Genomic DNA, 144,179 nt, shown 5'->3' on the forward strand with positions numbered 1-144,179 from the left:
TCTCACGCCTCCCACACAAATAATGAACAGCGATGGTGAGGCATGGTAAAGGACAACTCCGCATATAGGAATGGAACTGTAGAGGATTTAGGGCTAAGAAATCTGTCATCCAGCAGTACATTCGACAAGGTAACAAGCCAGATGTTATTTTACTCCAAGAAACGAATGGCCTAGCCACACTACCAGGATAGCAGTCAGTAAGTCCCAAGCGCAAAGAAAGAAATAAAGCTCTCACTATACTAGTACGGAGAACAATTATGGTCAGAACCCATAATCTAGAATGTGGATATAACCATATAGTGACAGAACTTCTATCTAGGAAAACAAAAGGGAGCAGCACATTTATTCTTAACGTATATAGCAGTCCGTCAAATCACAGACAGCAATTTCACTCTCTATTTAGGGAGGCCGTGATTTTAGCTGGCAGAGCCCCGTTCATCATAGCAGGGGACTTCAACGCCCCATACGAGGCATGGAGATATGGTTTCACCACCCTCAAAGGGAAACGGTTATGGCAAAGCATACAAGAACAGCTTACTGTGAAAACAGACCCACATGCACACACACGCATAGGTAAAAACACCCAGCGAGACACAACACCGGGTCTTACAATAACCAAGAATGCCCCGGCGGCTACATGGCCCAACACATTTGATGATTTAGGCAGTGACCATCGCATACTCGAAACACACGTACCATTCAACGATAGCGACAGGATTACAACCACGTGTAACACAAGAAGTCTAGTTGACTGGGATTAATTTCGCGAGATCAGAAAAACGATTACTGAACATCCTGATCATATCTATATAGCAATGGTGAGAGGGCATAATAGACACCTACAGGAAAGCCGCACAGGAAGTTGAAACAGATATCCCAGTTGAGCGCATTGATAGCAGATTAATACACCTGTGGAGAACTAAAGAAGCGTTACAACACAAATGGCGGAGGCAAAGACACAATAGAACAATCCGAAAAAAGATAGTACAGCTCGACAAAGACTTTGAAAGTCAATGGAAGTAGCTGTGTGAGCAACAATGGGTGGAGATTTGTAAGGACCAAGGAGGATGGATGGATAGGTGGATGAAAAACTTTTATTGGGGTACGTCCTGAAGGATTCCTCCTCCGTTTTATAGGGGTAGAATAAAAAAATTGCGGAGTGGAAATGACTTCCCACGAGTGAAGCCATTCCACTGGCAAGATGGCAGCTGTAGTGGCCATCTTACTAGGAGCATGATAAATTATCACCGTTCAGCGAATAAAAACGAAGCGTTTCACTCGCACGCCCAACAAGTTTATTGTGGGAACTTTTTCTGGTCACATAGTGCTCCAAGTGCGTCTTACAGTTACTAGTTTTCCTTAGTGAGCCTCTCATTGGAGGCAAAGTTCTTTGAAGATTCAGTCATCTATACTCGTTTCTGTATGTTATTTTGTCGGGAACAACTATCTTTTAACATAGAACTAACGTTGCATTTACATGACATATCAAAGCCACTTGATCTTCAAGTGGGCACCATCAGAAAAGAGCATGTTTCCGCCATCTTGACAGTGGCAAAAGATGGCTTCACTTCTGCAGGCAAGGCATTGCTGGGGCTTCCACTCCAGCAATTTTTCTTTAATCCTTCTTGGTAAGGATACGGGCACCCATATTGGAACATCAAAAACATGGAAGTTGCTAAGGTTTCTTTTCGATCCACCGTTACCAAAGCTGAACAGAGACACCCTATTCGTCGTCTCACATGCAAATATGAAGGAAATGAGGAACAGCTATAGACAGATCTACAAAACATCTACATGCCCAAATTGCCGCCACTACAACATAAAAACTATACAGGTGAAGCAAACCCCAACGTGGACAACAACTTTGAGGCAGTGGAGATTCGAACGGTGCTCCACAAATTAAATGTAAAATCAGCACCGGGACCCGATGGAGTCACCAACCAAGCATTACGTAGCCTGGACAATTAATCCATAGAATTTTTAACTGGATATATAAACAAATGTTGGAAAGAAGGGGCAATACCTGATGCCTGGAAAGAGGCTAGAACAATCCTTATACCAAAACCTGGAAAGCCAATCAACAAAGTAAATCTCCGACCCATCTCATTAACATCATGCGTAGCAAAATAGAACATACATTTCTAAATAGAGCCAAACTCTCACTTGAGGATGGTGAATACTACCAACACACGATGATAGGCTCCTGTCGTCACCTAGCCACCCAGGACGCCATGCTGCAGATTAATACTAAATCATAGACTACCCCACATAATCCACATGCGCCATACTCGGTCTGGATCTCAGGAAAGCATTTGACAATGCAGCTCATGAAACGATTTCCAGCCGCATATCGAGCTTAAACATGTGAGCGAGTCTACAATTACGTCAGAAACTTCTTAACCAACAGGAAAACAAAGCTCAGCTTAGAAGGCCTTACGTCTGATCTCTGAGAATTGGGCTGCAGAGGCACTCCACAGGGCTCCGTAATATCGCCAATGCTCTTTATTCTAATCATAATTGGACTACCGAAAGAGTTAAATAAAATCCCGGGAATATATCACTATCTACGCGGATGACATCGCAATATTGGTCAGTGATGGCAGCGACGATTAAATAGAACACATACTCCAAGAAGCAATAGGAACAGTTCAGCAATACCTGGAAGGCACAGGGCTCGCATTCTCCCTGGAGAAATCAGAACTTCTTCTCTACAGGCCAGCAATCAGGGGCAGACCACCCAAGTCAGAGGAAAACAAGCGGCAATATGAGGAAATTAGGATTCATACACAGGAGAGCACAGCTACATCAACAGTTCCAAAAATACGGGTACTGGGATTAGTCATCGAGGCTAACAGCACCAACGGCGAGACTATACGCAGACTAAATGCCAAAGTGACTAATGCGATGAGACTGATTCGCAGGGTCAGGAATAAACACCGAGGTATGAAAGAAGCCCACGTAATTCGTCTAATCCAGGCCTCTGTCATAAGTCGATCACATAACGTATGTAGCAGCATACCACAACTGGCAAAAAGCTGAAACTTACAAAAAAACTCCCAAGCATTTCCCCGAGGGTGAACATGGTTAAGTGCGAATGCACGGGGTGATGCTATGAGGGGTATTTATTAATTCGCACTATTATATTTATTAATCACACTATGGTGCCTTTATGGTGTAATGGTTCCTGGGAATCGCAATTTGATCACACGGGGGAGTTTACGTTAACTCACTGGCGAATGCCAACGGATTTTATCTTTACTCCCCCTCATAGCATCACCCCGTGCATTCGCACTTAACCATGTTCACCCTCGGGGAAATGCTTGGGAGTTTTATTACTGATGATGATGATTAAAGTGTAATTAATGAATTTAAGTGTTGTTTGTCATGAAGCATTTGTACACAGATACAATATATACGAAGTATTACTTATTTACACTTCACGACGCGTCCGGACGAGCAAAGTCCAGGGCTCGCACCCTCTCCCGCGCGGCACGTTCACTGGCTGGAACGGCTTCGGGAACGTCCACTCGCCGTTGACGATTGCGAGCGGCGTCTTGACGCTGGCCTTCATCGCCCTTCTCCGCCTGACGCTTGCGTTGTCGTTCCGCTTCTTGGGCCGCGTTCGCGGCTCGATGCTGACGCCTCATCTCGGCCTCGCGAGCGCGCAGTTCACCATCCGCTGCACGCTTCGCCCGCTTGTCCTCGGCCTCGCGAGCGCGAAGTTCGGCATCCCCTGCACGCTTCGCCCGCTTGTCCTCGGCCTCGCGAGCGCGCAGTTCGGCATCCGCTGCACGCTTTGCCCGCTTGCACTCGGCCTCGCGAGCACGCAGTTCGGCATCCGCTGCACGCTTCGCCCGCTTACGTTCGGTCTCACGAGCCCTTCGCAGCGCCGCCTTGTCTTCCAACGTCGGCGAAACCACCGCGGTACCGTCACCTCCAACGACGGGTGCACTGCTGGCATTCGGTTCTACTGCATTCGTTGTTGATGGTAGCGTTGCCTCCGGGACATCCATCGCACGACCCGCTCTCGACGGGAGACTGAGAGAGAAGGCGGGCGTGCGAGAGAGGGAAGTGCGCGCGCAGCTGCAGCGAGCGAGGAGAGCGGAGGAGCGAGCGAAGGGGGAGGGGGTATAAGGCACGTTACTGACACCGATATCAGCGTCGCGTCCGTGGCTTATTCGGTAGAGCGTCGCGCTGCGGCCCGCCAAGTCCTCTTTCTTTTAAAGATAGAGAGAAGACTGCAGACGCCGCCGACGGCGGTGGATGGTTCGGGGTCGCTTATAAAGCGTATTCACACTTAATAAATGCACTCATCCGGAAGGTGTCCAAACAAGCGATAGGAATATCTGAGTATGCTAGCACAGACCTACTTCTTCAGCTAGGACTACACGCCTGAAGCGATTATAAAAGCTCAGCGCACATCCCAGCTTGAAAGGTTGATGATGATATGTGGGGTTTAACGTCCCAAAACCACTATATGATTATGAGAGACGCCGTAGTGGAGGGCTCCGGAAATTCAGACCACCTGGGGTTCTTTAACGTGCACCCAAATCTGAGCACACGGGCCTACAACATTTCTGTCTCTATCGGAAATGCAGCCGCCGCAGCCGGGATTCGAACCCGCGCCTTGCGGGTCAGCAGCCGAGTACCTTAGCCACTAGACCACTGCGGCGGGGCAGCTTGAAAGGCTCACTAAAACTAAAAAAGGAATAAATATATAGAGTAGATTAGTAATCATGTACCATGCACAACATGATGTCAAACATGACATCCCCAATACAATCAGAGCTAAGATCGTCTCTAACCCTGTACCGAAAAACATGAACCCTATTATCAACACTGACCGCAGAAAACACCGAGCAAAATCACTGCTCAAAGCATATGATGATGTTTGATGTTTTGCGGCGCAAGGGCCATTTAACGGCCAAAGAGCGCCAGTTCATCTTACTAAAAATATGGACAATGATTGTGATAAGCGGCTGTATAAGGGCCTCGAAATTCCTCGCGGTAAGGCGGGTAAAAACATACAAGTAGTAGAATCATGACCATGCCGTGAAAGGGGTGTGTGGTGTGAATAGATGACAAAAGTTGGTGATAATAAAAACGATGGTGGATATGTATGGCATTAGCACAAGTGCCTCACTCGTTCATACCCTTGCGTCCAAGGGCCGTGAGGCAAGTGCTTTCTTGTGTAGCCACCGCAGCAAAAACCTCTCTGGAGAGGTCGTGCTACGGAATGCCCGGGTATATGATATGAAAACTATGAATTTCTTTTAAAAACACTAACAATGATTTATGACTAAAAAGCGGTTCCCTACCGACGAACATTGCAGGGTGTAAAGGTATATGTTGTCGGTAGGGTAATGGAAAATGTTGTTTTCTTAGAGTTTCTAAGTGTTTGCACTGGACTAACATGTGAAGGACGGTTAATGGTTCACCACATCTGTCACACAATGGTGGATCGCCACCAGACAAAAGATATCTGTGTGTCGTGTATGTGTGTCCTATCCTGAGTCTCGTTAGTATTACCTCTGTATGACGCGATTTCAATACGGGCAGCCAATGACCAAGGTGTGGCTTAATAATTTGTAGTTTGTTTTGTGTGTGTGTATTCCAGTTGCTCTGCCAGTAGTCCCTGATGTTTAGTTTGAGAGACGGCTTAAGATCAAGGGCCGGGATTGATGTGGGTGTAGGGGCAGTGCTTTTGTGGGCGGATGCAGCGAGCTGATCCGCCCTCACGTTGCCTTGAATCTCACGGTGCCCTGGCACCCAGCACACTACAAAATGTTGTTTGAGTGTGTAGAGTGTGCACAAAATGGAGTAAAGTGAGACAAGGACCGAGTTTTTGTGTTTTTTAAGAGTGTGCAGAGCCATTACCACACTGAGGGAGTCCGTATAAATTACTGCCTTTTGTATTTGTAATTGTTTCATGTGTTTAGCCGCCACAAGTATCGCCTAAGCTTCCGCTGTGAAGATACTTGTGCCTGGATGTAGAGGGCCAGCATCCGAAAAGGATGGGCCGACAGCAGCGTAGGACACAGAGGAGTTAGACTTGGAGGCATCTGTAAAGAACTCAGGACGTGTGTATTTGTGTTGAAGTTCCAGGAAGTATGTTCAGATATGGACAATAGGCGCATGTTTTGTAACTTCTAGAAAAGACACATCGCAGTCTATAGTCTGCCATTGCCACGGTGGCGGGTATGCTACAGGAGCCATTAAACTGTGTTCAAGTGAGACTCCAGTTTCCTCAGCTAGACTCTTCAGGCGAACTGAGAAGGGCTGCCTCATCGAAGGCCTGTTTTGAAACAGAATTGAGCTCGACAAATCATTATTAGTAGAGTATGAGGGGTGCTTCTTGTCTGCTTTCACCTTAAGGAAATAAACAAAGGACATGTGTGTTCTCTGCACATGAAGCGACCACTCATTTTACTCAACATAAAGGCTTTCTACGGGGCTGGTGCGAGAAGCACCCGTAGAAAGGCGGATGCCCAAATGGTGCACGGGGTCCAGCATCTTCAAAGCACTTTGAGTCGCGGACTGATAAACAACGGCCCGATAATCTAAGCGGGTGCGAATGAGGCTTCTATACAGGTTCATGAGACATTGCCTGTCACTACCCCACATAGTACGTGCGAACACTTTTAAAACATTCATGGCTTTTAAACATTTTGTTTTTAGATACTTGATGTGCGGTACGAAGGTCAACTTGTTGTCCAAGATTAATCCTAAGAATTTATGCTCCGTATTAACAGACAGACGTTGACCGTTAAGTTCAATGTCAGGTTCTGAGTGCATGCCTCTCTTTCGGGATAATAAGACACACGTGCTTTTTTGTGGGTTCAGTCGGAATCCGTTTTCCTCTGCCCATTTAATGACCTTGTTTAAACCTAACTGAACCTGCCGCTCACACATTGCAAGATCTAAAGCTAAGCTGGACGTCATCGACATATGTACAATAAAACATATTGCGAGGAATGGACAAGCGCAAGGAATTTATTTTGATGAGAAAAAATGTGCAGCTAAGTACACCACCTTGTGGCACGCCTGTTCCCTGGACAAATGTTTGGGAAAGAACCGTGCCCACTCTGACACGGAATGTCCGGTTCGACAGGTAACTTTCAATTATGTGAAACATTCTTCCGCGCACGCCGAGGTGGGACAAGTCTCTTAGAATTCCAAAACACCCTGTTGTATCATAAGCCTTTTCGATATCGAGGAATACAGAGAGAAAATATTGTTTATGGACGAAGGCGTCTCTAATCTGTGCCTCGATACGAACAAGGTGGTCTGTGTTGGATCTACTTTCTCGAAACTCGCACTGAATTGGGTCGAGCAAATTGTTTGTTTCAAGGAAATGTACAAGTCGGCAGTTTATTCTGTTTTCGAAGATTTTGCACAACCAGCTGGTAAGTGCAATAGGCCTATAACTCGAGGGTAAAGAAGGATCCTTGCCTTCTTTCAAATGGGAATAATAATAGCCTCTTTCCAGGAGCTAGGGATAGTGCCAGAAAACCAGATAGCATTGTACAAACAAAGTAAGGTTTTTCGTGTTTCAATTGGTAGGTTTTTTACCACTTCATACACCACACGGTCAGAACCTGGGGAAGTACTGCAGGAGTTCAGAGACGTTCGCAGCTCAGCTAGAATGAAAGCTTGGTTATATGCCTCGGATCTAGTGCATTTGTATTCGAGTTTCTGCTTTTCTATTCTTGTTCTGTATTTTTGGAAAGTATCAGTCTAGTGGGACGAGCTGGACACCTGTTCGAAGTGTGCACCGAGGAAGTTTGCCTGATCTTCCAAGGTATCACCCTGAGTGTTTACGAGTAGAAGTGTGTGTACTTGTTTTCCTACTATCCTACCGACCATGTTCCAGACTTTAGCCTCCTGTGTGTATGAATTGATCCCTGACAAAAACTTCTGCCAGCTTTCTCTTCTGGCCTGCCAACGCGTTCTCCTGCCTTGATACTTTATTTTCTTGAAGGTGTCAAGATTTTCGGCTGTCGGTGAGTTCCGAAGCAGCCTCCAAGCTCTGTTTTGCTGTTTGCGCGCGTTTCGGCATTCAGAGTTCCACCATGGCACACGCCGTTTTCCAGGGTGTCCATTTGTTGTGGGATGCATTTTGTTGCAGCATCAATCAAAAACGCTGTGAAGTAGTTGACAGCAACATCAATGCTCAAAGTACATATGTCATTCCAACCTAGACGAGCGATGGTATAAAACTGTTCCCAGTCGGCTCTGTTTATGAGCGACTTGGGAAGACGTGGTGGACACTCAGTTATTGTAGTTGTGCTCAAAACTACGGGGAAGTGGTCACTTCCGTACAGATTACTGACGACTTTCCACTGGAGTAGAGGCACAAGAAATGGAGATACTAAGCTTAGGTCTATGGAGGAGTAGGTGTTATTAGCGAGATTATAATAGGTTGGTTCTTTTCGATTTAGGAGACACGCGCTCGACGAGAGAAGGAACTGTTCGATCAGTCGACCTCGCGCGTCATACGGAGAGTCACCCCATAGCCTGCTATGCGCAATAAAGTCTCTAAGGAGAACATAAGGCTCCGGAAGTTCATCAATTAAAGAGTGTAAATCATGTTTTTTGCAGCTGATAGCTAGGAGGAATGTAAGTGGTGCAGATTGTGATCAGTTTAGAACCGCTCGAACAGCCACTGCCTCAAGGGATGTTTGGAGTTGTGTGTGCATGCAATTCTTTGATTCACTATGATGGCAACACCTCCGGATGATGCCATGGCATCAGCACGGTCCTTCCGGAAAATAACGTATTTACGAAGAAAATTGTGTGTTTTGAATTAAGGTGTGTTTCTTGTACACACAGCACTTTTGGTGAGTGTTCGTGTAAGAGTTCTTGGATGTCGTCAAGGTTTCTGAGAAGGCCCCTGACGTTCCATTGTATTATTTGAGTGTTCATGGTGAATGTAAAATAGTGCTGTGTGTACGAAACGCGAGTGGCTGTTTAGACAGGGAGTTTGAGTTCACTTAACAGGGCCGTCACCAGGCCCTGTTATCTGCTTTTTTGTTTTCTTGGCGCGCTCCAAGGAGCCACGCCGCTCTTTCGGCACCAAGGGTACCGACGTATCCATTGCCTCCTCGGAGGCACTGGATGCCCGCACGTGCGGGCTGTTAGTTCGAATTTCGGGCCTCACCTGGTGAGGTGAGGCCTTGAGACCCGAGGACTCTGGAGTCTCAGGTCTCTGTTTGGGAGTAGGCGGTGTAGCCTGGGCTACAGCCGCCTTGGGGGCAGGTGCCACAACCACCGGCTCGGTATGCGCGGGCCGAAGGAGTGGCGAGGGCTGGTGCGGCGGTGCCCCCTGACGCGCCGCATCAGCGTATGTAGGTCCATAGAATGGAGCGACTCTTCGCCGCGCTTCCTTAAATGAAATGTTTTCCTTCACCATCAACGTAATTATTTCTTTTTCTTTTTTTTAAATGTGCAGGAGCGTGAATATGCGGCATGGTTTCCTTCGCAGTTTACACAGTGTGGCGGTTGTTTGCAGTTCTCAGACACGTGGCCTAGGACTCCACATTGTGCACAAGTCTGGCGACCACGACAGGTTTTAGAGCCATGGCCATACTTCTGGCATTGGAAGCAACGACGAGAGTTTGGTATGTACGGCCTGATAGATGTCTTCGTATACCCCGTTTGAATAGATTCCGGTAGTTTACTGGATGCAAACGTGAGTATTAAGTGTCTTGTCGGTGTTTCCTTATTATCTCTTCTGATGGTGATTCTCTGTACATTAGTGACATTTTGGCTCTTCCACCCCTCCAAAAGTTCAGTCTCAGTCAAGTCAAGTAAGTCCATGTCAGATACCACTCCGCGAGTTGTGTTCTTTGATCTATGCGGTGTTATGGTTATTGGTATGCCACCGAAATCTGAAAGACGGTCTAGCTTTTCAAACTATTCTTTGTCACGGATTTCGAGGAGAAGGTCTCCGCTAGCCATTTTGGTTACCTTGTATCCTGTGCCAAGAGTTTCGGTAAGACATCTAGAAACTAGGAAAGGAGAGACGGTCCTAGCTTGCTTTTCAGTTTTTTCACAGTGGATAACATGAAAGTGAGGATATGTTTCTTTTGGCTGGTTGAAAAAATTTATATCGTCGGTGCGTACCCGCTTTAAGCCGGTACGATCAGACAATAGGGGGTATGCTCTATGCATGCCTGTATTATTTTTGTTCAGCAGCGTTGGCGGCCACCCACCACGAAGCCCAACGAGGGGACGCTACAAGTTTGCGGATGCTGAAACCTGCAGACGCCAGCCGTACAACGCCACTATAATTCAATGCACCTAGACCAAGGTAGGCTATTTGCACAGGGTTAACCCTAGCCGCCAGGAAGTTTGGAAGTAAACGGAAGAGAGTAGAAGACAGGACAGATAAATAGTAAGAGATAAAGACGAAGATGTAGGGAGAGAGAGATAGGAAAAGGCGACTGCCGATTTCCCCTGGGTGGGTCAGCCCAGGGGTGCCGTCTACGTGAAGCCGGGGCCAAAGGGGTGTGTTGCCTCTGCCGGGGGGGGGGGGGCCTTAAGGGTCCAATCACCCAGCGTCGGCTCAACCCCCAGGATCCCCTTTTCCCCGGACACGGCAAAGCCACGCACAGCTAGGCGTGGGAGGGAGTCGAAACCCCCCCCCCCCCGTTAGCTCGGGTCCGTGGTGTCGCTACACACCGAACGCCTACTTGCGCAGGCGCCCCTGCGGGGGTTCAAAGCGTATGGTAGGAACAGTAAATCTCTATTTATAGATGCTAGCCCATACACTGAACTAAAGGCTCGCACTGTTGTCATGATTGACAAATCTGACATTTGTATTAATGCGTACTCTGTCATAACAAACAATATAGAGGAGGCTGAGGAGGTAGCCATAGCCATGGCTATCACCTTCAACAAACACTCTTTCATACTGAGCGATTCGCTAGTAGCCATCAGAAATTTTATGCAAGGACGAAGTTCACAGAAAGCCCTCATAATCCTCGCAATAATCAAGAACTATGCGAAGTAGATGAACTCAATTACCTCGTATGGTTCCTGGCCCACACAGAGACTGATACATCCAATCCGAACGAGCTGGCTCATGAGTTGTTGGGAGAATCAACCCGCCGTGAAACCCGATCACAACCCTCGGTGATCATCCCTGGTGCCGCCGACGTACCGCACAAAAACCGACTTAAGAGCTACACAGAATACATGCAACACTACAAAAAAGCAAGGCGCGTCTTTCCCGCACCTCGCCAGAGTCTAAACAGGCAAGAAGCATCGGAATACCGAGAGCTGCAGACAAACTACTACCCGAACCCTGTGCACCTCCACAAGAGGTACCCACACTTATACCCGGACAATGAATGTAAGCTATGTGTAATAGAAAAAGCGTCTTATAAACACATATAGTGAGAATGCCCCAACTTATCAAAATGTTCTCTTGAGACCCTCCGGGAGCAGTGGCGACTTGTGCTCCTCAGTTCGGAGGTTCAAGGCCAAAAATGGGCTATCCAGCAGGCCAGGGAGACTGTACAGAGACAAGGCCTTCCGGTACCTCCTTGTGCAGTCTAGCCCAGACCAAAAACATGCCGGATACGAAAATAAAGTTTACTCATCATCAGTGCCACTATAAGCAAACTACATACGGTACTAAAGGAACTTGTGAGTGACCTTGCTTGATCTAAGAAAATGACTTTGTTCAATTTTTTTTCTCCAAAGTAGAAAACATTGTGCATTAAACTGACAATAACTAAAAGTTCACATTTTGAACATATTCATGCTCATTTCACCTTGGGGTTCAGTTATTCAATCACTCCTGCCACTATGACCTTTCTCCTCTTCTTAAAAGCCCCGAGAAGTGTTTAACAAAAAGTTGTCTCATAAAGAATATTTGATTGATATGTGGGGTTTAACATCCCAAGACCACCATATGATTATGAGAGACGCCATAGTGGAGGGCTCCAGAAATTTCGACTGCCAAATGTTCTTCAATGTGCACCCGAATCTGAGCACACGGGCCTACAGCATTTCTGCCTCCATCGAAAATGCAGCTGCCTCAGCCGGGATTCGATCCCACAACCTGTGGGTCAGCAGCCGAGTATCTTAGCCACTAAATCACCACGACAGGGCATAAAGATGATTTCTTTTTTGTGAACATCAAGGGCAAAACTTGAAGAAAAGTAAGTTTGTCTTGTGCAATATTTGCTCATCAAATATAAAACAGTATGTGCCCAGACAATAGCTCTGTCCCTTTCTTGTTTTGTCCCACGGGCATAGACAAGCCTTACTTCGGGTAGGGCCCACTCCACCATGTGTACTTGCCAGTACATACACACAAACTTAAAAAATTTGAAGGGGTGAACTCTATTTTTTCCCTTCTTCCATATGCTCTGGCCTTTCGTCAAATGGTTTAACCATAGAGGCACAAATAACCCATCTAAGACATATTCCCTTATACACTAGAGGCCCATACTCGCAAATTTTTTTGAGGAGGTGCGCATGAATACCTTCAAAAACACCAATTTTTATAATTGTTCCTCGGTAAATAAACCCCTTTATTTGACTTTCAAGGGGGAGGGGGGGCTAGCACAACCCCCTGTCAGTGGGACTGATACACTCTTTATGTGTGCACATCCATATGCATGTAAGAATGCTCAGCCCTGCCTTAAGTGAGCACAAGAACTGCAATGGTGATGACAAAGACATAAGGTAAGCACTGAAGGAGGCGAGAACTGCAATGGCAGCACAACAAGATAAGAGGAAAATTCAGAATTACTCGAATGCTCCCCTGCTATAGATTACTGACAGAAGGACAACAGACTTGCTACTGAGCAATATATACAGAGCAAAAGAGATCAAACAGGGCAAATGAACAGACCGATCAAATGCAGAGTTTCCCGTGAGAGAGACACCAATATTTGCAAGCATGCTGCTATCTGGCATTTCCACTCCTTGGAATTGCTTCACTTCGCAGACTTACCGGAGCCTTTCTAGCAACACCAGTAATTATTGTTTTTTGGCATCTTTTCTCCCAAAAGGCCATGAGAAAATGACACTGGCATAGATAAATGCAAAAGAAAGCCAGACAATACATATGTCTAGTTTACAGCCATGTACCACTATGTATAGGCTGCTTTTGTACATATTTCCATGCAGCCCTCAGATGGCACAAGTCAACAGTAAAATAATGAGGCTCCTCAGTTTTCTTGTTACAGGAGTTTAATGTATCTCTCTTATTGATGGGCATACACATAGAAAATGGCCTCTCTTGCTACTGGTGTTTTCACTTAGTAGCTTTAAAGCTCGTACAATAATAGCAGAATCAATGCCTGGCAGTAGTAAAGTTATATTATACATCCAGCAAACTTTTCTTATCATTTACATTTGCTCTAGAGCAAAAAAAAAAAACAGATATTAAGAATGCAGTGCCAAGGCTGCATTGGTGGTACAGTGCAGCTTATCATCCTGCCCCCATCATGCCCATTAATGGTTAAAATGGCAGCGGCTATTACTTGCTCATAGTGCCAAGTGAATTGTACGAATCTCTACAGAAAAAAAACAAACACATAAGAAAAACCAACGAAGCAAGCAAATGAACAGAAAAACTGCCATTTTTATCCCATTTTATTTACACACGAAATACCTCATGGTTCAGTTCTATATCCTCAAAGAGCTTGTAAAGAGCACAAAAGACGTGCTAAGGCCCCAAGATCACTGACATGGCCACACTGATAACAATAGGGCTACCAACTGGTGGTGAGAGAGGCTCGCGAAACTCCCTCGCAAGATTATGCACCACCTCAACTGTCAAACACCACCAGCATATAGACAAGAAATGTAACCACAAGGTAGTCACACATACAATCTCCTTTCAGTTGACAATACATACACACACACACATTTTTGCAGTATATACGAGTCCTCCCTCTCTACCCACACGGTGGGTGTGTGTACACATTTGAGCAGATGATGTGGGACTGCCCCCCCATACCGAAGGAACTCAAGGTGCAAATCCTCCCAAGACAGGACTTTTGTTCCACCATCAAAAGCACATATCATCACCGTCAGTTTCAGGCAATAGAAGGAGCCCATGATATCGCGAGCAGGTGCTCCCAGCCTTTTCTAAAGTGGGAGCAGCCCGCAAGGAGGGAGGGAGGTAACACCCGCCTCTTCTCCCCCAATGAAGTTATCTATCTATCCATCTGTTTACAAAGTTCACTTCATAACATCCCCCAATAAAGTTATCTATCTATTCATCTATATACACAGTTATCTATCTATCCATCTATTTACACAGTTAACTTCATAACAAAGATAATTAGAATTTCTTTAGCTCAATTGCAGTCCATGGAAAGAAAACAAACTGGGCACACTTGTATTTTTCCTCAGCACGATTCGTGCCACTGTGCACCAGTGGCCCTTTTCTAACACACAAACTACTCCAAGTTGGCAACTGTGTTGTAACTGTTTTGGTTTTTCTGTTTCCTTTTCCAATTGTAATTTAGTAGCACTCTATTTTATACTAGTAAAGCTTATGTAAAATTCTCTGCCATGCTTTGCTCATGCTGATACAAAGCTAATACAATTAAACCTCTCTTTAAAATATACAATTTATTTTGCATTATTGAAAGATTGTTACATTGAATTTTGACAATTCATACAAAATATAAGAGTTAAAAAACTCACTTTGGCATGGAAAGTGCAGGAATGTTCGTATAAATTGGCAGTACGAAAAGAAACAAATAGTTTAAGTGACGTAAAAAGTCAATCTTACTGAAGCTCAGAGCTAAACCAGAGACCATATTTCATGCTGCACTGATGAAGTACTCTTCAATGCTACTGTATGTCATGCATAAATCCAAGATATTGAGGTCCAATCCATGTGCTGTGGTAATAAAAGTTGAAATAAGCTATTGCACTTATTGCGCCTTCACGGCTTGTCAAAAACTTGAGTGTTGCCCTGAGTTATTTGATGCCACTGCTATCATGCAGAATGTTTGAAACTGATTGCTCTTGACAGAGTCCTAATAACATACAACAGAGAAAACTGTCACACATGACGGAAACAAGAGCTACGATGTAAGATTGCACGAAGGGAAGGCGACGGCAATTCAGCTAATGGTGGCCATAGTTTTTGTGGCATTAAGCGTCAAACTGCAGCTGCTTACAACCCAAAAATAAATAAAAGGGCTGCCCACAAAATCTCAGCACGCTTGTCAATCACCTGTATAAGAGTTGTGTAAGCTGATTTTTGTTAGAGCCTAAGTTTCTTTTTTGTGCTGTCGTAAATACCAGTCTGTTGAGCGCTAAAGGTTTGTAGTTCTTAACTAAAATACTGTCACGGGGTCCTGATGTGGCCAAAGACAGGAAACTGGATGATGAAAGAAACTGCTTATTTGGGTGAACCTATGCCCGGTAAAACGGACAGTCGGATTACAGTAGCAGACTTGCACTGATAGCGGCGAACGGAGCGTTGGCCTTCGATCAACTGAGAAATGGCGAAGCGTGTGTTGGCATTTATACACGTAGTGTCGAACGTTTTAGTGTTATTGCTAGCAGTTACATAGGTTCCAGAATGATCTGTAATGTTTGCGAAATGGGCGTGATCTTAACGAAAGGATCTACAACAGCCCCGAAGCTTCGCGAACACTGCAGGCGTAATTTTTGCTCAGAATTGCGTACAGTAACGGGGCAATAACAAAAACTTGAGGAAGGAACGTGGCAATACGACATTTGGCAAAGCAATATTTATTAAATCTCTCATAAAATTTGCCCAGGAAGTGTTACTGGTATAATACCAGCAAGACGAACAAGTGGCTGTACTGACTAAGGCTGTAACTAGGGGGGAGTTGAGGGGGTCCTGACACCACCTACAACTTTTCGCACTTGAACTTTTCAGGTTATACTAAATAACGCCCTCACATCGATCACTAATGGCCGAAGTTGGCCATTTTACACACAAACACCACTTGAAAAAAATTCCTGAGTACGGCCCTGATACTGGCGGACCAACTACTATAATAATTTCAAGTGTTTGATGTCACGGGAACAAGCAAATGCGATAGAATGGAGCACATATGCAAATTTTATCTTGGTGAAGTACGATTGCGGTGGGTGGAGCTTTTATTTATTCTTAGGTTGATCTCTTTATAGTGACATGAATTGTGGTTGCCAGTTTGCATGAGCTAAGAATTAAAAAAAAAGGAAAGAAAAAGAGCTTCATTAGTTGTATTACAGAATAGCCACGCAACATTTTTAGCTCAAAGCGGTGTGGCTGGTATCTGAAGCAGCTCCAAAAATATTGGCTGGTTGCTTTTAAGGTATGTTGCCATCTTCTTTAGAAATCTTAAATTTTGATTGTAAACTGATTGCATTAAAGGCTGTTTAAAATGACTCTTCAAATATTTTAGGCAAGTAAAGTGCAATTATTCACAATTAAAATACAGTAATTACCCAAAATATACCCATCACGCAAATAGTGATAATTCTGATGCTGTGACACTAAGCAAAAATGGCTTGGCAGCAATGTAACAATTCATTGAGGTTGTGCAATGAACTAATATCTTTGAGCTGTCATCAATATCAAGTACAGCACGGCCAAAAAAACCAGAACTATGTAACTACAGATGATTGCATTTCAGGACATCAAAAGTTTTTATTTGTTTTAAATTATTCTAGTTTATTGCATAGATTGATGTTCCAGAAATAAGCATGGGAAGTTTCATTGAAAAATGATGGATCATTTCGATGCTGTGGTATTTGGACGTGGTGATATAGATAGAGGCATAATTTTTGCTGGAGAACAATTCTAATGTCTGTTGATTCTTCAAATATTATCACGTAAACTTGAATTTGAAAAATTAAAGGGTGGCAACATGCCTTAAGCTTTCAACAGCTGCGCTCCTTAGAAAACAGAAAAAAAAAGACTGCACCCTAGCTCAGATTACTTTTGCTGGCAATTGTTCAAAACAGTTCAGAAAACCTTCTTTTTCGTGTTCGGTTTCGTGGACAGTGAGCCCTACAATGTCTGCAAAAAGTGGCAGTATATTCATTCTTGGTGATAAAGGTTGCTTGTAAAACAACAGCCTCGTTACTGACATCATTCTCTGAATGACTCTTTGTGCGATAACTGAAAGCCTTTAACATTAGATGCTACAATCTGTGCAGATGCTCATGCTTGGTACTTGCCACGTGGTGATAAGGAAAACACTACGTGATGCACACAACGCACGGCCCAGAATATAGAACTACAAAGTGCGAAAGACTGTGTATTAGGGAGGAAAGTGTGCCACTCTACTAAGGACTAGTGATACGAAGGCAAGATGAGCATTGACGTGCATCCCTTCCCAGCAGTAGCTGGTGCAAAATGCGCTGCTCCATTTCAGCAGCTATTGTCTGTCACAGGCAAGCATAGCATGGGATTTGAAAAGTGCATTTGTAAAAACCGCTCGAAAATCAACCATATGGCCACTGGCCACCAGAAGAAGTTTCAACTGCCCAGGCCTGCTTCTGAGACAGCAGCGAACCTTTGTTAAAATGAAATTGCAGATAAATATGCTTAGATATATTGAGGTAAAAAATAGGTAGTGTTCTATAAGCATCAAGTTTTTAAACATGACATACTTTGATTTACATCCACATTTTTTGTACAGTCAACATGCTTAATATTTTGAAAAGTACACGTTGAACAGAAAAAAGTAATTGCATATTTAAAATCAGCATGTCAAAATATATAAAGGATGAAAGTTTGATGAAAATTCACCCATGAATAAAGAAATGTTTAAGTGGGGTCCCCCCCTTAAAACCACAAAGTCGTTATGATAATCACATGTTATGACACTTGATGGCAATGTACCTTTGTACTATGTAGTATTACTGTGACATTACATGTAGTATTGTGAAGCCTGTATACAGGACATGTGTTTGTAAAGCATGAACATTATTTTCACTGCATTTACAAGCAGAGGAAGTTATTTTAACTGTAGATCCAAGCAGACGTGTGGCTCTGTGGCAGAACACCTGCTTTCCATGTAAATGACCAGGCTCAATCCTCACTTAGACTTGTAAACTCTTATTTTCATTTTTGTCAATTTTTCAGTCACGGACAAGCTGATGATTTTCACTCACAACGAACAATGCCCATGCTGACACTCGAATTTTTGCGAAACGAGCTCTTTAACGCTATTGTGTCAATACGTTCATTTATCCCCGAAGTGGGGTTTTGTGGCAGTACGTTTTTTTTATATGCAGTGTCATGGCATAGCACTGCTAAACTACAGTGAAACCATCTTTACAGGGGGTTACGTACGGTCTTTAATACGCTTATTCATTCATTTCGAACACTTTGAACTTTTGAATTATTTAAATTAATGGATGAACAATAAAACATTGCTAAAGGCAAAAAAAGAACAAGATACATAGACAGCTTGTTTTTGTCCAGTGTTTAGTAATGTTGCATTCATCATCTACCATCAAGCACTAACCAGCCCTGTGAAGGACTTTGTTAAATCAGTGCCAAAGTGAATTAGAACATTTTATTATTTGTTCAAATATTTTAAGGACTTGATTATTTACACATGCCTAGTTTTCAGGGATAATGTCACACTGGCTCAGCAGCCGCGTACTGCCATACTGCTTACACGATTTTTTGGTGTTTATCCCTTTAAAGACAGGAACACCTTTAGTTTTTTAAAAATGTTTCACCCAACGACACCTAGGCATTGCAGCAAAGGAAACATTTAAAATCTGCCACAGTTGCAATTGGATGCACTTTTGATCTTTCTGGCTTCAGCCTGTGAAATATTCAACGTGGCAGCCGTGGTGGCTTCAACAAATAGTTTCAACGTCCAAAATTCAGATCTTCTTGCCCATTTACTCTAAGGAGCTTGTTGCAGTGCCATAAAAACGTCCAAACTTTCAAACATGTCCGAAAAATCTACAGTTGACTGTACTAAAGTTCCTTATATTGAGTTTTAACTATAATAGCATTTGTCCTCTGACCCCCCTTAATAATACTGCAGTTTGGGATTACGCCTACCTATCATTGGTGTAGCTGATTCAAGGGTGCAGTTCCGCCATGTTCTTACTGCATAGTTAACACAAAACACTTGCACCAGTAGAAGGACTCCAACAATCATTACACCTTAGGCGACTCGTTCAAGCTTGTCCATCAGTTTGCTCCATATGCATGTAAATTTAGCATAAACGTTCATCCAGCATGCCTTTCGTGGCAAAGATGTAGAGAGTGCTCAATGCACACAGAAACATTTCAGTAAAAAAAAGTGAAATAAATAGTGATATCTTTGAGTGCTACTATAGTCTACGTTTCTGAGGCTTGCATTTGCACTTCGCTAGTCTGAGGCGAAAAAAGAGTGGCAGTGCTTCATCACGCATGAAGTGTTAGTCCATAAAGAGAAAAAAAAAGTGAAGAGGAGTTTCTCAACCACACTTCAGGACTATTCCAAGTCCACACCCACTTCTAGGGCTTTCCATGGCCGAAGCACAATCTCATATCAGTACATTAAACCAAAAAGCTTACTTATTCACGTGAAAAAAAAAAAGGCCCAGGTAAACACAAGTGCTCCAGGGTATAGAGACTGGCTGAGCCCAACAGCCTATACAAAGTAATACGCGAGCATATGACACAAAGCTTATATGGCGAAATGTGACACTCTCTAAACTGAAATACACCAGCTTACAAATTTCTTGGAAGTTAGAAACCAAAAAAGTGCACAACACGCTTTCACTTTTGTAAGCCAGCTATTAGAACTGGGAAACCCTTAATGTAGCAGCTGATCTTGACAATCTGCATCTTGCTAATTGTAATGAGTGTTATGCTGAGTAGCATCAGGAACATGATCATCAGAATGACTGCATGACCTCATTTTGTCAGTAACATTGCCATGCAGTTCAGCGCAGCCACATTGCATGACAATTGTGTGACACATTGAGAGCCGATGATAAGGAGCAGCATTGAAAGCAGCTGCAGTTATTGCAAACTTACATGAAACCTGCAACAATACTTCAAGTAAAAAAAAGGCAAAGTACTAAGTCCCAGAAATATTTGGGAGTAGCGCAACTGTACCTCTGTAAAATTTTGATTAGGTTTATTGTTGCACACAGTGATATAAACCACGATTTTCACAAACGGCTAATACCTGTGAGGAATATTGCCTTTTGCAGTATTCCATGCAGGCAATAACACAAAACAAACAGTATCCAAAAGAGAGATTCTACTCAAAAAAAAGTTTTTTAAATCCATATTTATAGGGAATGAAACTTTTATATAGGTTTGTGCAACAATTTCAAATATGCAATACCTTTTATGGTGAGTTGCCCTATTTACTTTTATAGCCACCTTAATCTATTCAAAAGTGATTTTAACTGCAGAGTTTACAACTTTGATTTTTTCAAGCAGAGAACCTAAACTTGAGAAATTGGTATAATTTTGAAAAAAAAAAACTGCTTTTATTTTAGTAGAATCTCCCATTTCTACACTCTCATTAATGTTTTGGCATTTTTGCTGGAGGCACAAGCTTTTCCTCATCGTCAGACAGAATTTTTATAACATCGTGCGGTATTGATGCTGCTTGAGGCTTCGTTTTCTTTCCTTGCTCGAGGCTGCGGAGCTTGTGCCAGGCATTACAGGCAGTAGGTGAAGGCCAGAGCATGCCGTGCTCTTTTCAGCACCGGCGCCTTCTTCAAATGTCATACCTGCAGAAACAAAAGAGCTGTTCTAACCTTAACAACAAACAGCAACAAACGGCACTTTTTAGAGCGTACCTTCTTATCGCAAGCTCATTTTATTAACGCCATTTGAGACTGAATGAGCGGTGCATAATAGAAAAATAGGCAGTGAAAAATACATTCATCATTTGCAGCGCACAAGCAGACAAGTCATGAAAGAAGAAAACGGGACAAGTGCTGGTCTAAAAACCCAGTATTGAATAGGTTCAAACTCGCCCGCCTACAAGTCCTACTAAAGAATACATTGACTCATCCTCTCTCTGCAATGAGTTCACAATGATGAAAGGTGCGGGTCTGCATATTAAGGAGAGTGAGTAAAAGACTATTAACAAAAGCTGGTTATACTTACAAATATGAGCGATTATTGGTAAATCAGAGTGGACACAAGTAACTGTTAGTGACTAAAAATAAATGCACCTATAAACACAAATGAACACTAATAATTGTGAATAGAAGCAATAGTGAAAGTGAGAATTAGTGAGTACGAGTAGACACAAGCATAAATGTAACAACACACGAGTGAGCACATGGCCTAACAAAATGTTGCTCAGTAAGTACGAATGAGTATACACCAAGTCAACTGATCATGGTGCCTAATTACCTATTTCAATTGCACAATATCAAATACTTCCGCATCCCTATTTGTACCCATTTATGCGCTGGCACCCATGAAGACGACCGATTCACACAAGAGGCGCATCACGAAAAACATAAGTTCTTTTGGCCGAGTCCACCTTTGGTGTCTCTGAGGGAACAGAGTCTTTCTGTTTGTTACAATAAAAACCCCGTACTTTGCAAACTGCGACACTGGTGGAGCTGCTGGGTACCGTCGCCTTATGATCGCCAGTCCTGTGAGCAGCCCTGTTTCCAGCCCCACAAGGCGCCTACCCATGGATTATCCGGTACACTGCTCAAGCCATCGCCTTCAAGGTCTGCCCCCCCCCCTCACCCCAGAATTCAGCCCCTTATAAGGACCACTTGTGTCAACGGACACCCCTGTTCAAGAAATGGCCTCATCAAACAACCCAACACAAGCAACAGTCCAGAACCTTCGTAATTCCTGAGCCTTTTCATGGTCACGAAAACGAAGATGCAGAAAACTGGCAAGAGCAGTTTGATCTGGCAGCGAAGTCTAACCACTTGATCTATGACGATGAGAAGCTATTGAAGGTATACTTCGCGCTTGAAGACAACACTAAGACGTGCTTCATAAACGGCGAGAGAACTTCGACAATGTAGGAGGAGTTTTGCCGTCGGCTAATTGATACTTTCGGGAGTCAAGATCGATGTGAAAATGTGCAACGCCTACACGAATCGCACATTCAACAGCCAAATGAGAGAGTCATGATGTCTGCTGAAGATAAGGCAAGTTTGTTTCACCGCGCAGATCCCAACATGTCCGAAGGGCTCAGTCATCTCATGCGCGGCGTCAAAGGAGAACTGTTCGCTAGCCTTGGGCGCAATCCTCGGACATCAGTGGACTAGTTTATTAAGGTGGCAACAGCAATCGAGCGGGCATTGCAACAGCAGTACCAGCAATACTATAGCCTCATGACTAGCGCTTCTGTAGGTGCCGGCTCTTTGACCATGCCTGATGAGAGCTGTCGACGCCAAATGATTGGCACACTGTATGTGAGGAGATTTCCAAAGAGAAGGCAAGGCAACCACCACTGAAGCCGAAGGTCACAGTTGCCTTCGTCGCTGAACTTGTGCGCCACAAATTCCGACAGGCGTTCACTTAACCCAAGCCTCGTTCGGAAGTGTCATACCAGCCCAATGCATACAGCTACGTAGATGCTGTTTGACGCCAGTTCTGAGCGCAATACCAGCCGAACGTATACAGGTCTGCTGAGCGCAATACCAACCGAACGCATACAGCTGTGCGGACACTGTTCGTGGTTCGTTGTTCAAGCCAGTGCCACAGTACCATCAACCACCCCCTATTGCATTCTAGACCCAACAAGATCCTGTTAGGCGACCCCCACTGCGGAAGACCGATATAAGGCGGACTTCGGATCGTTGTCTTTTGTGCTATGATTGTGGGGAGCCGGGACATATTTATCGTTATTGCTCGTATCAGCCAGCTGGACACCATATCAGTCAGCCAGATACTTCACGCCACAAGTTTGACGAAAGCGGTGCCTTCTTTCATGACGACTCTGCCAGCTAGCATTAAAGCTTCTCTAACCTGCGAACACGCTCGCCATCACCAGCCCGCTCTTCCCCAAGCCGCCGAAGTTTCGCTGATGCACCAGTGGTTGGTTTCCCAGCCCACGACAGGGAAACTAAAAGCAGCGATCTCCGGGGGAAAGGTTGCAGATCCTCAAATGGCCTAAAATCCCCCATTATTGCCGAAAGCAGACGAAACCAACAAAGGAAATTGCATGGAGAACACTGTGACTGCCAAACTCACTGTGACGATTGACGGGCGAGAAGTGATGGCCTTGGTTGACACTGACTGGCACTGACTTTTCTATCATGAGTGAGCCACTGGCCAACAAACTCAAAGTCAGAATGGAATGGACAGGCCCTTACATTTGCAATGCTATATATATATGTCTCGCCCAAGGAGGGGGTATACAGTATGTCGACCGCGGGGGGAGGGGGGCAAGTATTGCAATAGCAATTATACGAACACTGCCTGCGGAACATTACGGTTGCCACTGAACTTTACACAATCCAAACTGATAACATCACTTACGCATTGTCTCTATTATGTGCAAGTAAAAGTGACCTAGCGCTAGGGACGAACGCATCTGAAGCAGAGATTAAACGACCCGGCAGTCACCGTTGCACGAAGGGCACATGCCATCGCTCCGCATGCAAAGCCTGTCGTCGCTTGCTTGCGAGTTATTGCAAGGCCTGTCGCCGCTTGCTTACGAGTTATTTCCTCAGGCAAGAGACCATAGTACAGTCCTGCCGATCACTCACTCGCCTTCCCCCAGCTCGGCCTTTTCCCAGTTCGGCCTTCTTCCAGCTCGGCCTTCACTCGTAGATCAGACGCGTAAGAAAAGAGAACAGGTAGTGTCAGGCACTCTTTTTGGCAACCTTTGCGGTTGACCAAGAAGACCTACCTAAATTTGGCCAGGAAGACCTATGCATACCAAGCGATTGAATGATGAGCACATCTCGATCTTGAAACTTGATGTCAGTGCTCCTTTAAAAAAACCCTGCCATTAGGTTCGATGACCCCTTGAGAAGCATGGTTCGTTTATCTCCTTGAGGGAGAGGGGAAAGGGTACGCATAAAGGAAAGGTAGAGAAAGTGTGTGATGAGGTGTGGGCATAGGCATGCGCAGTTCCCCTTCCCAGTACAGGTAGGGGAGAGTGAAGGTCTGTCGCAGCCCCCTCCCCTGTCCCCTGGAGTCGCCGCGCCACTCCCTGTTATTTCAATGTAAAGGGCTGACTATGCACTTCTCCCACCGCAAAGGTTAACAGTGGCAGCCCCACCGTTAGCATGCCTAAGGGCGTGGGTGCGTCCGTTTGCAAACGCGCTCACCCTGCCCCGTCACGTCAAGCAAGTGCTCCTGGCTTTCTCCTTACTCTCCTTTTTTTCTCTCTCGCGTGTCCTGCGGCAACACCAATTCCAAATACGCCACCACCACTTTCTGGAAGGCTGGCACAACCAACAGCCAGATCAACCGTACCACGGGGTCACTGCCCTCCCTCTACTACAATAGTTTTATCTTTTTTTTTTGCAATAATATGCGTGACCTTAAAAACTGTACAGCCTTGCACGATTCCGCTGCTCCTACTCGACAGGTCGCATGTTCTGGCGCTATTTTCGCATCTCGAAAGCGTAAACTGAACTCAGTTGAACCTTGCTACAATTTACTACGTGGCCAGGCAACCTTGCTCAATTGGCCAGACAAAGCACTGCAAGCGTAGAGGAAAACTGGATTTCCAGAATATTTTCCTATGATCCGTACAACCGGGAGAAACGTTCAAAACTCGGGAAAGTCCCGGGTGATTCGAGAGACTTGACAGGTATGTATTAGGGATGGACTTCTTAAGGAAATACGCAGGGTGTCTACCAATGCTCCTTTTCGAAATTCCCTGATTTTTGCAGGTTTTTCATCATGACTTAAAGAAAATTCTATGACCGTTATGTCTGCTTAGAAACCTCCATGCGCTGGATGGAAACAGACCCATAAGTAGTAAAAAAAACTAAGGCAATCTAATAGAATGAGTAAATAAATGAGTAGGTGCTCAGAATATTATGAGCACATGTGGCAGATATGAAGAAATATGTATATATGGCCAAAATGATACCCGTAAGCCAGATAAACAGCAAGTTGGCTGGTTGGCAGAATGAAAACACACGAGTTAAAATTAACTGCAGCTGAAAGTTTCAAGGAGCCCACAATAGTCCAACAACGCAGCCAAAAATGCTAGGAAATGTAGAAGTGGCACCATCTCGTGGCACCTGTGTTTTTTCGAAGGATGCTTGGGCCCAGCCGGTTCCACCACTCGAGTATATTCTAGTTCTTCATAATGGTTACAACCCAGGCCACTTAGGGTGTGGATAGGACTGGATTACATCAACCTCTATTTACTGATTTTGCTATTTAGGACGTTCATTGGATTGCATCTGATGTGACCTGGATTGCTGTATTTCCTATTGATTTGCATCCCCACTTAAATTGTACACCTCTAATATATACTTTTCAGCAAAAAAATATTTATATCTATATACTACTCGTGTATTCTGTGCACCATGTGTTGACAATAACTAACAATGTCACACTAAAGGAGCCGCACAGTATAATCCCCTCCTATTTTTTCTACGACGAGCACATGCACGTTGATGTTTCATTGTTTTATTTCACTGGGCTCTGACGCTCAGAGTTCTACAAAGTCCTCAGATGTCAGCAATAAATGATAGCAGTAGCGTTTAAAGCGATGACATTCGAACATGTGCCGGCAAAAAGGAATCTGTCTGGTTGACACAGCTCCCTAGATTCCACAGGTTTATCATAGATAAAGGTGGGTTACTTTCGCTTGTGTACTCTTTTTCTATGGACATAACACTAAAACTAATGGCAGATTCAATATTACTATCTTAAGAAACTGAATGAAAAATTTAGAAGAAGTCACCCATCTCTACTTTTGAAATGTGAGCTACGGTTGCCTCCCTATGAATAGAATCAGTGGCCCTTTTCATTTCAGGTGAGTGAAATGGGCAGCATTCATGGACAGTATTAAGGCCAATACTCCACGAATTATTGGCCCTTTTAGGGCGAACTGTTCCCATATATGGTGTGATAGGTACTTTTAACAACGATACATAATCGAACCTGTGATGTGCAGCTAGGAAATGCGTTATTTATGGCCAACTGTTCCGCGTAAAGATGCATGTGAAAACGTTTCTCCTGCGAGAAGCAGTGGCACCAGAACCAGTGCGAGGTGAACTAGGCCCGTCCTGCCACTTCAGCGGCACACAGCAGGCCGCACATTGTTTTTTATCTAGTAGCCATGCCTCTGCTAATGGCAGTTCTATCTGAACCGGAAGGCTTTCAAGCCGAGCCGGCACACGAGCCTACAACATTTTCGCCTCCACCGAAAATGCAGCCGCTGTGGCCAGGATTCGATCCCACGACCTGTGAGTCTGCAGCTGAGTACTTTAGCCCCTAGACTGCCATGGCGGGTGAGCAACAGACATCAGAATAGTCAATGTACCAACATGAAAGCTAGAGAACGCTTTAGACAACGTGAAGGACAAGCTGCCAAGTGAAAATTTCCACGATCTTTTTGATACTTTAAGCTGCCACAATCGTGAGAACCAGTGCATCGGTGAAACCACTGATTTCAAGAAAAGAGTTAAACACGAATACGACTTCAAGAAATAATGCGTGACCTCCTATGCCCTCACTGAACACGTGGAATCTAATGGCCACCAAACTAACTGGCACCTGTTCTGGCCACAGAAAAACATGCATCTACCTGCACGTGGAATACAAGCACATACAGACAGCTGCACTTACACTGAACAGGAGTGGTGGGACACTTCGGTAAATGTAGTCACGGTGATTACATCATGTACTTAGGCATATTTATATACCCTGTGCCTTTCGTATGGTTATTATTGTGAACATGGCTCCCGTAACGGGTGCCGAAACATCAGTAAACTGTATATTCCTTTTCTAGGTGTATCCCTTCACATCTACACTAAGAAGCAACAATTACGCACTGCTGTTTATCATTTTTTTTTACAGCATCTTCTTGCTGTTTACTGTAGTTGCAGCCAAAGGAGTGGCTTTTAAAGCTTTGATCAATGGTGATGTTCACTTTCGAGACGATTGCACAGGCTGCCATCAGTTTCCATGATTAGGGCAGATTGTTCAGAAATTCCCCGACTTTTCCCTGACTTTTCCAGAAGGATACGAATTCCCTGACTTTCCCGGGTTTTCCAGGTTGGTAGACACCCTGAGTACAGCACCGTTGCCAACATATGAGACGGCATAATAACATTTTCAGCTGACAACAATGCGACTCATGATGCAAAACAACGACACACGGTGTTACGTGTAGTTGACGAGGACGTGTGTATATCGCCGCGATCATGCAGTCTTATTTAAATCAGCTGCCGTGCGCAGTGTAACGAAGAAGCACTAGCCGAGCATGCAACTGCGCTTCTTTTTCGTCAAGGTGTCGCCATCACTTGTGGTATCGTCACCTTATCGATGGGCACGCAGAGGTGCTACTGACAAATTTCACGAATGAACACTGACACATCAGTAAAGGCACTACTATGGCTTACCACGAGGAGCTCGACGACAGTTACGACTGTCTTGCTATGCAAGAGAAGGCAACGGCTCTTAGACTACCCTGTACACCTACTGTAGACATTGGACTACCCTGTACACCTACTGTAGACATTGGACCAAGTTTAACACCGACTGAAAAATGTCATCTTATGAAGCTGCAAGACCAGCTTAGGGACTGCTTCTCAACATCACGAGCTCATCAGACGACGCTGACCAGACACCACATCATCACGAAGTAACAGCTAGACCTATCCGACAGAACCGGTACCGTGTTGCTCAGAAAGAATGTGAGGCAATACAGGAGTAGGTTAAGAACATGCTGGAGGATGATGTAATACAACCATCAAAAAGCCCTTGCACGTCACCTGTGGTGCTTGTCAAAAATAAAGATAGTAGCCTGCATTTCTGCATCGATTATTATAAGCTAAACCACGGTACTAAGAAAGATGTTTCTCCATTGCCATAGACCGATGGCTCTCCAGACAGGCATGTGCGTTACTTTTCATCTATGGATCTTAAAAGTGGATAGTGGCAAAAGAAGGTTGATGACTGTGATCATGAGAAGACCACTTTTGTGACGCCTGATGGGCTTTACGAATTCAAAGTCCTCCCGTTCGGTTTATGCTCAGCCCCAGCCACGTTTCGAAGATTTATGAATACTATTTTGCCCAGTCTCAAATGGAAAATGTCTTGTGTACCTTGATGACTTGACGGTTTTTTCCACGTTGCCACGTTCGAATAACACCTAAAACGGCTGCTGTAAGTTTTTCAAGCCATATGATCCGCAGGACTCGCATCGAAGCCAGAAAAATGCCACTTGGGATTCGAAGAGCTTTAGTTCCTGGGACATGTGGTCAGTCGTGAAGGTGTTAGACCCGACATAGACAAAACTGCTGCAGTCGCAAAGCCCGCGGATAAGAAGGGAGTCAGACCCTTCCTTGGTCTCTGCGCCTAGTACCGGCGATATATAGCAGACTTTGCGCACGTCGCCTCTCTACTTACCCTCCCAACAAGAGAAGATGTTATGTTCATATGGGTGAGGAGCAAGACAAGGCATTTATCGAGTTCCAGCAGCGTCTACAAACTCCACCGTTGCTCGCTCACTTTAATGAGGATGCACTATTAGCCATGCACACAGACGCCAGAAATTTGGGCCTAGGTGCTGTTCTGGTCCAGAGTCATGACAGTGCCAAGTGAGAGGTTGCTTACGCTAGCCGAACCTTGTCACGCAGAGTCCAGTTTATGCACGAATAAGGAATGTCTGGCGGTCGTTTGGGCAGTCGCAAAGTTCCACCCATATTTATATGGCTGCGCTTTGCAAGTGGTAAGCTATCATCCCTCCTTTTGTTGGCTGACCAACATAAAAAATCCTTCTGGATGTTTGGCGCGCTGCAGCTTATGTCTTCAGGAGTGGAACATGACAATATTCTGCAAATTGGGAAGGCAGCATTTAGCTGCCGACCGCCTTTCAAGATCATCGATTGAATCAACGATAGCAGAAGACAAAGAAGGCATCAGCTTTTTAGGAGTTGTCGATGCGACTGTCATCTCTCGGCAACAGCAAGACGATCGGGAGCTTAACTCATTGATCGAGGTGTTGAAAGAACGAGCCACAAGTGCACGGAATGTTTTCGATAAGTTTGCCATCATCATGTTTATGGAACGAAATACTGTACAAGAAGAATTTCTCTTCAACAGGAAAGAATTATTTCCTGGTAGTTTCCGAAACTCTCCGCAAGAAAATCTTGCAAGCATGCCATCACGAAGCCGCCTCGGGCCACCTAAGTTATATGCGAACTTCTATTGACTGGCAGCAACGAAACGTTCTACTGGATAAACCTGCTGAGCTGTTCCATCCTATTTCAACTCCATTTGCACAGGTTGGCATGGACCTCGTAGGCCCATTTCCAATAACAAGTAATGGTAACAAAGAGATTATAGTCGCGACTGACTACCTCACTAGATAGGCAGAAACCAAGAAGATTTCAAGCGGCACTGCAGCTGAAGCGGCACAATTCCTAATTCAAAACATTGCCCTGAGACACGGTGCTCCTGCAGTAGTCATAACGAACGAAGAAACTGCGTACACAGCTGAGCTTTTGCACAACGTACTTACACTCAGCGGCACTGCGCACAGGAAGCCAACAGCTTATCACCCACAAACGAATGGGCTTACTGAACGCCTCAACGAGACCATTGCAGACATGCTTTGCATGTAGGTCGACATAGATCACAAAAATTGAGACAAAATTTTGCCATACGTCATTTTCGCGTATAATAAGGCCCACCAGGAAATGAGAATGACTCCGTACGGACTGATCTATAGCCAATAAGTGACTACAAGCCTCGATGCTATGCTGCCCCATGTTTCAAATGATTCGGACTTCACTAAGCGAGCCAAGGAAGCGAGGCAACTTACCCGGGTCAGAATAACCAGCCAACAAAACGAGACACCCATTGGTACAATCTCCGTGATCAATCTGTAGCTTATACACCAGGTGAAAGAGTCTGCATTTGATCACTTGTGCGACAGCCTGGTCTGTCGGAGAAACTTCTACGCTGATACTTTGAACCGTATAAAGTACAGTAGACGCGCGATAATTCCAACTCTGATAGTTCGTACTTTCGGTTAATTCAAACAAAATTTAATTTTTTGGATGGCCCTGTATTTTTTCAATGTATTTGAAAGCCTCTTAATTCAAGCTGCATCATTCAGTTAATACATAATTTTTGCAGTCCCATACTAAAAATATCTGCTGCTTTCCCACTATTATTTAAAAATTGCATGCTTATATAATCGTAACAGTCTAAAAATAAAAGTAAGCACTTCAGGCCTTCAAGGAAAAAGGTTTTACTAGTAAACAAATGTTTGAAACAAAGCACACACACGGTAAACCGTGATGCTTCTCAACTGGTATAGAGAGGGCCTTGTGCTGAAGTCACATACCTATAGCAAAGAAGCAGCTGGCAATTCACGATTTCTTTAAAGGAGCTGATCAGCACTAAATGACCAATAAGCTAGTAAGCAGGGCTCATACAGAATATTTGACTGAAAGTTCAGGAGTTTTTAAGGATATCAAGGATGAAAAATTGCAAAGTTCAGTGTTATCAAAATTGTATTTGCTTACAAGCAGTGCAGTTTTCGCATGAACTTCTTTTTCCACAGAAGCTAGCTTCTGTGGAAAAAGAATGTTAGCCTTGACTTAGTAGGCAAGGTCTTTCTTCACTTCAGCTTCTTCCGAAAAATTGGTCTGCACATTTCAGCACGCACTTTATATGGCTTTTTCACAACCTCGCAGGTAACGCGTTGAGAAATATACAGCAGCTCTGTCAAATTCTCAACCGCAACCTGCTTGTTGATGCTGAAGCCTCTTTCGCTGAGGCCTGCCCATGGCTCAGGAGGAAAAGTACTTTCACCACAGCCCATAACTGGGAGAATGAAGCATCGTGCTTCAGCAGCTGCATGAAAAAACTGTCAAGACGTTCGTAATCTTTTTTATAGTTTTGTAGTTCATGTCGTTTTCTAGACAAAACTGAATGTACTGTGTACACACAATGTCGTGTTTGTGCTCAGATAGAAGCGTGTGGTGTCGAAACCCGACAACCCACGAACAACAGGGTACCTCAGGGTACTCCTATTCATGACTTTCAGGATCATGTTCCCGAAGAACTTCTGGCACTCGTACCTAAACTCAAGAATACACTTGGTGCTAGCTTTGCATCATTTCAAAAGCTTCTCAGCTGCACGCCCAACATCCAACCCTTTCAAGTTCTGTGTAAACGGCAGCAACTTCGTGATGCTAATGGGTTCTGGGTGATTCCACGAGAGATCGACACGGGTCCAAAAGTTGATAGTTTAGATTTCATTGAGTATTTTATATTTCGTGCACCTCTCACCAGGTAGCCCGAAAGTCAACTTGGTTTTATGATTAACAGCATAACTTACGAGAAAAAAATATCAAACTTCACCAACACCTAGGCATCAATTTCGTCACCTGTCATTTTCGAAAATTGCAGATGCTATAAAAAGACAATTTTTTTTGTTTCAAGGAAGATATTTTTTACCTGAAATGCATGTCCAATGAAGAATAAAAACATATGGTTTCAAGTTTGTAGACCTTAAGAAAATAGCTTTTAAAAATGTGTAATTTTGCGACAGTTTAAAATAAGTTACGTATTCCCCATTTTTTTCCTCCGAAAGTAATGCAAGCAGCGTTTTAAAACTTGACAAGTTTTAAGGATATAGTGCGTCTTAAGCAAGGTCGTGTGGGCTGGTATGACATGCCCCAGCCTACTCATGCATGCATGCCATAGATGTATAGTTTCGGCGTTCTATGTTATGTATTACACGTTTTTGTGGGATGGATCAGTCAGTGCGTGTACTTTTAGATAGGCTGGCATGGATCATGTATCGTAACCGCGATACACCACGTCGCTCTGCTGAAACTGTGGTCAGAGACGACGCACTAAACACAAGCTAAGCATTGTCAGGCTTGGCGAAAGCAGGATGCAGGAACAACGAGAAGATGAACGCGAGCCAAATGAGGTAATAGTAGCAGTAGTAGTAGTAGTAGTAGTAGTGATATATAGTAGTAGTAGTAGTAGTAGCAGTAGTAGTAGTAGTGGCATATATGAGTGGTTTTACGTGAAAAAACCACGATGTGATCATGATGGATGCCGTAGTGGAGGTCTCTGGAAATCGCAACTATCTGGTGTTCTTTAACGTGCACTAACATAGCGAAGTACTTGGGAATCTACCTTCTCGCCTACATATATAGATGCGACCGCTGGGGCCAGAGTCTAACCTGCGACATTTGGGTGAGCAGCAGAGCACTCTAGCCACTGGTCCACCGAGGTGGACACGAAACGAGGGCCAATTAGTGCATAGCATCTAGGGGCAATTGAAAGCAAAAATAAAAATAATAACAAGTTGACATTAAGTTTCCGTGTTTTATTATTTCTTCCAGCGTTCATTCATTGTACTCATTTTGAAAGGGCAGCACAAAGACACAGGGAAAAGAAAGACATAGAGACAAAGGGCACTGTCTTTCTTTTCCCTTGGCCTTTGCGCTTCCCTTTCAAATTGATATGAAGCAGCTAGCACACACCAAAGTACTCCTCATTCATGCTACAGAACAGAACACACAAACTACACATGTCAACTAGAACAATGTCGCGTGCAACGGCTCTTCATGGGGTGCCATTTAAAATGCAGGATATAATCGGGGGGCGCGGTGCTGATGTCTTGGAGAACCGTGACCCTCCCATGTCGTATAATGAATTGAGAAAACATTTTTACATGGCGCGGGGACAATACCCTCCACCGCACAGAAAACTAATCAGACCTCAGGCTCTGACACTCAGGCTTCTTCAGGTCGAGGCGTACCCTAATACCGCGCTATTGAACAAAATTTATCCCAAAATACAGCCAACTAATACATGTCCTTACTGCCACGATATAGCTACCTTAGAAAATATGTTCTGGCGGTGCCCCACGTTACACTGTGGGGAAATCATCACGCCGTCCATATGGGAGGGTGCTATTGCAAGCTCTGGACTTGAACAACAACTATGGGCAGACCACCGGGCCCGGGACATAGCAGAGAGACTTGGTCTTGCTGTTCCGGCATGGGAGCGGCCAGCAACGTGCTAAAGCACGTTCCAATGAACCAATAAAGTTCATTCATCCATCCATTCATATAATCAGTAGATTGGACATTTTTTGTCTGTTTTTCTAGACATAGCTCGCATTTAACCAAGTTCTGATAATGATCGCACGGTGAGCGACATCAAAGAACCAATGTGAACCTTGTGGAGGTGCTGACACTCCTTGTAAAGTTCTTTGCACTGCGTGGCGCACGTGTTTCGCGCAGAAGCCACGTTTTGGGGTTACAAGTATTGAGCGGCCAACATACCGAACTCCTCCAGCCTTCCTCACTCCTCCAGAACTCCTCCAGCCTTCCTGACTCTCAGTCTTCCTCCAGCCATAGGCTGAGCCCACACTGTCAAGAGGACATCGACGCCAACGCTGAGCAGCGAGCCAGCCACCGGCAGCAAGGGCTCCCACCAGAGTTCGGGCCTCTACCTGACACAACTCGGAAGACTGAAACCCTGAGCTCGATTACTGCGACGACGACAGCTCCTTTACTACCTGAACCCATCCTGCTGCAGCACCTTAAGGAGCCTCCCACTTTCCAGGGATCATCGTTTGAACACCCAGAAAGCTGGCTGGAGACCTACGATAGAGTCGCCGCCTTGAACAGCAGGGACACCGATGAAAAACTGCGCCGTGTCTACTTTTATTCAGAAGAAGCTGCAAAAACATGGTTCGAGAACCAGGAACCCACCTTACAAACCTGGGATGTCTTTCGGACGACATTCCTGAACACTTTCACGAGAGTCGTTCGCAAGAAACGTGTCGCTAGTGCCTTGGAGGCACGCGTTCCGTTTCCCAACGAAGGTGTGAACATCTTTGTAGAAGAGATGACCCGGCTGTTCCGTCACGCCGACCCCAACATGACTGAGAAGAAAGTGAGCTTCCTTATGAGGGGTGTAAAGCAAGAACTTTTCACCGAACTGATCAGAAAACCGCCGAAGACAGTTGTTGAATTCGCCTCGGAAGCATCCACAATCGAGAAGACGCTCGAGATGAGGACACGGCAATACAGCCGCAGCTTTTCGGGTGCCAGCTATGCCTAGATCCAAGTGCTGGGAACCACTGACCTGCATGAGACGATCCGAGCTAAGGGACTCTGAGGAAACACCAACCAACCTACCAACCACAAAAATTATGATTATTTATGGCATAGTGGGTACCCATCAAGTGGCGGCATTTACCCAAAGAGTGTTTAGAAAAGGCTTTTAAGGCTGCTCTCCCAGCTTTCGCTGTGACTGTGCTGCGCGTTCCATGCAGGCCTGGCGTTCTTTTTTCTTTAGGCGTTTCAAGTATTAAATATTCATAAAAATAAAGAACGTACTTGAAAACAAAGAGTGCAATACTTGTTTCTACCATTCATATAGGACAATATAGTCTTTATATTGAATATAAACTACAGTATTATGAAAAATTAAAAATTATCGTTATCCTTTTTCTTCGCATCTGCTCCCCACTTGGTTGGGCTTGGAGCATACTCATGTGCACATCGCGAAGCAGGAATCATTGAAGAGGAACGTATTTACCTATACGCTTAATTGCTACTACGTAATATCATGCTAAAACTAGTCGTGTAGGCCTGTGTACATGTTTAATTGAAATCGAAGGCTGGCCTGCCACAGTGGTTTAGTGGCTAAGGCACTTGGCTGCTAACCCAATCCCGGCCGCATTTTCTCGATGGAGGTGAAAATGCTTGAGAGCTGTGTGCTTAGCTTCAAATGCACGTTAAAGAACCTCAGGTGGTCGAAATTTCCAGAGTCCTCTACTACGCCGTCACCCATAGTCATATGGTGGTTTTGGGACGTTAAACATGAATAATTATTATTAAAGTCGAAAATCACTGCGCATTCTCTAGCTGCACTTTCAGTTAGCCAGAGCCAAGCCAGAGCCAAGGGTAGGCATGATGTAAAAGTATATATGAACGATCTGCGTATTTGTAAAAGAGAAACCAAGGGGAAGTTAGTGTATAAACAAGTGCGGCAGACATTGAAGGAAGAAACAAGTTATTTGTGCGCATTGGCCTAAGGATACACCCACATGAAAGTGGCGAATACTCTCGGTACAGCCTGAATTTTATCCCGTGAGCAGTTTAGTACCCGAAAAACGTTTGCAACAAACAAAGAGATTCCATAACTGCGCACAGGCGAACACAAGTTCTCACCCCATTCATGCTTGCGAGGTGTGCTTGACAAGCGTGACTACTGCCGTCCAGTGTTGTGTAATCGATGCAAAGGCATAAGGTGCCCGAACAATGCCCTGTTCCAACTGATACAAGCAGATCTTGGGGGTCTTGCTCCGGTTTAAGCATTGTTTAAGCATCTTAGTTTTCTCCATATTCACGACCACTCTACACATCTGGCAAAACTTTTTAGTCTTCTCGCACACCAATTTGATTGGCAGAAAAATATACTGTTTTCACTTTTGCAGAGACATATCCAAGCCTAAATGATATTAATGCATCACCATTCATTTAAACATGCTGATCATGCAAATACTATGGGTAGCGATAGAACTGCCCCTACGGGAATCAGCAGGATAAGCTATTGCACGAGATTTGTCATCAAGCTACTAGCCCTAGACCTTGGTAACGTGTTTTGCGTGCTTATGCAAACTCGAACTATAGACCCGGGCGCGGATTCGCGATATCCTTTCCTTTCCGAGGCGTATATATTTGTTCACACGAAATAAACGCTCGAAAACCTATATAGAGCGCTAAAAAGCAACGTAAGGCAGACGACAAAGCAATGCGCTCAATATGTTGGCTCTCAATGTGTTTCGAGTTCCGTTTACCAACATGCCCAAAAAATGGCAATGCTTAAACTTTTTTTGCAGTTTTTGTTTTATCAGTTGACGTCAGCTTTATGGGGCGTTCATTCTTAACTCAATGAAACTGTCAATATGCCTTTCCGACGTTAAGGAATTACAGGAATGGAATTGAACAGCCTGGCCATTCCCGCAGTGGGAATGGGCAAAGTTTTTTAGTTCCGAGGAATTTAAAGGAATGGAATTGCGGCAAGTTTTAATTCCTCGGAACAGAATTGGAATGGAATGGAGGCACCCATTCCGCAACACTGGCGTGTGGAATACGACAAAGATCACGCGGCTGGTGGCATGCTTTTGGTTCGTCGTTCGTTACGGTTCGCTGTGCCTGTGTGTCCTGGCATCACTGCACACGATTGCGTCGGGGCCTCTTTCGGCGCGGCGGCGACGGCACCTCCTCTCTGTCTCTGGAGCGCGCTGCTTGTTTGGTAGTACTGCATTCGAGAAATAGTTGGGGAAACTAGAAAGTTAGGAAGATACGGAACGCAAATACGGTACGGGACTCGGTAGATTAGAGTCGGTACACCCCTGCTCTCTCGTTCGTTGTGCTTTCGGCGCTCCTAACTCCAGTAAAAGCATCCAAACACCACAAAGGCCTTTAAAAAACTACTATGCAAGGTGTCATGCCGTATTGTTGCCTGTCAACCTACGCATTGTTTACGATACACCTGCCGATCAGGATAGGTACTTTAGTGAAATAATACAAAAGTGCTCGTATAGTCGATTGATTTGTGGGGTTTAACGTCCCAAAACCACCATATGATTATGAGAGACGCCGTAGTGGAGGACTCCGGAAATTTTGACCACCTGGGGTTCTTTAACGTGCACCCAAATCTGAGCACACGGGCCTACGACATTTCCGCCTCCATCGGAAATGCAGCCGCCACAGCCGGGATTTGAACCCGCGACCTGCGGGTCAGCAGCCGAGTACCTTAGCCACTAGACCACCGCGGCGGGGCGCTCGTATAGTCATCTTCTCGCATATCTATTTCTTTTGCCCTCAGACCTATTCCAGGACACACTTTAAGCAGAACGAGCAGGAGAGGAGGAGCGCTACCAAAGACCCGTGCTGTATTTACTTATCGTATTAGCGTAATGTGCAGTGGCGTAGCAAAAGTGTAGCAAACCGGGTCCCCCCCTCCCCCGCAAAAATGTCCGCCTGCATGCCTGGTAACGTGATTTAACTCTTTATTGTGAGCATACTTATTCTAGATGGAGACTTCGTGACACGCACATCGCCTAGAAATCATCTATACGTGCGCCTGTTAATCCAATGGCAGCCTGCGCACGCATCGCTGTTGAGCTAAAACTGTCTATCGACAAGTTGAAACCGCTTTGCGCGTCTTTTTACAGTGCTGTCGTAATATGAGTGATACAATCATTCATCAAGGGCGTTTGTTTGCTGACTGCAGATTTCGTTTGCACTGCTGAAGGTACAATATGTCACTTTGAAGTGCGGTTATTGTCAGCCTTAATAACATTCGCTGAGATATATTCAAGGCGCAGCGTGCGTCCTCTGACTCAAATGTTGAAAAAATTCCGAAAGCGTGCACAACACCCCGACATTCAAAATAAATTTGTTAAATGTTCTTTATAAAAACTAATTTGAGCCGCAGATATAGTACGGCGCTTAAGGGACGGCACGTCACTTGTCAGTTCTTCTTTCATTGGCGCACAACGTGTGCCGATTACAAGATGGGTTTCCGGCCTTGTTCGTTAAAATGTATGTTCCGAGAGAAAGTATTGAGCGGGATTGCGAGGATAACATAGCTATATTCAAAAAAAAACATGCACGACCGAATTTTAGTTGGTTTCGATTGCTCGTTCATTAAAGCAGATGCTCACCGAGCTTGGTTGTTGTCTGTGCAGCGTAACTGATTCTTTCACGAGACGGTGGCGTGCATTTGTTGCTGAAAGCGTACCTAAAACTTCTGTGGAAGATGCTGCTCCTATATACGCGGGAAAACAGGCCTAACGCGAAGTGTATGCCCGTGTTCATTTTCGGGCCTTTTAGCAGCAGAACACTTTCTGTGGATACTGAACTACAGATGACGAACAAAAATAATTTATGAAGGCATATTTCTAGCCTCAGAGGCTGCGTAATCTCTGGGAAATTTAAACGGAAGCTCAAATTGGCGGAAACTATTCTCATAAGAAATCTATATACACCATGTAATTATTGACCTGCTTTCGAACCAATTCTGAATAGTGTACGAACCCTTATCTGAAAGGTCGTGTTACCACTGCTTATAGAGTCAGAATACTTGCCAGTAACTCTGCTGAGTGCGTCAAATGACACATGCTAAGTAGCAAGTGGTTCTTCAACTATTTCAAGCTATTCAAGTGACTAATGCGCTATCTTTGCGTGAGTACTGTTAAAAATATTGAAATATTCATTGTGAGCAAGTCCGATAACATTTTTCAGAGTATCTATAGTTACTGCAAAAAAAGCGACATAGAGAGAAAAAGCTCAATTTCGGCATTATCTTAACAAAACACATCCAAATAGCTCGCCGAGCTATTCGACACAGTAAAATGCGAAGTGCGAAAAGATTTTGGGCGATTTTAAATAAGGCAGTCAAGGTATGTCTCGCTTTTATACACGTGTGTCAGCATAGCCAACTATAAAGTGCGACTGCGAAGTGCGCGTCAAATGCTGCGAAAGACATGACAAAAATCTGCAGGAAGTTTCCATATTTATTTATGGTCATTATGGATAAATCATAACGTGGTGATCACTGGAGGCATTAGACTTGTGACTTGATCTGTTGTCTTTCCTTCTCACAGAAAGCATCCATGAAGAATGAAGTTTGTAGAACAGGACGTAACAATTTGGAGAGGAAACGAAAGTGTAGCAATAGTTTTAAAAATATTTCACTATAAGAACTTTACTGAGACACAATAAAAAGACAAAACAAAACAACAGACATTGCAAGCAACTACGTATTGTCATGAGGCATGACTCATATACCGGGTGACACTCAACCTGAAAATTGTAGTTTTAGAACATGCCAACGGTAACAAATTTGTAGGACACGTTGATGTGGGCACATTGATGTGAATAACAAACGAGGCTTCTTGAGGCTCCTTACCAACCGTTTTTCTTCCTCTGCTGTGTTTTCCAACCAAGGAAAGTGTAGTGCCTGGTTGACAGGGCGAACGGCCCTTTGTGGCTTTCCCTGCACGAGTTACCAGACGGCAGACCATGGCGTACACTACGCGGACTTACTCCAACCTTAAAAGAGCTCCCGTGTTAAAAGTAAATTGATCTAATTTATCAATATATGCCTTTCCTTCCACCATTCTGCCACCCACTCCCCCGTCACGCTTTATAGCCCTTGGGATAACATCACTTTATGTACGCTATAGAATTACTGTGCATACCATGCACAGATCCCGGTTCACTCACTCTATTCCATTACTAAGCAGAAAGTCACCACAGATGCAGACAAACCCGCAAAACATCAACCACAAACGATGGTAAAAATGTGCATGGCGGCGGCCCTGGCACTACGCAATCTCGTTATTGCATAATTGCATAATCAAAGTTCTTTACTTTCACTGCTCGGCATGTTCATTTTATTTAATTTCCCACATACTTACTATGCCCTACTAAGTCTTCACCTGGAGCTATATCACCTATAATAATAAAATCATTATATTTATTTAGTACGTCGATGTGTTTCCCGCACAGTCTATATTTTTTTTCCCCGTTTGCGCGAGTGGACGCACACTGCACCATGATTATTGACGCAAAAGTTATTAAAGTTTACACGAAACCGCATCTAAACGCAACTTATTATGCCTTCAACAGTGCAGACACAATGTGCAATAAATGCCCAATCACCCTTGATAATTTATTCTATCATTCACATAACGCGGGCTAGTACAAAAACACACAACGCAACTCCTTATTTACCGTTTCATTCGGCTGTCCATGAAAACCCTGCGTACGCACACTGCCAATGAACGTTAACCGCGTTCGCAGATCCATAAACAAGGCCCCCTGCAAATGCCAGTGCCGGCACGGAGCCAACGAAGTCTCCGCATAAGCGCGACCCACAGAGGAAGGAAAACATCTCCGAAGATGTACACAATTTCTCGAATGCAAAACTGCCACACGCAACGCATTCCATCTGAAGGCGAGGCAGAGAGGGGAGGTGCTGTCTCGACGGTCGCGCCGGGCCACAGAACACCTACCAGTGGCCGGGCGGCCGGGGTGGCCGCGGCGCCGACGTGGCGGCGAGGCCCCGGCGCCCACCTGTCCCTCTAGTGCAGTCAGAAGGGGCTAGGGGCAGTGGAACGAACGAAGCGGCCGAGCTGGATGACATGGCAACATCTTGGGTTCTGGCGGGTAATCATAGCGGCGGCGGTGTAGTATACTGAAGCTGTCGAGAGCGTCTCTATTTCGCGTGCGTGCGTCGTAGCCTACGAAACCACGTTTTGAGTGCTTGTAACACATTACTGATATTCTTAACGATGTATAAGCGTCTCTTACACGTCATGGCACACAAATGAATATGCAGGTGCGTCGTAATTGCGCTGAGTCATTGCCTGTTTCTGAAGCCTACCGACCCTTAAAGAAAGCGACAATTGTTCAGCTCTATTGCTTTTTGAGTAACCCGAGTACACGTAACGCTACCTCAATGTAGCGTTACGTGTACTCAGCCATCATCGGCCTGACTCAGCCATCATGTATTCATCATCGGCCTGACAACGTCCACTGCAGGACAAAGGCCTCTCCCATGATTCGCCACTCAACTCGGTTCTGTGCTTGCTACTGCCATTATGTACCCTCGAACTTCCTAATCTCATCTGCCTACCTAACTTACTGTCTCCCCCTAACCCGTTTGCTTTCTCTGGAAATCTGGTCAGTTATGCTTAATGACCAGCTGTTATCCTGCCTACGCGCTACATGCCTGGCCCATGTCCATTTCTTCTTCATGATTCCAACTATGATATCCTGAACCCCGGCTTGTTCCCTGATCCACTCTGCTCTCTTCTTGACTCTTATTTACAACTACTATTTTCCTTTCCATCGCTCTCTGCGTCATCCTCAATTTAAGCTGAACCCTCTTTGTGACCACGGTCACCCCGGCACCAGGTAAGTATGTAAGCCTCCAGGTTTCTGCTCAGTAGGTAAGTACCGGCAAGATGCAGCTGTTATATACCTTCGTGTTGAGGGGATAGTGACAAATTACCAGCCATGAGCTGAGAATGCTTGCTGAATCTTCTCCACTCCACTCTTATTCTTCTAGTTACTTCAGTCTCGTGGCTCGGCTCCGCAGGTACTACCTGTCCTAAGTAGACGTATATACCTTTTCCAACTTCAAGTGCACTGCCACCTATCTCGAAGCGCTGTTTTCTTTCGAGGTTGTTGTTCATTACTTTCGTTTTCTAGCGGTTATTTTGTAGATTCCAAAAGAAGGAAAGCGGGAAAAGGGGAGACAAAGTTTGGTGGGCAGATGAGATTAGGAAGTTTGCAGGTATGAAGTAGCAACAGCAAGCAAAGGACCGAGTTGACTGGCGGAACAGGGGAGAGGCCTTTGTCCTGCTGTGATGATGAGTATGTGAATGTAAAAGTATGTGAGTGAGTGCGCCTGAGTATGGGTAGGCGCAAGTATGAAGGTGCATTCTTATTTGAGTGTGGAGGCGAGTGAGGGCCTATGATCTTGAGCAGGCGTGAGTATGAAGGTAAGTAACTATGAGTCTTAATTGAGGTACACGAAAAATTGAAGTACAAAAAGGAGAAACCTGGACACGGCGCGCTGTCTCGAGGTGTCTTCCTTTCGTACTTCAATTTTTCGCGCACCTCAGTTAAAATGAATTACCAACTTGTACAGCAGTTCGTGTTTCTCTAAGAGTGTGAGTAGTCATGAGTATGAATGTGAGCCATGAACAATGAGTGTGAGTAGGCGTGAGTATGAACGTGAGTGACTATGAGTAGGTGTGAGCATGAACATGAGTGAGTACTCATCAGCGTGAGTAGTCGAGAGTATGAACGTGAGTGAGGGCCTATGAGTGCTAGCTGGTGTGAGTATGAACGTGAGTGAGGGCCTAGAGTATGAGTTGGCATAAGTTTGAACGTGAGTGAGTATACATGAGTGTGAGTAGGAGTGAGTATGAACGTGAGTGAGTACTCTGAGTATGAGTAAGAGTGAGTATGAACGTGAATGAGTACTTTCAGTGTGAGTAAAAGTGAGTTTGAACATGAGTGAGTACTCATGAGTGTGAGTAGGGGTGAGTATGAATGTGAGTGAGTACTTTGAGTGTGAGGAGTATGAACGTGAGGGAGTAGGAGTGAGTGTGAGTAGGCGTGAGTATGAACGTGACTGAGGGCCTATGAGTGGGGGTAGATGTGAGTATGAACGTGAGTGAGGGTAAAGGCTGAAAAAATTGTGGTGAGTAAGTATGAGTGAGTAGTCTCTCAAAGTGCCGACCTATGATGTCAACAGACACGGGCCTAGGTCACTGCTCAGGGGCACAGAGAGAACCTGCAGCTGATCAACAAAATGAAGTTTCATCAACAAAACTAGATTATAACCTAGATGGAAAGCCAGCTGATCGGCAACATGAGGCTTTATCAGCAGAGCCAGATGGGGATCTAGAGGGAAAGCCAGCCGACACACTCACACGCGAAAAGGGGTCAGTATAGTCGCCGGCGTCGAAGAACTTCGACCGGCTAGAGCAGGTAAACAGACAATCCCTGGCCGCTGAACAAGACAGTGACCCTAGCCTAACTAAACTGCAGTTTAGCACTAAAAAGGGGATTGCTGGGGGCAACGTGACGTTGCATAAGAAAGAAGGCTTGTTGTATCGGCACTACACGGATAAGAGAGGAAGGGTTCTAGATCACTTGGTCGTTCCTAGAAAATACAGAGAGGATCTTTTGAACCTCTTCCACGGAAACAGCTGGTCTGGTCACCTAGGAAGAAACAAAACAACTATTGTTCGGGGTGCTTCAAAGATGTAGAGGAATTCGTAAGATTATGTGACACGTGCCAGCGCGTTGGTAAGCCTGGGGAAAAGTGGAAAGCTCCGCTGAAATCAGTACCTATAATATCAGAACTATTCCGACGTATGGTAATTGACACGGTGGGTCCCTTGCCGACAACTTAGTCTGGTTATAGGTATTTGTTCACCATGCTGTGTCCAGCCACGAAGTTTCCAGAAGCAATCCCTCTGAAGGAGCTCTCTTCGACAGAAATAGTAGACGCGCTTCTGTCAGTCTTCACAAGAGTCAGCTTTCCAGCAGAAATACAGGCTGATCAAGGGTCAGTTTTCACAAGCTCATTGACTGCAACGTTTCTGCAGAAGTTCGGGATAAAACTGATACATAGCTCCGTATACCATTCTCAATCAAACAGCGTCGAGAGATGGCATTCGATGTTGAAGTGAGTGTTGCGCGCACTTTGTTGTGAGTAAAAGGAAGGCTGGGAAAGCTGTCTTCCGGTTACTTTGTTTGCCTTGCATACGGCCCCTCATAAGGCCACGGGGTTCTCGTCAGCACAGTTAGTGTATGGCAGGACGCTGCGCTCCCCACTTAGAATGCTTAGAGAAATGTGGGAAGAAAAGGGGAAGAGTCAAACAGTGGTCGAATACGTGCTGAAGTTGCTAGAGCGACTAAGTATGACACAAGGACTGGTAGAAAAGAACATAGAAAGAGCTCAAAAGATGGCCAAGCTTTACTGTGACAAGAATGTGAGACTGCGAACCGTTAACATCGGGGATCAAGTAATGATTTTAAAACCGTCGCAAAAAACAAAAACAAATTGGAAGTTCATTGGGACGGGCCTGTCAGAGTGATGCATAGGCTTTCTGACACAAACTACGTGTCGAAAGTGCCAGGTCGAAGAAAAGAGGTGAAAATCTACCATTGTAACCTGATGAAGCCCTGATGATTCACAGATTGTAGAGCGCAGCTTTCGGGGAATAACGAGCAGCCACTTCCTGCCGTCTGGTGAGTAATTGCGCCGGTACAAGAGGCCACCTCGAATGGTGAAGTGCGAAGCCTGGCGTCGCATTGCTCGATTGGTGGGAAGTGTCGGTACCCCAGATAAGACGTCCAGAAGCGAAGTTATTCATGGATCGTCGCGCTGTGCAGAGGTCATTGTGTCGATGTCAAGAGCGGACAGCGCGTGTTCTATAGAAGATAAAGAGGCAACCTCAGTGGACAGTGGTGATCGTGAGAGCGCATCAGCATCGGTATGTTGGCGACCGGAACGGTACACGACGCGGATGTCATACTCCTGAAGTCGCAGAGCCCAACGAGCAAGACGACCTGATGGATCCTTCAGCGACGACAACCAACATAAGGCATGATGGTCTGTAACTACAGAAAAGGTGCGGCCATATAAATATGGGCGAAATTTCATAATCGCCCAATGTATGGCTAAGCACTCTTTTTCGGTAACACTGTAGTTTCCCTCAGCCTTGTTGAGCGTTCTGCTGGCGTAGGCGACAACATACTCAAGGGATCCAGGCTTGCGTTGAGCGAGAACTGCACCGAGACCCACACCGCTAGCGTCTGTATGGATTTCAGTTGCAGCCGTGGGATCATAGTTGCGCAATATAGGTGGTGATGTCAGGAGACGGCGAAGAGTGGTAAATGCGTGATCACATTTGGAAGACCATGATGCGATGTCAATGCCACTGCTTAAAAGTTTAGTCAAAGGGGCAATTATGGAGGCAAAGTTGCGCAAAAACCGACGAAACTAGGAGCACAATCCTACTGTTTTACTGTTTTACAGTCGTCGTGTTTTACAGTCGTCGGTTTGGGGAATTCAGCGACAGCGCGTAGTTTAGCCGGGTCGGGAAGAACGCCATCCTTTGATACGACCTGACCGAGAATGGTGAGCGTCCGAGCAGCGAAGTGGCATTTCTTGAGATTCAGTTGGAGCTGCGCATTCTTCAGACACGTGAGGACATGTTTCAGGCGTACAAGATGTGTTGCGAAATCGGATGCAAAGACAACGATATCGTTGAGGTAGCAGAGGCATATGTTCCATTTCAAACCCCGCAGAACCGAGTCTATCATGCGCTCGAATGTGGCCGGCGCATTGCAGAGGCCGAAGGGCATGACATTGAACTCATATAGCCCGTCCGGTGTCACAAAGGCTGTTTTTGGACAATCACCATCTGCTAAGGACACCTGCCATTACCCCGAACGCAAATCTAACGACGAAAAAAAAACTCGGCACCTTGTAAGCAATCAAGGGCGTCATCAATCCTGGGCAAAGGGTACACGTCTTTGCGAGTGATCTTATTTAAGCGCCTGTAATAAACGCAGAAGCGAATTGTACCATCCTTCTTATTAACGAGAAGGACAGGCAATGCACATGGACTTTGGAAAGGTCGGATAACGTCACGCTTGAGCATATCGTCAACCTGTTCGGTGATGACCTGACGTTCCGTGGCAGAAACACGATATGGTCGCTATCGTACTGGCGCGTTGGAACCTGTGTCGATGTAGTGAAAAAAACTGGGAGTTTGGCCAAGGGTAGGTTGAGCAACGTCAAAGGATTCACGAAACTGGTAGAGCAGCTGAAGGAGCTCAGAGCGTTCAGATGGCGATAGTCCGTCGGCAATCGATGAATCGAAAAGCTCGCAAGGTGGTATATTGAAAGGGTTGAAGGCACTGATGGCGTCGTAGTCACCGGAACAATGTGGCGGCATGGTAAAAATTTGTTCTTTATCAATGACATGCACGTGTCCAAGAGATTCACCTTGAAACAGTTCGACGGGATACGGAAGGGGATTGATGAGGCAAAGAGCACTGTTTCCTTCAGAAATAGAGAGGGTTGAATAAGGCAGAAGAAGTGACCTTCGACTAAGGAAGAGGCTTGATGGCTCAAAGAATGCAGCTTCGTTCCTAAAGCCCTCACAGAACACGGGGAGACACACAGCTGCTGTCAAAGGAATTTCAGGGCCTTCTTTGACGACGAGTTTGTGTACGGCGGGCTGAATGCGGCTGGTTGATTGGTCATAAAACGGGAAAAGTTCAAGCTCCGATCTTGCACAATCAATAACGGCATGGTTACGCGACGAAAAATCCCATCCGAGTATGATGTTGTGTGAGCATGACGAAAGGACAATAAACTCAACAGTGTAGTGGTCCTTCGCGATCATCAGTCGGACAGTACAGGCGGCTACAGACTGAACCGAGTCCCCATTCGCTGTTTGCAAGGACATCATATTGCCGCGCGCTTGATCTGCCAGCGCAAAAGAGGCAGACGAAGTGGCAGTTCCCCTCGTGCCATTGTTCTGTTTTTGGCTGCGCTGAGCCGACCGCTCTTCGGACTTTTGTGAGGACGCCTTAAAAACGTCTCCTGTCTCTTTAACGTGACATTTTAATGGTGGAGGTGCTGGGTAACCTCACCTATGCAACAGACTCCTTCTAGCAGCCGGAACGTGACCCAAAACCCAGAGCTTACGCCGGTACACCGTTTCAGTCGGAGGATTCGAGGACTGTCCCCCGAGTTTGTGCCTCACAGTACAAGTACGTCGACTGGTATGGAGAATACTGTTGCTGTCACCGCTTCCCCTACCGCCGGAGCCGCCGCTGCTCCAACCGCTGCACCCGCAGCTGCACCCACTCATTATACGCTACAAAAACCACGTGTTCCGAGTCCCTTTCGTGGTGGCCTCTATGAAGATGTGGAAGATTGGCTGGCTGAGTACGAGTACGTAGCGGATTTCAACGGGTGGGACGAAGTAGCGAAGCTCAAGAATGTGTACTTTAGTCTTCTGGATGGTGCTCGCACATGGTTCCAGAACCGCAAGGGCCTCCTAACGTCGTGGCATGAGTTCTGTCACAGGCTCCGCGAAACGTACTCGAGTCTCGATCGTCGAGAGCGCGCTGAAAGGGCCCTCCAGTCCCGCATGCAGATGCCTAATGAAGGTGTGGCTACATACGTGGAGGATATGGTTCATCTGTTCACTCGCGCCGATCCAACCATGCCGGAAGACAAGAAGCTGCGACACTTGATGCGAGGTGTGAAAGAGCAGCTCTTCGCTGGACTCATTCGTAGTCCGCCTAGAACGGTCGCGGAGTTCCTCACTGAAGCCGTCGCCATGGAAAAGGCGCTGCAGCAGCGGAACCAGTACGATCGGCAAGTGAATGCTACCTATACCACCGGGCTAGGCTCGTTCCCGACCGACGTGGGAGCGCTTCGCGAGCTGATACGTTCGGTTGTTCGCGACGAGCTACGACAGCTGCAACAGCTGAACCAGGCGCAGCAGCAGCCTTCCACGAATTGCATCGCCACCATCATACGTGACGAAGTTCAGCATGCGCTCGGCACACCTCGCCGCGAGACACCAACGCAGGTTGCTGCACCACTTCAGGCGTTCGCAACTTCAAGTGAACCTCTAGGGGTGACCTACGCAGACGTATTGAGACGCACCGTTCCGTCGTCCACGACACCATCCCCAGTGAGTGGTTTCCAGCGCACCACTTATACCGACACGTTCGAACACAACGCACCTGCACCAGTCCCACTACCAGCCGCAACCCCGTACGCCACACTGCAGTCCGCACAGGTGGTCCCTTATTTTGCAGACACTCGACCCGTCATGCGTAAATCCGACATATGGCGCATGCCCGACCGACGACCGCTTTGCTACCACTGCGGTGAAGCGGGTCACCTCTACCGAGACTGCCAGTACCGCCGACTTGGGCTGCAGGGTTTTCCTGCCAATTCACCCCGCCCCCGGTTTGGACAGAGACCACCAGAAATTGAAGATTTTATCGCTCGGCAGAACGTCCCACTCAGGCGTCAGTCGCGCTCACCGTCACCGCGGTCGTCATCTTATTCAGGCAACGGAAATCGAAGGCCGCAAGGACGGTCTCCGAGCCCTCGCCTGGAAAACTAACGCCAGCGACCTTTCGAGGCGAGGCCGCTGATTCTCGACGTGATGAAGACCTCGCCCTCCAATCGACGCGACATCGGACCAACGGAAATTCGACTACGCCGGCGCCTGTATCCCAGCTGAGCGACTTTTCAATGGACATACCTGTGCTGCTCGACGGTCGCAATTTAACTGCCTTAATAGACACTGGTGCTGACTACTCGATTATTAGCGGACAATTGGCACGTACCTTGAAGAAAGTGATAATGCCTTGGACAGGATCGCATGTACGTACAGCTGGCGGACATGTTGTAACGCCGGTTGGTTTGTGCACGTCCAGGCTACAAATACGAGGCTGCACGTTTTTGGTCAGCTCCATCGTGCTACGTGACTGCTCCCGCGAATTAATTCTCGGCCTCGATTTTCTTCGGGAATATGGCGCCGTAATCGACCTACGGCGACGCTGCATTTCCTTTTCGACAGTCAACGCTACGTCAAGGGACTCCAACCGCCGTACAACCGCCCTCCGTGTTTCCGACGACAGTGTCACAATACCACCTCGTGCAAGTATCCTAATTCAGGTGACTTCCGAAGGAACCAGTGACGGTGAAACAGTGGCAGAGTGCAACGTCTCCCTGCTGCTGGCGCTTGGAATTTCTGTGGCACGAGGCATCATTGACATTCGGAACGGTACAGCCGAGGTCATGATTACAAATTTCACCAATGAGCATCGTCACCTTTTCCGGGGCACTGCGGTCGCCTACGCTGAAGCCTTGGAGGACGTCATTGAGTGTTTTGCCTGTGAAGACAGTAGCCGCAATGGACAAACCGTAATAGATGTTGACATGAACAGTGCACTGCCAGAAGAGAACCAGAGGGCCTTGCGAGAGCTATTGTTTGAATTCAGGGCGTGCTTTGCTCAGTCGTCTAAAGTGAGTCAGACGCCAATTACACAGCACAGGATAATCACTTACGACGACGCAAGACCTATTCACCAACAGCCATACCGCGTCTCGCCGACAGAACGCGCAGCTATCAAGCAGCAAGTGAAAGAAATGATCGACGACGGCGTTATCCAGCCTTCGAACAGTCCCTGGTCCTCACCGGTCGTTCTGGTTAAGAAGAAGGACGGTACGCTTCGCTTCTGTGTAGATTACAGAAAGCTCAACAACGTCACAAAAAAAGATGTTTATCCGCTGCCGCGTATTGATGACTCGCTTGACCGACTACGACGAGCGAAGTATTTTTCTTCCCTGGATTTAAAGAGTGGCTACTGGCAAATTGAGGTTGATGAGCGCGACCGCGAAAAAACCGCCTTTGTCACGCCGGATGGCCTCTACGAATTTCGGGTGCTACCGTTCGGACTCTGCTCTGCGCCAGCTACCTTCCAACGCATGATGGACACTGTGTTGACTGACTTAAAATGGCAAAGCTGCCTTGTGTACTTGGATGATGTGGTCGTGTTTTCAACCAGCTTCTCCGAACATCTGAAGCGACTACGACAAGTACTTGAGGCGATTCGGACGGCTAACCTTACGTTAAAGCCGCAAAAATGCCATTTCGGTTACGAAGAACTAAAGTTCCTTGGACATGTCGTAAGCGCAGAAGGCGTCCGTCCTGACCCTGAGAAAACCGCCGCTGTCGCAGCCTTCCCGACTCCTGCCGATAAGAAAAGTGTGCGGCGGTTTCTTGGTCTATGCGCGTACTACCGGCGCTTTATAGGCAATTTTTCGAAAATTGCCGAACCATTAACTAGACTCACTAGAGACGATACGCCGTTCGTTTGGAGTGCTGAACAAGAATCAGCATTCACAGAGCTTCGGCTTCGTCTGGCATCACCACCTGTTCTTGGACATTTCGACGAGGAAGCCGAAACAGAAATTCATACCGACGCCAGTAACGTCGGTCTGGGCGCGGTACTCGTCCAACGGCAGGAGGGAATTGAAAAGGTTATCGCCTACGCAAGCCGAACCCTAACACGCCCGGAGTCAAACTACAGTACCACGGAGAAGGAGTGCCTTGCTGTCGTGTGGGCAATTGCTAAGTTTCGACCTTACCTTTACGGCCGTCCATTCAGAGTAGTGACGGATCATCACTCGCTGTGCTGGCTTGCGAACCTCAGAGACCCCTCCGGACGACTGGCAAGGTGGAGCCTACGTCTGCAGGAGTACGACGTCACTATCGTGTACAAGTCCGGTCGTGCACACGAAGATGCGGACACGTTGTCACGCGCGCCAGTTGAGCCTGCCGCTCAGAGCTTCGAAGAGGACTGCCCTTTCCTTGGCTCCGTAAGCGTAACAGACTTGGCTTTACGGCAGCGAGCAGATGCTCAATTGCGACCTATCATTGAACATCTAGAGGGCCGCAACGTATCACTGCCCCAGCATATAACTCGCGGATTGTCATCCTTCTGCTTACGACAGGGCGTGTTGTACAAGAAGAACGCAGCCGCCAGCAACAAAACTTACCTGTTGGTCGTCCCCGCAGAGCTGCGTGAGGAAATTCTATTTGCCTGCCACAACGAGCCTCCATCGGGCCATCTGGGCATCACCCGAACCATCGCTAGGGTACGAAAGTCTTACTACTGGCCGAAACTTGCCGCTTGCGTTAAACAGTACGTTCAAGCCTGCCGCGAATGCCAGCGCCGAAAATCCCCATCTGTTAAGCCTGCGGGATTACTTCACCCTATCGAGCCACCCAGAACACCCTTCGATCAAGTCGGCATGGACCTCCTGGGTCCGTTTCCCTTGTCATCTTCCGGCAACAAGTGGATAATCGTCGCTACAGATTATCTAACCCGCTATGCTGAAACTAAGGCGCTTCCTAAAAGCACGGCTTGTGAAGTTGCTCAGTTTTTCATCGAGAGAATTGTATTACGCCACGGTGCTCCATCCTGTGTCATCACAGACCGAGGAACAGCGTTTACAGCAAGGCTCCTTGAACAAGTTTTTCAGTTAAGTTACTCCACGCATCGCAAGACAACAGCGTATCACCCTCAGACAAATGGACTGACCGAGCGGCTTAACAAAACGATGACTGATATGCTGTCTATGTACATAGACGTACAGCACAAGACGTGGGATGAAATACTGCCTTACGTAACATTCGCGTATAATACCGCTACGCAAGAGACCACACGATTCACTCCGTTTCGTCTTCTATACGGTCGGGACGTTCAGACGATGTTGGACGCAATGCTCCCATGCGACATTGACAACATCGAGAATCTCGACGAAGATGCTGAGTGTTTCGTGCAACGAGCCGAGGAAGCACGTCAACTAGCCCGCGTAAACATCAAGAAACAACAAGGCGTCGATGCACAGCGCTACAACCGCTGCCACAGACAAGTCGATTATAAACCAGGTGACCAGGTGTTGGTTTGGACCCCTGTGCGCTGCAAAGGTCTCTCTGAGAAGCTTCTCAGTCGGTATTTTGGCCCGTACAAAGTGCTACGACAAGTGAGCGACGTCAATTACGAAGTCCTTCCGGACGGAAGCCAACCACCCCGACGCCGACAGCTACGACCCGAGATTGTGCACGTGGTGCGGTTAAAACCGTACCACACACTGTGACAATGTTTTTTTTTTTTTACGATACACGCTTCGTTTAGCATCGAGGCGATGCTCTTCAGGGAGGAGGGGCAGTGCCGCGCGCTTGATCTGCCAGCGCAAAAGAGGCAGACGAAGTGGCAGTTCCCCTCGTGCCATTGTTCTGTTTTTGGCTGCGCTGAGCCGACCGCTCTTCGGACTTTTGTGAGGACGCCTTAAAAACGTCTCCTGTCTCTTTAACGTGACAATATTAAGAGGTCTCGTCACTTTTCGGAGCTTGCGGCAAAGTTTAGCGTCTATCACGGAAACGGCAGCACCGGTATCCACTAGAGCATATGCTCGAGTACCTTCTACAAAAACTTCGACAATATTCGACCGCAATGTGCGAGGACTTGAGCGTTTCGACAGCGCAGTTCTTGCCTCCTGAACTGCGGCGGTTAGTTTCCCTCGTGTTCAGGAGCTGGCCGACGACGCATGGGTGACAAGGAGCGACGACGGGGTGAAGGTGAGCGACCAGACATAGTATGCGGACATTCCTGTGAAGACGAGCTTGACTGAGGGCCAGAATTTTCCAGACGAGATGGAGGAAGGTTCATGAAGCTGTTCTGTGTCCGGGCGTCTGTGTATCCCTGCACGCGACGACGGCAGTAACGGGCGATATAGCCAGGACCACCGCATGCAAAACAGATGGGCCGGTTATCGTGCGTTTTCCAAGTATTGGCGACGAGGAGAGCAGCCCATGCGGCAGACGGGTGAGTTGAGGCTGTGATGGCAATGGGAGGAACCTAGGCGGTGGACGGCTGAGTTGGGGCTGAGGTATACGGCAGTCCCTGGAACAACGGGTTGTGGTGTGGCTGCCGCTGCTTTAGTGCCTCAGCGTAAGTAAGAGGCGCGGTGACGGGGGGCTGCTGCAAGGGCACCGGCATAGCCTCGGAAATCTGCTCCTGGACCACATGTCGGAGCATGGGAGCCAATGGTGGTGGGTGTCGCAGTAGCTGTTGCTGCGAGAGCTCCTGGCGTTGAGCAACAGGCAGCAGAGAAAGCTGCCGAGCCTCTTCCTCTCGCACGAAGTCTTTCATTTGTGCGAGAAGGTTTGTCTGGTCAGTCATAACGTCCAGTGCGGTCACTGGTTGGATTGCCTGGAATGAGCGTCGCGTCTGAGCTCGTTGCCTCCGCAATTCATCATAGCTTTGGCACCAAGTCACTACTTCTGCCACAGTGCTAGGAGACTTCGGGAAAAGCATCTGGAAAATGTCATCGTCGACGCCCTTCATAATGTGCTGTATCTTCGCACTCTCGCTCATGGAAGCATCGACGTGCCGGCAGAGATCGATCGCATTTTCTATATATGATGTGAAAGTTTCACCTGGCTCCTGTGCCCGCGTGCGCAGACGTTGTTCGGTGCGTAGCTTCCGTAAGGCAAGACGACCAAAAACGGCTCATATCGCCTCCTTGAAGGCGGACCAATTCGCGAACTCGGTTTCGTGGTTTGTATACCGCAGCTTGGCCACGTCGTTGAGGTAAAAATTGACAGTTCCCAACTTAGCAGCGTCATCCCACCTGTTGGGTCCACTGACTTTCTCGTATGACAACAGCCAGTCCTCGACGTCCTGGTCTTCGGTGCCCGCAAAGATCGGGGGGTCTCGCTGATGAACCGGGCCGGGGCAACTAGCAGCCGCAAGAGGTATTGTTTGTTGGGCAGCGTCAACTTGCATGGTCGACGGCAGGGTGCGGGATCGGAGTTCCAGGTTGTAGGCGATGTGCTTACCCAGCACGATCCACCAAATGTAAAGAGGTTTATTGGGAGAACCAAACGGGCAGGTAGAAGATTCGAGATAGCGACAGGACGAGGAAGATGGAGGAGCTCGAGCACCGATCTCGTGGTGCCTTACTTTGCGATAATGCTTGTTGTTCTCTTTTGTTGTCATCATTCCTTCATTATACATAAAACGTCCGGGAGTTGTGAACCTCACTCTACAACAGCCCGAATAAATTCAATCTGAGCTCGACGAATGCACGAAAACTTCCGACTCATAAATTAGCCTGGAGGAGGTTATAGCTTCCTCTATAAACGGTAAAACTCTTGAGACAGAACAAGTAAAGGAAGTAAAAGAACTTCTGCAGCAGTACATCGACAGGTTCCTTCGTCGGCCGGGTAGAAGACAATTGATAACTCACGAAATAGAATTGACATCGGCCGAACATGTAAGATCCAAGCCATACCAATGTCTCTGTTACATTGCAGTGGGTGTTATAGCAACGTGCAGGTTCTTAGTTAATGGGTGTCCGAGCCGTCGCCCCAGACTCCCACGAAAAGACGAGGCCGTTTGTACGCCACACTTTATACACACGAAAAACGAACACACATAACATGGACAGGCTATTTAAAGAATCCTTCACTGTCTCTGTGAACTATCAAAGTCCTAAACTAACCGTCCCTCCTTTTTAGCATGGACACAAGACATGAGGTCGGTCTCACCGAGGTTCGTTGCTACGTCTTGAGCTGGCTTGCGTTGTCCGCACGGTCAACCAGGCGACTAGTTGATGGGTAGGCTCCGCCCCCGCAGCCACGTCGCGGCTGGACACATCTGCTGGAGCTCGTGCCCGTAGCCCTACAGCTCCGCGTTGCTCGCACGGTAGACGAGGCGGCAACTTAAAGGGTATACGCACCACCACCGACCACGTACAGGCCGGACACCTCCGCTGGAACTCGTGCCCGTAGCCCGACAGCTCCGCGTTGCTCGCACGGTAGACCAGGTGGACCAGTTGGCGCGGTAGACCAGGCACTACCACCGGCCGCGTCCCGGCCGGACACCTCTGCTGGAACTCGTGCCCGTAGCCCGACAGCTCCGCGTGTCCTCAAGCACAGGATGCCTTGAAGCCGCAGCACGTCAGCGACGCACGGCCGTGGCAGGTAGAACGTGGCAGGTAGGCCGGGCTCGACTGTTACTAGGCTCGGGTCCGGAACCCAACGGCCGAGTCGAGAGCCCCGTCTTCCTCGTTCCTTCTCGTACCTTCGCCGCCCCGCTACTCAGCGCTCGTGCTACCTTCGTCGTTGTCTGCTTCAAGCGCGCACTTTGAATGGCGCGCACTTTGAATGGCGCGCACTTTGAAGCTTCGCGCACGACACATATCACAAAAGCCCCCCCTTAAATGAGTTTTTTCTTTCTTTTTTTTAAAAAAAAAAAAAAAACTGCTGACACGTGCGCGGTCTGTAAACCCCTTCACTGTATATGTCCTCTGTATAGTTCACATGTCGAGGTCCAATATTTACTACATACACAAGAACACCGTTAAATACACTGACATACTTTGAGTGTCCAACACCCAATATCACAGTGCATGAAGTCCGAACTCTTGGCTCACAATCTACTCATGAAGTCCGCACCGGTATTCTCCGACCCTTTTATATGCTGAATGCTAAATGAGTATTCTTGCAATGCCAGGCTCCACCTCAGGACCCTACTGTTCAATAGTGTAAACTGGTATAGGTGAATCTGCCTCCTCTTCTTCCATCACTACGAATGACGCTGTTTGTGTAAACCTCTCCGGTTCGCGATCCTCGTAACGCTTTAACATGTTGATGTGGAACAACTTGGTGTCACGTCCCAAGTCCAACCAGTAGTCATGACTGCCCTTTTTCCCTGTGACCTTAAAAGGTCCTTTCCATTGCATGAGTAATTTATTTTCCGTAGTAGGGAGTAGAATAAGGGCCCGGTCGCCTACTTCAAGCTGACGTTTCGTGCTTCGCTGATCATAGTATTGCTTCTGTGATTTTCTTGCTCGTGTCAAGTTCTCATGAGCCAACTGCAGTGTTTTTTCAAGACGATCTCGCAGATCCAATACATATCCGTAAGTTGTCTTCGCCTCGTCGCCGATGTGTTCTCCAATCCATAATTCTTTTAACAAACTAAGTGGTCCTCTGACGTCACGCCCGTAAATAAGTTCGAAGGGAGAAAATCCCGTGCTGGTCTGAGGCACTTCACGATAGGCAAAAAGGAGTGGGGCAAGCAACCGATCCCAGGATCTTGGTTCCTCCTGGCAGAGCTTCCGCAACATCTGTTTTAACGTACCGTTAAATCGTTCCACCAACCCGTTACACATAGGATGGTAAGGTGTAGAACTGAGGTGCTTAATGGCCAGTAACTCGTTGACTTCCTTCATCAGTTCGGAAGTAAAACAAGATGCTTGATCACATAGAATTTCACGCGGGAATCCTACGCGTGAGAACATCTCCACCAGGCCCTCTGTTACTGTCGCCGAATCGATTGCTGGCAGGGCCACCGCGTCCGGGTAGCGCGTGGCGAAGTCCACCATGGTCAATATGTAGCGGTTTCCGTTTCTCGACACAGGTTTTAAAGGACCGATAATATCGATTGCCACTCGCTCGAAAGGGGTGTCGATCAACGGCATTACGCCCAGAGGCGCCTTGCCCACTTTACCTTTTGGATATGCTCTTTGGCAAATGTCACAGGATCGCACGTATCTCTTTCCTTCTTCCTGAACTCCTGGCCAATAGAATGATCCTAGTACTCGGTCAATTGTCCTCTTGATGCCTTGATGGCCCGCCATCAGACTTTCATGAGCTAGCTGCAGTACTTGGCTCCGCAGTTTGCGAGGAACAACTACCTGCTGTACTATCTTGCCGGAGGATAACCGATAATGGCGATATAAAACTCCCTTTTGCATAACAAACGAATATTCTGTCGATCCTCTCCCAAAAAACACCTGCCCAACTTTGTTCCTACAGAGATCTAGGCTCTTGTCCTCCGCCTGCTCAATCTTGAAGATTCGTTGGTTGATATTCAAAGCGGTTGCTTTCACCGAATCCAACGAAGCACTTGAATTCTTGACTACGCTGATCATTGGTCTCCCGTAGCGATCTGCTTTCATCACCCCTAATCTCTCCTTGACGCTTTTAGACTTCGTCTTCCTTTCCGACAGTCCCTCGCTCCACCTGCTATCTGGATCATTGGGATCACGGGATCCTGGCACGTTTCCCACGATGACGTCATACAATGGGGAAGTCATGCATTTAACGATCACCGTGCCAGAAAAATAGGGCGAAAATATCTCCACTTTTGCTTCGGGAACTTTTATTCTGCTCCCATCGGCTAAAAATACTGTCGTCATAGCTCCTGTCAGCACTTCGTCGGGCACGAGGGAACGTCGCACAACCGTCGTGTTACTTCCTGTATCCCGAAGAACAGAGACAGGCTTATCAAATAGGAGACCCTGGAGAACTGGCATCTGATATTTCGTTGCCATTTGTTGCGTGTGTACTGCCCCCGACACATTATTCTCGGACCCGCCGCCGGATGCGTTATCATTGTCTTTAGAGTTCTCTTCGGACAATATACATGAAGCCTTTTTATACGTGGCGGGTTTCTTGGTGCAAACTTGGGTATCGTGTCCTGCCCTACGACAATGCCCACAGTAAGGTTGCTTCGTCCGAGCGCGACAATCTGAGGCTTTATGGCCGATTTTGTTGCAAACAAAACATTGCGCTGAAGTTTTTGAGGTCGTGCTCCCACTTTTCACAGCCATGCCGTTTTCAGCCTTTTCTCGGAAAACAAGCAGGTTAGACTGTCGCTGTGCCTCTAAAAACTGATCTGCCGCTTCAGCCATTTCTTCAAGTTTACGGCAATTCTTTTCACGCAAAAAGAGCGCCACTCGATCATGACACTTACTGATGAACTGTTCAGCTACAATCAGGTCACGAACTGACGCGTATTCTTTGTCTACTTTCGACATTTCCACCCATCGGTCGAAAAAACTCATTAATCGTGCAGCGTACTGCCGGCCGGTTTCTCCCTCTTGAGGCTTACTGTGCCGGAACTTCTCACGGTACCCTTCCGCTGTGAAGCGAAATCGCTGAAATAGAGCCAGTTTCACTTTCTCGTAATCAAGTGCATCTTCAGGGGATAGGCGACCAAACACTTTTAGCGCTTCTCCGCTTAGGCACAAACTCAGAGCCGTGGCCCACTTGTCTCTAGGCCACTCTTGCCCTGTCGCCACATTCTCGAACCTTTTTAAGTACGCATCTAGGTCATCCCGGTTTTCATCAAATCCTGGTATAAAATTATGAGGATTGACGTTGGAAGACACCCTTGATGATCGACCTATGTCTGCCCCGACAGGCTCTCTGGCGGTTTCAGTCTGAGTCAGTTGAAGGCGCAATTGGATCGTCCTTTGGGCCTGCTCCTCGACTTGTAATTGCAACTGCATTTGTTCCTTCTTCGCCTCTCTTTCTGCCGCCCTTTCCTCACGAGCTCGAGCTTCTCGCTCATCAATCCAAAGTTTCAATTCCGCACCTTCCAAACCCATGCGCATGGCCAACGCCATTAAATCTGTCGAGCTCATCTTTTCCTCACTAATCGTCAGCCTGACTCAAGCGATACAAATGGCCTCGTCCTGTCGCAGCGGACGCCAGTGTTACATTGCAGTGGGTGTTATAGCAACGTGCAGGTTCTTAGTTAATGGGTGTCCGAGCCGTCGCCCCAGACTCCCACGAAAAGACGAGGCCGTTTGTACGCCACACTTTATACACACGAAAAACGAACACACATAACATGGACAGGCTATTTAAAGAATCCTTCACTGTCTCTGTGAACTATCAAAGTCCTAAACTAACCGTCCCTCCTTTTTAGCATGGACACAAGACATGAGGTCGGTCTCACCGAGGTTCGTTGCTACGTCTTGAGCTGGCTTGCGTTGTCCGCACGGTCAACCAGGCGACTAGTTGATGGGTAGGCTCCGCCCCCGCAGCCACGTCGCGGCTGGACACATCTGCTGGAGCTCGTGCCCGTAGCCCTACAGCTCCGCGTTGCTCGCACGGTAGACGAGGCGGCAACTTAAAGGGTATACGCACCACCACCGACCACGTACAGGCCGGACACCTCCGCTGGAACTCGTGCCCGTAGCCCGACAGCTCCGCGTTGCTCGCACGGTAGACCAGGTGGACCAGTTGGCGCGGTAGACCAGGCACTACCACCGGCCGCGTCCCGGCCGGACACCTCTGCTGGAACTCGTGCCCGTAGCCCGACAGCTCCGCGTGTCCTCAAGCACAGGATGCCTTGAAGCCGCAGCACGTCAGCGACGCACGGCCGTGGCAGGTAGAACGTGGCAGGTAGGCCGGGCTCGACTGTTACTAGGCTCGGGTCCGGAACCCAACGGCCGAGTCGAGAGCCCCGTCTTCCTCGTTCCTTCTCGTACCTTCGCCGCCCCGCTACTCAGCGCTCGTGCTACCTTCGTCGTTGTCTGCTTCAAGCGCGCACTTTGAATGGCGCGCACTTTGAATGGCGCGCACTTTGAAGCTTCGCGCACGACACATATCACAGTCTCCAAGGCAGAAAGAGATCTTGGAGGCCGAAATATGGCGCATGTTAGAGCTTCGGGCCCGCTAAAAGTGACTACACGTCTCCACTAATACTTGTGGAAGCCCCTAATAAAGACCCCCGTCCATGTGTACACTACACGGAATTCAATACCATCACTAGGAATCAGTTGTACTTTATCCCAAATATTGAGGAACGAATCGAAAGGGTGAGTGCAGTGAAGTACATTTCCACGCTAGATCTTGTAAGAGGATACTGGTAGGTTCCTCTCTCAGAATGTGCCAACCGCTATGCCGCATTCATTTCACCTTTCAGCTCCTTTAGACCCTTCGTTCTTAGCTTCGGGCTAAAAAGCCCGCTTTCCAGCTTCTCCAAGTTAATGGACATCATACTGAAAGAACTGCAAGAGTTTGCACTCCCATACCTTGACGATGTCGCAATGTTTTCTGACAGCTGGGAGGATCACCTTAAGCAACTAAATAGGGTATTTTTGCACTTGAAAGAGGCAGCTTTGACAATGAAAGCTGAGAAATGTAATTTTGGCTGCTTTTAAGTCACTTACCTAGGTCATGTTGTGGGCAGAGAAGGAGACAGCCGGCCGAACTAAAGACAGACCGCTTTTTCATGGCCACGTACAAAGGCCGATATTCGGTCATTCCTGGGACTTGTGGGGTACTACCAGTGTTACATCCCCAATTTTTCGCAGCGAGCAAGTCCACTAACGGACGCCTTGAGAAAAGGGGAGCCCAATAGCGTGAAATCAGATGAAGACAAAGAAGCCACATTTCAGGGTTTTAAAGCCTTACTCGTTTCCCGACCTGTGCTACGTGCACCGGACTATGGCAAAGAATTTATAGTTCAGTTTGAGGCGAGCGACAGGGCCATTGTGCCTTGCCAGGTTAACGATCACCAAGAAGAGCACCCTATTCTCTATGCCTGCTGCACACTAACGGTCCGGAAAGAAGCCTACAGTGCTCCAGAAAAGGAATGTGCCTGCTTGGTTTGGGCAGCCCAAAAGTTGTCATGTTAACTGTATGAAGCGAGGTTCGTCTTTGAAACAGACCGCTGTCCCCTGACATGGCTCAATCAAATGTCACACAAAAATGGTCACTTGCTCCGATGAAGCCTCAACCTCCAGCAGTATAATTTCGAAGTTCGCTATAATAAAGGGGAATCGCACAGCAATGCGAATGGTCTCAGTAGACTCGTCTGAAAAGAGTCGCTTTAGGCAATGAAAAGCCACTTCATTTTTGCAGCTTTTTGGCATTATATCACCAAAGCGGTTCATTTCGATTTTTTTTAATTTTTACGTTTTCTTCTACGAGTGTTGTACCTATGGCGGCACAGAAATCTGTCAAAATTTTAGTGCAGTGGGTTATTCTGCTAAGATGCTTTCAACCCCATCGGTGCCCAGTCAGCTAGATGCTGTCCAGTAGGTGTTCCAGGTAGTGGTCGGGTCACAACAAAAGCTTCGCGAAACAACCCTTCTGTTGAACGGGTTCAAACAGCGTGGGACGGCGCCACTGTGACAGTTCTCATGAAGTCAACCTCTGGACTCGGCTGTCTTCGCCGACGCGAAATCATCAGAAAAGCACCGACAGTCCGGAAGCATGGGAAGACGTCACAGTTTTCAGAGATTGAGCACCTGGCCTGCCGAGTTCGGAAAACTTCTGGCAAAACTGTAGCAAAACGCTGCCTTGGACCACTGCTGACATTCGTGTCAGCAGCCATCTCTCCGGAAAAGTTCAATTTTTCCCCTCCACCAGACTCTACCTCTTCCCCCTTCGACGTCTTCAAGACGTGGGCCAGGTGCGTCATTGTGTGGTGGGCTCGTGCTACCATTGGACCTTTTCGCCCAATCGAGTGGTTCAATATCTGCACTCTTTCTGGTGGGTGGACCACTGAGACTTTGTTACCTCGTTTGTGGCGAGAGTGGTCACCACCTTCTTCGGACCTCCGTGTAAGGAGACGGCGGGCTATAAAAGCCGAAAACATTTTGTGAATAATCACTGAATCTCTGTACAGTTCCATCTTTTAACTATCACGTAAATAAACCTTCGTCTTTCTCTCTTATTGCGTACCCTCCCTGGCAAAGATCAGCTATGAAGACGAAGGTGGGGAGCCAGCTACCCTAAAGAAAACCCGCTGTACTTCTATCAACCTCGAACACATTACAGCCTGTGCCTTTTTTGTGTGATACATGTTTTCATTTTGCTTTTTATACTTATGAAAGTAAAGCATTGAAGACTGATATTGGTTTCTGCCAATATACTGATGTCGACTTATTATCACCGTTACTTCTCGAGGAAGTGTGCGCAGTTCGCGGTTGCATTTATCGTGCTGGTTCCTTCGCATGTGCTCATTTCTTTCACACCTACAACTGTTGGTGCCAAAAGAATTGCATATGTTCATTGCATTTCTGTGAATTATGTTGCTTCCAGCTCCGTGGTTCTCTTCGTCAACGAGGTTGTGGCTGCGTGCTTGCTAATGCATAACAATGTGATAAATCTTAATAATTGACAACACAACAACCAATTTTTTTTAAGAATTCCTTTCGGAAATGCTACAACTTTCATGAGAAGTTTGAATTATTACAAGCCTTGGCAGTCTAACCACACACCAACACTACTAAATTATTGCTTCACGCATCTGGTGGCAACCTTGCAAGTGATCACTTGTAAAGTGTTGGCCATGGAGGCACTCCATGGATATGACAAAGGAAACTCAAAGGATATGACACCACAGCTGCTCAAAAAAGTTTTCGTGCTACTTGGGCACGAGCACAAGGCGACGTCGCAGTTTTTTTCAATAATAAGCATTGAATAATAGCTGCACTAATAAATATTTTTCCACTTCACGGCTGCCTGTTGGTCATGTTTTGGAGACCTACAGCCTTTCAAAGATGTCACTTTTTTTACAGGGTGGTACTGCTTATAGCGCAGATAATTGTGCTTCCAGCAACTTACCCTATAAGCAATCTATGCTGCATTGGTTTATTCAGTGAACAAGTTAATGTGGATTTCTTGCAAATAACATCATCCCTATATTGAGACCATATAATTAAAAGAGTTTTTCGCTATCTTGTGAACGAGTCAGTCTGCCACTGAACCTGGTCCACTAGACATGATCAATTGGTTATGTAGCATCCATGATGCAATGGGCACCCAATTACCGTAATTACTCGAATCTAACGCACACCTTTTTTCCGGTTAAGCGAGTTTATAAATCGCATGCGCGTTAGAATCGAGTAAGGAAAAAAAATGAATGCGGTCGTTCTATTGCCATCGGCATTCCAAAATGGCCGTCCTCTACGTGCGTCGGCATGGCCCGTCGGCCATTTTTGCCTATGTGTTTCCCATGTGCGGCACTTCGTACGTGTGCTGGGGAGTTCGTCATCTTGGTGTGCATTAGCATCGATGGCATGGAAGGGCCGACTTCAAAAACTGTACGAGTGCACCACGGTGCCGCTTTTAAAAGAAAAGTCATCGCGTGTGCCGAAACGGACGTAAATCGGGCTTCATCGCGGTCGTTTGGAGTTCCCTAAACGTGCGTGCGGGACTGGCGGAAACAAAAGCAGAAGATTGTCGACAGCAAAGCTTCACGCAAAGGCTTCAGTGGACCACAGCAAAGTCGGTTTCTGCAAATTAAAGAGCTGCTCGGCGAGTATGTGCTTGAGCAGCGAGCGGCACGGCGGCCCGTGACAACAGAACTGCTCCAAGTGCGGGCTATGCAATTATCCTTAGAAAAAGGTCTAATGCGGAGCCACTTTAAAGCGAGCAGGTGCTGAATAACTAACTTTATGAACAGGAAAGGCTTTTCCCTTCGAAGGGGAACGGGCATATGCGAAAAGTTTTGCGGAGGAGTACGATGAAAAGCTTCACAGTTTTCAGAGGTTCGTCCTAAACTTGCGGCAAAAACAACGGCTACCTGCTTGGACAAATCAGAAATGCCGATCAGATGCCTCTTTACTTCGGCATGCCTGGCACCACAACTGTCGAGAAGAAAGGGGCGAAGCAAGTTCGCGTGCTGACATCGGTCCACGGTAAAACTACAGTGACGGCAATGCTCTGTTACACGTCAGATGGGCAACTGCTTCGCCATACATCATATTTAAATGAAAGACGCTCCCTAAAGGAGTCGTTTTTTCGGGTGGTGTGATCGTGTGTTGCAATCGATGTCTTACGTTTATTTTTTTTCCGTCGTGGAAATCGGGTGCGCGTTACAATCGAAAGCGGGGTAGAATCGAGTAAATACGGTATTCACTATACTTCTCTAAAATGGTCATGCTGGCCTAACCAAGATATTCATGATAACAAGCACAAGTCTGCATGTAAGGCTTCCTGGAAGTAAAACTACAGTATTTCATCTTCGATCAGTTCCTTTACTTCAGTTTCGTTCATACCTGAGAATGTATGCTGCAAAATTCTGGCAGCTCTAGAAGAAAGCAATACAGAGAATTTTCCTCAACACATATGCACATTTACCGAGGTTACAAAGCTGCAGTAATTGTCATGGCAGCCACAACCATTTTGTAACTTCTGAACAGCAGCACCACTTGGGGTCACTAACACCACTAGTGAAAAAGTCGACACTACCAAGCTGGGGAAACCTCTCTGCTTACCGACCCTAATAATTCTAGCAACCCCGGTTGAATCTCACCCAGTATTTCAGCACTTATGACAAGGCAATGCTTAACCATACACGCACTCACACTGCAGAGTGTGAAATCTTCCTGGGGATGGTCCACTTCATTCTCCTTGATTAAACAGCAGCACAAAGTACCCCGGTAACGCACTCCAAGCACAGGTTTTCATCTCCCCACAGAGCTTGGGGGTCCTTGGTCTCTACTTGAGACCTCTGCAGCTTGTGGCTTTCTGCTTGAAGTAAATCAGCACAAGGTCGTAGATAAGGTGTTTAGAATTGTAAATCATGATATCTAAATTCGTGCAGCAGAAGAAAATGCTCCCATTTTGCAGACACATCAAGGCACATTTTTTTGAAGTTATGGTCATGCATTTGCAACCTCTATGTCAGTTCTTTTTTTTTTCTGGGGCTGCACTTGCCTTTGATGGTGCTAGCTAAATATGTAATTGTGCATAAAAACAGCTCATCCACCACAACTCCAAATACACTGGGTAGCAACATCAGCTGGATGCTTTGAACAGCTTCTTTAATGTAATGGCTTATGTTGACCTTGACGGTGCTACTACACTGAAAGATATTCAAAAATTAATAATCGTTCAAAGGTTCGAGAATTAGCCAGAACGTGCAGTTACATCCTGGTAGAAATAAGAAGACCGCGAATCGTAGCACATGCTTTTCATATTTAGGTAGGGTTATATTTTCAAATTGCATTTAAAGCTTCCAATAAACAGCAAGTCATGAAGCCTAGCAGAAGAGGCTTGGTGTCGTGCTTCTGAGTCATTTTGTTTGCTGTACATGGTTTTATGTTTTTCTGTGCACCACAATTAGTGCTCAATACTGCTCGATGTTATGTTATTACCTATCCCCTCTCTATTTTGTGCTGCTTACAAGACAACGCAGTTGATGCTGAGAACTTTGCCTTCGTGACTAGTGTGACATATCAAGAGACAACACATGCTTTCTAAATGCATGCACGTGCCTTAATGCAAGTATGTGCACTAAACTGTAGTGCCCAAACATGTACTGCTGTCGTGCTCACTGCCAACTCTTTGTAGCATGTTGTGTGTAGAAAACTTCATAGTGGCCACAGGCTCCAAAATATGAAAATGTTTCACAGTGAATTCAGAGTTATTTTCCATGATTTGACACTGATCAGTTGACTTTCCATTGAACTAAAGCAAACATGTACCACAAAAAGGGTTGTCAGTGCCTTTAATTGTTTTATGTTTAAACCATGTAAATATATAAAATGAGTTGTCCTCTATGAGACTTTTTTTTTCTTTTGAATTAAAAAAATAAAGTCTCATATATCACAAGGTGGTCTGCATAAGGTCTAAACACTGATGCACTCTGCCAGCTTCAGATTATGGGGCATCACTTGTAAAAAACAATAGAAAATCTACGAAGCACGAGGCGTGACAGGTGGTGCGCACCCCTTCTACATGCGCACACACAAACACTTAAGGAAAAAGGAACTGGCTCACACAGTCAAGACGAATGAGATTCAGTGTTTCAGAGACGAGTAGGCTGACAAAGGTAGGATATGCTAGTGATGCTTCTTTTGGCCACCAAGTGATGACATGAGTTAAAAAGAACAGAAGCTGTTCATTCCCACAAAGCAAATAGGCCACAATGTTTTCTTGGAATGAACGAAAAATCTGTCCACATACTTTTACCATGCTTTTGCAGACGTACAAGTGCACACAGCCTGTAATATTAGGTATACTATTTCTTGTGCATTATTCAAGCACATTACATACTGCATTCACGTCTGCCATGACATGTTTTCAAAATACAATAGCTCTACAGTCAACAAAGATTTAAGAGTATTTATAATTTATCCAAAATCAACATACAACACCGGGTACGCAAACCATTTGCCTAAAAGAAATGGGCATATAGCAATACCTGCACCACAACTATTCTAAGCCTTTTTCAGCAATATAGGTCAAAATGACATCAGTTTGTCCTAAAAACCCCTCTCATTGTAACATGCAAGCAAAGCACCTGAAGGAACTTTAACACTGCTTATAATGTAGTTACGACTAGACGTTGCCTACCCACATCTCAGAAACATCTAAAACGCAAAGAGCAACAACTCAGCCTGGTCCTGTTTAATGCAAGCCACAGATTCATTGTGAATCATTGTGATTCACAATGAATTTGTTGCCTTTCATTACGATATACTCATTGTGCATGGATTAGTTACAGCCGTATTAGCAGTTCAGTATATTTTTCACAGGTTTGGGATTCCTGCCATGAGCCCACAAAGACTGAGTTTATTTTCTTTTTTCTTTTCTCGTTAATATGTGTACTCTGTCCCACAAACTTGTTGCAGCAGTGTAGAAGGTACAAGGTGTAAGCAAGCTACGTTTTTCGCTACCAAAGCATATTTCTCGAAGCATTTGCTTAAATGACTCCTGAAATACCTCTGATAGTTTCTTTACATATCAAGTAGACACATGCATCGAGTTCAGAATGTCATCACGATCAACAATGGCAAAAGCAACAGCACTACAAGTAGCAGGCACCCTACACATTACTAGAAACAATCCCTTCCCCTGTCCAGGACTCGGCAGCGTCCAGTTTTTTACTGTACACCGTGATGTCCACACTTTCACCTGCTCATCACCCACAAAACCTGTTCGTCACCTCACAGCTCTACCTTCTCGCACGGAGGCGCACTTGCCTAGGAGGAGAGACAAGCTAATCAACCAAGTATAGACGGAAAGAGCGAAACGAGTGAAGCCTCTTTTGTATCACCAAATGCAACAAAAAATCCGACCGTTACATATGTGCACAACTGCACTGCAACACCACAAATAAATTTCGGCATTTGGGTGGTTTGGGGCCGTTCAAAGTGGCAAGCTTGAGACATTTGCATTTGTTTAAAAATGATATGACAATGATATCCAACTTGTTAATCCTGTTTCAAATGTACATCATGTGCCTTCATTGCATATGTGACCACCGATAACCATCGTTATGAAGCAGCAAGGCACACCCCATGCAGCCATGAATGCTCCCTTAAATACGAAATCATATTTGCTATTAGACTACTATCAACACTGTCAAAAACAAAGAAGTCAGTTCTAGCTATGAGCTACATTACCCTGAGAACAAAGCATCTCATGTGTTTTGTCATTATTGAAATAATTTGTTTAGCCACATTTAGTAGGCTTCGTTTTCAAGAATGAGGAATTGTATTACGGAAACAATGCAAAATAGTCACAAGTACATTACTGCTTAAGCATCAGGATACAAATATAAAGCAAATAAAGTTGAACTTTAGGAATTACAAGCCACAGAGTGCACGATGATGCAATCAATTCGAGGTGGAAGGCATGTGCTTCAAGCGTTGCTGCCATGTTTTCGTTTTCTCTGCATTGCAACCAGCTTGCTTTAGTTACCCAACATGACTGCAGAGATGCCATGAAAAGACCAAGCAGCGAATGCGGCGTAGGTGAATGAATGTTTAGGGCTTTCCACCCTTTGCACTGGCAAAGCAGCTCTGCAGCCTCCACACTGCTGCAGCCAATTGGACAGATGAGCATAGTTTACCTAATGTTTAGGAGTCACTAACATAGATGCAAATGCAGAAGCATAATATAGGGAGCTTGCACCAACAGTGGTGGCACAGTAGGTGTCTAATTTCTTGCCTTAACCAGTTGAGATGATGATTGGGGAAGCACATGCGGTTGTGGGCTGTTATAGTTACATGCAAAGTAAGGCAAAGTTACAATGACAGAACGATGCTGATGAAAGACGCCCGCAGCCGCATAGTACAGTAGCTATATATGCTCCCTACAGGACAAGAGGTGATATACAGTAACTCAATCCGGCAGTGCACCATCGTAATAAAGCAAGATCTTCTGCCGCACACACATTCTCTATTGCCACCTCGACTGGCTATGACAACAATATGTCTACTTGCACCATCATCGTTCGTGCAGGCTCCTTTCAGGCACCCTGATATTTAAAAAATGTAGAATTCATACAATAGTGAATGTTGGCCCAATGTGATGTGTTACTTTAAGTGTGGTGAAGAATTTAAATGTATTTCAAAGCACTAAAACAGGTGGAAAGTAAGCGTGCAGCAGCCTTTTGTTAGGTTTCAATGTAATAGCCCAGTTTCCTTTGCTAAAATATGTGTGTATACCATGCACCATTTATTTTTATATGTACTATCAACATCGAATGAAACTCGAACAGCAAATATTGACAATGGTATAGTATGCACCGTCCAGAAATCACCGTGGACAGGCGTGAGTGTGCGCAATGCTAACGAATGTGCGCACCTGTCAATGGTGATGACTTGGCATTGTGCACTATCCTATAGCAAATGCTTCCTGCTGTTAGAGTTTGATTCGACACAGATGGTACATGTATGACATTCTGCCACAAGTAAAAAAAAGAAACACACAAACAAGACATGAGCACGACGACATGGGTGGCCATGTCATGTTCATGTCTCTCGTGTGTGTGTTGCTTACCAGCGGCAGAATGTTATGCAGTAAGCAACACCAACTAGGTTATGAAGAAATATTTCTGAAGTACATTGCCAATAGTACAGTCATGAGCAATATGAGAGATAACACCGAATACAAGTTTAATCTATGATTACTAGTAATGTATTGATATAAATTTGAATTACTTAACATCAAGAAATACCTTTTCGTTTGAGTATTTAGTGTTATGAACAATACTACGCCTGCCAGGTGCATAGAGTCTAAATAGTCTGAAATGTGCCTGCAGGCGTGGATGAAAAGAAAAAAAAACACCAACGGGAATGGCAGAAATAATGAAAGTGGAGAGAGGTACACAACTAAGTAAATTCGCTAACTTCAGAGCTGGCTAGTATTTAATTTTTAATTTTAATATTAAGAACTATAACCTATAATTGTCTGGAAAGTTTCTTTTGTTTGCATAGTAATAAACAGCACAATGTAAGAACAAGAGACAAAAAAAAAAAAGAACTATGTGGATCGAGCACGGACTGTCAACTGAAAAGTATGCTGCTTAAAAACTTGACTGAAATATAACGTTGGTTGCACACCTAGTGTGAATGAAAAAACGGTTAAAAAAAAAAGTGCCACAATTAACTAAGATTTCACCAGACCCACATGTGTACTAGGCATGTAGCTAATGTTATTTAGGCAAGGTTTTGTGCAATAAATTTTTCAGATAGCAGTCTGTGCTCATCCCGCATCCATCTTATGTCTCCCATTTTTTTACTTCGTGCTAACACTACTGTGCTTTAGTCGCTATGAACTTTGAAACCTAATTTCAATGTATCCACTTGTATTGCTTACGACTGCACTGTATCATAAATTGGGCAAGAAAAGCATGTCGCTGTAAGTCTGCTAACATATGTGTTCTAGTGCAACAAACACGAGAACAGAAGAATGATGCAAAAAAGCGCACTGGTCCTGTCATTAGATGTCTTCTTTATGTCCTTGTCGTGTTTGTGCTAAAATACTCACATGCCTCATGAGCTAGTCAGATTAGAAATACTCCTGTGTCATACCTATCCTTGTATCAGCAACAATCCAGCACTGTGAAAATCACACCACTGCCACACAGCAGTTTAATGCATTTTACTACATGCTGATAGCACTATAATGTATAAAATGCTGAAATCTAGCATAATATGAAGTCTCACATGGTGCATGCAAGTTAAGAGTCAGACGTCAAACATGGATGCTGGCTGGTACAGCATTACTGGCAAGCGAAGACGACGCGCATGTATACATACCATTGCATGAACATCTTTCCCAACACAGAGCAAACACATGATTACGTTTAACTAGCTCAAGACAGTGTTGAAGTGCACAATAACCACTAACCACTTCACCACTTCATTGAAAATGTAGGCTCCTTATAACCACTTATGTAGTTCGCTAGGTGAATTGAGTAAAGTTAAAAATTATATCCTCCCTGAAAGCCAGCAAAATGCTGTCCAGCCGCAAATGGCACTGCAGGTTCTGTTTTATCAACAAAGCAAGCGCCGCTAGCTTCCTGCTTACTACAATGCACATAAAAAAAACTACTCCATCATTACACGCACGCATGTTGTCAATTTTCGGGAACTCGCTTCCGTGAGGCCGTACGAATGAGCCATGACTCCGCAAGTATCAGCGTAGTCAAAGCAAATCGGTAACGCGCACAATGTCCGTCGATCGCAAAAGAGCGTAAGGCTGCCCCTTTACGACACCTCGTCCGAGAGCTGTAACACAAGCCTTGTGCCGAGTTGCACACTTTACATCATAACCTGTCCCACTTACCTTAACTCTTTTTTTTTTGGCACTGCCATGAAGTATGTCGCCACGAGCGACCACGATCACGTTGGAGTCCTTGGAGCGCCACGCATTTCGCCGATTCCGAAAGACTCGAACTTCATCGGCACTCCAAGAAACACGGGAATTGCGCGCAATTTCGCACATCACACAAACGAGGAATGGAGCTTCCTTGCGCAAATATAACGCTTTTACCTTGAATCTTTTACAGGACGTAACTAGGGTGGCTAGAATGAGCTACCCTAACGTAACGGGGCGACTCACCACACCACACGCACCAAAACAAGTAACAGCTGGCTTTGGCTTAAATTGTTAGTTGCAAAAAAAAAAAAAACACTACCATGCGAATTAAAAAAAATAATGCGTGGTGTTTGATGAAACAAAATTTAAACGAAGAAATCGGCTTAAATTGAAGAACAATTTAAATAAATCATGCTAAATAACTTTTTGACATTTTTTTTTTTTGTTCTAGCAGACGATAGGCATTCACCGCTTCTACCACGCACGTAGTGATGCGGCTTTACGTTGGATACTTGCAACCACGGAGGATCCTTCCTCCGTGCTTGCAACCTACAGTAGTTGTATCCAACCACGGAGGATGGAAAAAGGTTTTTCCTTCCTCCGTGTATCCAACGTCACTAGACATTTTTCCAGTTGTCAAACTCCGCCTGGACCGCCGCACAAACTTGACCCCTCTCTGTTTACTGCCGCCAGGGGCGCTCGCGCCACGGTCAGCCCGATCGAGCGCGTCGGCGCGCAGCTGAACAGGCAACTTTCCCCTGCAGTTCAGCGCAGTAGCGGGTGCTGTTCATAGGTTCTGCATGCTTTTTCGGCTAACATTTTCCTTCTATTTGAGACAAGTTGCCTGCTATTATACAGAAAACCGGAAAACGCAGACTGGGCGGCTTGTATTGCTCGCGAACTTTCGATAAAGAAAGCACCGCGTATCGCGAACGTGCGTCAGCACGTTGGTTCGTAACAGCTAGATTATTTTCGCACACTATCACGCCCACTCGCACGCGTGGTTGCTTGTGGCAGTCGGTATAACAAGTTGCTTCTTGAAAGCGCGAACTACCGGCGAGGACAAGAGAAAAACGTCAACTCAAAGCGCTCGTACTCACCTTTGCAGCAGCCCGGCTCCTAGCTCAGCAGCGGACGCCGACGAAATGTATGCACGCCCTGACAAACATTTATTTTACGCACAAGCAGGAGTGCTTCACATATCCAAAGAGCCAAAGTAACGCGCCAGCACACACTTAAAACACAAACGTACACACATTCAAAGAACCTTATTCGGCTGCTGCGTGATTGCTCACAGCAGGCGGGCCTTTTTGTTCGCTATTGCCACTTTTTGGCTGCTTCCGAGGCGGCTGTAATTCCGAGGCGGCAGTTGTAATTCCGAGGCGGCAGTTGTAATTTTCATCATTTTGGCTTCCACTATGTCATGCAGGCGGACTTTCTCTTCTTGGTGGGCGTCCTTGGACGACAACAGAATCAACGAGTTCAGTCGACCAGCCTTGCAGCCGCCGTCCCTCTTGCGCCATTGTCGATCGCTCCTCGAACAAGGACTGGGTACTATCGAGTGTGACGCTGCCTGACACAGAGCCGTCTCTCTCCCCATAGTCGAAGGTGTTCGGCGCTGTGTTTTCTTGTTCGGCGTCGTCCTGAACATTCCGACGCTTCGGTTGGAGGGGTGACCTCACGGCAGGAGCTTTGCGTTTCCGCAAAGGCTTCGAAAGATATTTCGGACAGTTGGGAAACAAGCGGGGTACGGCATCATCTTTGAGGCTCCATTTGTCTCGCGGTATGACGACGACGTCACCGCGGATGTTGTGCACGAAGTTTTTCACAAGGTCTGCTTCCTGAAAGTGAAGGTCGCACACAACACAAGAGCTCGTGAGCTCCCTGTCGCTCCTTGGGATCGCGTGTTGCCATTCTTGAAGCCTCGAAGTTTCGTTGGGCGGTTTGAAAAAGTGTCTCTTCTCAGCTGCGCTCTTCGCAGAGTCGTAGCCGCTTTTGCAGCCGGTCACAAAGCAACGGGGCATTGCTTCTCACTACACAGTCACAGCAGTCATCGACATTTTACGTCTATACACGGGAAACAAAAGCAAACGCGCACAACAACTCGAGCAGAACGATGCGGTCGCCTTCTGCGCTCGCAGGCCGGTTCCTTCGCGGTTGCACCTCTCACCAAACCGGGCTGGATGGATGGATGCTATGAGCGTCCCCTTCATAGCGGGGCGGCGACAAGTATGCCACCAGGCTCGACAAAAAAAAAATCTTTTTTCTTTTTTTATGTTGGCCTAATGCCTCTACTTCGATAAATTCTATCTTAATGGAAAAAAAGGTAAATTTTCAGCTTAATTTCTCTGCCATTTATGGCACACTGTCCATATGTTATTTTTCCAATATTTATTTTTGTCCTTTCTCTCTAATTTTCTGCCACCAATACTCTAACCGTCTCTTACTTATTTCAATCGCGGGTGTGTTCAGCTTTCCATTGTTGTCCCTAAAACCCAAGGCTTCTTGTAGGCTCGTGCCCAAACGTACACCTGGGTGGATACCTCCACATTCAATCAGAACATGCTCCGCCGTTTCCTTATCTTTCCCACAGCATGTGCATTGTTCTTCTTCTTTACTGAATCTTGCTTTATAACTACGCGTTCTAAGGCAACCCGATCTCGCTTCAAACAGTAAAGCGCTTCCCCTTGAATTATCGTAAAATGCCTCCCTCCTTATTTCATTTTTGCCCTTTCGGTAGTTACTCAAAGCCGGTTTTTTCTCCATAGCTGCCATCCAGTAAATCCTCTCCGCCTCCCTGACTTTTCCCTTAACGCTCTTTGTTGACATATGGCTTACAATACCAGCCGTATACTTACTAGTGAGTCTTCTAGTTCTTTTTCTCCACTGTGTGTCCACGCTCTTCCTATACAAATAACGGAACACCTTCTCTGCCCATCTACTCTCCTTCGTATTTCTTAGCCTTTCTTCGAACCTTATTTTGCTCTGCGCTTCCCTCGCCTCAAAACCTGCCCACCCCATATCGCCCTTTACAGCCTCGTTTGTCGTCTTCCCGTGAGCACCCAACGCGAGGCGTCCCACAGTCCTTTGATTTACATCCATTCCCGATTGCACCTCTGCCCTCATGCACACCACTGAGTTCCCAAAAGTAAGCCCTGGAACCATTACACCCTTCCACAGACCTCGAAGCACCTCATACCTATTGTATCCCCACAACGCTCTGTGCTTCATTATTGCCGCATTCCTCTTTCCTTTTGCTGCCGAGGCTTTTTCCTGTACCTCCATGTATCTATCACTCTCATTTACCCATACTCCAAGGTACTTGTATTCACTTACCCTCGGTATTTCTTGGCCTTGTATGGACACCGTCTGATCACAGGGATCATTGAATACCATCAATCCACACTTCGTTACACTGAATCCTAGTCCAAGAGCTTCACCTTCCCTTCCGCATATATTCGCCAGCTGCTGTATATCATCTCGACTGTCCGCAAATAAGACGATATCGTCCGCATAAAATAAACCTGGAAGCTTCTGCTCAATCATCATGCCGCCCTGTTTGTGTGACATATTAAAACCAATGTTGCTACCTTCTAACGCTTTTTCCATACTCACCATGTACAGCATGAATAACAGCGGGGACAAAGGACATCCCTGTCTCAGACCCCTGCTAACCTCAACGTTCTCTTTGCTACGCATTCCTTCCCACTCTATGCAAACTGTATTTTCTCGGTATATCTCCCTCAAAAGCTGTATACAGTCGTCGCCCATGCCCATTCCTTTCAATATATCCCACAAAATTTCCTGATTAACGTTGTCGTATGCCCCAGTGATGTCTAGAAAAGCCACGTACAGGGGCCTATTCTCTATTTTAGATATTTCTATACACTGAGTGAGAACAAACAGGTTATCGTCTAACCGCCTGTCGACTCGAAATCCGTTCTGAAGTTCTCCCAAAATATCGTTATGTTCGGCCCATGTTTCTATTTTCATTTTTACTGCTTGCATCGCCATCCTGTATAGTACCGATGTAATGGTTAGTGGTCTATACGAGCGAATCTTGTCCTTTTTTCCCTTGCCTTTATAGATTAAGTTCATTCTACTTTGTCGCCAACTGTCCGGTATTTGTCCGTCCTTTAAGCTTTTTTCTACTGCTTTTAACAGTGCTTCTTTAGTGTTATGTCCTAGTTCGTTAATGAGGCTAACGGGAATCCCATCTAAACCCGCGGCAGTGCGCTTTGGAATTTTTCCTTCGGCCTTTTTCCAGTTGAAATTATCAAGTACTAGCTCTTCCTCTGTTGCTTTCTCCGCCACACTTTTACTCACCGGGGAGATCCCCTGGACGCTCTTTTGAAACGAATCGGCTGTTACCTTTTGGGTGTAACCTAGCGCTTGGTACCCTTCCAATTGATTTCCTCCTTCATCTAGAATATGTTGTTGCGTTGTGACAGACTTCCTACCTAGTGCCTTTATGTGGCTCCAAAAAATCCTAGGCGCGGCCTCCTTTTTTTCGTGTATCTCTGTCATCCAGCGTTCACTTTCACCTTTAATTTTTGCCTCTACCAATTTCTGTACAAGGGATTTTTTCTCTAAATATATTTCCCATATTTTTTTGACTTCGTCCTGCGGCCGCTTCTCCTTTTTTGCCTTTCTATGCTCCCGTGATGCTTCGCGTCGCTTCTCGATCGCCTCCCGGATTTCCTTGTTCCACCAACTTTTTGGCTTCCTTTTTCCTTTCCAGCAAACAGTTTTCTTCTCTTTCCCTATCTCCTTCGTCATTAGATGTAACAGCTCACTATACTCCCAGTCCTTGCCTGGTATTTCGCCTACTTCTTCCTCGACTCTTGCGGCTATATTTATTATTTGTTTGTCATTTAAATACGAGCTGCCAGACTTTGATTCCATGCTCATATTTTCAGTTTCGTATCCCATTTGTAATGTTATTCGTTTATGATCACTACCCAAGCTGTTAATGCCTTCCTCGTCTATCCTCATTTCTGTCAGTTTGTGGTAAATTCCTTCAGTCATGAGACAATCATCAATACTTGATTGCTTGTTTCCGACTTCCCATGTGATCTGGCCGTCACATTTAGGCCCCGTGTTAACTATCTCCAGACTATGTTGCTCGCAAAGATCTAGTAATAACTTCCCATTGGTGTCTGAATATCCGTCAAGGTCATGTATGTGGGCATTCGTGTCCCCTAGAAGGATGATTTCGGCCCCATTACCAAATTCCTTAATATCCGCACTCATGCAATCCACTATCTCCTGATTCTTTTCTCTGCAGTTATTCCCCGTCCACAAGTAGGCTACCCCTAGCCACGTTTCCTTTCCACCTACTGTGCCCAGAACCCAGAGGTGCTCTGAACACGTCTGTTTCACTCTAACCCATTTGGCTCCGCGGTGAATTAGCATTCCTACACCCCCACCTTTCCTTTCCGATATGGTCCTGTTACACCCTTCCCAAACATAATTTTTAATATGTGGTGGCTCTTCCAAGTCTCTAAGGTGTGTTTCTGTAACCGCATACACGCCTATCTGTTCTTTGTTTAACTGCTCCTCAATCTCTAACCATTTTGCCTTCTTTCTGCCACCCTGCATGTTTATGTAACTAATTGCAACACGCGCCTTTTTCCTTTTTCTTTTACCTTTTTTCTGGTTTTTCGCAATTCTACCTGTCAAAGCGTCCTCCTGGTTGTTTTCCCTGTTACGAGCTACCCCGGACTCCGAAGGGCCCGTGAGCCCCCCAAAAAAGCTACTGCGCGTCCTGCCAGTCGCCAGCCCACCTCGTGTCCAAGCCTCTTATCGAAATGAATCTTGTCTCTTTGGAATCCACCCCACCTGTGCACTTCCCTGTTTAAATCCACTACCTCGAAACCCTTCTCTCGACTAATTCGCCATATCTCTTTGTTTGCGTCGACAACCGCTCTTTGCAGGTTGACGTTGCGTACTGGTACTTCCGGTACTGTGCATACTACAATTTGCACCTGGGGGGACACGGTGCGCATGTCATCCACCCCTTTCGCCAAGGTCGTCGCTAGTCCTGACGATTCTTTTTTCAGGACGTCATTTAACCCTCCCGCAATTACAACGAGGTTACGATTGTTAGCTTTAGCTGCGAGTTGTTCACCCGCTTGACTCATTACTGTCCCCAGCGTTTGCCCTGGGAACGTCCCTATCGCAACTCTCTTGTCGCCTTTCACCCTTTCTTTGATTGCCGCTGCGCATCGGACTAAATTTGAGTCACCGGCGATGATGACCTGTTCAGACATTCCTTCTGAAACCTGCACCTGGCTGCTGACTAGGTGACTAGCGTGAGTCACGGCTGCTGGTTTGCTCCCTCCCTCCCTCAAAACTACTTCCCGGTAGCTGGGCCCTGTGGCCAATGTATCTGCCTTTGTCATGCCTGTTTCCTTCATCTCTCCCGCACGGGGGGTCGTCGCCATAATGCTTCCGCCGTCACCTGCGTCTTCGTTCCCTTTCACGACCTTCGATAGGCCCTTCTCGGCTGCCCGGAGCCTTTCTTCCATGGCTGACGTTTTCTCTCGCTCCTTCGCCAATGCATTCTCCAGCTCTGCGATTTTCTCCATGAGCCCACTCTGGACCGCCATCATATTTTTCATTTTCTCCTCGAACTCGCACTGTCTACACTTGGCATCAATCGTGTCGCGCGCGCCCCCACGCGGCGCTCAATAGAAAAGCGTCACGCGCCGCGGCGGAGTTTGACAACTGGAAAAATATCTAGTAACGTTGGTTGTATCTGTGTTATCGATCTATCAAAGGATGTCTATAAAGTAGTAATACTTCTACCTAATGCAGTATGTTATCTTTTAACGCAAGCTATTTCGATGCGTTGAAGCAAAGGGAAGCCGCCGTGATCAGTTGATTTCACCGATACGATCGGCACCGCCGTATGCATTAGCGCCGTTCTCCGCGCTGTCTTAACTGTTCGAGGTTGCCTATGGCTTTTCACTACCGTTCCAAGAGTACATGTATGGGACGACGACAACCCCGGACTTAACAATAAGAATGGTATTATCTAGGGTTTTACATCTAAAAACAGCGATAGGATTACGAGAACTCGCAGTGGACGACTCTGGAAGTTTCAAACATCTGGTGTTCTTTAAGGTGCACTTATATCGCACAGTACACGGGCCTCCACCATTTTGCCTTCATTGAAGTGAGACTGAATTAGCCGGGATGGAACCTAGGGCCCCTGGGTCAGTACAAGCACTGTAACTACTGATCCACCGTAGCTGACGTCACTAGATCGCTACGACGTTAACCATGAATTCATTATCAGCGCAGACAAGTGCAGATAATCCACAGAAGTGCAGACAATCCACAGAAAACGGAGGTGTCAAACAATTATAAGTAAACAGATGTAACAACTTTTTAATTAGGCAGACTGGAATGTTTCACTTCTCTGCACCACTAATAAGCAAAAAAAGTCACTTGTGATTTTACCACGCTTGCGTGACGTAACTCAACTCGCATTACCAGCGTCATTCAGGAGTGGAAACAGGGAGCCAGATGACTGCGGCAGTCGCTTTTTTTTTCTTTTTAAACACAACTGGTGTTAATGTAAAAAAAAAGATGTTATAACAATTTTGGGCATTAACATGATGGAAAGCAGCGCAAATAAATAGGACATTTCCGTGTCACTCCGCGTTTCTTTTTTGCCTGCGTTACCTTCGATCATGTCACAGTGAACCATGTTCCGACACACATGAAAAGTTCCATCTCCTTAGGACACCTAGCGAAGGGAATTTATGGTCGCACACATTTTCAATGCCGGTCCCAGTTTCATATTCATCATCTTCATGAGGTTATGTTCCTTGATGAGGAACAACGCGACGCTGTCAATCTTGTGGTGGCGGAACTTCTCAGTGATGTGTTCGCAGCCTGGGATCTCGGAAACGTACTCTGCCACGTCATCCACAGTCCACTTTTCCGGCGAGTTATCTCCATTATGCAGTGCATACGTGGTTTCCTGCAGACGTTGCCGGGGTGTGGTTAGCAGCGCAGGCGATGCCTGCGAAGCCACCTAATCCCGGGGAGACGTCGACAGGACGTTTGGTGGCGCGCCATAGACGAGCTCCGACTTGGAGGTGGCAGTGGTGCCTGGGACAGAGGAGGCGGTCTTGCTCGGAGTTGTCTGGAGTCCTCCGGTTTTCTTGCAGGCCAGGGACGGAGTCTTTCGTTTCGGTGTCATTTTCATGGTGGACGTCACAGCACCTGGAAGTGGCTCAATCATGGCCGGCGTCTCGACGAAGGACGAATCCAGGGGCTACGGAGGTTCGCGCTTAACGGTGACTGCTCCAGGCGTACCCAGGTCGGTCCACGGCATCGTTGATGGTGGTGCGGCCATGCTGCTGACGCGATAGCAAGGCTGCGCCCCCATGATACCAGTCGTCTTTGCCGTGGTTGTACTTGAGAAAGGTTGCAGAGACTCCTCGATGACGAAATCGTCGACGAAGTATGTCGTCACACCGGGCTTTGGCGCTATCCCGGCGGGCAAGTGGCAAAGAAGTTCTGGTATGGTTAAGGCCCTGCCAGCGTCGGGTAACGGATCTTCCGGTCGGGCCTCGGGTCGCTGTTGACGTTGCCCGAAATACGGTGGTGTGCCTCTAGGAGTCATGCGGGAGCCCGCGGAAGCGGCTCGCCCACGTGTTCTCTGGCCCCTCATTGCCGACATTTCTGGTAAGACGGGGTGTTAAGCTCTTTCGACGTAGGTCACTTACGGCGATTCGCATCGTCTTCCTCTATACAGTCGGCCTTATTGGCGTCTCAAGACTTTCCAGTTCACAGCGGTCATGTTTCACTTGGTGATGCTCACAGCGGGTGTTGCAGAACGTTCCTTCGAACGCCGAGTGATGATGATGATGATGATGATGATGATGAACCTTCAGCTTTGTTGGCACTCGCCCACAAAGGGGGATCGGCTAAGTGTGAAACAGAGCTAGTGCGTCGCGGGCAGATGTTTCCTAGCGCGTGCTAACTTCGTCATCGTTTAGGTAGAAGATAAGCTTCGAAAGTGACACGCTCAATCTAAAAGACAGTAATTTGGACGAATGTGTTTACATTTTATAACCCCGCCTTTTTGATGCGACTCTTCGCAAGCTTTTGTTAACAAAATAGTGGCAGTGGTGTCTGCGGTGTAGCGTCATTATCGTCGTCATTACTCATCATCATTTCTTAGCCACCGCACCGTGCCTCTCGCGCAGCTTCTGCATAGCTCATGCTGCGCGAGTACCGAGCGACTTCACGCGGCTAGCGTGTCGGACGCAGATATATTGTCACGATGGATCATAAGTACTGGGGGTTTATTAAACCACCGAATAGCTAGCGCTGGGACAATGCGTCAGTCGGGGCCTGCTCTCGAGTCGACAAGATGCACGCGATCTTCTTTCTTTCCTCCAGATGGTAGAGCTGCTCTTGCAGTAGACCCACTACGTGTGGGTGGCATTATCCCCCCTTTCGAAAAAAAGTACCAAAAGAGGGAAAGAAAAGTACATAGCACCACTCCGATGTTACAACATAGGCACGTGAAAAAAAAAATGGAAATTCGGATGAAGTAAAAGCAGAAATTAACGAGCGTGCCAATATAGGAAAAATCATTGAACGAAGAAGCAAGTTCACAAAAAGAAATAAATAACACAAAGAACAGTGTACGGCAAGGAAAAAGTTACGAACAACGCGCAATAAATGGTTTCATGCGCAACACATGAACGACCTCCGGCCTCGGTCGTGTCCTGCTCCGTGCCTGCGATGTTGACTCCGGAAACACTTCGTAGTTCACGTCACTAACGCGGCGTAACACTTTATATGGGCCAATGTACCGGCTCAGAAACTTTTCACTAAGGCCACGGCGGCGGACGGGCATCCACACCCAAACTTGGTCTCCGGGGTTGTAAAACACTTCTCTGTGGCGGGTGTTATAGCGCCATGCGTCTGCCGGCTGTTGCTGGCCGATGTGTAGTCGCGCGAGCTGCCGGCCTTCCTCAGCACGCTCTGCGAATTCTTCGGCGTCAGTTGCCAACTCGTCTTCGTCTTGATACGGTAGCATAGAGTCCAGCATGGTCTGCATTTTGCGGCCGTAGAGAAGACGAAATGGCGTGAATCACGTGGTCTCTTGCAGGGCGGTATTATACGCGAAGGTCACGTGAGGTAAGATCCGGTCCTATGTTTTGTGTTGTACGTCGATGTACATTGAGATCATGTCTGCGATGGTCTTATTCAGTCGCTCGGCAAGTCCGTTGGTTTGCGGGTGGTACGCAGTTGTCTTTCCGTGTCTGGTGTTGCTCAGTTTGAAACCTTCATCCATAAGCTGCCCCGTGAATGCCGTCCCTCTGTCCGTTATTATACTGGAAGGAGCACCATGTCGTAACACGATGTGGCGCATGAAAAATTGTGCTACCTCAGTAGCCGTGGCTCGTGGGATCGCCTGCGTCTCAGTGTGGCGTGTCAAATAGACGGTCGCGACGATCACCCATTTGTTGCTGTCCGCAGACAGGGGAAATGGCCCGAGAATGTCCATGCCGACTTGGTCGAATGGCATGCAAGGTGCTTCAATGGGCTGAAGCAAACCAGCTGGCTTAACAGATGGTTGCTTTCGGCGCTGACATTCCCGACAGCTCTTGACGTACTTCTTGACGCTTGCCGAAAGTCCTGGCCAATAGTACCTCTCGCTCGCTCTGGCAAGTGTCCGTGAGTAGCGCAGATGACCGGATGTGGGTTCGTCATGGCAAGCGAAGAGGACGTCGTCTCGCATGTCTCGAGGAACCACCAGGAGGTAGGCACGGTTGTTCGAACGTACGTTCTTCTTGTACACCTCACTGTCTCGAAGGCTGAACGACGGCTACGAGCGGAATAAATGACGTGGTATGATTGTGCCCTAGCCATCTAAATTATCGATGACCGGACGAATCTCTGCGTCATCTCGCTGCTGTTTGCTCAAGTCTGATGAGCTAATGGCGTCCAGGAAGCCTTCGTCTTCCTCGGCTTCCCGACTGACGACATGAAGAGGTGCGCGTGACAGTGTGTCAGCGTCTTCATGCTTACGGCCGGACTTATGAACGATGGTGACGTCAAATTCCTGCAGCCGCAAGCTCCAGCGTGCTAGCCGTCCTGAAGGGTCGTGCAGGCTTGCCAACCAACAGAGGGCGTGGTGGTCGGTCACAATTTTGAAGGGACGACCATGCATAAAGGTACGGGCGAAACTTGGTGATTGCCCACACGACTGCGAGGCACTCTTTCTCCGTAGTGGAATAATTCGCCTCGGCACGGGATAGAAAGCGGCTGGTGTAGGCTATCACTCTTTCGATGTCCTCTTGACGCTGAACGAGCACTGCACCAAGCCCAACGTTACTAGCGTCAGTATGGACCTCCGTGTCAGCATCATCGTCGAAATGAGCGAGAACGGGCGCTGATTGCATGCGCTGTCGCAGTTCATCAAAAGCTGCTTGTTGCTCGTTTTCCCAGACAAACGGCGTGTCGTCCCTTGTGAGACGAGTCAGAGGTTCTGCTATCTGCGAAAAGCCATGAATGAACCGGCGATAGTAGGCGCACAAACCAAGGAAGCACCGGACGGCTTTCTTATTGACAGGAGCTGGTAATTCGGCAACAGCGGCAAGCTTGTCTGGATCGGGCCGGACTCCTTCGGCGCTAACTACTTGTCCAAGAAATTTTAGTTCTTCATAGCCGAAGTGGCACTTCTGTGGCTTTAGTGTGAGGTCCGCCGATCGGATAGCCTCCAGCAAGCTGTGCAGGCGGTGAAGGTGCTGCTCGAACGTGGCAGAGAAGACCACCACATCATCAAGGTGGACAAGACAAATATGCCACTTGAGCCCTGTGAGGACAGTGGCCATCATTCGCTGGAAAGTTGCCGGCGCTGAACACAAGTCGAAATGGAATACTCGAAATTGGTATAGGCCGTGTGGAGTCACGAAGGCTGTCTTCTCGCGGTCTCGCTGATCTGCCTCGATTTGCCAGTACCCGCTGTTGAGGTCAAGAGAAGTGAAATAATGAGCACGACGAACTCTATCCAGCGAATCGTCGATACGCGGCAGCGGGTACACATCCTTTCTGGTCACGTTGTTAAGCTTTTGGTAGTCGACGCAGAAGCGTAGCGACCCGTCCTTTTTGACAAGCACGACTGGAGATGACTATGGGCTGTTGGATGGTTCGATAACGCCATCGTCATACATCTCCCGAACCTGCGTACGTATGGCTTCACGTTCATTAGCCGGCAGGCGGTAGGGGTGCTGGTGTATTGGGTGTACGTCGTCGTACGTGATGATCCTGTGTTGAGTGATTGACGTCTGGCGGATCTTTGAGCAACTTGCGAAGCAAGACCTGTACTCGTACAAGCGCGCTCGCAGCGCAGTCTGGTTATCGGTGGACAGATCAGGATTGATGTCAATGTTGCTCATTGACGTGTCTGCGTTATCCACTAGTTCTGACGTGAGGCAGTTGGTTACGTTTGTTACTTCCTGGTCAAACGCTATTGAAGTGCCACGGAAAAGGTGTCAATGGTCGTTGCTAAAGTTGGTAACGAGCAATTCAGATCGGCCATCACGAACGTGTATTACACTTCTCGCTACACAGATGCCTTGCTGCAGGAGGTATTCTAAATTTCTTTCGGCCACCACATCGCCATCGCTCAAACCACAGCATGTTACGTCGACTAGAACACGTGCTCGGGGAGGAAGCGTCACACTCTGTTCAGAAATACGGAGTACGTCGACACGCCTTCCGTCATCCTGCACGTTGATTGCTCGCTGGGCTGAGAACGCGACGCGGCGCTCTTGCAGATCAATGATAGCTCCATTTTTCTGTAGAAAGTCAACTCCCAGAATGACGTCATGAGAGCATTCACGTAGAACAAGGCAGCTCGTTACAAGTGTATACCCTTGAATCTGTACTCTAGTTGGGCAGGTGCCCAGTGGAGCAACGACATGGCCACCAGCTGTCCGAATCTGCGAGTTATGCCACGGCGTGATTACTTCCTTCAGCTGCGTTGTCAGTTTCCCGCTCAGTATGGATTAGTCTGCGCCGGTGTCCACTAACGCATTAACTACACAACCATCAATTGTCGCTGCAATGGCCAGTGAAAGCCGGCTATCCTTTGCAGCAGCAGGTGATGTCGGACCAGTTTCTGTACGGTTCTGCGTCAATAGGAGGTCTTCAGCACTTCGACGTTCAGCGACCCCGCCCTCAGAGGTCACTTCGGCTAGTTTTCCTGGCAGGGAATGGGAGATGGTGCGGTAGAATACCGCTGGGGCGTTGATGAAAATCGCCTCGGTGATGGCGAGCGCGACTGGCGCCCGGCAGACGGTGGTACATGCTGCTGGGAGAGGTAGTTTTCGATGTCGCGTGGTCCCTGGCCCAACGGGGTGGCGGTGAGTACGCAGAGAAGCCGCGAAACCCAAGACGGCAATATGGGCACTGGCGGTACAAGTGATCAGCTTCTCCGCAGTGAAAGCATGGAGGCCAGTGGTCGGATGTGCGCCAGACATCAGACTTCCTAGGAGACGTGTGCCGATCGTCGATGTACTGGACCGGTTGCACCGAACGATGGGCGACAGAAGTGCCACGGACAAAGGGCAGAGGCGGTGGTGTGTACGTGCCTTCGTAGTATGGTATGTGCTGCGCTGACTCGAGTGAAACGGCAGGGACAGGATGAACGAACAATGGGGGCGTTGCAGCAGGGCGTTTCAAGGCTTCCGCATAGGTTATCCGACGGCGGTATTCAGCAGGAGCTGACGCAGCTGTATCAGGAGGCAAGGTGTCCCGGAGGGCCTGGTGCAGCTCATCCTTGATCACAGTTGCAAAAGTGCTAACCGTAGGTAGAGGTGTTACACCAGCCTTTTGCAACTCTTCACGTAGACACAGTATGCAGTGCGTGTGGAGAGGAAGAAGAAACTGCTGAACACTTGATAATGTTCTGTAAAGGGCTTCACCTTATAGTTCAGGATGATGGTGAAGAATTTTTCAAAGCACTGGGGTTTAGACACAGTGAGGGCAAAATAGACTTTAAGCGGGTAGAATTAACTAGAAGGAAGTTGTCAGATTGGTGGCTAAAGTCAAGGCACGAGTGAAAATTAAACCCTTCACTGCAGAGTGCGAATCCTCAACCTCACTATTTAAGGAAAAAAAATCTATTTTTGGTTCATTGAGTTTGACGGCTTCGTGTCGCTAGCCGCCGCCTGATTTGAAGGGTACAGCCACATCCATCCATCCATCCATCCATCCATCCATCCATCCATCCATCCATCCATCCATCCATCCATCCATCCATCCATCCATCCATCCATCCATCCATCCATCCATCCATCCATCCATCCATCCATCCATCCATCCATCCATCCATCCATCCATCCATGTTAGTGTGTATTGGACTTAGCAGGGTTTTCGTCCGGTGCTCTGTTATTTTCTTCACAGGCGGTGGCTTCTTTACAAGTACTTCGTCAATCGGTGCTTGTGCTGGGGTTTCTCTAAAATGCCTGAATATGGTACGGTAAAAAAAAGGAGCCAGCGTTGGTGCATTGTGCCTGGATGAAAATTTCATGCCTCAGCTCAGCCGTAGCTCTTCTGTCAGTAGATAAAGGCTGCGTTACACGGGATATGACAAGAAGGACAACGAAAAACTTCCTTCTTATGCACTAGGAGAGCCGGTTGTTCTTGAATCGTACACTGATGAGCGGCGGATGCTCACTCTGTATAATGTGTGGCAAGCTGTGTTGCGAGAAATCTTGTACTTTGTTTTATGCGTGATGAGTGCAAGAAAGCCTGCCTTGTTTCCAGTGTTGGCGGTAAAGCGTTACAAGTAACACCATTGCTTGAATAGCACGTAAAATTTTGGTAATTTAGTAATCAACGTGCTCATTGTCTTCTAAAAATAAAGCTGTTGCTTGAATTCTCTGAGTTCTAGTGGTCAGCAAGTTGTGCCTGTCACGTAGCGCTGTTTATCAATACTGTTTGTTTTCAAAATAAAATTTGCTTCTGCTGCTTGCAGGGAGCGGTTAATTGTTAAATACCGGGGAATTCGAGGCTCACCTTGAACGCCTTCGCATATAAACATTTGAAATTTTTGCGGGGAGATGTGTACGTGCAATTATCTTTTTCCGCGAAGCTATACAATTTAGTGATTTCTTTTCTCGTACAACACCTGCGATTATGTCATATCCGCTATGATATGACCTAACCGCTGCCCGATGCCCGTGATGAACCCGTCCACTGCATCGATGGCAGCCTGGTGTCCCTCGCGGATTTGACGACCACGAAGGGTGGGACCACTGGAGAAAAGCGCCACGTCATCGGCGAAGACAGCAGTACGCACCTCGTAGGCAATGCCTCACGGGATGTGGTCAATAAGGCGTGCGAGAGCTACGTTGAACAGAAAAGGGCTCAACACTGCCTTGCGGCACACCCGCTGACACCACCCGAGGTCCGCTGAGTTCTCCGGCGACGCGCACACGAAAGCACCGGCATCTAAGGAAAGCATGGAAATAACGCCGCATAATCACGCACACACGCATCTCACGAAGGGCGTCGATGAAGGTGTTAAAAGCCATTTGGCATTCATCCGACCATACGTATGACGCTCCTAAAGAAAGGAGTTGGTGACGTGGCGTAGCAATGGGGCGAAGTCTCGTATAAAGCGCCGGAAGTATGACGCAAGGCCAAGAAAGCTTCGGAGCTCTTTGGCGCGTTGAGGCACCGGGAAGTGAAGAACGGCGGTAATCTTGCTGGGACCATGCCGGATTCCATCTTTGCTGACTAGATGTCCGAGTACTTTAATACTTTTGCTAGCAAAGTGGCACCTATTGGTGTTCAGCTGAAGGCCAGTAGCTACGAGACACTTCAGAACTTCATCTAGGCGCTTCAAGTGCTGTTCGAATGTTGAAGAAAATATGACGATGTCGTCAAGGTAACATAAGCATGTTTTCCACCTAAGGCCCCGCAATACAGTGTCTATCATTCGTTCAAACGTTGCTGGCGCATTGCAGAGGCCGAAAGGCATAGCAATAAATTCGTAAAGTCTGTCGGGTGTGGCAAAGACAGTTTTTTCCTTGTCATCCTCGTGCATTGGAATTTACCAATAACCGGAGCGCAGGTCAAGGCTCGAAAAATATTCCGCTCCTTGTAAGGAATCTAAAGCATCATCATTGCGAGGCAAGGGATATACGCCTTTTCTGGTTACTTTTTTTAATGCGCGGTAGTCAACGCAGAATCGCACCGTACCGTCTTTTTTTCGTACGAGAACGACAGGTGACGAATAGCTTGAGGAGGGGTGGATGATGTTTTGACTGAGCATATCAGCAACGTGCTTGTCGATGATCTCGCGTTCGCTGGAAGAAACACGGTATGGTCGACGACGGACAACAGAAGTTCCGTCGGTGTGTATGCGATGAGCCACCGCAGAAGTCTGGCTTAGAGCAGTGGAATGTACGTCGAAAGAAAATTTATGCTTAGACAACAACGCCAGTAGATCGTCTGCTTTCGGGGGAGTGATATCCGTGCTGATGGCATTGACGAAAGCTGTAGTAGGTGGAGCATCTGTTGGTATTGAACGTGATTCCGCCAGACTGGTATCCGAAGCCACTACAGAGATAGGTTGTGTGTCCACGCTGGAACTACAACAGTGCCCTTGGTCAGCAGAATCGGCTCATTGGTGATATTTAGTACTGGGAGAAATGCGGTGCCGTTGGAGAAGTGGACAAGACTCGATGAAAGTGCAATCCCTCTGGATAGACAACGGGCTGATGGACTGACTAGGACGTCACCGTGGTCAATGGTGTCAGACATAACCGTAATAACGAGCTCGTGGTTAGGTGACACAAGGAAGTCATTGGCTGTTCGTAGCCGGTCACGTGATGCTTTCGGGAAAATATCATCCGTCTCTCGCATATGTATGAGTCATTGTCGACAAGAGATAGAAGCAGCAGCATCAGGAAAAATGTTCCATCCTAAAATAAGCATAAAAGCACAAGAAGCCAGCATGGCAAACTAAATATGATGCCGGATCCCACCAATGAAAACTCTAACGGTGCAGGGTGCTGATGGCCGTATCTGCGAGTCATTTGCGCTACGTAAGAGGGTGCCATTATAAGGTGTGGTAACCTTACGTAGACGAGTACACAAATAGGCATGAATAACAGAAAGAGCAGCCCCCCTGTCCACCAATGCCTGAATGGTACCCCTTCCGCATACACTAATGGCTAACATGTTGATCTTCTTCGCCCCACAGGTGTGTACATATACTCCACTGCATGCTAAAAAAAGCGACAATCGTTTCTTAGTCGTGCTCCCATGCCCACGTGAGCTGTGTATTATCTTGAAAGAATGCTTAGATGTGAGTTTGCTGTTGCTTTGTTCTGGCGACGTAGAAACTAACCCTGCCCCCCCCCCCCCCTACTCTTCGCAGTTCCAGCGCAGACATAGGTGAAGAACAAACTCCTGTACATAGTGCCGCCATACTTGAAATACTCAAAGGTATCAACGAACGAACAATTCATCTAACTGAGAGCCAAGCCAATCTAACCACGGATGTTAAAGCAATAAAAGATAACCAGGAGACTATAAAAACTGGTCTCTCAGATATATTCACCCGCCTTGAAACCTTGGAGCATGAATCGAAAACCCTAAATGCGCTTCAGGAAGATATCGTGTCAATTAGGAGCTCCACCGCCCATCTGACGTCCCAACAAGAGATGTTACAGACGCGGTTGGATGACTTAGAGGATCGCTCCAGACGAAATAACGTCTTTATTCATGGTATATCAGATTCGAAAGAAACGTGGAACGATACGGAGGAGAAAGCACTTGCCGCGTTACACTCCGCACTTGGCGTCGAAATACCCCCCTCAGACGTCGAAAGAGCTCACCGTATAGGGACGCTATCTGCATCCAAACCCCGCCCCATTATAATGAAATTTTGTTCCTTTAAAACCCGAGATAAGGTATTATCAGCGCGCGCTAAACTTAAAGAATCCGGTATTTCGGTATCCGAAGACTTTTCGCCTGCGACTCGTGAGGCACGAAAGAAACTGTCTGAATTCGCTAAGGGTCTACCTGGATCCCCGAAATTCAAATTGCGCTACACGAAACTGTATGTCAACCAACAATGCTACGTATATGACTCTTTAACCGATACTGTAACAGAAACGAGTAACTTTCCCCACCCTGAAACGCATCAACGCAAAGCATCGCAAAACAACGGCCTAGACGCTACGCAAACAGCAAACCTAGAGACACGATAGGAAAACGCGAGGGGATGTGGGCGATTGCCGCCCCCGTCACGCTTATCTGTACTTCTTGCGAACGTCAGGAGTGTGCTTAATAAACTTGACTCTTTTAACTCTATTGTAGACACGTGCAGACCTAATGTTATCGCGTTAACCGAAACTTGGCTGAATAATAACACTCGGAACACGGAAATTTTTTACGATGCGTACCGCTACACAATTTACCGTTGTGACCGTACCCTTCGCCAAGGCGGTGGCGTTATGCTTGCTGTTTTGAATGCACACGATTCTTACCAGGTTGCTGTTGAAACCGATATTGAAATTATCTTATCGTGTGTTGAGGTGGCGCACCAGAAGTTCATTTTTGCGGCATGTTATCGCCCCCCTAACGCCCTGCCAACTTTTACTGCCTCCTTACCCGATGTTCTTCATACCGTAGTAACTCGCCTGCCAAGCGCCCCGATTTTCTTATTAGGTGACTTTAATTTTCCTCAAATTATGTGGTCCTCCGAATCGCCCATGTTTAATTCAAGTTCCTCACAAGTTAGCGACTTTCTGAACCTTTGCTCAACCTTCACCCTTACCCAACTAGTTACCCAGCCGACGAGAATAACAGACAGCACAGCAACGGTACTAGACCTCGTACTTACCTCACGCCCCGACTCTGTCTCGTGCATGACATATTTACCCGGTTTATCTGATCATTTAATCCTTTCCTTCGACATCTCAGTACCAGCTCTAGAAACACGTAAGACAACTAAGCAAATTCGTGATTATAAGAAAGCAAATTTCGATGCCATTAACACTGAACTGTCCACTTTTCTTGACATTTTTCTAGACAATTTCGACAATCGTACAGTTGAAGCTAACTGGAACTTATTCCTGCGAAAAGTCGACGAGCTAACCAACAAATACATCCCGCTTCGCAAAATCTCTTCGCATGCCAGAGCTCCATGGTACAATGCCTACTTAAAACGTCTATCAAACCGCAAGAAGCGCCTTTACCGTAAAGCGAAACTGCTGCCCACGAACGCTCGGTGGGTTGCATACAAAGTAGCCCACAATTCCTATGTATCCGCTGTCAAAAATGCAAAATCCAACTTTTTACAGAGTACCTTACCTAGCCTGCTTCTAAACAATCCTCCAAGCTTTTGGCGTGTAATTAATCTAAGCACGACTGAGTCAATTAAACTGCTGGACCATAATGACGAATCAATTCCCGACATTGAGTGTCCGGTTGTCCTGAACAGGTTTTTTTGTAGCAATTTTGTAATTTCTTCCAGTACCTCTATTCCTTCCCCAAAGCTGCACGATTATCCACTCATGAATTCAATTATTATTGACACTCGGGGAATTTATAAAATAATATAGTCACTTAAGCCCTCTTCAAGCCCAGGTGTCGATCTTATAACTTCTAAATTTCTTCAAGGTACGGCCTCGTATTCTTCAATTCTTCTTACCAAACTTTTTCAACAATCCATTGACAGCGGGTCCCTACCCATCCAGTGGAAAATCGGTAAGGTGGTCGCCGTTCACAAATCAGGTAGCAAAGAATCTCCTTTAAATTACCGCCCTATATCCCTTACGAGCATTCCTTGTAAAGTCTTGGAGCATGTCTTGTACACAAGCATCGTAACGTTTCTCGAATCCAATTCATTTTTCACGTATGCACAACATAGTTTTCGAAAGGGATTTTCATGTGAAACCCAATTACTGTCTTTCACACACCAGCTTCACCGCATTCTTGACCGTCGCTCCAAAGCGGACTGTATTTTTTTAGATTTTGCAAAAGCCTTTGAGAAAGTGTCCCATAATCTCCTGCTCCTGAAACTTAGCAAACTTAACCTTGATCGTGATGTGTTCAAATGGCTTGAACACTTTTTGTGTGGCCGTACACAGTTTGTTGCAGCCAACTCATATAATTCCCCAGAATGTTCTGTTAATTCGGGCGTACTCCAAGGCTCAGTCCTGGGCCCCCTCTTATTTTTAATTTACATCAATGACCTCACTGATTGCGTTTCATCAAACATACACCTGTTCGCTGACGATTGTGTGATATTTCGTGAAATTAACGACACAAGCGATGTTAGTATTACACAAAACGACCTTAACGCTATTTCAAACTGGTGCAGTCTTTGGCTAATGAACCTTAATATTAAAAAGTGTAAAGTTTTACGCGTATGTCGAACTTCAACCACTCCCGCCTCGTACCATCTTAATAATGTTCTACTCGATTGTGTTTCATCCTACCGGTACTTAGGTGTGCACATTTCTTATTGCCTGACCAGGTCCGTTCACATAAGCAACATTATTAACAATGCAAACCGTATGTTAGGCTATCTTCGTCGCAATTTTTCTTCTTCACCTGCCTCTCTAAAACTACTGATGTATAAGAACTTGGTTAGAAGTAAATTAGAATATGCTGCTTCAGTTTGGCATCCCAGCATGGTTTATCTGATTAAAGCCCTCGAACTGGTCCAAAATAACTCTGCCTGGTTTATCCTACACGATTACGATCGAACAGCAAGCATTACAGCTATGAAAAACTCGTTGCAGCTGACTTCCCTTTCTTCTCGTCGTAAGTTTTTTCGCCTGTGCCTTTTTCATAAAATCTTCCATAATAGCCCCCACCTTCGTGCTAATCTTTTTCTTTCACCGTCTTACGTGTCCTCTCGCATCGATCATGCGCACAAAGTTGGTATACCTATATGCCAAACAATTACGTGTTCAGAATCTTTTGTCCCACGCACCAGCAAAGACTGGAACCAGCTTCCTGAAGCGACTGCTGCGATTACTGATTATCAGCTGTTTCGCGCTGCACTAACAAACATTGTAAACTCAGGTTACTTATTACGTGTGCCTTTTTCGTTTTTTTATGTTCTTGCGTGTTCTGATGTGTTTTGTAGCTAGAATTGTATACTAGGATTATTTAAAATATGTACACCAGATCTCTTTTGTTCTACTTTTGTGTCCTAACTTTGTTATCAGCTGAAATTGATTATTCAGTAAACGTTGAATCTTGTACTCCCCTTTACTCACCTTTTGAATCCATTTTTTGTAAACCCACTCCCCTCTTCAATGCCTCTGGCCCTGAGGGTACAATAAATAAATAAATAAATAAATAAATAAATAAATAAATAAATAAATAAATAAACAAGTTGGCTGGGCCCTCTGGAGGTCTTGGTGTTTGTTCGAGCGATGCAGCTTTCCCTCCAAAAACTGCACCAGTTAGTTTTCTGAGTGGCAGCAGCATTGAAGGACTCCGGTGGTAGTCAGAAGTAGGTGCAGCCGGTCTCTGAGGAGATGTTGAGCGTCGCCGAGGTGAAGGGGACCGGCGGCGTCCGGGATAGCAGGGGCGAGGTGCGGCGAGTGGAAAAGTCGAAGAGAAGAAACGTGTCGTAGGGCGTCGCTGGTACTGGTTCGGGGATGGCTCCGAATCCCTTTCGTAAACGTCGTATCCACGGCGTTCATCATGTTGGCGCTTGCGGCAAAATCGTGAAATATGGCCCCGAATGCCACAATAGTAACATACTGGGCGAGGCGATCGCCAGGGAGCGTAGTGTGCTGGAGCTGTCACAGGCGCTGGTACTGGTGCTGGGACACGCGAGTGTGGTGCAAATGCTGCTACGTTGGAGTGCGCAGAAACAGTATGCGCGTGCTGAATCAAGGCAGGTGGCATGGCAGCGACTTGCGCATACGTCGTGAGTGTCGTTGGTGGCGCCATAGTGTTCGATGGGAGAGCGCCAGCCATGGATGAGAGCTCCTCTTTGATGATGTCGCGCAGACCAGCAGATTGAGTGTGAGGCCGAGGGGCGGGTGCAAGTGACAACCCTTGCGCTCGAAGTTCCTCGTGAATCAGAGTGCGAATCAGCGCGCGCAAATTTGCATCCGAGGAAGGCCGGCTGTCACTGGCGTCTGGGTAGTCTGTGCGAAATCGAATGGCTTCGAGTTCATCAAGATGCTGACATGTGGGGATGACGTCCTCAACGGTGGTGGGGTTTTTAACAGACAGAGCGTTAAACGCGACATGGCTTATCCCTTTGATGATGTGGCGAACACGATCAGCTTCTGTCATCGCCGAGTTCACGCGGTGGCAAAGGGCAAGGACGTCTTCAATGTACGAAGTGTACGTCTCCACGGGATGTTGGGCATGCCCATTGAGCTTTCGTTTCGACACTTCGGAATGGATGTTCGGTTTCCCAAAAATCCTACGGACTTGTTGAGCAAAAGTAGGCCAATCCGGGAAGCTTCTCTCGTTGTTAAAAACCACGTTTTCGCGACATCGGACAGATAGAAGGCGACGTGACGAAGTTTTCGAGCCTCGGCCTATTGGTTATAAACACTGGTCATGGCGTATTCCTTTAGCTATACCTCGACGTCGTCGCGTGGAAGACCAGAGAAGATGGGTGGGTCGCGCTGCCGGGCGTTGACGATCCACGCAGCAATGGTTTGTTGGACAGACATGCTGGATGTTCCGGGCAGCGGTTCTTGAGCAATCATAGCGGACGGGGGTAGCAAGTGCCGACCCGAACGAAGCTCCAGGGGAACGTGACGTCGGAGAAGACTTGGGGATCGAAGCTGCCTCCACCACTCTGTAAGACAGTAGCAGCGCTGGAGTCTCGACGGCGTTTATTAGGCCGAATCGCCTGATCAACGTTTCGAACGAAGACAACTTTTTTATGTTGATGATTATATACAGATGAAGAGGATGAAGGTCACACGTTGTGAATATTGTGCTTGCAATATATAAACAATATTCTGGCTACGCCCCCGAAACCTGTCATATGTCACCCTCGTTCTGTGGACATTGTTTGCCATTGAGGGAGTGTTCAGTATACATTGTAGGACCTTAGCGAAATTGGTGGGTCGCAGAAGAACAATTATGAAGGCAACTCCCCATGAAATAATCAACATTGTTTTGCTTGAACCATCTCTATCCTACGGTGTTTCAACCATAGGCGTGCATCATCAACGCAAGCCATGCCTTCTACTGCTGGACAGTAGGAAGAGTGTCCTTGAAGCAGCATGCATCTCCGAAAAGCGGCGCCGTACACGTCTCGATTATGCACAGCCGCCGGCATTAGTTATTTCTCAAGGAAATATTAGATAACATTAGCTCGACGTTTACTGCGAGCACCTACGCATGCGCCAAGCTTTGACATCTAAAAACCCCTCGACCTTCAGCTCACGTGCCATGCATGAGAGGACAGCGGGATTGATTGAGTGATTGATACGTGGGGTTTAACGTCCTAAAACCAGCATATGATATACGCTTCTAAAAAACTCTTTATTGGTGACGTTTCGGTTGAAGACCGATCTTCATCAGACAAAATTTAGTTGGCTCCGGTGCACTTTTATGCCACCGTACAGCCGGGAGAGTGAGAGGGGAAAGGTGCACACATAAACCAGTGGCCAAACTAGCCTTGGTACGCTAATAAGTAGTCAAACAACCACGCGCGCGTGTGCCTACTTCCACCTAGGCATAGCACGTGTATTTCGTGAAAATAAGCACAATTAAACGAGTGGCCAAACAACCCATAAAATGCTGATAGTTAGTTCATACTAATAAGTAGTCAAACGACCACGTGTGCGTGTACGTACTTCCACCTACCCATGGTACGTGAATTTTGTATAAAAAAGGAGAAAGTGCACACACAAGCGAGTGGCCAAACAACATAGAATTAAGCCAGGTTTTTTGGGTCCAGGTAGCTAAATGGTCCAGGTGCCTAAATTAAGCACAATCTAGTGATAGACTGTGAAGTTTCACTTCTCGGGCTCCCCCTCATCAGCTCCCCCCCCCCCCCCCCCCCCCCCCCCCGTAGCTTGAAAAGAACGCCAAAGTAAATTCCTCGCGATCATTGTCATTATGGCATTCCACTGGTTTTCCGAACCCCCTCCTTAGTTGGTCTTGAAGCCTGGGGAGGAAGGCCACGTCGGAAAGATGTGGCGAATGCTTAAAAAAGAAGAAAAGAAAAACAAAGAAGGGTTACACGTGTCAAAGCTCCGCACAAACGGAGAAACGTGTAGGATAGGCACATACCAAGCAGCTACGATTTCCAGTCTGTGGCTCAAGAATGTTAAAAAAATGGAGGTTGTTTTTGAAAATCTTGAAAACAACCTCCATTATTTTTTACCATAAGTGCGACGCTATGCGAACATGCCGTATTGACGTGGTGCTGCAAAAATTAAACATGAAAGAGCGACAATTTAGTATTGTTTTACAGTAGTGACATATGTTGTGCCAAACAGTTATTGTCTCATTGAATGGAGTTAGCAAAAGAGAAAGGGTGATGAAGGTCCCGTTAGGAGTGGGGCACGTGTCCTACGTTTGGGCAAACCATGAACAAAAGAGGCAGCATAAGCCAAATAAAAATTCAAATGAGTACCAAAAAACAAAAAGAAAAGAAAAATATTGAGAGAAAGAAGAGAGAGATAGAGTGGCCTACGCGACGCGCCGTTTAGTGTAGAAGCTTGGGCTAGTTGGTATGACATGACGACAGTTATAGCGTGAGAACAGAACGACGACAAAGCCGCCGTGATGGTCTAGTGGCTAAGGTACTCGGCTGCTGACCCGCAGGGCGCGAGTTCGAATCCCGGCTGCGGCGGCTGCATTTCCGATGGAGGCGGAAATGTTGTAGGCCCGTGTACTCAGATTTGGGTGCACGTTAAAGAACCCCAGGTGGTTTAAAATTTCCGGAGCCCTCCACTACAGCGTCTCTCATAATCATATGGTGGTTTTGGGACGTTAAACCCCACATATCAATCAATCAGAACGACGACAAAGAGACAAGGAGGACACGAGCGCTGGATCCTCGTGTCCTTCGTGTCCTTTTTGTCTCTTTGTCGTCGTTCTGTTCTCGCGCTATAACTATCGGCACCATTGAAGGTCCTGGAACGACATTGTTGGTGAGCTTGGGTGGCAGGCAATTACTTGTAGCGAAAGAGGAGACTCCGTCAGAGAGAGTCCCCGATGCGGTCCCTTCTGCGGCCATTTAGGAAAAAAGGGAAACAAGTGTTTCGCCCTGACCACACTGAATCGTTCATAATGTGTGTGGGGGAGGGGCAGTAGATTTTGGGGCAAAGATGGTGAAAACACACAAGGCCGTTTGAAAAGTAGGCTAAATTTTGGACCAAAAAGCACATGTTGTTAATATGGCAGCTTGCGTGTATGCACTAATTTTGTACCACTACCCGAAGCGCTTGTGATTGAAACCGGCTCGCACTGGTTGGGTTCTGCCACTTACAAATAATAAAGCAAACATAAGGAAATGGAATGATCGAAAATTGAAAGAAATGCGAAATGTGAAAATAGAACAAATATTAACAAGAGATAATGAAACCGGTGATATTGTGTGAGAGATATGTGCACAACCATGGCCCCTGCATGAAAGAGCACACGGGTACGGCCCGCCGCGTGCTCCAACACCGGCGTGACAGGTCTAGCTCTCGAACCACCGCTGCGGTGCCACAGGGGGGGGGGGGGGGGGAAGCATTTTCGCGAGTGCCCACGGAATCGCATGTGCGGCGCGCTTGCGGTATACTTATAATTGAGCGCGTGCATCTGTGTGCGACCCGCGGAATCGTTTAATATTCGTCTAGCCTGTGCCCACCAGGTAACACCGATCTTGCTTTTACATATTTACATAGCTGCAGCCCTTGCAAATTTCCGCTATTTTCTTGCCCGAGATGCATGGAGCCTTGCACAGCGATCAAGTTTCGCGGAAGTAAGAATTGTGAGGTAATTTTACTCCAATCCTACAAGATCACAAAGAACTAAGCTGGAAGAGCTCCACTTTTCCTAATGCATTGAAATTCAATATAGTAAATGTGAAAATGTCGCTTCAGAAAACATTGTTCAGATTTAATCATTTCGTTTAGAATAAGCAACCTCAGCAATTGCAGTTGACACTGTTAATTTTATCACAAAATAAGATAGACTGTTTACTTCCACCAAACACGTCTATAGTAATCATACAATACAGTATCGGATGCAACATCCACGATATATACTTAGCATGTGTGCGATCTCATAACAGTGGACTCGAACCTCTTTGAAATTTCTGCGACTGTAACTTCAGTGCTGACAATTGAGCGAGCAGTTATGAAGTGTATAATATGAAAACTATGAGGCGAAAAGAGCGATGAAAGGTTGGAAAATGCGAGCACAACTGTTTGCATTCCTGCGCTTTTGAATGTTTTTGTCTATTTCAGTCAAGACATTCCTAATAATCATGCAACTTATTCAACCTTACATTCAACAGTGAACACATAATCGGAACAAATTGCGCGAAAATATTTTATTTATTCTCAAGTTCGGGCTGATCCTGGCATTTTTAAATTTTTTTCACTTCTTTTCGCCTTTGCGTATTAAACCAGTTAAAAATTGCTTCACAGCTAGGTACGCGATATTTTTCAGGAAAAATATCCCAGTGAGTGCATATTTGTGGCCGACAGTCACTCACACACACAAAAGGTGCCCCATTCCGCGGCCAACAAGCATATGTTTACGTTCACCCCTCCACAGCCGCTGGCTGCAAACGTTGTTGCATCCAGAAGTCTTGACAACACCTTCCCGTTTTCTATTATCTCTAGTTTTTTTTTTCTAATTCCCGGCTTATGTCTAGTGTTCTGCTAATGCCTGCATTCAGGACCTTGGCACCTTTGTCATTAGTTCCGGTTATTTCCGAACGCTGTCGCGCTGTGGTGCCATGCATCTCCCGCAAGGCCATATGGAACAGATGGTGGTATATATATATATATATATATATATATATATATATATATATATATATATATATATATATATATATATATATATATAGAGAGAGAGAGAGAGAGAGAGAGAGAGAAGGGAAAGAAGTGTATACCAAAGGGCTCGTTTTTTTGTGTTTTACCATAATAATAATGAGATCTAACAGACAATAAAGCCAAAGAATCTATAGGGGAAATCATTAGAACTTGTCGGAGGATCTTCGCAACTGTAGTTATCAGCGGCCTCACCTCCACAGGTCGCTTGCTTCAGTTTTCCGGGTGTGGCTTGTAGAACGGTGCCCAGCCCGTGCAGAAGAAGCACGTGGGCTAGGTGACCGGCAACGCCTGGGTGACGGCGATCTTGGCTTATGTTGGCGTGGAGTGAGTGGGCTCTGGCGCGTGGACAAGTACTCTTCGATCTGCGTTGGCCGTTAACCGTTTCGAGGGCATGGTGCGTACAACGGAAAGCCCCTTAATCCTGCCTGTCGGTAGGGGCAGAACCTATACAGGTGACCTGTTTCCCCGCAATGGAAACAAAAGGCCTGCGCTCATGGTCACGCCAGATGTCACTTTTCCGGAGCCTTTGATCCACGTAGCGAGCTACACCACGGGCTCGTGGCAGGGAGGTAGCCGTTGGTTCCAGTGGAGAAGGTGCGCTGCGTTCCGTCTGTGGGCAAAAAGAGGCCATCGCAACTGCTGCATTGGTGTGCGCCGCTGGTTGTCTGAGTGTTTCAGAGTACGTTGGGATGCGTTGGATTGACTGTGACGCACGCTCCAGCTCACGTATTATCTGCCTCAGTTCATCTCGTACTATGTCGACGACAGATAGCGTTGCTGTAATGTGAGGTGCTTGCAACTTGCTGAGCTCTTCCCTGATCACTGACCTGATGAGTTCTCATATATATATAGAAGGGAAAGAAGTGTATACCAAAGGGCTCGTTTTTTTGTGTTTTGACATAATAATAATGAGATCTAACAGACAATAAAGCCAAAGAATGTATAGGGGAAGTCATTAGAACAAATGTAATGTAAATAATAGAAAGAAAAGTGTGTTAAAAAGTAACATACCGTGAGCAGGATTCTAGCCTACGACCTTCGAATAACGCGGTCGATGCTCTAACCACTGAGCTATCACGGCGGCTATTCCCACAGCCAATTTATTGGGTTTATATGTGAATTTAAACGTGGCAGTTTCAGTCAGTGCCATCTGTAGCCATGGCGGCGAGTGTAAAACACCCTTTTAAGAGCTTGTGTGGCGTCACGTAGCACGTAAACCTATTAGGAGCGGGCAGCTGTCCTATAGTCCCTCGTATACAACCTAACGGCGCCAAGTCTACCAGTACGAGACCCCCGTTAAAGAATAAGGGAAAGAATAGTATACCTAAGGGCTCGATTTCCGTTTGTTGACACAATATTTCCGTGACACATTGCCTGCAATCAAACAACGCGCCCATCACCGCACGCACAGGGAGATACTTGCGCGCCGTCTATAGTGCTGCGCAGAGACGATGATGATAGCACGGGAACCCAGCTGGCCCCGGCTGATGTGCGCCGCGCGCTTGGGACTCCTCTTAAAGAACTAGAAGAAGGAAGACATCTTTGGTGTTCTGCTGTAACGTTCTACGACCATAGTCCCTTTGAGTTGGGGGCACAGGTACGCCCTTTAATAAATACGTTTTATTACACCCCGAGTTCTTCAACATCGTTACATTTCTGGTGGACGTGCTGAGTAATGAATCAAAGCCCTACGAATGCAAGACAGCGTAGCCCCGACCACCAGCGAGTTGATTTTGGGAAGCTGACACCTGTGCATCAGAGGACCAGTCGCTGTCTTCGAGGTGATTCAACAGAATTCAGTCCACTCCACTTCACGCCAAGGGGAACTCAGTCATTGGGTGCCACCATCATGACAACTCATGTAACACCGGCCCAAGTGGCGATTAAATCAGCCTCACCAGCCACCAGTATTTTATAGCGACTCGTATGAAGACGTAGAAGGTTGGCTGAACCTCTTTGAGAGAGTGACAAGCTTGAACGGTTGGGACGAGAGAAAGAAGCTCCGCCACGTATACTTTGCTTTGGAGGACTTCACAAAGACGTAGTATGAGAACCATGAAACCTCCTTTGTGACCTGGGATGAATTTCGGCGACAAGCTCTGGCGACTTTGCAAGCGCGGATCGCAAAGAAAAGGCGCAGGCTGCGCTTGAATCCAGAAACTAACTCACCAACGAAATTGTCGCAATGTATATCGAGGACATAAGACCCACCTGTTCAAGTGCGCAGATTCCCATATGACTGAAGATAAGAAGCTACACCACCTCATGCGTGGGGTGAAGCAAGAGCTATTCGCTGTTCTCGTCCGCAACCCACCCCGAACAGTTGCGGAGTTTCATACGGAAGCGACAGCCATCGAGAAAACGCTAGAACAGCGGGCTCGACAGTACAATCGAGACATAAACTACGCACCTGCCAATGTCTTCTCTGGAGGCCAGCGAAGCGACATGGACGCCCTGCGAGAACTCATCAGGTTAGTGATCAGGGAAGAGCTTAGCAAGTTGCAAGCACCTCACATTACAGCAACGCTGTCTGTCGTCGACGTAGTACGAGATGAACTGAGGCAGATAATACATGAGCTGGAGCGTGCGTCACAGTCAATCCAACGCATCCCAACGTACTCTGAAACACTCAGACAACCAGCGGCGCACACCAATGCAGCAGTTGCGATGGCCTCTCCTTGCCCACAGACGGAACGCAGCGCACCTCGTCCACTGGAACCGACGGCTACCTACCTGCCACGAGCCCGTGGTGTAGCTCGCTACGTGGATCAAAGGCCCCGGAAAAGTGACATCTGGCGTGACCATGAGCGCAGGCCTTTGTGTTTCCATTGCGGGGAAACAGGTCACTTGTATAGGTTCTGCCCCTACCGACAGGCAGGATTAAGAGGCTTTCCGTTGTACGCACCATGCCCTCGAAACGGTTAACGGCCAACGCAGATCGAAGAGTACTTGTCCACGCGCCAGAGCCCACTCACTCCACGCCAACATCAGCCAAGATCGCGGTCACCCAGGCGTTACCGGTCACCTAGCCCACGTGCTTCTTCTGCACGGTCTGTGCACTGTTCTACAAGCCACACCCGGAAAACTGAAGCAAGTGACCTGTGGAGGTGAGGCCGCTGATAACTACAGTTGCGAAGATCCTTCATTATGGTTTCAAGGTGACGATGCTATGTTTACAGAGGATAAGCGCAGCAGTGCGAAGATTACTTCAGATTTGCGGTTGAAAACAGACGGATACGAGCTAAATGCTTCAGTTGACGCCGGCGCTGATTATTAGGTAATGAGTCACAAATCGGCAAAGAAACTGGAAAAGGTTGTGACGAAATGGAGTGGGGCACAGACACGCACGGAAGGTGGCCACACTATTACGCGACTTGGCAGATGAACCTCAAGGCTTTAAATAAGGGGCTTTACTTACGTTGCTGACTGCCGTACTGCTGGACTGTTCAAGGGAGCTTATACTAGGAATGGATTTTCTGCAAGCCAATGGAGCCACAATTAATCTGCGCAGATCCAGTGTAACGTTCCGACCGAACAAGCTATGTCGGTGGAGGAATCGGAAAAGCGACGTCTTACTGTCCTGCGCGTTTTTTATGATGACGTCACAGTGCCACCACGCTGTAGTGTAATGGTGCTTGTTGAAAATAAAGCATTTTGTGACCACGAAGGAATAGCGGATGGAAACGTAGGGCTATTTTTAAACAAAGAAATTTGCGTGGCGAGGGGTGTTGTTCACTTAAGGAATGGCCGCTCAGTTGTCCTCTTTACGAATTTTGGGAATGAATGTGAGCACATCACGCAAGGTATGGCTATCGCCTATTTCAACGAGTTCTGCATGGCGACTGAACTATGCAGTTTAGCGACAACGCCAACCACTCCACAAGAGACCTGCAACGTCAACGCATCAGTTAACGTCAACCATAGGCTCCCAGAATATCAAAAGAAACGATTGTCCGCCCTTATAAAAGAATTTTCGGACTGCTTTTCAACGTCCTCTAAGGTGGGACGCACGGCTATTGCAAAACACGGGATTATAACAGAAGAAGCCACGAGACCAATTTACCAACACCCATATCGAGTATCGCAAAAGGAAAGAGACGTTATCTAGAAACAAGTGGAGGAGATGCTTTCAGATGACGTGATCCAGTCTTTCAGCAGTCCATGGGCGTCTCCCGTAGTGCTTGTTAAAAAGAAAGATAACAATCTTTGATTCTGCGTCGACTATCGGAAACTCAACAGCGTAACAAAACGGGATGTATACCCTCTGCCGCGTATCGATGATACACTCGATCGACTACGGAGTGCGAAGCACTTCTCCTCCCTTGATCTCAAGAGCGGATATTGACAAATTGAGGTGGGTGAGCGCGACCGTGAAAAGACAGCATTCATAACCCCAGACGACCTCTACGAATTTAAAGCGCTTCCATTCGGCCTGTGCACAGCACCAACGACGTTTCAGAGAATGATGGACGCTGTCTTCGCGGGACTGAAATGGCAGTCCTGCTTGGTGTACTTGGATGACGTTGTCGTATTTTCCGCTACGTTCGACCAACATCTAGAGCAACTTCGCACAGTATTAGAAGCCATTCGTTCAGTAGACTTGACCATCAAGCCAGAAAAATGCCACTTCGGTTTTGAAGAGCTTGGATTCCTCGGACACGTCGTCAGCTCCGCAGACGTTCGACCAGATGCCGAAAAGACAGCTGCCATCGCGAAGTTCCCGACACCTAAAGACAAGAAGTCGGTACGTCACTTCCTGGGTTTATGCGCGTACTATCGGTGATTTGCGGAAACTTTTTCGAACATTGCTGAACCACTTACCAATCTAACAAAAGACGAGGTGCCCTTTATGTGGGAAAGTGAACAACAGGAAGCATTTGACGAGTTAACACGCCTGCAAGCCTCTGCAATCCTCACCCACTTCGATGAGACTTCCGAAACTCTAGTTCACACTGATGCTAGTGACGCCGGCCTCGGAGCCATTTTAGTTCAGCGGCGAAATGGCCAAGAAAAAGTGCTAGCGTATGCCAGCCACAAGCTTTCGAAAGCTGCGACAAATTACTCTGCAACCGAAAAAGAGTGTCTCGCGTTCATCTGGGCCATAAATAAATTTCGACCGTACCTCTACGGTAGACCATTCCGAGCCGTGAGTGACCACCATTGCCTGTGTTCGCTGGCGAATCTGAAGGATCCCTCTGGCCGACTAGCAAGATGGAGCCTTAGGCTACAAGAGTACGATGTTACTGTGGTATACAAATCTGGGAAAAAGCAAAGCGATGCCGACTGCCTGTCACGCGCACCAGTGGAGACGAGTGAGCCGGAGAAAGAAGACTTCCCGTTTCTAGGCGTCGTCCAGGCATCGCCCAACAACAACAAAATGACCCGATTTGCTGCCGCTTATACAGCGTCTCCAAGGACTCAACGTTGAAGTCCCGCGCACTTTGTCCAGAGGGCTGCCTTCGTTCTGTCTTCAAGAAGGGGTCCCTTAAGTTACAAGAAGAATTTCAAGCCTCATGGTGACAAGTTTTCACTCATTGTACCTGCACCTTTACGAAACGAGATTCTGCACGCATGTCATGATGAGCCAACATCTGGACACATGAGTGTCAGCCGTACATTCGCCAGAATTCATCTAAAATACTACTGGCCAAAACTGTTATCATCACTTCAGCGCTATGTCAAAACTTGCCGTGAGTGTCAAAGACGCGAAACTCCATCCGTGAAACCTGCAGGCCTCCTCCAGTCAATAGAAGTGCCGCAAGCCCCATTCCAACAAGTCGGTACGGATCTTCTAGGCCCGTTTCCGACATGGACTGCACGCAAGAAGTTGATAGTCGTAGCCACGGACTATCACACTCGTTACGCTGAGACTGACCCGCTGTACAGTGCAACAGCTCTTGAAGTTGCCAAGTTCTTCATCAACAACATAGTCCTCAGACATGGTGCACCCAGCGTCGTAATTAAACATCGTGGCCGAGCTTTTACTGCAGACCTAATGAAATGTCTGATGCGAATGGCCCATACAGACCAGAGAAGAACTACAGCATACCATCCTCAAACAAATGGCCTAACAGAGCGCCTGAACAGAACTCTGACTGATATGCTTTCAATGTATGTCGACGTCGAACATAAACTGTGGGTCGAAATATTGCCCTACATCACGTTCGCGTATAATACAGCCGTTCAAGAAACAACGCGAGTGACACCATTTGAACTTGAATTCGGCCGAACAGTCACCACTCCACTGGATGCCATGTTACCACTGAATGATGAAAGCAGCAATCTACCTGGCCTAGACGACTTCTTGCAGCCGAGGAAGCACGACAGATGGCGAGATACAGAATATGCCGCCAACAGCATATCGACTCCTATCGGTACATTCAGCGTCGTACCGAAGCGCATTTCCAACCAGGTGACAAAGTATGGATATGGACCCCAGTGCGGCGCCGTGGACTTTCTGAAAAACTTCTTAGCCGCTACTTCGGGCCTTACGAAGTACTCCATCGTGTAAGCGATGTAACATACCAAGTCAGATCCGCTATACATGGGAGCTCAAAACGCTGCAACCCTACAGAGGTTGTACATGTAGTCCGGAAGAAGCCTTACTATGAAATGTCTTTGGAAAACCAGTGACGCCTACCACGAATCTATTCCTTGCCTGACGCATCCGGACGATGCGTATGAGAAGATGGATTATGCCGCGACATATTGCCTGCAGTCCAACAACGCACACATCACCACGAGCACAGGGACATACATGCGCGCCGTCTAGTGTTGCGCAGAGACGATGATGATAGCACGAAAAACCAGCTGGACCCGGCTGATGTGTGCCACGCACTTGGGACTCCTCTTGAAGAAGTAGAAGACGGCAGATGTCTTTGTTGTTCTGCTGTAACGTTCTACGACCATAGTCCCTTTGAGTTGTGGGCACAGGTTCGCCCTTCAATAAATACGTTTTATTACACCCCGATTCTTTTAACATTGTTACAATATTATTGAGATCTAACAGACAAAAATGCCAAAGAAAGTAGAGGGGAACTTATTAGAACCAATCTAACGTAAATAAGAAAAAAGAAAAGTGGGAGAAAAAAATAACTTACCGTAAGCATGAATCGAACCCACCACCCTCGAATAACGCCTTCGATGCTCTAACCACTGAACTATCACGGTGACTATTTCCCTGCCACTTTATTGGGTTTATATGTGAATTTAAACGTGGGAGTTTAAGTCAGCGCCATTTGTAGCCATGGCGGCGAGTGTGGAACACACTTTTATGAGACTGCGTGGCGTCACGTAGCACGTGAACTTATTACGAGCGGGCAGCTAACCAATAGTTCCTCGTATACAACCTAAGGGCACCAAGTCTGCCAGTACGAGACCCTCGTTAATGTATAAGGGAAAGAAGAGTATACCTAAGGGCTCGCTTTTCCGTGTTTTGACACAATATTATAGAGATCTAACAGACAATAATGCCAAGGAATGTATAGGGGAAGTTATTAGAAGCAATGTAATGTAAACAAGTAGACAGAAAACAGGGTGAAAAAATTACTTAGCATAAGCAGGAATTGAACTTACGATATGCGATTAATGTGTTCGATGCTCTAACAACTGAGCTATCACGGCGGCTATCCTTACAGCCACTTTATTGGGTTTATATGTGAATTTGAACGTGGGAGTGTCAGTCAGTGTCTTCTGTAGCTCCCTCTTTTTTCACATTACATTACAATTCAGTCTAATAACTTCCCGATTACTTTTGTTGGCATTAAACTCTGTTAGACCTCATTACGAATGTGTCAAAACACGGAAAAACGAGCCTTAAGTATACACTTCTTTCCCTTCCCTTACTCATTAACGAGGGTCTTGTAATGACAGACTTGGTGCCTTATGTTGCATACGAGGGTCTGTTGGTCAGCTGCCAGCTCGTAATAAGTTCACGTGCTACGTGACGCCACGCAGGCTCGTAGTGTGCCACACTTGCCGCCAAGGCTACAGATGGCGATGATATATATATATATATATATATATATATATATATATATATATATATATATATATATATATATATATATATATATATGCCAGCGTGAAAGAAGACGTTGACGTCCGTGTGTGGCTCGTGCTTGCCGGGTTCCTGCCTGTACCAGCTTGTTGGGGCTAACGTTTCTCGAATAATAACCTGTGTTTTTACGCAGCCTTGCTCGTTGCATTTGGTGAAAACGTGCTGGGTAACATCCTGGAGCCCCGCAGCCGTAAGCTACCATCTCAGTCCGCGATGACCGAGCGCGTCGATCCCCCACAAGGCTCTTCCACGCTGCCACCTGTCATGTGTTCTGGTGTACTTCGTCTGCGTGACCCACCAGTCTACAACGGCACTGAAGATCAAGATGTCGAGGACTGGCTGGCAGAATACGAGCATGCCAGCGCGATTAACAAGTGGGATGACCCTGCGAAGCTGACTCACGCCATCTTCTACTTGACGGATTTGGCCAACCTATGGTTCACCAACCACCAAGCCGACATCCCCACTTGGTCGGTTTTCAAAGAGGCTGTCACCTCGTTTTTCGGTCGTCCACCCATGCGTAAGCTTCGTGCGGAACTGGGCCTGCCGGAACGATTTGAGCGAAATGGTGAGAGCTTCACGAGCTTCATTGAGGATGTGATCAGCCTCTGTAGGCGAGTTGATGCGAGGATGACGGAGGCTGACAAAATAAAGAATATATTGAAAGGCATTGATGACGACGCTTTTCATATTCTTGTGGCCAAAGACCTACAGACCGTCACGGCCGTGATTCAGCTATGTCAAAGTTTCGATGAGCTGCGCAAGCAACGAATTTCTACACGTCGCGCTAATACGCAAACAGCTGATATTTCGGCTTTGGAGTGCAAAAGCAGTGGCCCCGACTACAGCGTGGTAATGCCTCAAATTCAACATTACATCCGGGAGGAAGTTGCTCGACAGCTCTCTCTTGTCGCCACCATCAACGAGACCCCCCCCAACACTGGACCACTCACTTCGCCGTGCTATTCAGACGCAAGTTGCCGAGGCTCTCCCTTCTCCCGCGTCCCCAATATCAGTTGCTGCACTGCTGACTTATGCAGAAGCCATCCGCCAACCTCCTGCCCAAACGCCGCTCCCTTCATACAGTCCAGCCACCAACTACTACAGGTCACCAGTTTCGGTTTATCCGGTAAATCGGCCCTTTCCACCACCTCGAGGACCTGTAAACTCTTGGCGTACTCCGGATAACCGGCCCGTCTGCTACAACTGTGGTATTCCAGGACATGTCGCGTGCTACTGCCGTCACCGTGGATTCTATTTTAATGATGTTCAGCATTCCGGCAGCATACCTCGGCAATCAGAATCGCATGTGACACCTGATTCACATGACCCCCGCTCACGTCGACCAGACTTAAGCCGACGTCGATCTCCTTCACCCCGTCTTCGGTCTCCTTCCCCCATGCTTCCCCGTTCCAACCACGCCCAGGAGGAAAACTAACAGTCGCAGTTGCTGAGGCAAGAGCTGCGCCACCGACGAAATTTCCAAGGCCTCATCTTTCGCCCCCTAACGAGACTGCCGTGTTTGTGGACGGTTTCGCCACAACTGCTCTTGTCGACACAGGTGCCGCTATTTGTATTATCAGTGAAGTGTTATGCCGCAAACTGAACAAAGTGACGACTCCACTGGTTGAAATTTCTTTACGCACAGCGAGTTCGCAACACGTCCAACCTTCTGCCGCATGCAGTGCTCGTGTTCTGATCCAAGGAGTGCTTTACATCGTTGAATTTGTCGTCCTTCCGCATGCGTCTCATGAAATCATCCTGGGATAGAACTTTCTTTCCGCTAATCATGCAGTTGTGGACTGCGCTCGTGCTCAACTCGTTTTGTTTCCATTCAGCACGACATTCATAGATCTCCCTCGCTCACCCAAAAAGGTGATCGTCGCCGCTGACGTCGTCATTTCTGCTTTTTCGGTCGCCGCGGTATCTCTTTTGTGCAACTTCGTTTCCGATTCAACTGCCCTCTTCATGCCGTCACAAGAATGCGCTCGTCGCCGGAACCTTGTCGTCCCGTTTGCCGTCATAACACTTGCCGATGGCTCATGTGCCGTGTACGTGTGCAATCCGTTCCCTTGTCCCGCTACCTTATTGCATGGCGAATGTATTGGGAGTCTTGACACTTATGATAACATCTTTCCTTTTGATGCCCGTTCTGATACGACACCGATGTCCGTGGATGCTGTCACAGCTGCCACCGCGCCCTCACTACCTGACGAAGACGTTCTGTTGCGCAGCGTAGACATCGGCCTTACGCAAGACCAGCGCAATCAGCTCATTCAACTACTTGACCGTTTCCGCGCCTCCTTCGACCACGGACAACCTCCCTTGAAACGCACGTCATTTGTCGCTCACCATATCGACACCGATCATCATACTCCCCTTCGTCAGCGCCCCTACCGCATCTCGCAGGCTGAGCGTGACATCATCACTCAACACGTCGACGAGATGCTGCAACGTGATGTTATTCATTACTCACACAGTCCTTGGGCTTCGCCAGTGGTCCTCGTGCGAAAAAAGAATGGCTCCATCAGGTTTTGCGTGGATTATCGTCGACTAAACAACATCACTCGCAAGGATGTTTATCCCCTGCCACGCATTGATGACGCATTGGATTGCCTTCAAGGTGCGGAGTTTTTCTCTTCACTGGATCTGCGCTCTGGATATTGGCAAGTGCCAATGGCTGAACCAGACCGTCCAAAAACGGCGTTTGTGACCCCTGACGGCTTATGTGAATTTAATGTAATGCCCTTCGGTCTTTGCAATGCGCCTGCGACTTTTGGAAGAACGATGGACAGTGTCCTCAGGGAACTTAAATGGCACATCTGTCTTTGTTATTTAGACGACATAGTTGTATTATCGGCGAATTTCGAAACTCATCTTTCCCGTCTGGAACAAGTTCTCCAGTGCCTTACGGCAGCCGGTTTGCAACTAAACTTCAAGAAATGTAGTTTTGGCGCCCACAAACTCACAATTCTCGGCCACGTCGTTTTAAAAGAAGGAATATCACCAGACCCTGCCAAACTGCGTGCCGTTGCCGAGTACCCCAAGCCTACTACTCTAAAGGAGCTTCGTAGTTTCGTAGGCTTGTGTTCATATTTTCGGCGCTTCATTCGCAATTTTGCCTCTATAATTGCCCCTCTGACTCAGCTTCTCTCCCGTAGCGCGGACCTCTCTGGCTGGAATTCCCACTGCGATGACGCATTCACGGCGCTGCGCCGGCTACTCACGTCTCCGCCAGTTCTCCGCCACTTCGATCCCAAAGCACCCACTGAAATTCACACGGATGCAAGCGGTGTCGGCCTCGGTGCCATTCTCGCTCAACGCAAGGATGGCTGCAACGAGTACGTTGTCGCCTATGCCAGCCGTACCCTAACGAAGGCAGAGTCCAACTACTCCATCACGGAAAAGGAGTGCTTGGCTATCATTTGGGCTATAGGAAAATTTCGCACTTACCTTTACGGACGCCAGTTTGATATTGTCAAAGATCACCATGCCTTATGCTGGTTAGCGTTCATGAAAGATCCTACTGGCTGCCTCGCTCGTTGGGCTTTACGCCTTCAGGAATATGATATCCGTGTTGTTTATCGCTCCGGACGCAGACATTCAGACGCCGATGCACTATCCCGTTCTCCACTGCCTCTTGACCTTGCCTGCTTATCAACTGCCATTTGCGATTCGTCATCGTTGAGCATCACTGACATGCCATCCGAACAGCGCAAGGACCCTTGGATCAATTCTTTGCTTGACGTCCTCTCTCACAGTTCGTCAGAAACGACTTCACGCTCCCTCTCTCGTCAAGCAAGACACTTTGCTGTCCGGGAAGGCTTGTTGTATCGCCGCAATTACGTGACGGACGGTCATAGGTGGCTCCTTGTCATCCCTCGTCATTTGCGTTCGGACATCTGCGCTGCCTTTCACGATGACCCCCAGTGTAGCCACGCTGGAGTATTCAAGACTTACTCTCGCCTTCGTCTAAGATACTACTGGCGCGGCATGTATCGGCACGTTCGTCAGTACGTTCGGTCATGCACCACGTGTCAACGACGCAAGACGCCTTCTCACAGCACTGCTGGCCCTTTGCAACCCTTAACCTGCCCAGTGAGACCATTCGACCGCGTCGGAATTGATATTTATGGTGCTCTACCCGACTTTCTACGAGGCAACCGGTGGATTATCGTCGCAGTCGATCATTTGACACGCTACGCTGAAACATCTGCGCTGCCTGCTACCACTGCGAAAGACGTTGCGTCCTTTCTTCTTCACCATCTCATTTTGCGACATGGTGCACCTTGTGAATTACTGAGTGACCGTGGACGCGTGTTTCTCTCGAACGCCGTCGACGAGCTGCTCAAGGCATGTCGCACTATCCATCGGAAATCCTCGGCATACCATCCTCAAACCAATGGCATGACGGAACGCTTTAACCGTACCCTTGGAGATATGCTTGCCATGTACGCCTCTCACGACCACACTAATTGGGACCAAGTGCTCCCTTTTGTCACGTACACGTACAACTCTACGCCGCAAACAACTACTGGCTTTTCTCCTTTCTTCCTCCTGTACGGACGTGAGCCATCATGCTCCATGGACACCATTCTCCCTTACAAGCCTGATGTTTCCGAAGCGACGCCTGTTTCCGAAGCAGCTGCTTATGCCGAAGAGTGTCGTCAACTCGCTCGCTCATTTACCGCACAAGACTAATGGCGCCGAAAAACTGACCACGATTCCTCTGCGTCTACTGTACACTATAACTCAGGAATGCTGGTTTGGCTCTGGGTCCCGTCTACCCCTCCCGGTCTTTCCCCGAAGCTTTCGTCGAAATACCATGGCCCCTACCGTGTGGTGCGGCCAACATCTCCTGTCAACTATGAAGTTGAGCCCATTGATCCACCTTCGGACTAACGCTGCCGTGGGTGTGAAACAGTACACGTATCGCGCCTCAAACCGTGCTATGACTCCCTTGTCGTGTCCTTTCCCTAGGTCGCCAGGTTGGCTTCTTTCTGCGCGGGGAGTAATTGTACCGAAGCATAGTGGCGCCAGCTCTGTGCCAGCGTGAAAGAAGACGTTGACGTCCGTGTGTGGCTCGTGCTTGCCGGGTTCCTGCCTGTACCAGCTTGTTGTGGCTAACGTTCCGCGAATAATAACCTGTGTTTTTACGCAACCTTGCTCGTTGCAATATATATATATATATATATATATATATATATATATATATATATATATATATATATATATATATATATATATTTATACATACATATATATATATATATATATATATATATATATATATATATATATATATAAATATATATATATATATATATATGACAGTAATACCTAGGAACAGACAGTAATGCCAAGGAATGTACAGGGGAAGTTATTAGAACCAATGGAATGTAAATAAGAAGAAATAAAAGTGTATGGAAAAATAACCAGCCGTGAGCAGGAATCGAACCTACGACCTTCGAATAACGCGTTCGATACTCTAACCACTGAGCTACCACAACGGCCTTCCCTCCATGCACTTTTTTGGGTTTATATGTGAATTTAAAAGTAGGAGTGTCAGTCAGCGCCATCTATAAGCCAAGCGACGTGTGTGAAACACTCGTTTATGCGCATGTTTGGCGTCACGTAGCACGTGAACTTATTACGAGCGGGCAGCTGATTAATAGTCCCTCGTATACAACCTAATGACACCAAGTCTGCCAGTACGAAACCCTCGTTTTAATGAAATAAGGGAAAGAAGTGTATACCTAAGGGCTCGATTTTCCATGTTTTGACACAATATTAATGAGATCTAACAGACAGTAATGCCACGGAATGTACAGGCGAGTTATTCGAACCAATGGAATGTAAATGAGAAGAAAGAAAAGTGGATTAAAAAATAACCAGCCACTTTTCTTTCTGCATAAGCTGTTGCCAGACTGAAGGGATCAGTGTTGCCAGACTGCCGCCAAATTTGGTAGCGATATTTGCCCCTGTAGTTGTGTCTTCCTCGCGAGGGTTTGGTGTCGTCCGCGGTGCATTTTGCGACTGCATGAGCGATGCTGGCCGTTTTGAATGAACCGTGCCTTGCAGACTTTGGGGCGTGTTCTCTTGCTGCGTGCGCTGCTGTGCCATTAAGAGATCGTGTCTCAGAGGTCGGCAATCAACGACGCGTCGTCCGCCGTGCATTTCGCGAGTGCGATGAACTTGTCCGCGAGTGTGTGTGTGGCGTAATTAACGCAATGAACCGCGCGTTCTCTTGCTGTGTGCGCAGCTGTGCAGGAGATCGCGTCTCAGTATTAGGGACGATGAGGAAAACTGAATAGAGTCACAGCAGGCAGTGCGCTGCCTCCCCCCCTTTTTTCTTCAAATATATATATATATATATATATATATATATATATATATATATATATATATATATATATATATATATATATATAAATATATATATATATATATATATATATATATATATATATATATATATATATATATATATATATATATATATATATATATATATATATATATATATATATATATATATATATATATATATATATATATAGGCAGGCATGGTAGTTGAGTGGCCGTAGCGTTGCATATAGTCGAGTAGATCCTCCGTGAGCGGTCACAACGTGGTTTATTTCGACGTTTCGGCCTAGAGTCTGGCCTTCATCAGGATTAAAGATACAGTTTGTTGGTTCTCAGCTTTATACAATCTCAAATCAGAGGGCAAGGAAAGAGGAAAAAAAGACAGAAAAAAAGAAAAAAGAAAAAAAGGAAAGAAAAAGAAGAAAAAAGAGAAGAAGAGAAAAATAATATACGGTGGACGCCCCTCAGGTGCCCCCCTTCCACTTTTCCCTCCACTTCCCCCTTCATCTCTCTCCCCCCTCTCCCCTTCACCTTTCTGATGTCAGCGGTCTGTGTATGTTTCCGTTCACTAACGCATTCCTCCCGATCAGACGGCCCCTCCGGGCACTGGCGGTTCGGTGTGGGGCAAAAAAGAGCTTTTCAGGAAGTCCTAAGCCTTTAACTACTCGAGGTCCCGTAAACAATTCATCGTAGAAGGAGGGGTGCCGCGTATTGTGGCAGAGGCTGGTAAGCGGGCATTTTAGGAAGTTCTAAGCCTTTAACTACTCCGCGCCCTGTCAACATTTCGTCGTAAAAATAGGGGTGCCCCGTATTGCGGTAGGTTGTGCAAGCGGGTGCAATGCGAATTCCTTGCCCGCTTCTAAATTACGCGTGTAGTGGGGGCCTCCCGGCTGTGCACAGGGTTGCTGTTGGGCATGTCGTGCATGGTACAATTGATTGGGTAGTAAAATAAAACAGAAAACAGACGACAGCTGCGCTTAGGAAGAGTAGTTACACTTGGAATTGTTTTGGGTTGTCCAGTGCCCTTCGCAGCTGCAGTGCCGTGAACTCAGTTACTATTTTCATTGTTGCTGTTATTGTTTTTCAATGCTTTAATTGCTGCAAGTGTACCAGGATTCTCATTTTTTCCTCTATCGAGGGTGTTAAATCGGCGGATAAGGTATGACTCTCGTTGTTCACGTTCTCGATTTGATTTAAATCCCGTCTCTAAGAGCGTTACTGATAGTTTGTCGAATGCATGGTCGGGAAGATTGAGATGTTTTGATAGAGGTAGACTTGGGGCTGATTTCGCATGGGCTCTGTGATTATTGAAGCGAATCCTAAATGGTCTTTCTGTTTGTCCGATGTACTGCATACCACACACGTTGCATTCGAGTAGGTACACCACATTAGAGGAATCGCATGTTAGGTTTCCTCGTATGTTAATCGAAAACTTGGATTGCGTGCTGGTTGCTTTGTCTGTTTCTCGCATCGCCTTACATACAAGACATCGTGGCTATATATATATATATATATATATATATATATATATATATATATATGCTAATGCTATTGCAGTATAGTAAAACTACATAACAAGCTCTGGGAATACACTTTTTATTCCCTCTTTTTTGATTGCAGCTCCACTAAACGTGACCCGCACAGATCGTGCCTTGGAGCCGTCTGCTGCTTCGCTTTCTTACACTTGGATCTTCAGGAAAGGTGAGCTGTGTTCTTTTGGCTAATGGACCAATGCCTCAACTGGTCACCAGCGGTCAGCGACCAGCTTTGAAACGCGCGAAGGGTCGCCTCCGCCGCTCGAGCGCTCCTTGCTCGCGGCAATGGATGCACACCGTCCCTAGCTCTCCGCATCTACAACGGAATGGCTGCGGCGCGCATTTTGTACGGCCTTCCTCTCGCAGCGCTTACGCGTTCCAACTGGGAGACACAGGACGCAGCGCATCGTATCGCGATTCGCCAGTTTTTCAGCTTGCCCAGATCCTCTCAAATCGGCCCAACACTTGCTGAGGCGGGAGACATTCCACTGTCACTCCGGGCCGATCTTCGAGCGCTAAATCACATAGAGCGTATGAAACGCTCGCGCCACGGACAGCAGCTAGTATTCTAGCTCTCCTCACTTCCGCACTCACGGATGGGGCAATGCGCTGCGGCATTCTATGCCCTCATCCCGAGCTCACCGGATGTGAATGACTATAGTGCCCCGCCCTGCCACCATCGCCCTCTCAAGATTCGGACACGGTTACCGGGAGTGGCAAGCAAGCGGACGACGCCAGTGTGTGCGCTTCAGCACGAAACTGCTGCCACTTTTGATGAACTTCTCGCGGGACGACTCCTCGTCTTTACTGACGGTTCAGTGTTGAACGACGGGTGTGCCGCGGCTGCGTGTGTGGTGCCTTCGCTGGAGCTTCACAATCAGTGCCGCCTCGCCTGCGAGGCATCGTCAACGATAGCCGAACTCGCCGCGCTTGACCTCGCCGCTGATGCCCTCATTCAACTGAGAGTTTCGTCGGCTGCCGTTCTCTCGGACTCACGTGCTGCTCTCCAACTACTCGCGCAGGACGCCCGCAGACCTCCGGTTGCCACGCGCATCGCGCGAAAGCTCGAAGCAGTGCAGGACCTAGGGTGTGATCTTGTGCTGCAATGGATACCGGCGCACGTTGGAATATCCGGCAACGAAGCGGCCGATGAGCTGGCCAAAGAAGCGCACTCTCCGGGAACCCCTGTGACTACAGTGGTGAGCACATTCGACGTAGCAAGGCTTCGCACACGGTGCTCCGTCACCGCTCGCCACCCGGACCCACGAGTTGCGGCAGGGTAGCCACCACGCCCACTCCCGAAAACTGGATTTTCGAGAGAGGAGCGTGCCCTCCTTCTCCGCCTGCGCATCGGCTGCTACTGCACGGCGGAACGAGTTCAAACTTCACAGACAGTCGGGACGTGGAGACCCAAACTGCCGTCATTGCCCACAGCCCGAAACACTCCATCACATTATCTTCCAGTGTGAGGAGTATTCGGACGCGCGCAGATCACTCTTCGATGCTTACAGCAAACTGGGATTATGCACCAGCACTGTTGATGTGATTCTTTTTCCCCGTGCGCACGCATGCCGGGTGAAGCGCGCGCAAGCTGCCCTCATCACCTTTCTCAAGACTTCTGCGCTATTTGAGCGCTTGTGAACTAAAGGAACATTAGTGCCTCCCCATCGATGTCCACTGGACTCGTATTAGTGAGTGCTACGGTTTTCCGTACAGTGTTTTCCGTACAGTGTTTTCCGTACAGAGATTACGCGCTTTGGCGAGTGCTTCACGCGCTTTGTACGACGCGCCAATCAAACCGTTGTTCTCCTCTCGATGACGATACCTCTCCGGCCCTTGGGAGCTTTCCTAGTCAGCTGTGCATGGCGCGTGGGGGCTTGTGAGTCCATTGCGAGAAGCAGAACGAATGACCCTCGCCTTTCTTTTTTTTCTCTCTTTTCCAATCTTTCCCTCCCTATATCTTTTACCCCCATACCCCATTCCTGTGCGGACCTGTTGAGGTGTCCTTGTAAGGAGAGACAGTTACGGGTCAGCACTTTTCTTTTCTTTTCTTCTGTTATAACCACTTATATATAAATACATCTCTTGGAGGACTACATAACATAACCATTGTGAATGGTGAGCCTACTGATACCTTGTCATACTTTACATAGAGAGAGCCTGCTAAAAGAAAAGTAAGAGCGGTAAATACCCGAAAAGGTAGTACCACCTTACAAATATTAACCTGAAGGCATTGCTCAAATTCCTCAAGACAGTGCACTTTAAACACAAAAGAGCAGAAGTAAAGTAAATGAGGACCGATTTGTTTCTAAATGTAAACAAAAACCAGTTAAAAAGCAATTTGCCTATTGCAAAAACAAGAACAACAAAGAATTTAACCCTTCCATCATGAAAACCTGTGGTGCGCGAGAAAAATCCGGACTAAAGAAGAAGACAGGACAATGTGCAGGAAAGCACACAATCCTGTCGTCTTTCTCAGTCTATGCCGTTTTCGTGTGCCACATGTTTTCACGATGTATCACTGACAACAAGCCCATTCTGACGTCCTGTCAATGCAACTCTCTGTAGGTCGTTCTGTAGTCTTGACACGGTGTCATAAAAACTGACTGTGGTATATTGACATAAACTACAAAGACATCGTCCACGTCTTTTCTGCTGCAGAGTGGTGCCCTCTGCTTTTCAGAGTGACGCTGATCTCATTTATTACATGTGAAATAAATGCCATCAAAATCAAGCCAGCAGTTTACAGAAAAGATGTGGGACACATACTTTTTACACTGACTTATGAGAGTGTTTTCGAAAAGTGGGAAAACACTGTCTCATGAAGGCATCATTCCGTGATTGCGTCAACAGGTATTTTGGGATGAAAAGACCAAAACCAAGTGGCACAGGGTAATAATTCTCAAGTTGGGCAGGGGAAAGCTGTGCGGTCCTCATCGCCTGCAGTTGGGCCTCTTATGAGCCTTAAAAACGCTGCGGTCTGCTTCTGTAAAGCTTACTTCACCGCATGCATAAACCACTTCTTTCTCCATTTGGCTGTCCTTGCTTATGCTGTCGAAAATTCAAGTGCAGATGTTGTCTCTCAGCATGTGCTTACTTTTCACGAGATATACGATATCAAGAAAATACTTTGATGCATGCCCCTGTTTAAAGCATGCTACCCATTACAGAGATTGCAGCAGTATGCGGAAGTTTCACTGACACAAGCCATTTTTAACTCGGTACTCAATAGAGCCAGGATATCGCTCTCACGTTCAACTCTTGAATGTGAAGCTGAATAATCCCCCAACTTTCATGCAAGGCGAGAGGAAGAAGCGAGTAAAAGCTGCTCCGGGCAAAATTTCACAGTTGAAGGAAGCTGTATGTGTCGCGATCATGCCTGCACTATTTTTGAATGAAGATGCCTTGCTAGAGATTTCTGCTAAGTTTTGTTTCTGCAGCTTGCAGTTCTCTAAATGCCTACAATGGTACCTTGCTTTGAAAATTTTTACCACTCCCTCTTTTTTGCAAGTGCACCACATCAGCCTCATGGAAATGTAATAGGAATGACCTGAGCCCTCTAGGCTGTGATTGTTTCTGTTGTGCACAAAACATTCATCTCTATGACTGTGGCAATAAAAAAAAAGTACAGCAAACTTCAACAATGCATGGGTAGTCTCAACTCATTTACTCCAAAAGCAGCATTCTGCCATGTGGTCTTAAGAGAACTGTGCCCAACAATACATCTGTTCTTAATCTTTTTTTTTTCACTTTTTTGTTTTAAATAATCTACCACGCCAGTAGATGCTTCCAAGCAGGCTTACGGTTCTACTGCGAACCTGATAGAGGGATCGGAGAATGTGTGTCCAACACACGAGAAATAGGACCTCTGATTTGCCAAAGGTTGCCAGGAAGAATAAACGTTTATGCACATTGATTCGGTTTTCATATAGCTTGCAGTAAGAGTGCTCAGACATCAGAGCAACTCAAAGTTAACATATTAGCTTTTCAATGTCACAAACGTCAACCTGAGATTAGACAGATGTAGAGTGTCAAGCAATGAGTTGACCTACAGACAGGAAGTGGTTGTCTATATAGCAAATGAAACAGCAGAAAGCTCATGCCGCAAAAGAGGTCTTCAGACTGCAGGCTAATAATGTCTAATAAAACTGTACAGAACAACCACTGTTGAAATATTTCAACCGGGTTGATTGACACTTTCTTGTTGACCCGTTCAGAGCTGGACAGTTGTGTCTCCCGCTGCTCCAACATGTCTGTTAGGGGTCATTTCATTATGTGCAACAGGAGTGTGGGGGGGGGGATGCTTTGAGCAGCCCCAGCTAATGCAAGGTTAGGAATTCCTATGCACCAAGATTGGGAACTTCAGTAGCACGTAGGCAACATGGTATGCAATTTTTTTTTTGAAGAAGGGATAAACTCTAGCTTGAATTTTACTCTTGTTGAGGACCCCCTTTTCTGTTGTGTTTGAGGGGAGAGGCATATATTTTTCGGGTAAAGCGCTGATGCATAAGCAGGCCATTTGGGAAAAATTGCTATATAGCACAAACTTCAGGGACGAGAGCCAAGAGGAAGAGACACACGCAAGTTTCAATTTTCAACTGAATTTTTTAATAAAGAAAGACATGAAATGTATGATATAGGGTAACCGTGCGTCACGCAGATATATAGCACACTTGTGCTACATAGCAACTCAATGGAGTACCAGTAGCCCGAGCAAGTAGCTTTGCGAATGTCGGTTTGCAATCTTCTTAAGGCGTAGAGACTTGGAACTCGGCACAGATGGCTAAAATCGCTGCTCAGAAAGTTCATGCATGGGCCATGGCATTCACCTCATTTCTTTCCAACCTTTGGAGAGCTGGGCACGAGAAGACTGCGTAGTTGTTCTCCGTTATTATGAGACAAGATTTCCAGAGAAGGCTGTCTAAGAAAGAGATGTGTATTAACATACTATTTGCACTGAAAGTATGCATCAATATATTGTTCAATCACTTACGCAGTAGCATAGCATGCTTTTATATTTTTTGGACCTCTTGCGCTGCAAGAATAGAAGCTCGTGCCAGAAATCTCCCTTCAAACCGGCACAGGCTCAACACCACTTACATGCCAAGAAATAATAACTAGTTCAGCTCCAAGAAAATGGGGCTACATTGCAGCAAAAGATCCCGAAGCATATGCTGACATGATGACACTAAAAATGTTCATTTGGCTAGAATGTTCGGAAGGGGTGTGGTAAAGTGGTATTGTCAATTTTTTTCAGGGAATGTTTAGTTCTTTGAGCCTAAATTGCTTACTTTTGCCGCGCACATTAAGTTGGGTTATTAGCAAGAGCGTGAACCACCCTGACTACTTTATATAAATGACTTTATGCATGTGCGGCTCCACTGAAATGTTCAAGCACGTCAATGTTTCGCACAATTAGTGCCTAAAGTAAAGTTGCCAGGCACGTTCCGCACACCTCTCCCATTTGGCGACTTCAATGTAAAGCATACTTGTTTTGAACGAAGCTCTTTGCAAGCGAACTGATTTCGCAGACAATAGTGTGCTTCCGTAGGAGTCTCACTCCTTTTGCTGCAAGGCTCGTGCTCACTAACATGCAAGTCCAAGATGCTTCAGTGAGGGCTGCAATTGAGTGCCACATGAAAAGTATTTTCCAGTGCCTTCAGGTTCATTCAATAGATAATTCACTATAGACTACTGCAGTACGCCAAATAATGCACACTAGCAGTGGCAAGACAAATATAAGTGTACAACCGCAACCACGTCTGTGTAGAGTGGGCGAGCAGCTGGTTTCTGCTCAGTGGAGCGAAAGTTTGAGGCAGCTTCGGGCCCTGACGTGGTCAGCCACACTACTAAGTGGCGCGTGCTCCTGACACACCACGTCGGAGTCTGAAATTGCCTATAACTGTCGCTCCACAGAGCAAAAACCAGCTTCTCGGGTGTTCTACACAGACATGGTGGTGGTTGTACATCTGCAGCCCAAGAATCCACACAGTACAATCTGTAATATATGCCTCAATTAATAGCCCATCCAGCTTTATGCATAATATTTCAAATGCAACTTCACGTTGACCATTGTGACAATAATATCAATTGTATGTTAACCAACCCCTTATGTAATATACTCTCAAGGGTTTTAAAGAAAATAAAAGGGAAACGTGCTGCTGCCCCTAACAGTTAGAGTGTGCCAAGGTTTTTCAAACTGAGCGAAGAACATTAATGCAGAATGTAGCAGATGTTATTTTAATAACCTGTTGGTCCGCGAGTACAAGCACCACTCCTACCAAAGAAGCAATGCTGCCATATCTGCTGTTGGATATCATTGCAAATTCGCCTAGACATTTTGGTACTGCTTGCAGGCTCTAGGAATTCTCTAGTAGCACGCAAATATCTACAGTGTTACTGGACGAAGTGACAGTATGCACAAGCACACAAAACGTCCAAGCTACAAGCATCATTCCTATATGCAAAAAAGCCAAGGAAAGAGGGAGGGAGGTATTAGCATAGCTTTCAGTGGAGGCACAATTCCGATTTAAAAGTAGAGCGGATGGGGCGCTTTATGTGGTGTCAAGCCTGAAGAAAGTACAGAGTTGTCAGACTTTTCCTCATCTACAGTTTATGCTTTCCCCTACTCCCATCTTCCCTCGTCGGTTTCTTTCCTGCCACCTTGCCATGCAGTGTTGAATCTGCCTAGAAATCTTACTTGGTGTCAGCTTCCCATTTGTTGCCTTTTCTAGCGTACCAGTGGAAAGTAGTGGGATTCGCCCAATTTTTGACGTGATGGCGCTAATTTTTTTTATTTCTTTTTAAAAGAGACGACTTCTTGTTGCCAGTGATAAAAGCATTACCGTTAAAAGATGAAGTTGAAACAGAATTGTGACTAAAGAGAAGCAGAAGTGGTTAAAGTAATTGTAGCCGCATGGATTGGTCTTCATACATTACCGGGCCTTGCAGAAAATAGAGGCAGTGTAATTGACCTACTGAACAAAACATAGCAAACAGCCCCCAATGTAGAAACTGAATTACATTTTCGCATTTGCTGTTAACCTTCTTGCCACTAGAGTGTACCGAGGTGCTGCAGGCTAATCACTCATATGTTTGAAAGAATTCCAAGGGTGTCGTACGACATGAAACTCATTCTCTGAACACCACCTTCTGGTAAGAGCCTCCCTATCCGCCACCTGGAAGACGCGCTCTCTAGCAATCAGATTCTGCCGAGAGAAAAAAAATGTTCTTCCACTGCCAGATGCAGAAACTTTTTTAACGTTGAATAAATAACATGAAACAAAAATGCACACGTATTTATGAATCCACATTCACCTGAGCGTCCTGAAACAGCTAAGTGACCTGCACATAATAGCACGAAAACTGCCTATGCACACATTTTTACCTAAGCAAACATAATATTCCTTCATACCTGAAAAAAATCATCCCTACCACCGCGTAGCCACCCAGGATGTTTAACAGATGTGCCGTACAAGCTGCAGTCATGCTCAGAAATGCAAATACTAAGCACATTAGCCATGTGCGAGTGCTCAGTACTGGCATATTTTTCGGAACAGTCAATCCTACTTCAGAGAGGAGCACCTCTTAAGGGCGTCTTTGGTCTATGATTCGTTCCAGACGTGACATCTTCGTTAGAAATGACTCCTTAATTGTCTTGGTCTTGGTTCATGTTCAGCAATACACGAGGGCAAGTCTACAGGTGTCTCTCGCACTCTAACGCACATACCATACAAACAGTAGTCATGTGTTAGTGCTGACATATTCTCCAGAGCATCAATCCTATTTCAAAGGGGAGTACCTGTTAAGGGTATCTTTGTTCAATGCTTCGTTCCAGACGTGACATCTTCGTTGGCAATGACTCCTTATTTCTCTTGGTCTTCCTTCATATTCAGCAATACACAAGGCCAAGTCTATAGGTGCCTCTCGCGCTCTAACGCACACACCATACAAACAGCAGCCATGTGCAAGTGCTCAGTGCTGACGGATTATTCTCCAGAGAACAACAGTCAACCTGATTTCCAAGAGGAGCAACTTTTCAATACTTGTAAGTGTTCATTTAAAAAAAATGCTGAATTCACTTTTTTGAGAACTTGTGCTAATGTAGTCATGTTCGCTGCCGCTATGTATAAACAAGGATTCCTCATCACTACTCACCATCTGTTGCTATATAGCTTCTTGTTGCAGCAACGTGGGGGCATGCCTGAAAGCCCTGGGAACTTTCTTGTCCTTTCGCTGTCCATACCTTGGCTGCTTCTCAGCATTCTTGTTAGGAAGCATCACTTTAGACTTCTTGCTATGCTGTTGTGATGAGCCATCAAGCTTGTGCTTCGCAGTGAATTTCACAAAGTTGTCATATATTGCTTGGCATTCCTTGGATTGCCTTTCAGGTATTATTTTAATTGCTGTCTGAAAAGCACCCTCCCTGAAGGCCGAAGTGATTCCTGCGTCCTTTCTGGCAATTTTTGGGCTGCACTGCATATGATTTCTTGAGCACTGACCATGAGGGAGCCTGGGTTGTCGACGGCAGGAAAGCACTCACTTCCCAAGTCGACAGAGGAGTCTCCCTGCTCAAAAACGTTTAGCAAAACACCGTGCTGTAGTTGTTGCAAAGCCACCGCATGAATGTGATTGCACATGTGTGCATGAGTTACGTGGTGGACAGCATGTGTACATATTGTGGCAAGCCTTACAGTATTTGTAGTGCAGCTCACAACCACTGCACGCATTGCTTGTTTTCTGCGCTGTGTGCCAGAATTTCTGCAAGCTCTTAGACTTCACCAGCCAGTCTCCTTCTCCAACTGCCTTGATGTCAGCTTCTGAAAACATCATGCCTGCCTTGTGCTTCTGAAACAGCACAGTCTTTCGATGGTTAGGAATACTCTTCTCACGTGCAATTCCTCTTGCATAAATTTTGTCAGTAGTCACCATGAAAAGCACCCAAATGAACTTGTCTATACGACTGTTATGCTTGCTTTCGAGTAAGCCATGTTTCAAAGTTTCGTGCATTGCCTCAACAGAGTAATTTGTGGCCAGGCCAACACACTTTCTGTAGCAGATAGCCCACTAGTCTGCCCGTTAGCATAGGTGATTTCAAAGTGCTTGATGAAAGCTTCCAGTTCTTGCTTATATTTGGAAGGAAGGAACTCAATGCCATGCCGTTTGTAGAGAGTCGGTTGAAAGCCTGGAAGCAATTGCTTGAAATTTTCGGTGTCTGTACAGTTCAAGAGAGTTATCAAAATTTCTTTAATCAAATCCTTGATCTTCTTGTTGGTGACAATAGTAAGGTGCTTGCTCCAGTTCCGCATGACATGCCAAGAACAGAGCAGTCTATGTTGAACTGGACCCAATACTTGCTGCCATGCGTTGCCTAAAGCTGGGGCATCATCTGACATGAAGGCCTTACAATGTAGTACATTTGTCCTTTTCTTTATAGCCTCATAAAACCGTACCATGGTTTCTATGTCTACTCTCTCTGATATTAGGTAGGCACATGGCATATGAGATACTTCTTCAGTAACTGTGAGCAAGGTCGTGAGAAAAAACTTGTATGCATTTGTGCCATGCGTTGAGTCAATCTAAAGTTTCTTAGAACCGAGCTTCTCAAGGAGTTTCTGCTGAGGTGAAGTCATAAGAGCAAGCTTAAAGTCATATTCATAGTCTGACAGTTGATATTCCTTTTTGAAGTATAGCAAAGATGAGTTGTCTCCTTGTGCCTCCATTTTTGTTACCTAAAATTCAACACTTCTGAAGTCATTAAACTTAAATCAAATGTTGTGAAGGTCCTTTGTAGTGACAAGCTGCCATCTTGATGGCTCAATACTACTCACTGCAGTTCCAGCCCGAATCTTGAATAGAATGGTATATGGGGGCCCTCCTTGAGCTAACTGACCTGAAAAACGAGAAAAAGATCAAAAGAATAAGTTTGGGTGAGCACCAAATGCCATTCATGCTACATTACTGCAATTATGAAGCTTGTACACTCAAAGAGCGCGCCATATTTTGACGTCTGTCCAATTACTGTTCATTTTATGCTAGTGAGGAAGCCTGTTTTCCTCCACCAAGCGAAACTTTTTTTGCTCTTGTAAATTATCTCACTTCTGTAAGTATTAGTTCAATATTATTGGCTTCAGAGATGCCCATACATTTTATAGTGGAAGCTCACTTTACCTCCACCACAGTCAACCACCACACATTAGTATCACGCAAATTTACGGAAAACTATTGTTGTAATTGACCTGCTTAAAGTATCTAGTTTTGGCGGTAGGGAACATAAAGAGAGCTCAAAGTTGGCTAAATGAGTCACCAAATTATAGGCAGCCCTTGAAAATAGATCTAGATTTTGCGGGAACCACGTTCACACTTGTGTGATAGTGCCGTGTGGTATGTAGTAATGGTGTGGCTGATGACCCACTGGCTGGGCACTTAAGTAGCCTGCGCACTGTCAGGTTACTCCGATTCAGAACTCACGTAGTGGCACCACTCAGGCACCGCACTTGCACTTCTTCAGTGCTCACCTCACTCTGTTGCCTGCTCATCAGTAGTCCCCGTAGTGCAGTTGTGATGCTGGGTTAAGCACGTTCAGCTCTTTGCATGAAATAGATTGCACTCTGTTCCCGAGACCTCTGTCTGTTTTGTTTGAAGCACGAGAGGGATGAGCATGCCCGATAGCCTCACCTTTCCCCCGATACGCACAATATTGAGGCTGTTATCAAACACAATAATAGAAACGCAATCTCGTGCAAGCTTTGTTCCACACTGTGTAGAATGCGTACACAATGATTAAACTAAGAAAGAACTCTTAATAACATGCTTGGCAGCAACGGCCCACATGCTTAATTACTCGGGAAGTGCAACAAATAATGCAATTAGTAATCAAATGTATACAGATTGAGCCAATCACATAATGCTGCGAGGAGAAATGAAAAATTTAAACAAAATAAATTTCTTGCCTGCAAGCACTTGAGCTTCTGCACCAGAGATCCTTTGGTGTTCAGCATCATTTTCACCATGGCCATAATGTGTTTTTTTTTTTGGAACGTTACTAAAATTTTGCCGTCTTTTTCTCTTGCTTTCAGTGATTCAAGACAGCGTTGGCCTATTTTGCAGCTGCCTTGAGTCTTCTTTCGTCTCAGCCGTTGGTCCATGGGAGCACCCTCAAAGTTTCGAGGATGGTGGCAATAAAATGCTGGCTTGACATCTACTGCCATCCACTGTAGTTTTCCTGTCGAAACAGTGAAACTGCTGCCCGTCTGTCTTTCCTTATTGTCTTTCCAGGTATAAAATTCTGAAGCAGAGAGCAACTAAATGTACTTTTACTTGATGTAGAAGTGGTCTCCCAGTTTACAAAAACCTAAAGACAACCTAGCATTGATACGCACCTAAATTTTCAGGTGCCAGGGATAGGGATGTGTGTGCCCTTACATGCTTTATTGAAGTGGTTGCTGTAGCTTTCACTCTCTCTGGCAGTGCATGCACTCAGTTTCTCATTCACATGCCTCTGCACTGCCTGTTCTCTAACGTGATGCTCACGCACTTGTGCTCACTTAGTGAGTCTTCGTTTCACTTTTATGAAATCTTTAGCAATTACAAGTCTATAATCACAATAACTGTTTGGTTACTTTCTGCTTAAAAAGCACTTTTAGGCTACTTGGCTCGTCATAATTGCGATGTATGCCACCTCACACCGGGAAGAACAAAGAAAAAACAAACACGAAAAAGCAAGTGTGAAGTTCAGTGGCGTGTCTCTTTTTTTGTGCGTTTTGATGGTTATTTCTTATTGTGACCTTGAAACATTTGTTTGAAGTATAGTGAGCATTTAGGCAGCATCCTCAAATCATTCCCACTCCAAATTAAGTGATGCACCATGCACCAAAGCCATGGGACAATTATATCTAAACCCTTCTCCTCACCACTACCTTGCCTGTTCTAACTAATGGCATGTTGGTGAATGCAGCGCTTTCATGCCTGCACTTGACAGTTTGAGCTTCACACTTGTCATGGCTTCCGAGACTGCGAGCAACCTGTCTGCAGGCTATCTCAGAGACAATGGCCCACTGCACCTGGCAGATTGCCATCTGGCAACAGAGACTGAGCTCACAGAGTGGATATTGTCTGCTCAGTTAGGTGCCGCCACACCACCAACAGATCTTATTTTATTTTTAGCGACTTGACTGGACGTGCACAATCAGATCAGCTGCCTGATCTGACTGGATACTAAAATGCAGATGCCTGCTTTTGTATGACATGTATTGAAAATTGACGGTTGCAAATGCCCAATATGTACAAAATCATACCAGCCCAATATGTACAACCAGCGGAACCATTTGAAGGTCCCTTCATTATAATATTTTAGACCTTGTTCATTCACTTTAACCTGGTTCAGAGCATTGTCAGCCTTGTTATGGCCTGTACATAGCGTCAACGTACAGCGGTGAGCACTGTTAGGTTGAACACGCGAGCACGTGGTCGACGGCACTGTCAGCGCCCCGTTACGGTCATCACTGGAAACATTGCGCACGCGCATCGCGCCTTCCGCGAAATAATTGTTCCACCGTGGGCATGACGTCATGAATGCACCTGTTCATCGTCTGCTAGCCACATTTTTGTTTTCTAAGCCCATGCATCCTGCATTTTAAGATTTCTTTAAACATCTGTGCTTGAACAGAACAAAACCAAAAAAAACGTGTTTATCTATGGGGGCGTGTCTATTCATTCCCTTCAAAGTTGTTGTGCATGCAACGCTCTATATAAAACAAAGAAACATCTTTTGCAGCCGTTCATTCTGTCGCCAGATCGTATTATGGCTAGGGTTCCTGATGATGAACGGCGCTCAATTGTCGATCTTTCCCTGAAAGGTTATTCGCAGCGGTATATTGACGCTTTAGTTAATAGGCCCCTGAAGACTGTGAACAGGATATTTCAAGACTACAAGTCTGAAGGTCGCATTCAGGATGCACCCCGCACGCCCCGCCCTAAAGTTACCATAGACGATGAAGACGCCCTCATAGTTTCAGTTGCTGTTCGTAACCCTTTCTTGCCAGCCCCAGCAATACGCGAGGACTTGGATTTGGACGTTTCGGACACCACTGTTCGACGTCGCTTGCGTTCTGCGAGCCTTCGCAGTCGCGTCACAGCGCAGAAGCCACTATAACGGTGGCACACAAGGACGCACGACGGCAGTTGGCTGAGTTGCACGAAGCATGGACATCAGAAGAGTGGGGACGCGTCATCTTTTGGATGAGTCCACGTTTTCGACGCGACAAGACCAAATATTGCATGTTTGGAGACTACCAGGCACACGGTAAGGCAAATTTCCTGCTTTGAAAAGCAATTGTTTTAGTTAACGCCAAATTCCACGCAGGAACAACCCAGACAACGTGCAAGACATTTCTGCCAGTGGGAAATCGAGTGTGAGCGTGTGAGGTGCTGTTTCAAGATGTGGTTTAGGGCCCCTGCAACGTATACGTGGACACTTATCGTCGGAACAATACTGCAACATTTTGAACAATGTGCTGTTGCCATATGCGAACAATTTATTCCCAGACGGTGATTACCTGTTCCAACAGGACCGGTCACCGTTACACACGGCGTGGGCTGTCAAGGAGTTCCAGGTGGAGCAGCACATGCAGCTACTGGAATGGCCTCCAAAAGGAGCGGACCTGAATGTGATGGAAAACGTGTGGGGCTGTCTGAAAACTTCTTTGGAAGGAAGCCCCTTTATTCCGTGACTTCGGACCAGTTGTGGGCGCAAGTCAGCAACGAGTGGGAAAGGCTGAAAGCCGATCGGGAATATGTTCGATCACTTTACGACTCGTTACCGTCCAGAATAGCTGCAGTCGTTGCTGTAAGTGGTCACATGACTCGCAAATAGATTTGCTCATGTTTTTATATTTGTTATCATGGTCTTGTTTAACTTGAATTGCAAAAGTGCAATTTTCTTGAATAAAAAGTTTAATAATTATCCCTCCACTCACTTTTTTTTCTTCACGCGCCAATCTTCAATCCAGATGGACCTTGAAATGCAGAAGGTATCAGCTCAGCGAACAAAAATGCGGCTAGCTGACGACGAACAAGCGTATCGATGACGTGATGCGCGCGGTCGAAAGAGCGTTTCGCAAAGCACATGCTGCGCATGTGCAATGTTTTCAACGATGACTGTTACGTGGCGCTGATAGTGTCGTCGGCCACACGCTCACGTGTTCACCCTAACAGTGATCACCACTGTACCACACGAGAGCCACGGATGGACGACAAACCAGGCCCCCAAAGTGATCCGCTCTTTTTTTTTCTATTTGAAAAACTGCCTTTTGGCATAAGTGCTCCACACTTTATAAGTACTTTGGTAATAGGCAACACAGCTCTTACGGACCGTTTCGTGGTGGTACGAGGTAGGCCAGCACAATAGGGGTAGCAAAATATGCTTGAGTGAAAATGTTAGCACATGGGAAGGTCACGTGGCATATGAACCAGCTTGCACTAAAAATGGCGGCCATGGTGACGTTAATGCACACTATGTATTGAGATGACTGCAACGCATTAATGATTAGCAAAAAGCAGCTGGCACTCGGAATACACATTAGTGCCAAACATTCATTTTGGCGATCACCCAGCTAGATACCGGTTGCGTATCACACATTTCGCAATATATTAAATGAAGCGCGTATAAATAGACTATTTCAAAAAGTGTGTAGTGTACAGGAGCTCTCAGAATAATTAGAAAACGCCGGTCACACAGCTGCTCGGTGGCCGAGCATACCCGAAAAAAAGTAGTACTATAGTCTGCGCGTGCGCGGTCTAGAGAAAGCAAGCGTTGCTCCCTATAGTGCACGTAGATTTGCGTTGCGTTGCTACCTTCAAAACGGTAGCCCTAGGTGCCTCTTAGCGCTTTGATAAGGAGGCTGGGTGGTTAGTGTCTGTGACGAGCTGTCTGTGCGCATGCTTCAAGTTGAAAAATGAGCCTTCGTGTGTGCATGCGTGTTCGAGTGCGTCAATTTTTTTTCATCGTTTCGCCAGAATATTTACCGCATGAGACTAACTAGCGCTGCAAAGGGTGGCGTTTTGATCTGATGTAACCTTTGGCATATAGACCAAACAGTTGTATTTCGATTCTTTGTTTCGTATGGAAAAATAAGCCGTGTTCTTCCTGTTATAAATATATCTATCCTTTGATGCTATTTATTTAGCTGAGACGTACTGTCACTGAGTAGCATTGTATTCTACCTCAGTGAAAAAGAAAACTAATATATGTGGCAACAATCAATGACACGCGATTAAAACGTAAAAATAGTCATTACCAAGCACCCAGATTCTGCAATTGATTGATGCACGAAGATATGCTAACCATGATATGTGGTGCACGAATAAAAAACGCTGGAGTAGTGCGGAGCTTATTGAAGTACGCATGAAATCAGTCCTTTGCCTGAAATTTGCATTCCCAAACATGCCACCTTATTTCATTTTCCAAAATGTTTTATTAGCGATATCACAAACACAAGTAAAGGAGTGTGGGATAGTAGAAATTGTCCTCGTATATTCACGCTAGTAGAAACACGGATTTCCAGATAATTGAAGCAAGAACCAATACTTCACAACACAGACTAATGCGGTTTATTAAAGGCAGCGATGCCGTTGTAGCCACGCCGCCTTACTCCCAGGTGGTCTTCTAGAATGGATGCTGATACTCGCGAGTGCACGCCACGAGGAATCGACTAGATTTCGTACCTATTAATTACAGAGCACAGCATGCTAAATGCGCCTCTCCGTGAGCCCTTGTTGAACCACACGAGCGCAACGCTTTCGGAGAGAGACAACGCCAATCTAGATGCACTAGGGTGATAAACTTGCTCGCTATAGGTAGACCACGCATGCGCAGACCTTGCAAGTATTTGTCCACGGGTGCGTTTCGCCAGCAAGCGGCAGAGTTTTCAGTGTTTCGAATTATTCCGCGAGCACTTGTATAATAAATTAACGGGCACCAAACCACCTACGGTATTTTTCACGCTTGAACGCACGCATCGAGTGAAAAATGCCACCACGGCCAATAATGCAGTGATGAAAGTGACTTTTAACTTTTTGAGGCAGACTTTAGAGCAGAACAAGTACAACTTTGGAGCAGCCCTGAGTGTTTTCGGAGCATGAAAGAAAGACGTCAGTTTGGAGAGCAGCTATTGGCGTTGCAGGAGCAGATGCAAAATTAGCCAAACAAGTCCTGGATTTCAAAAGCTTTGTCAAAGCCTTTCATAGACATTAGTGTCTATTATGAAATCTTTCAGAGACAACAATCAATGCAATTGCAATAAACAGTTAAAAAGCTGGTTGCTTATCAAATGTATCGTGAAACGAGGTATACATTTAAATTACCAATGCTTGTGGTAGAAATGAGGTCAGACCAATAAAGCTGAGCACCACATTCTAGAAGTAACCACAGATCCATATAACTGTTGCCAAATAAGAAGTAGATAATCAGAGCAGAAACCAGGAGGCTTAAAAAGGGGGTTCAATTTGAATTGAGGACGACACAGCGAGCAATGAATGATAGGTGTAACCTTAAGAGAGTATGAGAGCAGAGTTGGTCAGGGAACAAACAGGGGTTAAGGATGCCATAGCGAAAAAAAAAATAAATGTACATGGGCCGGGAACGTAGCGCGTAGGCAGGATAATCGCAGGATAACCATTCGCAAGCTGACTGCATTCCAAGACTGGCCAGACGCGTGAGAGACAGGAAATTAGATGGACAAATGAGATTAAGAATTGTGCAGGTATAGTACGGCAGCTAAAAGCACAGGATACTGGGTTGATTGGCGGAACATGTGAGCATGGGCGGATCCAGCGGCTCATCTTAGGGGGAGAGGTTCGCTTAAAGCAACATCGGAAGAAAGGGGGGGGGTCCCAAATTTTTTGTAGTAGCACGAGAACCCAGTCGGAGCATATATACTCTGTAAATGCGTGCTCAAAGTGGTCCCACTTAATATTTATAATTGGTGATAGGAGGTGAATGACAAGCGCTGAAGAGAGTGGGGGTGCCGACACAACCTGTGGGGGAAGGAAGGTGATCGCCACTACCCTCTCCACACCTCAGGATCCGCCACTGCATGAGTGAGGCATTTGCCTTGCAGTGGGAATGGAAAGGCTGATAATGATGAATCAGTATCAGATCACAGTTATCTTGCTCATTTTCTCATTCTACCGAAGCTGTCTGTCGCTCCAGTTGAAAAAAAGAAAAATTAGATATATGAGCTACATGCTTGGCATGCCAGTTCCTGTTGGGCGTTTCGGGGCTGATAATGTTGCACACTTATAGCCTACTAGCAGGATAGTGCGCAGATTTTTTTTTTATTTCGATTCTTTAAAAGGTAGGCGTACAGTAAATGTAGGCGCACAAACAATAACGTTTTTTTTTCGTTTTTCGCGCGCTCCCAGATTTTTCTCTACGCACGCTGAGGAGCACACCGCCATGAGAACTGAAGAACTGACGAACAGAACGTAGCGAATAACGGAGTTAAACGAGCGCTGTAACACGTCTTGTTACTGCGCCATTTGGAAAATTCTCGCTGTTATAAGGTCACAGATTCGAACATTTCGACATGTGAATGGCCTAGAGCCCTTTAAGTATAAACTGAACAAGAGTTCACGCTTACCCATCGTTGTGCGGAACACTACACTCTCCACCTTTTCTTTGAAACTATGTTCCTTGACGTGGTGTTGTAGCAGGGCGTTCAGCTTCATGAAATTCATAGAGCACAGGTCGCACGTCAGCAAACATTTCTTGCCATGGCTCCGGTCTGGGTTGTTCCTAAAAAGTTGCAAGGCGTCCTTGTCATGCATATGCCTGACGCGTCTGTACAGGAGGAAGAGGAGGAAAGTTTAAGCGGAAGGACAGGGAGGTTAGCCAGTTCTTAGACTGGCTGGCTACCTTGTGCTTGGGAAAGGGGTGAGGGCAATAAAATATGATAAAAAGAAATGTTGCAAAAAGACAGAGAGAAAGAAATGATAAAAAATAGCGACAGAGGAAAGGCAACATCAAAGAGTATAAAACACTAGAGTCTGTCTCTGAGGTCAGTTGTCCGCAAAAAGCGCAGCAAAGCTTTCAAAGCCTTCTGGGCTGAGGATGGGCTCGGCCAATGTCCTAAAATCCTTTGTTCCGACAAAGGCCGATCATCCAGTCTATCCAGAGCTCATGCCACTTCTTGTCTTGGCGCGTCGAAATGGGTGCACTCACATAGATGGTGCGCGATGGTTTCTTCGCAATGCAGTAAGTGCATGTAGAAGAGCTGGGCAGTCCAATGAGATAGGAGTATGCGTTAGTGAAGGCCACTCCAGCCACAGGCGACATAGAAGAGTCTCCTCAGCTCGATATATCCCTGAGGGAATACGAAGCTGCAGATCGGGATCCAAGTTATGAAGGCGCGCGTTTGTGAAGTCTGTTGAGTTCCACTGGTTAAGGTTGCTAATGCTGGAAAGCTCCTTGCTGCAGTAATCGCAGAAAAACGCAGGACTCGCTTCAGCAATGAGTGATGACACAACACCAGCTGAGAATTCTCAAGAATCGCTACTGCTTGCACGGCTTCCGTCTGCGGCGTCATCACCGGGTGGCATAACAGAATCGGTAGCTTGGGGCATATCATCCAGAGGCAACGTTGACATTGACGTCAATAGGGCAATGATTTGACAAAAGTTGTACTGCGGCCTTTCGCACATCGCTTAAATACAAGCGCGCAAGCGGCTTCGCTGGAAGCTGCAGCGCTTGTATGCGTTGAGCTTCGCCGATTGAACATCGGGCTTACTGATGTCACACTTTATGATGGCACTTTTTCTAGTACTGTATCCCTCTGCCTTCGGCGTCAGCTGGCAGCCACGGCAGGCACGTGGTGCGTGCGTAGAGCTTCAGTTAATTGACCTGCATTACACTTGTTTTAGTAGCCGTGTGTTGTGTTTTCGCACGCCAATGATGTCAGTACGTGGCGGCGTACTCGGCGACAGCCAAGATAAATTGCTCACAAGGTCTCGCCTGTGCATGTCAGTCAATTCGTGCACATTAATTTTCAGTGGTTATGACTCTACTCGACTTTCCAGAGGTGTTGGTACAATGCACTTCAGCCACATCAACTTCGCGGTGGTTTACGTCGGTGGCAACGACATGAGCCACATCTTCGCTGATCTTCAGGCGATCAGCAATAACATCAAAGTATAGTGATGCATGTTTTTCCCAAAAATTTTGCGCCTGTGGAAATGTTTCGTGCCAACTACATTCTTATGTGGCTATTTAAGGTATTTGAGAATGCAATCAGGAGGGAACTCTGGCCGTGTTTTCTCTTGAGACGGTGTTCTTTCGGGGTTAAAATCAAATATGACAAGAAATTTCAGCATGACGCACTATCCGGTTGGCAGGAGTACAAGTTCGTTTTTTTTGATAAAACGTGGTAAGAATATTTTTCTTGGCGCATAAGCAACACAGAAAAGAAAGATTTGTGCCCCTTATTCCTTGTATGTGCCTACTTGAAATTCTTGGCTAATTTGGCTGCAGAAGCGGTCCACGTTTCTGCAGCCAAATCACATGATGACGTTCGTAGCAATTTAATGGCTGTGGCTTTTATACCTACTTATGCTATGTTCACACTACGGTCGTAACGTGCGTAACAGCTCGTTCGGCGTATCGAACGCAACGGCTATAAAAAGCGTTACCGCAGTTATGCCGATACCTTTGTTCACATTTACAGCTACGTACAATACGATTTTTACGATAGGCCAATCATATTTGTCGCTGTAGAATCAACGTCACTAGTGGTCCAATATGGCTCCCATCAACACGCGAGCGCGGGCCGAGTTGGAAGAAATTCACGCTCAAAATGAGCTTATAGTCGTGTATTTAATCGCCCGAAGACGGCGAAGGCGACAGAGAAGAGTTTGGGTGCGCCAAGTATTCCTCGACAGGGCCGTGAATGGCGACTTTCACAACCTTCTCGTCAAGCTCCGACTTGGAGACGCTGCGATGTTTCATAATTTCATGCCCATGTCGCCCCAGCAGTTCGAATTCCTTCAGAGCTTTGTGAGACCACTAATCGAGGTTCGGAGCACACATCTTCTTTCTGCCATTTCGTCGGCGGAGCGTCTCGCAATAACACTCAGGTAAGCACATTGATGCGTGAAAGCAGCAAAAGTCCATACAGATACGTATTCGATACGGGAGGCTGCCAAATAAATGAAAAACTATCTGAATGTTTGGTTTAGTTTGATAATGAGACAGGTTAAATATAATTAAATTCGTATTACATTATGAGCAGATATTGTATTTTTCAGTTTTAAGCATTGTGTTGCACACTATTCCTAGTCGTTCGCTGCAATTTGGCCTACGCGTCTCCTATATCCGGTGGCCAATAGAGCACTGTTTTGCTTAATGGCTTGGCCGTAATTATTCGTAGTGGGGTTAGCTTTTTTGCCAGCTTCATACATACCTCCTTTTTTTTAGGTTCCTGGCCACTGGTAACAGCTACCAGTCTCCCTCGTACAGCTTCCGCGTCGGCGAATCGACGATTTCGCAGCTTGTTCCGAAGGTGTGCCAAGCGATATGGACCGTTCTTAAGCCTAGATTTCTAAAACATGAGCAAAGCATAGAGGCTATTGCAGAACAGTTTTGGTTCAAGTGGAACTTCCCTAACTGCGCCGGAGCGATTAATGGAAAGTATATTCATTTAGATGCACCACCAAACTCTGGAACATTATATTTCAATTAAAAGCAAGGCTTGCAATTAACCTGATGGCATCCTGTGATGCAAGCTACAAGTTTACATCAGTCTATATAGCATGCTACGGACGTGAAAGCGATGGTGGTGTGTTCGCGGCGTCGCAGCTGGGAATATTTGTGGATAATGGCCACAAGAATTTGCCCGCTCCTTGCGCACTCCCAAACGGAGGCCCAGTGCTTCCTTACGTGTTTGTGGCCGACGACGCCTTCCCTCTCAAGACAAATTTGATGAAGCCGTACCCTGGCAAGCAAGCGGCCAACAGTGCAAAACGGATCTACAACTACAGGCTCTCAAGAGCTCGCAGGTGCGTCGAGAATGCTTTTGGCGTTATGTGTGAACGCTGGAGGGTGTTGAGGAACCGGATGAGCCTTCTACCAGACAATGCCGTCCTCGTGGTAGCTGCCTGCTGTTGCCTACACAATTTCCTAATGCAGGAGGGAAGACAGGTTGGTGGCTACTGTCCTCCGCAGTTCGCAGACACCACTGGAAGCTCAGGAGAGCTCATTTCAGGTGACTGGAGGAACTCCACCCCACCACTTCCCCAAGCGTACCGACAAGGTTCGAATACCTACTCAAGGAGGGCAGCAGACGTTCGCGACAGCTTTGCCAGCTACTTCCATGGGCCTGGCGCAGTGCCATGGCAGTTTACCTAAAGGAAGAAGTCTTGGCTGCATGTACTGTTTACTTTTCAACTGTTTATTACACATGATTTATTTACATAATCATGACATCAATTTCTTTTGATGCGTTCGAGAAGCCGCTTATGATTACACTCAGAAAAAAATTACCAGCAGAAAGAAGCAAGGATATGGTTGCTATGTAGAAACGAGCACAGCTGAGCTCCACCATAAACAACTAGAAAAATCTCCCCCCAAAATGCACTGGCAATAAAATACTGTTTACAGCACTTCGTGTGTCTTTTTCAAACACCTTCACTGTCCTTTCCCGGCTCACACGTTGGGAAAACAGCTTCCACTAACAACTTGTGGATTGTGATTTTTGTCCTTTCTTTCTTGCGGTCTTCTAGCCTAGCTAGGAGCGGCTTCATGCTGAGCAAAAAAGTTCATCTTGATCAGTGTTCGAATATTTTAATTCATTCAGCCGCTTCCTATTTTCTGTTAGGGTAGCAACCACTAGCTCATCAATGTCGACTTGGTTTCTCTTCTTTGAGGAAGTTTTCCTGGTGCCTGTAGGTGCGGTGGGCCTTGCAGTGGCACACGCGCTTGAATCTGCCTCGCTTCCTGGAGGTCCTTGATGGTCGTCTTCAACAACGTCATTGTCAGACAGTGAGCTTGGCTCAGCTACTTGGTCGCCGACTTCTAAGACGTATGCAGCTTGGCCAAGTGGATTGTCGCGAGTTCAATCGATATCTTCGCTGCTGTCCATATACATTGACTGAAGAAGTGCCTCTGCCGACGTGCTTGAGTTACTGCTTGGGGTAAACATATTTGGAGGTTGTACTTCCGGTGGCAAATGACGGGGTCCTCCTTCCATACTGGACACAGTGCTGCATCAAAAACAAAAAAGAGAGAGAACAACATATGTGACCGCGCGTCAAGTATTCAATCAAAAGGGAAAAATACCATGCACTCTGTACTACTTTATTTGATGTGAATGATTTCAAAATTATTCAAACGTAAACAATGAGTTCAATTAAAAATAGTATTGAAATGCACGCAGTGACGTTTCGTATTTAAACTGCCAGTGTCGAACTGTATATCAGGATGCTGAAAATATCTTTCTCACTTCACCGCATACAATTAGTGCACAGGAATAGCATGAATTTAATTTGAAGACTATTCCAGAGAGAAGTGGTGAGAGGAAAAACGAGAGAGGAATCGGGGCAGGTATATCTACAGCCCTGCTTAGCGCGCGCTCAGCGCACCAACTTGCAATGAGCAACTTAAAACGCCAACGTCAGATAGCTTGCCTTCTGCTCTGGATGGCGTCGTTGAGGAACATGAAGTTGTAGAAGAGGGCCCATTTCTTCTTTACGGCGTCGGAGCCGCTTCCGGATTTCACGCACGCCTTCACGTACGGCAGGCAGCGCGGAACAACTTTTTACGCACGTTGCGAGCAAACAAAGCCAACCCAATCGTCACCGCGGAATGGCGAAGTAGCACTTCCCGCACTGGTAGCTACCGCCATCGCCTCCGCGATGTTGCTGCAGCCGGGAGGACGGAAGTCCCATCAGGTCTCGTTACCGGTTGTTGAAAACCGAAAGCTGATCGGTCATTGGTTGTGTCGTAACGGTCGTAGTATCGCAGTCGTAAAAGTTGCCTAGCCTTTAACACTCTCACCCACGATTTATGCGTTCGTTGCGAACGTTGGTACCTTTACGTTCACAGTCTGAACTTGACGCATACGCTTGTTGTGCTTCCGCTTACGCGTGTTATGAAAAATCGACGCCTTACGACCGTAGTGTGAACATAGCTTTAAGCGACGAACGCACTTCGCAGCACATTCTTCAGACAGCGGGACATGGCGTAACAGGCGAAATGTATAAGAACAGGGCAAAAATTGTATGAACGACTGGAAAAAGGGGTAAGCAAATGATTGTTACAAATTTCGACAAAGCACTTGTAACCCCCGTTAGCTCGGGTCCATGGTGTTGCTACACACCAAACGCCTGCTTACGCAAACGCCCCTGCAAGAGAGTGACTGTATATGGTTACTATAGTTACACTGGACATGTGATATCTAGCGGGGTCCAGTTGAACAAAACACGTCAGCCATCTCGGAGCCAACGGCAAGAAATTGATCAATGGCCGTTGTTTCTGCTGTGGCTCCCGCTGCTTTCGTTCTGCTGCGACAAGTGTTGGCAGCCGCGCAGCAAAGCCGAGCAACGTCGAGCCCGACAACAGTCACGTGAGTAGTTTCGCTTCTTGAGGTGGGTAACTTGAAATGCGCTAACCCAATGCGGACCACTAAAAGGTGATTTTATTTCTGAATAAGCACTTCATTGGCACAAAAGTAACACTACGACGTTCCTAGACTGCTGTTTCAGCAATCGACGTCGACTTGATGGTTGCCTTTAGTGCCCCTTAAGCTTGTTAAACATTACATGCACATGCACTCCTATGATACAGGCGTCACGCCAGCTTAACGTCAATTTTAGGTCAAGAACAATCCACCAAGGTTGCTCTATGTGGCTACCATACTCACAAGCGCAAGTGCTACTTATCCAGTGTTCGTAACACTCACGTAGCCGTTGACATCGTTATGCAACTGCGAACGACTGGTTACATCAAATATATGCGACTGCTCAACACACGCATGTGCGTACATTTGCCGACAATTTAGCGTTGTATTAGGGAATCACTAAATCAAAAATTACACCACGGTTGCCTTCCTTCCACATGCTTCGCAGAACATCGATTCCCAAGGTACGAAAGATATCTCAACAATTTTGTCGGTTACAGACGAGATTATTTTTCGCACCAGCCAACGACGCCTACGCATGTATTTTTACCAAACGAGCTCTTCAACTATCGCGTTACTATACGCACGCGTGCTGTGATAATAATCGCTTAACTAATTTAATAACCGGACTCGTCGGTTCGTCTAAAGTAGAGGAGACTCGAAGAAAAACGACAGCACACAGTTTAGCGATTGACGCAGGAACTTTTATGTGAACTACAACAATGCCCGAAATTCAGAACACGACATGTGTGATGAAAACAAAATAGCGTCACAACCAGTGAGCGAAACAAAAACACAACAATCACACACACTCACAACTACCAGCAATAATGGCAAAAACATTTTGACAGCACTTTGAGTGTGCGCCGCTGTGGAAAATTGTTGATTGTACTCTTGTTCATTGCGTTCATTCTATATGCGTACTATGTGTACTATATGTCCCTGTGTGCATGCGTAGCTATATGTATTGCATCAGCATTATATTAAGCGTCAGGTAATCCATGTATTGGCTTGAGTCACCAACTATTCGCTGAGGAGCCTTGCTGGGGTATGAGAACATACGTCGCCGCAGGCAACTTTTGGTCTGTCTGTCTGTCTGTCTGTCTGTCTGTCTGTCTGTCTGTCTGTCTGTCTGTCTGTCTGTCTGTCTGTCTGTCTGTCTGTCTGTCTGTCTGTCGGTCGGTCCAATCTTAACAGCTTTAGGTACTTGAAACGGCAGACCCCATCCGCAGCGCCCACCAAGGTTGCTCAAGCCCCGCTGCGGTGGTCTAGTGGCTAAGATACTCGGCTGCTGACCCGCAGGTCGCAGGTTCAAATCCTGGCTTCGGCGGCTGCATTTCCGATGGAGGCGGAAATGTTGTAGGCCCGTGTGCTCAGATTTGGGTGCACGTTAAAGAACCCCAGGTGGTCGAAGTTTTCGAAGCCCTCCACTACGGCGTCTCTCAGAATCTTATGGTGGTTTTGGGACGTTAAACCCTACAAATCAATCAATCAATCGGAGCATTTATTTTTTTCTTTTTGAAACCTTAATCTTTATCTCACAGTGGCAACATTAGCTGTGGCATGTGTCAGAGAACATCTACGTGTGTGATAAAGTGCGTGATGAAATATTCGCCACGCTGGCTGGCTGTTTATCTCGGAGAAGTGAACACACGTGGCGGCCTGTGCGAGGAACAGTGGCGTCGTCTTCGAAAATGTGCAGTGTTGACTGGGACTGTGGCGTGTAGTGTGCGTTGAAAGGCATCGACAATATTCGTTCATCTTTACGGACGGCGAAACTGGGAATGTGTGCATTGTGAATAATGCGATGCGTCCTGTTTGCGACACAGACATTAGTTGTGGGCCGATTTCAGTAACCGGTTGTCGATGGAACTTTATTATCTGACATTGTAGTCAACATAAAAATACATTTGACGCGATCATCTGTGATTGGGTACATCTTAGCGTATGCTCAGCGTGCAGAAAAATAAAAGTGCATGATATCCTGGTGATATCTACGACAAAGCATGAGCTATAAGCATGTTGTAGCGTTGCCGAATCAGCATATATGTTTCACCATGGCTATAACTTGTAATATCGGATACCTGATACGTGTTATTGGAAACAGCGGAGATTTCGGTTGCTTATCTACTTTGTACTTTTAGGGCTCGATCCCTATGAAGTGAAAACGTTCGTTAGAAGTTTGTGTATCAGGCCTAAAGAAGCGATAGGTACGCAAACGCGTTATAGGTGTCAAATGCAGCAAGGTAACTGTGCCAGATAATGAATTTTCACTGGGTTTTCGAGAAACGCGGCGGCAGAACTTCACTTTGATTTTCACAAGAATATGTTAACATCAGCCTAACCAACGGCAACAAGTGTTTTTTTTTTTTCATTCATCTCTGACGAGACGTTTGGGCAATGAATGAGAAACTTATCCGTGACTTTGCGCACAGCAGCTCAAAACCATGCTGCCGCCAATGCTGTACCTCGTTTAAAACTGCACTGCGCATGCCACGATGGAAGTTGAGGAAACTTACATCCATGCCATGCAAATATTTCTCAAAGTACCAGTAATCGTGTACATTAAAAACGTTCGGCTTTGAAAAAGATCAGAATTTTTTTTCATGGCTGCCATTTTCGCGGTGGAGCCCACTGCGTGCTAGTCGCATCTCTCAGTACTCTAAACAAAGTTTCTTCATCCAACTACGACGAGCGAATTCCCACACTATGAGCAGTGACCCTTCCGCGACCCCGTTCTTTCAACAGCTGTAACTTTAGAACATAGCAATGCAGAAATTTTTGTCGAAATAATGCAGACACGCAGCTATGCTATGCATAAAGATGTCGCCAGAGGAACTTTCTCTCCAACCAGAGCCTGCTTCGAGAGAGGGTGTAGAGGGCCGGGTGCCCGTAGTGACGTCACACTGTTTAGAAACAGGGAGAGGTCTAAAGAGAGGTCGCTGAAGCTGGGCCCCGGCTTCAGCGAAGCAGTGGTGGAACTGGGAGGAGACAAAGCAGCCGGTGTCACAGGTGCAAGTAACCCCCAGGTGCAGGACGCTCCAGCTGAAAAGTCACAGCATGTGATAATCGCTGGGGACTCGAATTTAAATCGATGCGCAGAAGCAATCAAAGAGAGGTTAAGAGGTGACAAGAGGGTTCCAGTAGGGACGTTCCCAGGACGCAAGCTGGAAGAATTCATGAGGCAAGCGAGTGCAAAACTCAAAACTACAGCTGATAGACAAAACCTCGTGATAATTTCAGGCGGTTTAAACGATGTCTTAAATGAAGATACGGCAGGACTAGCGACCACACAGGTGAAAGGTATCGATGAAATGCGCACCACTTCTCCTCAGGTACAGGTAGTGATATGCACGATATCGGAGGTACCGGTGCGTGACGGAAACCTGCAGAGAGCGGTTCTCCACGCAAACCAAGAGATATGGCGGATGAGTCGAGAAAAAGGCATTGGAGTGGTGGAAATAAACAGAGAGGTGCATGGTGGGGTGGTTTTCAACGAGACCGAAATCACTTCTATGAGCGGCTAGGTCATGAGGTGGGTTGGCGACTTGCAGGACGCGCAGTAGCTTTTTTTATGGGGGGGGGGGGGGGGGGGCACGCGGGTCCTTTCAGGAGCAGGATAGCTAGTAACGAGGAAAACAACCAGAGAGACTCTTTGACAGGGGTTATGGACAGATACGATTCCAAAGTAGCACCAGTATCTAAGGTTGGTGAGTCCGGGTGAGAAATAGACATAGCCACGAGCGTCGAGCCAATTAGGACATAGGGTATATTAACATGCAGGGTGGCACGAACAGACTGAAATGGGAAGAGATAGAAGAACAGCTAATAGAGGAGAGGCCGATGGTATACAGTTTTGTAGAAACACGTCTTAGGGACATGGAACAACCTCCTAACAATCCAGACTACGCGTGGGAATATTGTAATAAAACAGAAGGCAGCAGAAAGGGGGGTGCTGTTGGTGCATTCATTCATAAAATTACAGACTGGCAAAGGGTAAAGCAGGAGTGCAAAGAACATTTTTGGCTAAAAGGGAAAGTGGCAGGGCAAATGACACTCCTTGGTTTGGTGTACTTGTGAACGGGAGGAAAGGCCAGAGAGGAAAACCAGGCAATGGTAGAGTGTATATCAAAGGACATTGAGGAGTTAAGAGGAGAGTGCGAGATAATTATACTAGGAGATATGAATGTGCACATAGAATCAATAGATAGGTATACCAACCCAACAGGCGAAATTATCATGGATATGTGTGAAAGACATGATTTGAACATTTGCAACCGTACCGATAAGTTTGAAGGGCAAATAACTTGTGAGTGGGGAAGGCTGCAGTCGACGATAGATTACGCACTGATGTCACATAGGATGCATGATAAGCTCAGGGGAATTCACATAGATGAAGGTGGCTCCAGAAGTCTGGGTAGTGATCACAAACGTATCAAGCTAAGTTTTGGAAGAGCAGTGAAAGTGGGAAGGAGACAAGATGAGCAACTACAGGAAAATTTTTATTCAGAAAGGCAAAATGAAATAGCCACTAAACAAATTGAGAAAGTAATCACTGAGGATAATAAAACAGTGTGGACATACACGAATCTAATTAGCCTGTTTGAGCTAGAGCTTGCTAAGGCACGTGACAAGTCAACCCGGAAAAGACGACACAAACCGAAAAGTTGGTGGGATGAGGAAGTTAAGAGAGCCATTGAAAAACGCCAGGAAGTCTCTAGGGAACACAGACATGCTAAGCAGCGGGGTGAACCGACAGATGATGTTGGAAGAAAATGGGAAATCTTTCTAATCTGTAGAAGGGATGCATCCCTTCTGATCAATGAAAAGATTAGAAGAAAGGGAGCTCAGTGGCTGGCAGAAGTACATAAAGAACATAGAAAAGCCGCTGCAAAATTTTGGAACCATATAAACTCCCTAAGAAATGAGACGAGCCTAGAGCAGAGGTTTATAACTACAGCTCATGGTGCTAGTCTAGAAGAGGACGAAGCTATTGAATATATAAGAACAAGGGTGACAGAAAAATTTCAACGAAAGAGTGCTTTATGCACTACAATAGACAAGGATGAAACAAGTGGCGCAATGCCTCCATTTTTACAACGAGAGTGGGAAAGGGCTGAGAAAAGGTTCCCTTGTTTACAGTACATCAACAGGCGCAGATGGCATTCCAAATATGCTGATAAAGACATTAGGTCCGAAGTCTAAGCAGGCTTTGAGAGAGGCAGTGAACAAAATAATAATCGATGGAGAAGTTCCCCATGGATGGAAACTTAGCAGGATGAGCATGATCTATAAATGAAAAGGGGACAAAGCTGACATAAACAACTACCGTCCTAAAACAGTGACATCAGTTGTCTACAGGCTGGCAATGCAGATTATTAAGGAAAGACTGCAGGCATGGATAGAGGATTAGGGGGTGCTGGGGGAACTGCAGAAAAGGTTTCGGAAACACAGGATGTTGGAAGACAATCTGTTCAAACTCACGCAGTGCATCGAAATAGCAGAAAATAAACACACGCCCCTGTGGCTAGCATTTTTGGGTATCAAGGGAGCGTACGATAGCGTGGTTCAAGAGGAATTATGGGGAATACTGGACACACTAGGCGTGGAAGATGTAGTCACTAATCTTTTGAAAAGATATCTATAAAGGTAACAAGGTAATTATAAAGTGGGAAAAAAAGGTATCCAAGCCTGCAGAGGTGAAACGGGGGCTTAGGCAGGGGTGTCCCCTGCACCTTTATTATTCATGATGTACCTACAAGGATTAGAGGAAAATTAGAGGGAAGATGACAAGGCTTCAACCTCTCTTTCGTCAAACAAGGAAAACTCATTGAACAGGCACTACCAGCATTGATGTACGCAGATGATACAGTGCTAATGGCCGAAAACAAGGAAGATTTGCAGAGATTGATGGCCATCTGCGGTAATGAAGGAGATAGGTTAGATTTCAGATTCAGTAAGAAAAATTCAGCAGTCATGATTTTTAATGACAATGACGGTAGTGAGAATAGAATACAGGAGGTCACGCTAGAGATAACAGATAAACACAAATATCTGGGCGTATGGGTAAGAAATGGGGCCGAGTACCTAAGGGAACACGAAACATACGTGACGACTAAAGGTAACAGGAATGCAGCGGTAATGAAAAACAGGGCACTGTGGAATTACAATAGGTATGATGTTGTGAGAGAAATATGAAAAGGGGTCATGGTTCCTGGTCTGACTTTCGGCAATGTGGTCTTGTGCACGAGATCAGAGGTTCAGGTAAGATTAGAAATTAAGCAACGTGGAATAGGTAGGCTTGCCTTAGGAGCTCACGGGAATACACCAAATCAGGGAGTACAACGTGATATGGGATGGGCATCATTTGAGGGCAGGGAAGCTAGCAGCAAGATAAAATTTGAGCAGCGATTGATAGAAATGGGGGAGGAGCGTTGGGCTAGGAAGGTATTCAGCTACTTGTACATGAAAAATGTCGATACAAAATCGAGGAAGCGAACCAGAAAATTGACTGGTAAATACTTAGAAAACAGCAGGGAGCCAAACCAAAAATAGTTATCGGTTAAGAAGAAGGTGAATCAAGCTGAGACCGATATGTGGAGAATCGGCATGATTAAGATGTCCGCACTAGAGATCTATCGAACTTTTAAGCAGGAAATTGCCAAGGAAAAGATCTATGATAATATTCGGGGTAGTTCTCTGCTGTTTAAGGACCGGACGGGAGTATTGCGAACCAAGACATATCGGGCCAAATACGAAGTGGTAGACACGGTATGCAGTGCGTGTAGAGAGGAAGAAGAAACTGCCGAACACTTGATAATGTTCTGTTAAGGGCTTTGCTCTATAGTTCAGGATGATGGCGCAGAGTTTTTCAAAGCACTGGGGTTTAGGGACAGGGAGGGCAAAATAGACTTTAAGCGGGTAGAATTAACTAGAAGTAGGTTATTTGATTATTGGCGAAAGTCAAGGCACGAGTGAAAATTAAACCCTTCACTGCAAAGTACGAATCCTCAACCTCACTATTTTAACGAAAAAAAATAAATCTAGTTTTTGGATCATTAAGTATTGCGGCTTGGTGGCACCTGCCACCGCTCGATCCAAAGGGTACAGCCATATCCATCCATCCGTGATGCATCTCAACAATGATGGGAGAGCCATACGCTGTCCCTCTCTACAGCTGCGATCAACTATTTTTGTGAACACAAGTAATGATTTTGAGCACGTCATGGGCTTCACTATGGGGGAGCGCTACAGGCCGTCCCTAAATGCCACCCGTGGTTCCTTATGAATATGTTTTGGAGGTGCTGCCCTATCTACAACTTCAACGACGACTTATTGCAAAAAGACCTTCACGCCAAACCTGGTTGGAACAAAAAGTTTTGGTTTTTATTCGAAAAGATTATTCATAACCTCAAAAAAGCGAGAAACCACAAGAAAGCACACTTTGTTTAATCTCCATCTTTTATTCAAACACATTGTCTGAATCTCTGATTTTCTCAGTTCGTGCTAAAAACAGACCCTCGAGTATGTTGTCTCTATAGGCCTTCAAGTTTGCGCATCGCCGTCCACGGCCCTAGCGAAGAGACGACAAATCTCCGGTATCGCGGCTGGGCCGCGCTTGGTTGGTCGCGCACGTAAAATGTGTTTCTTTGGGGTTCCATTTCACATTTTTGAAGTCATCCTGGAAAGCAGGCACTTCTGCTGCGTTGTAAGCTGCTACAAAAAAAAAGAAATAAATACGACGATCTGAAAACTGCCCGTCCAATTTTACCGTTGCCATTGTAAGCAGAGTGAGCAGCAAAGGCGTCAAGAGTGGATTATCG

The 144,179-nt window shown here is 46.5% G+C and overlaps 1 protein-coding gene, 1 long non-coding RNA gene and 1 pseudogene across 2 annotated transcripts; all 3 read right to left on the reverse strand.

Annotated features, from left to right (window-relative positions):
• Window positions 1-13,191: 13,191 nt before the first annotated feature.
• Window positions 13,192-69,946, reverse strand: LOC142776370 (uncharacterized). The gene is made up of 3 exons (XR_012887486.1): window positions 69,639-69,946; window positions 63,422-63,584; window positions 13,192-20,703 (listed from the first exon to the last, which is right to left on the reverse strand). It is a non-coding gene; the product is annotated as an uncharacterized LOC142776370 (long non-coding RNA).
• Window positions 69,947-117,296: 47,350 nt separating this feature from the next.
• On the reverse strand, window positions 117,297-130,642 carry LOC119187140 (uncharacterized). The gene is made up of 4 exons (XM_075879929.1): window positions 130,330-130,642; window positions 123,643-123,977; window positions 122,521-122,582; window positions 117,297-117,611 (listed from the first exon to the last, which is right to left on the reverse strand). Exons 1-3 carry the CDS (start codon window positions 130,514-130,516, stop codon window positions 122,574-122,576), a joined length of 531 nt encoding a protein of 176 aa, XP_075736044.1. The 5' UTR covers window positions 130,517-130,642; the 3' UTR covers window positions 117,297-117,611; window positions 122,521-122,573.
• Window positions 121,684-122,487, reverse strand: LOC142777023 (uncharacterized; annotated as a pseudogene).
• Window positions 130,643-144,179: the final 13,537 nt, after the last annotated feature.

Source organism: Rhipicephalus microplus, chromosome X (assembly GCF_043290135.1).
Source record: "Rhipicephalus microplus isolate Deutch F79 chromosome X, USDA_Rmic, whole genome shotgun sequence".
Taxonomy (NCBI): domain Eukaryota; kingdom Metazoa; phylum Arthropoda; class Arachnida; order Ixodida; family Ixodidae; genus Rhipicephalus; species Rhipicephalus microplus.

Bases quoted from the DNA above. Each gene is read 5' to 3' on its own strand.
- LOC119187140 (XM_075879929.1), bottom strand. From the start codon at position 130,516: ATGCATGACAAGGACGCCTTGCAACTTTTTAGGAACAACCCAGACCGG. The intron at 123,978-130,329 runs GTAAGCGTGAAC...TCTCTGCTTCAG, and splicing joins AGTGTTCCGCACAACGATGG to AATTTTATACCTGGAAAGAC.